Below are 132063 nucleotides of genomic sequence, written 5' to 3'. Positions count from 1 at the left end.
TAGCCCCATTAGGAACATAACAGATGGTTTCGGTCTTTGGACACGACAATGTCAACCTGCAAAGCCTCCTCTCCCTCTTTGACAAAGAAATCTTAGAGTTAAAACATGGATGCATTTGTTCAGGTCTGGATACATTTTGAAGATTAACAACCATTTCAACCAAGGCATAAAATTGAGAGAATGCCATGATGATGGAAGAAGCTCGGGAAAGAAGTGTATGAGCAGAAAAAACCTAGAAAGAGATATTATTAATTGGAGGAAGAGCCCTTGTAAGACATCGCCTACCTTGATTTTACCAAGTCAACTAAGTTGAAGAAGGTTTCATCTTGTTTGATTTTCATCTCTCTCTCTCTCTTCTTTTAATATTCTTTCAAGTGTTACGGCCGATAAATCTTACCATTTGCGAAGGCCATTTTCAATTAGAAATAAATACTAAAATTTTGATGAATGATTGAGATTGGAATCATGGTGGTAAGAAAAAGTACTCAATATATCATACCAGCTTTTCAAAACTAAAATTGAAAGCCTAATTTTCAATTTTGCTTGTTAATATTTTTTTCTTACATGCTTCGCTTTCAACTTGTTTATTCACGGGGGAGTGGGGAGTTGGGTGGGAGAAGTGGGGGATTTTTGTTTGTTTCCATTTTGTTTTTAGGGAATTGGGTTTGTAATTTACCTATGTAATGCATAATCATAGACTAATGAAGTCTAAAATCTGTCTATGAGTCTTTTAAAAAACTACGAAGAAGAAGAAGAATAAGTGGTGGATATATGGGAAACAAGATCGATTTCTTCGTCTTATTCATCCATTATTCCCTGATTGGTGAGGTGATTTTATGTTGTATCACGGGCCCCCCCACTCATCAGGGGTTGATCCAGCGCTGATGAGTGAAGTCTTCTGGTCAGCTCTGCTAGTTCTTCTTGTGGTCGAGCCGACCTTAATTTGTCGGCGACATGACGTTGTACGGTCTGACAGTTGAGCTGCCAGTGCCCCGTCATCCGTATCCATAAATGAGCTCTGGAATTTGAATCGTCTTTTGATTTGGACCGTTGAATTATGCTAAGCTCTCCTTGGCCATTGGATTAGTTCAGCCCAAGAGTTATAAATAGGCGACTCCTCCCTGTTCATTCTTCACTGCTTCAAGTTGTTGACTACTCGGCAAGCTCGGATTTCTCAGCTCTGCAGTGCTCGGTGCTTTCCAGTTCGTGCTCAGCTCAGCTTTTGCTTCGTTCATACTCAGCTCATCTTCAGCTCTTCTTCAGCCAGTAAGTCCTCTCCGCCTAGTATGTCAGTTGGTAGTAGTCATATGGGCGAGCTGCTCGCCGGGGTGACAGAGGGCGCGAGTCCGAGCCGAGAGCTCCCCGCTCGTTCTCCCATAATAGACTTGTTGGGCTCGACTTCGGACGAGCCTGGTGTAGTGGAGCCTCGCCAGGCCGACGTTGCCGAGCTTCCGTTGCCCCTGGAGTTTGGCCTCGTGGCCTAACAAGAAGATCGAGCCGAGAGCTCTGGATCATCCTCGTCCGATGATGACGAGTCAAGTGAGGGCGATTCTTCAAAAGTGGGGGTTGGTTCGGTCAGCTCGTCTGCTGACGCCCCTGAACCCGAAGAAGGGAGTGTCGGCACCACTTGCATCCGACCTCAACTACCTCAGGATGACCTATGCCATCCCCGAGAACATCCAGCTCCGAGCTCCCAACCCAGGGGAGATGGCCTGCTATATCAGGCCCGGCGAGGTGGCTTTGTACGAGCTGCCCTTCAAGTACGCGTTCAGGCTCCTCGTCCTCGACCTGGTGGACCAAATCTTGGACCACTTCCACCTTATCCCAGGTCTGCTGGTGCTGCACTCTTGGCTAGCCGTGTATGGCTTCTACGCCCTATTTTACGAGATGGGCCGAGGTGCAAGCGTAGCGCTTTTCTCTCGACTCTTTTTCTTGAAGAAGTCGCCAGAGAAGGGGTGGTACTATTTCAGCTGCCAATCTGGGAAGAGTGCGGCCCTGGGCGGCCACAAGTTTTTGGTTGGTACGCCGAGCTTCAATAAGTATTGGAAGCCTCATTTTTTCTTTGCTTCCATTCCAAACAGCCCTCTCTGAGCCGAGTGGAAGGAGATTAATTTGAACTAAGTCAACAGGGTATTGCCCCTGACCGAGAATGAGCTGACCTCGCTCGACCTGATCCTCCAACGTCAGCCCCTCGACGTCCTCCAGCTTCAGGACGAGGGGTTCCTTCAAAGGTGGCATATGATCCTTGGTAGGAGCCCGAGCTAAGCCCGTTTCTGTCGCCCGAGCTGACCCCTCTACTTAGTCTTCTTTCTTTTTTGGTTTGTTTCTAATGTTTTATCTTTCTTGCAGTGGTTGGCCATATTCTCCCAATGGATTCAGCTCGGCTCAGGGCCGAGACCATTGCCGACCGAAGGAAGAAGAATGCCGCCAAGAAACCTCGAGGCGAGTCTTCCAAGGTGCAGAAGGGTAAGGCGATGCTTTCTAGCCCAGCTGACGCGGTGGTCGGCCTCGAGGTCGAGAAGGATAGAGCCCTGCTGAGCCCCTCCCGAAGAGGGAAGGGTCAAAAGGGCGAGCTGAGCCTGCTGAGGGACTTCAAATGCCAGAAGCTCTCGGTCAATCTGTCGAGTGGTGGTTCTGCGCCCGTGGCCTCTCCCCCCGACATTTCCTGGTACGTGCTGGGGAGGGCCTCGGCCAACAATGTTCCACTCAGGCCGGCCTGGAGCCTCTTCCCAGGGGACTCGGCTTTGACATCGGTCGCACATGCCAAGGAATGGCTGGACACTGGTCGGCTCCCGACCGACAGGGAGAAGCTCGAGGTGCTATCCGACCCCAAGCTCCTCTCTACTCTGTTCCAGGATTTTAACATGGTAAGTATTCTGTTCGGCTCTTGAGACTGCATCCAACCTATGGAGTCTGACCAGACCTTTGTTTGGATGCTTTCTTGCAGGGCTTTGCCAAGACAATGGAGACCATGCTCCGCTTTGAGCGGCTCTTGACTGAGAACCACTCCCTGGGCGTCCAATGTAAAAAGGCTTACCAGGATACTCAGGAGGCCGTTCAGAGGTGTTGGGAGACTCAAGAGAAGCTTACTGCCACCGAGGCTGAGGTGAATGGCCTTAAGGCCGAGGTGACCAGGCAGAAGGAGAAAGTCAAGGCTCTGCAGGCTCAGCTGGAGAAGGCTAAGGAGGACCTGGCTCTGGCTCGGGACGAGGCGATCAACGACTACTTCCTATCAAAGGAGTACACTGACATATGCCATGAGATCAGGAAGTCTCCTTACGCTGATGGTTTTGAGGCAGGCCGGGTTGATCTCTTGGCCGAGATCAAGGCTGCATGTCCCAATCTCAATCTCTCGCGCTTTGATGATGATGCGACCACTGTGGCTGAGGAACTGGGAGATGAGGCTGGGGTGGAGGTTGACCAGGGTGGTCTGGCCGAGATCGCTCCCCTGGATGAGGTCTCCCCCTCCGCCGAGGATGTCGCTTACAAGGAGGTTGCTGCCTAGGACCTTGTCGCCGAGGACCCTGCCGCCGAGGACCCCCTCCATATCGCCGAGCTCTAGGCTCCTTTTTTCTCCTTGGTGTATATGTCCCCCTGCGCTGGGTTTTGAATACATTTTTCTCTTTTTTTTTTTTTTTTTTTTTTTTTGATGTACAGGGCCGAGTTGCCCACTTTTTGTAACCTTGTCAAGGTGTCGGCCACGACATTCTCTTTCCTCCGTACTCGAGTCATTTTAAAGTTCTCGAGCTCAGATATCATCTCCCTTGCTCGGCTCAGGTAGGCTATCATTCTTTCATCTTTTGCCTCGTAGTCTCCGTTAACCTGGTTGACCACAAGTTGCGAGTCTGCTCGTACCCTCAGTCGTTTGACGCCTACAACCTTGCTCACTCAGAGCCCGGCTAGGAGGGCTTCGTACTCGGCCTCATTATTCGAGGCTAGGAACTTAAATCTTAGGGCGTATTGTATGCGAAAGCCCTCAGGCCTGACTAAGATCAACCCGGCCCCGCTCCCTCCGGGGTTGCTCGAGCTGTCAACGTTCATGGTCCAGGTCAGGTCGGTTTCAGCTTCTGTATTGGCATCTTCTGCTGTCTTCTCTTCCTCGACCCCGAGGTAGGGCATTGTGCACTCGGCGATAAAGTCGGCCAGGGCTTGTCCTTTGATCGCGGTCCGCGGGCTATAGCTTATGTCATACTCACTCAGCTCGACCGCTCAGGTGATCACCCGACCTAACACATCCGGCTTGTGCAATATCTTCTTGAGAGGCTGGTCGGTTAGCACTGATATCGGATGAGCTTGAAAATACGCCAAGCGATGGAGAAAGACTTTATTTTATTGAATCAAGCTCCTCTTTTGGCTCAGGTCGGCTGAGAAGAGGCAGGTTCTCCAAGTATTTCTTCAGCTCTTCAAAAGCTTGTTGGCACTCGTCTAACCAGACGAAGTCCTTCGGGTTCCAGATGTTCTTGAGGGCTTTGAAGAACGACAGGCACTTGTCGCCCGACCTCGACATGAATCATGCCAACGTCGCCACTTGACCGTTTAGCCTTTGAACTTCTCGGATCGTCCTTGGATGGCTCATCTCTTGAATGGCCTTGATTTTTGCCAGATTGGCTTCGATGCCCCTGACAGAGACCATGAAGCCGAGGAACTTTCCCGAAGTCTCGCCGAATGCACACTTGGCGGGGTTCAGTTTCATTTGGTTCTTCGTCAATACGCCAACGGCCTCTTCTAGGTCGGCCAAGTGGTGCTCGACCTTCAAGCTCTTTACTATCATGTCGTCCACGCAGACTTCCATGTTTCTTCCAATCTGCTCGGGGAATATATAGTTTACGAGCCGCTGGTATGTCGCTCCGTCGTTCTTCAATCTGAACGGCATGACCTTGTAGTAAAAATTTTCTTAGTCAGTTCGGAATGCCGTGTATGACTCATCCTCCACATGCATCATGATTTGGTTGTAGCCGGAGTATGTGTCCATGAAGCTTAGCATCTCGTGCCCTACCGTGGCGTCGATCAAGAGGTCAATCCGAGGTAGCGGGTATTCATCTTTTGGACAAGCCTTATTGAGGTCGGTGTAGTCGACACACATTCTCCACTTCCCGTTCGGCTTAGGGACCATGACGACGTTAGCCAACCAGGTCGAGAATTTTTCTTCTCGGATGAACCCTGATCGACGAAGCTTCTCCACCTCTTCTTTGATTGCGCTTATCGATTAAGGGCGTAGTTCCTTCTCTTCTGCTGGATCGACTTTCGGCTCGGATCCACGTGGAGTCGGTGCTCGGCTATGTGCCTTGGTATGCACGGCATGTCGATAGCCGACCAGGCGAAGACATCGGCGTTTGCCTTTAAGAAGTTTTCGATCTGATTCCTTTGATCCTCGCTTAGTAATGATCTGAGCTGGACCACCTTTGTTGGATCTTCCTTGCTGGGGGGGAATGGGGTCAGGTCTTCCACGGGTCGTCCTCTCCTTTCAGTGAGCTCATCCCGCTGATCCTCAAGGAGGTGCTTGACGCACATCGCCATTCCTCGGACATTGCCTTTGTTTTGCTTGACAAAAGTATTATAGCACTCTCGTGCTTTCTTTTGGTCACCTCGGACCTCGTCGATACCGTTCTTGGTAGGGAACTTCATCTTCAAGTGCGTCGGCGAAATGATGGCTTGGAGAGCGGTCAATGATGGGCGGCCGAGTATGGCGTTGAAGGCCACCACTGACCGTACTACCATGAATTTGACCTAGATCATCGCTTGACATGGGGCTTGTTCGATCGTGACCAGCAGGTCGATTGAGCCCTTGATGGTCGCGGCAGCTCCCGAGAGCCCATGAAGTGAGGTGCCCTCCGGTTTGAGCGCTTCATCGTCGAAGCCAAATTGTTGGTACGCTTCTAGCAACATAAGGTCCACGGATGTGCCGGTATCGACCAATACTCGATGGATGGGTCTCTTCGTAATTTCTACTTGCACCACTAAAGTATCATCATGAGGCAAACTTATACCTTCGAGGTCAGCCTCGGTGAAGGAGATCGTCGCCATTGGCTTGAGCTTCTTAGTGGGCATCTCAGCGACTCCAATGAACCGCGCATTTGCCTTTGCCTTTTGAGTATACTCTTGTCCGGGCCCTCCGAGCATAGTGTATATGGGAGCTCCCTTGTCACTACTCAGCCCAGATCCGCCCTCTTTCTTCTCAGCTCGGGCTTTATCTTCGTCTCGCTTGGCTCGCCTATTTTTGGGCCTCGGCTCGGTTCTCCTTTGATCGGGATCTTCAAGTCATTGACCCCCACGTTCTTCTCGGCCTCCCTTAACATATCGCTTCCAGTGCCCCACTTTTATCAGCTCTTCGATTTCTCTTTTCAGCCGATAGCAATCCTCGGTGTCGTGACCGGTGTCCTTGGGGAATTGACAATACTTGTTGGGATTCCGAGATGACTCGGCTTACATCCGTCGGGGTCGACGGATGTACCCGCTGTCCTGTATTTGCATCAAAATCTCCTTACGTGAGGTATTCAGTGGGGTGTAATCGAGACTCCAAGCTCGGTCTGATCTCTCGGCTCGACGATCCATCCTGGGCCACTTGTCCTCCTTGCGGTCATCGATCATCGGCCTTTTCTTATCGGCTCGGCCTTCTTTTCCTTTCTGGGCTTGGAGCACCTCAGCCATATTTGCAAATTTATTACACCTCTCCAAGAGCTCGGCCAAGTTTCTGGTCGGCTTCCGGGCCAAGTCCTTGATGAGGTCCATGTCAGCGAGCCCATTGCTCATCGCAGTATGGGCCGTGGCCTCATCCAAATCCTTGATGTCTAAGGATTCCTTGTTGAAGCGGGAGACGAATGCTCGGATCGACTCGTCAGACCTTTGCTGCACGCTGAGGAGGTTGACCGTCATCTTCTTGTGTTTCATACTACTTTGGAAGCATGTGACGAAGGCTCGACAGAGCTGAGCGAAGCTTGTTATGGATTTTGGTGACAACCAGGAGAACCATGAGGTTGTCGCGCCCTTGAGGGATGCAGGGAAAGCCTGACAAGAAACAATCTCGGTTCCCCCGTACATGGTCATCATCGCATTAAAGTAGTTGATATGATCCATCGGGTCGGTCGTCCCGTCATATCGGTCGAAGGGAGGAGGTTTGAACCTGGCCAGTAGTGGCGCGATCATGATCTCGGGAGGATAAGGGTGTCGTCCGACCAATGAATAGGCGTCTGGGGTCGCCTATTTCTTCAATCCCTCAACCTGCTCGGCCAAGTCTCGTAGCCGCTTTTCTAGCTCGATTTCATGTGCTCGGCCGTTCGGCTCGTCCACCTGGTGTAAATTATCTTGTTCACTCGGCCTAGGTCGGCCATTTCATCCTTCAACTTGGGGTCGATATGCTCGGTCTTCCCGTTGTGGTCGACCGTTCTGGTCAGGTCGGTCAGCACCATCCCTCCTTATTCTTCTTTCCTCTTGGAAATTAGACCCACGGGGGCTCCTCTGTTGCTCTTCTCTGGGAGGCGGGCTTCGACGCCGGGGGCTATGGCGAGATCCTTCTCCTTATCTCGCAATAAGTCTCCCATTTGGCTCGTTCCCTTGTTTTTTATTTCCCCTTGGCTGCCCGTCTTCTCTGAGCAAACCAAAAAATACTGACCTTCTCACTACCGAGCCTACTGGGTTGATTTCTTGCCCTGCCCCGGGCTTCGGTGATGCTCTTGTTCATCCCGTCGAGAGCCTCTACTAGGGCGTGGAGGAGGAGTCTTCTAACGAGGTAGGTATTATGACGTGGCCCGGCTAGGCTCGGCCCGACGTCGGCCACCATTCTGCTGCAAGTTTCTCTTTATACGCACCGGGGCTAGAGGGGGAGTGACTAGTGGTTGGCCCATCAGCCCACCCCGGGCCATCTGGTTCATGAAAGTACGTAGCATCTCGTTGGTGTGGAGCATCTGTAGCTGTAAGTCCATAACTTGTCGGTTATTTACCGGGGTTTTGGGGTCCAAATTCTTTGGTAAGGGCGGCAGCGCTAGTAGGCTCAGTCAGTTCAAGTTTGGCTCAACCTGTGCTCAGTCAGCCGCTGCTGTGTCGAGCACACTTCTGCCATTCCCACCCTTTAGTAGGGGAATGGGATTGGCTGCGGCCCGTGTCGGGCTGCACACCCCGCCCGAGAGGGTCATTAGGGCGCGCTGCCCCCGCCCGAGGGGGTCTTCCGATCGCCTGTACAACGGGTTGTAGCTCATCCCCACAGGAAGTCGAGCCATGCTACCCTGATCTTGTGTGCACCATTGTTGCTGCTCTTGAAGTTGGTAGAAACGACCATGGCTTGCTGACGTCGTTCCCACAGACTGCGCGAAATCTGTTGTGTGTGAAAACCTCCGTCGTTCGATTTTCCCATGGATGAGCCTACAAAAAGATGAACGAGAGCAAGAGAGCCGGTGTGGCTCCGGCCTAGGAATCTCTGATGCTCAAGTCAGGTCTTCAGTGCAACAGCGTAACAGCTTAGTAAAAGTGAGATGTCGAATTGTGCTCCATACCTGGGTATTTGTAGAGGGAGATGAGGCGGTTAGAGGAATCCTAGTATGGTAAGAGTCCTTATTTCGTAAGGCTCTTCCTCGTGGAGCGGAGTGGAGTGGAGAGTTTCTTTTGGGGTCGGACTCTTGTTAAGGTAAGAGTCCTAATGGAAGCGTGATTTGATATTGTGTAGGGATCGTGGCTCGATCCTTATTCCAGGATACTCGGGCGGTGCTGACATGGCTCCGCGATTCCTGGTCGGCCGTTGTGATGACCTTGGTGGAGGGCTCGGCCCAGGAGCTCAGCCATGGAGGTCGGCCATGGGAGGCCGTTGTGATGACCTTAGTGGAGGGCTCGGCCTAAGAGCTCGATCATGGAGGTCGGCCATGGGAGATCGATCTAGATAGTCACCTCGGCCTTGACCGTCCTGTGTATGCTTAGTCAAGGAGGTTGGCATAGATGATGTGTCACGGGCTTAGCAGAGTGCTTGGCCATACCATGCGATGTGACGGGGGTCAGGTTGGCCCGATTTCTGATTTAGCTCGGTTCGATTCTTGGGATGAGCCCGGCTCAGCCACGTGGCAGCTTCTGATTGGTGAGGTGATTTTATGTTGTATCAGGAAGGCTTGGAAAAGAGGGTATCTATTACATGGTCCTCCAGGGACTGGGAAGTCGAGTTTGATAGCTGCCATGGCCAATTACCTTAAGTTTGACATCTATGATTTGGAGTTCGCAAGTCTTCGTAATAACTTAGACCTCAGGGGGTTGCTGGTTTCAACCACAAATCGATCGATACTTGTGATAGAGGATATTGATTGCAGTATTGAAATGGAAGATCATGGATTTATAGGAGGTAGATCATGGGAGAATCAGGTCAGTTTCCTTAGCTCTCATGGCTAGTTATATTTATTTTTAGGGGGGGGGATTGGGGAGTTCACATCGTCTACGGGTTCCCTGACAAAAGGGGGTGGGACCCACCTAAGACACCTGATCCAACAGTCTACCCGGGTGGGGCCCACCCTCCTCTTGTGAGAGTATTGGACTTTGTAATTAGGATTTCATTATAATTCATATCAATCTATTACAAGGTGTATTTATAAGGGATTAGAGAATCCCAAAAGGATCAAATCTCCACATGTGATAATAGGAAAGAATCCATATCACATGTGGCTGTATAAGGTAAGAGGATATACACAAATCATGGAATACAAGGTAGGTGATACACAAGGTAAGTAGATATACATAGTAGGTGATATACTAATGTAGGGGACCCAATATAGCACGTTCCAAGAGTGAGAACGGCTATATTGGTCAATACACCCCCTCAAGATGAAGATCCGGTGTGGCGGAGCTTTAGCTTGTCTCTCGTAAACTGAAATCGTGTGGTAGGCAGTGCCATGGTCAAGACGTCTGCTATCTGATCATGAGTAGAGATGAACTGGACTTGCAGTGCTTTGGTGGCAACTCTTTCACGAACGAAGTGGAAATCAATTTCCACATGTTTGGTGCGTGCATGAAAAATGGGATTCGCTGATACATATGTAGCACCAATATTATCGCACCATAATATTGGTGTTGTTGGCTGGGGAATCCCAAATTCCTTGAACAAGGCCTATAACCAAATTAATTCAGTCGTCGCATCAGCAAGTGCCTTATATTCAGCCTCAGTGGAAAAGCAGGACACTGTCTTCTGTTTCCATGAGTTCCATGAAATGAGGTTTGGGCCCAAAAATATTACATATGCCCCTGTGGATCGTCTATCAATGGGACTGCCTGTCCAGTCTGCATCCGTGTATGCCTGAAGACTCATGGAAGGGGACTTTTGAAAGAATAGGCCATGTGACAGTACCCTTTAGGTATCTAAGAATCCGCTTGACAAGGCTCCAATCATCATTCATGGGAGAGTGCATAAATTGGCAAACACGGTTCACCGCGAAGGCCACATCTGGTCTAGTGAGGGTGACATACTGCAAGGCACCCACAATGGATCTCTACTGACTAGGATCCGAATAAGATACACCCCCTGAATCCGATGCCTTTGTAGAGGTAGGCATTGGTGTAGAGATAGGTTTACAATCTTTCATGCCTGCACGATCAAGTAAATCAGAGACATAGTGTTGTTGAGAAAGAACCAACCCCCCTTGAGTATGAGTGGCTTCAAATCCCAAGAAATAATGTAGCGGGCCCAAGTCTTTAATTGAAAATTCCCGGGCCAAGCTGGCTAGCAGTGCTGAAATATTGGGCTGTGAATCACCAGTCACTAGAATATCATCAACATACACTAACACATAAATTACTGAGCTGCCCTGTTGAGAAATAAACAATGATGTATCAGTCTTTGATGCAATAAAGCCTGTGGATAGAAGGAACCTGGACAGCCATTGGAACCAAGCCCGAGGTGCCTGTTTAAGGCCATATAGAGATCGGTGCAGCCTACAGACATAGGCCGGGTGGCTTTTATCTTCAAATCCTGGGGGTTGGGCCATATAGACTTCTTTTGCCAATTCCCCATGGAGAAAGGCATTTTGCACATCAAGTTGGCATATGGGCCAGCCTTTTGACACTGCTAATGAGATTACCATATGAATGGTAGGTTGCTTCACCACTAGACTAAATGTTTCACCATAGTCCACCCCTTGTTATTGGTGGAACCCTTTGGCCCCAAGCCGGGCCTTGTACCTCTCAATGGACCCATCTGTTTTTCCTTTTTATTCGGAAGACCCACTTACAGCCCACCAAATTCTGATTCTTTGATGGGGGTACTAAACTCCAAGTTCCATTCCAAAGTAGGGCATTAAATTCCTCAGCCATGGCCTGGAGCCATTCAGGGACCTTGACAGCCTGTGAGAAGCATGACGGTTCAATGGGTTGAGCTGGGGAGGAAGGTAGGGTGTGTAGCGCTGCTTTGTGAGAGCGCGGTCACATGGCATGATGGGAAGGTTGCGGTGGTGGTTCATGAGGAGCTGGATCGTGGTAAAGATCCGCTAAGGAACGAGTACGGCGGGGTGGTGATGGCGGGCTGGACACAGGGCTCGGTTCAGGGCTGTGATTCCCCAATGGCGGTGATGGAGGATTTGGTTGGAATGGCGCTGTGGCTGGTGATTGTGGTTGAGGGGAAGGTGGTGCAGTGGTTGGTGGTGATGGAGCAATGGGTGGTATAGGCTGCAGTAATGGTGCAACTATCTTGGGCCATACACCCTAAGGAATAGGAACTTGTGAGGTCGGCACAGGTGTGGGTGTGATTGTGGCAAAGGGAAAAATATTTTCAGAAAAAGTGACATGTCTAAAAACTTGAATGCGACCAGTGGACTTATCAAGGCATCTATAAGCTAGGTGAGAAGGACTGTAACCCAAAAACACATATGGGGCAAATCTATAATCCATCTTGTGTGCATTGAATGGACGTAAAAGAGGGAAACACAGGCACCCAAAAACACGAAGAAAAGAATAATTTGGAACACGATGAAACAAAAGTTGGTAGGGAGAAACCCCTAAAGAGACACGAGAAGGTAAGCGGTTAATTAAGAAAACCGCAATCTCAAAAGCAAATATCCAATAAACCCGAGGAACCGAAGCATGGGCTAGCAAGGACAGTCCAGTTTCAATAATATGCCGATGTCGGCGTTCTACTGCACCTTGCTGCTCATGCGTATGAGGCGCAGAAATCCTGTGTGAAATCCCTACATTTAGGAAAAACTTTGGTAGGGTCCGAAATCCCCCCCCCCAGTTTGTTTGGACAGATTTGATTTCACGATCAAATTGACGTTCAACCAGTTTTTGAAAATTAAAAAATATTCCAAAAATCTCAGATTTGCGAACCATTGGGTAAAACCATATGAACTTAGAATAATCGTCAACAAAAATAACAAAATAATGGTGCCCGGCAGGGGAGGGAGTAGGGGAAGGCTCCCAAACATCACTGAATATAAGTTCTAACGGAAACAAACTGTGGGAAAATGTTTCGCCTAAAGATTGGCGACAGGCCTTTCCCATCTGACAAGCATTACATAAATTATTCAAAGAAGAATTCAAAGAAGGTAAATTATTATTTTTGACTATTTGGCGAAGGAGTTGTGCATGAGGATGGCCAAGACGATAGTGCCAGCCATCAAGAGAAGTACGACATGTAAGATTTGCTGACGGAGGATTGCGCATAGGAATGGTGTATAGACCGTCGTTACTCGGACCGGACAGTATGGTAGTTTTGGTTCTCCGATCCTTCACAAAAAAACAAGAGTGATGAAATTCGAAAAATACGTCATTATCAGTAGCAAAACGATTGACAGAAAGAAGTGGTTTAGAAATTGAAGGTACATGCAACACATCAGATAAAATAAAATTTTGAGATGAAGAGTGAGAAGGAATGGATGAAGTACCAATGTGAGAAATGGGAACACCCTTACCATTGCCGACCTACAGGGAATCCATACCAGTATAGGGATCATATGTGGACAATACATGGAGATCAGGCGTCACATGATGGGTAGCGCCTGTGTCCAGGTACCAGGGTAATGGTTGGGTGAGTGCATAGGTGGGCGTTGGGAGGAGGGGTGGTGCGGATTGGGTATGGTAGTTGGTATAGTGAGCGGCTGGTGTGGTGAGAGGCTGATATTGGAATTGGGATGGTTGACGGGTAGAAAAATTGGTTGGTGGTTTGGGTTTGCTGTAACAATGTAGGGTGTCATGGGTGTCCCGATTGCACCAGTGGCACCATTGGCGGGTGCCCTAAGATCGACCACAGCCTCCTCTACCACGGCCTCCGCGGCCTCGCCAAGGACCACCCCCTCGGCCAGAAGATGGTGAACGACTGTCAGTCTGGGTAGAGGCCTTTTGGACCTGATTGGTAGAGGGACGGGCACTAGTGTTACCAGCATCAGTAAGGGAAAGCTTGGACAATTTAGATCCATGCAAAATTTCATGGCTTAAAAGCATTGCGTGCAGGTCATCATAAGGCAATGGTGTGGTCCTCATTAGAAGAGATGAAACTACGTCATTAAAATCTGATTTCAATCCCCTGAAGACATGGAGATTGAAAGTACTCTGTCTTAAGGGATGGCCAGCAGCACTCAATTCTTCAGAGATTGTCTTCGCACGTTGGAGGAAAGCAGAGACTGATTCGTTGGGCTTTTGCTCTAAATCTTGCAAAGCCATAGTCAAAGACATGATACGGCTCTCTGAAGGGGAGGAAAACGCAGTGTGCAAGGTGTCCCATATTTCCTTGCTTGTGCGTTTCCCAAGGATCAAGGGGAACACTTCCTCAGAGAGAGAGGATAAGAGTAAACTTCGTAACAGGGAGTCCTATCGAAGCCAAGATGTTGCAGCAGCTGGATCAGTGGGGCATGGAGTAGTCCCATCAAGATGACCGAATAATCCTTGGCCATCAAGAAATGGTTCGACCTGTGTTTGCCAAAATAGGTAGTTCTTGGATGTAAGCTTCACCAAAAGATAGTGGTGAGCATGACGAAGAGAAGAAGATCCAGATGGAAGGGTGGAAAGGGCATTGCTGCTGTCCACGATGGTGGTGTTTGAGTTGTCTGAATCGTTTTCTCCAGCCATGGAGGAAGGAGAGAAGAGAAAAAGAAAAAAAAAAAAAGAAGGTAGAGCTCGTTGAAGCAATTAGGCTCTTGATACCATATTGGACTTTGTAATTAGGATTTCATTGTAATTCATATCAATCTATTACAAGGTGTATTTATAAGGGATTAGAGAATCCCAAAAGGATCAAATCTCCACATGTGATAATAGGAAAAAATCCATATCACATGTGGCTGTATAGGGTAAGAGGATATACACAAATCGTGGAATACAAGGTAGGTGATACACAAGGTAAGTAGATATACATAGTAGGTGATATACTAATGGAGGGGACCCAATATAGCACGTTCCAAGAGTGAGAACGGCTATATTGGTCAATAGAGAGGCACTAGGGAACCGCACATGAAAAAACAATCGGGGATTGGGGTGGGGGAAGGGGATAAGGACAAGGAAGATATAATATCCCCCCCCCCCCACCAACTACCCTTGCAATTGTCTGACTTAAAAAAAAAAAACAGAAAGGAAATTTCCTAGGTCAACAAAATAAGAAAATTAAGGGGAAAAAGTTTTATACAACGTTTGTTCAAAAATGAAATTGCATACCCCCTCACATATCATTGTTCATGCGAGGGGGTGATATGTCATAAATGGCTTTCCCCTTTTGTAGATTCCAAAAGGGGTTCTTTTATTTGTCCGAAACTGTGGTACTCAGACAAGGTAGGGAACCCTCTCTCAAAAATTAATTACAAAATAAGTAGGTTTAACTTTGTTTTAAACTTACTTTGTCTTGTAAATTTACTTGTTTTATAATTATTTTTCTTATTTCATAGATCTAGGAAATTGCCCTCCAAAAAAATCTTCAATTTTGAACAAGGTTTAGTGGGACCGGAACCACACATCCACTTTTCATTAAAAAATAAAGGGCACGGGAGGGGGGTAGATGCGTCATCTCACGGTGTCCTGTGAGAGGGTGTAGGAAACAGCATCAAGTAGAAATCTTTTTCCCAAAAATAAAATTAAAAAGAACCAAACACCCACTAAGAGATTGTAAAAACCAACATTTTCAAAAGCAAAAACTTATATTGGTAATACGACCAAGACACCATTTCTAATCCATGAGGCCCATACTGTTAGAATAAGATGAGAAAGAAATGTTAGTATGGATCATTGTTCATTATGAGGAGGGTATAAAGAAATCTATGCATGTGCAGTGTAGCGATCTTTTTGCCATTTTCAAATTACATATCAGTTATTAGACATGAAAAATGTAAATGAAAAAGATTGCTATATTGCTCTTGTGCAGATTCCTTTATACCCTTCTCATATAACAAATATTGGGTTGATTCACACTGATATTTCTCTATCCTACTCTAAACATGTGAGTCCCCTCTGGGTCCCATATTGATAATACCATTTTGTAACTCTTCATTGATAGTAGTCTGTAATATCCTTCTTACATTGCCCTGTTGGAAATTCTCTCCAAGTCAGTAATGTGGCAATTCCAACTGTTCGATATCTAGGAATAATCTGGATTAACTTTATTGTGTGTCCAATTTTACACAAATTTAATCATACCCTCCCATATTCTTATGTATTGGCATCTCTTTTGTATTTTTAGTAATCAGAGTTTCAGTTTTCCACTATAGTCTTATGTATGGCTGCTTGTTGAGATTTTGAGTGACTAAAGCTTCTCTATATTTTGAATTGTAATTGAAATAGTTGACCCTATCTGGACTTCTCAACTTCATCGATGGACAGTGGTCGAGTTGTGGAGATGAGAGGATCATTGTGTTCACAACCAATTACAAGGACCGACTTGACCCTGCTTTGCTACGACCTGGCCGTATGGATATGCACATTCACATGTCCTACTGTACACCATCGGGTTTCAAGCTCCTCGCTTCCAATTACCTTGGCATCTCTGATCATCCGCTCTTTGAGGAGATCGAACGGTTGATAGAGAAAGTTGAGGTGACCCCTGCAGAAGTGGCTGAGGAGCTGATGAAAAGTGATGACGTGGAGATCACCCTCAATGGTCTGATTAATTTCATCCATAGGAAGAAGAATATGGAACATGATCGAGTCAAAGTACTGGCAAAAGTCAATGATGATGGAGAAAGAGTTGATGGCAATGAAGGTGAAGAAGGGCAAAAGGTGCAAATGATTGAAAACCATATGTACAGGATGTCAAGGAAAAGCAAAAAAAAATTGAATATAAACAAAGAAATAAATGCACATAAATCAATCATTCTTTCATCCATCATATGATTATGAAAGAATGGCTCATTATTTCTATTTCTTATAAATCAATTATTGTTGCATCATGATTAAACATGGATCCGGCTCCTCTTCAGGGAGCCCAGTGCCCACGGGGGCATCCAAGGATTGAGCTGTGCCACACACACATCCCAGTGCACATCCAATTAGAATTTGGATGATGAGCACTAAATTAAATCCAAACTCAATGATAAGTCTATCCCAGATCACTGGGCAGATGTTAGGTTACATTTGGAGAAAGTGCTAGGCACCCTTGGAACATTCGATCCATACTGGTCTTCCTAAACCATACATTTGTTGAAAATTGTTGTTTATATGTGTTATGCACATAATTAATCTACTTTGAAAATGTTTAACTTATATTGGTTAAGGTTTATGAGCCTAGTTAGATTAATAAAATAATATCTTAATCCTAATTACTAACCCTATGTTAGGTATTTATGCAAATTATGCGTCCTAATTTGCTAAGTTCAGTCTTGCAAATTGTCAAAAACCTACGTTATGTTTGATATGGTGAAAGACACCACAAAATCTAGCTTAAAATAATGTCACTAGGGTATGCTTTTGGTAGTTACCTGAGTTTATCATTTCACACTAAATTCACACTGAAAAGGAGGAATTAATGAACCCTGATCATAGGAATGGTGAAAGGAGATTCATTTTTGACAGTTATTAGATTCGTCCCAGATGCTCAACTGGGAAGGCCTGGCTGGGCCAGGATGGGTTAATATTATACGGTCTACCCAACGGGGGTTTCAACGATCCGTGCAGCAAGGACGACATGCCCAATCTTGTTCTCATCCCTCCTCCGTCGAGTAGTGTTGTTTCTGCTCCAAGGCCGCGTGCCAATAACACCCCCCCACCCCCTTTTTGCCTATGAATGCTGGCCCTTCCTTAGTCTGGCCCTCTAATTCCCCCTTCCTCGTCGGCAGAAAAAGTACATCAAGTCTAAAGGCTCAGTGGCGATGAATGGTGTCCCCTGTTCATGTTATTGCAGCTACTCATGATTGGAAGACTACTCGTCAGTCCAATCGCCTTGCCTCCTTGGCAGGCAAGTTCCTTGATCAAGTTGGGTGTGCTAGTTTTTATTGATCTGCTCAGAGTTAGCCCTTGTACCTAGAGGTTTAGAGTTCTCCCTTTTGTGTATCATCTTCGGATTTCCCTTTATAGCTTGATTCAACTTTAGGGATTAAATATTGTCTTTTTTCTCATCCTTATTTCTGTATCATTCTTTCCTCTAATTTTTAGGGGGAAAGAATTCCTGAGCTTCGTTGAAAATATTAATAATTCACTCAAGAAAAAAAGTTATAACCAAAAAAGTAACCTATGCCAAATGGAGAACTGATCTACTCCCCATTCATGTGTTAGGTGCCTTTACCTTACTTTAGTTCCAACGGTAGGATATATGGGACCCCTTTCTTTAGCCACATGTAAAATTAGGCTATTCAACTCAAATGCATGGCCCAAAACCAGTAAATGGTATCCATTCTGAAGAAACTAAGTCAATGAATTCATAGCTGTGGAAAATATGTAGTACAGAAACCTACGAACCATTCATGGGACTGACTTATTAGTCTCTCACCATCACAAGTTGCAGGCGGACTTTGTTACAAGTTACAACTTCTATACAATCGATCTACTACTAGCACAACAACTGAATTACCTTAACCTTTCTCTCAAATCCATACTGTAAAAATTTATAGAAAAAAAGTGAATTAACAATAGATTATAAAACCATTAACACAATTTTTTTTTTAATATAATGCAATCAAAAAAATGTTCTCGAATGAATTTACAACAAATCAAACAATAGAACACGAAAAGTTGCAAGGAACAATCGGTTGCAGTACCTCCCATTCCGCATTCCCGCTGATAGAATTGAAACCAGGGTGCAAATTGAAATGAACTGTTTTACTAGAAGAAGTAATCTTCAAACACCTCCGGCTCCACCTCCAAATGAATTAAGATATAAACATACGAGGAGTTGAATTCCACATCAATAATCATCATCATGATAACCATCATATCCGTCCTCTTCATTTCCATAATATGATCCATCACCATAAGCTAATTCACCATCCCCTTCTTCATAGTCATCCTCCCTGAAATCATCATTGTTGTCCACCACATCTGATACAACTTCTTTCTCACCTGATTCTTCACTGATTTGCGGCCCATACGCATCATTGTCAGGATCTGATTCAACACGTTTTTTCTTGGAGTTCTCAGGAGCAGTCTATCAAGGATCCATGTGAATTTAAATAAGTGAATTGCACTATAGAATCCAAAAATAAAATAGAAATCCAAACAGAAAAATGTGCATGTAATTTACAGAAGCTCTACCGAATCCCAGCAGAAAAAAACAGAAAAATCTCTGATGAAACAAGCAGTTGGTAGACTTGCTTCCCGAACTCTACTCCACCCCCCCCCCCTTCTTTTTCATTTCTTCATGGAATCTGATAAAGAACCCTTCATGCATGAAATTGGTTAGTGCCATGTGTGTCGGCACAATTTTACGTAATCCACACCTATGGGTCACTTGGACTGCCAGAACCCAGGGTTACATTCCAGAAGCAATATTCACATGATTTTAAGTATCCCTGATTGCTGATACAGCAACTTGCAGACTGGTGCACAAATTACTCAAGATAACCTTTATCTGGGAAGGCTATGATTTGTTGGACAATTCCACTATCTAGATTTCTTATATGTCCACATCTCTCATGCAAAAAAGTACACTCTCATTTGGATACTGTTTTGGTCCTACTCGAACTTTTCCTTACTATCCTAATTTCTCGTAGAAATTTAAATGGATTTAAATGAGTGTGGGGAAGAGGGTAGACCTTGGTGCAACGGTTAGGTTGCTCCATTGTGACCAAGTAGTCACGGATTCGAGTCTCTGGAAACAGCCTATCTGCAAAGCAGGGGTAATGCTGCGTACGTTATGACCCTTCCCAGACCTCCACAGTGGCAGGAGCCACGTGCACTGGGTATGCCCTTTTTTTCAAATGAGTGTGGGGAAAAGGTAAAACAAAAATTAAGGTTCCTGCCCAAAGAAGTGCAAACTCTGATTTGTTTATTTTTTTTGGTGGTGATGGGTGGGGGGAGAAGGGGAGGGGAGAGGTCTCATTCAGATTTTTCTAAGACACCCTCGAAATAACCTACCATGTGAGAGACCTTGCCATGCATATGGCGAATTTCATACCATTATGGAAGATGAGGTTTGACTGGTCACCAGTTTTTCATTTCCCTTTTTTACCATTTCCGTCCAGACTTGTAAATCATGCTTTCTTTCCTACAAGGAAAGGGAGCTTTCCTCATCGGATGCCTGACATGGCCAACAATAGAGTACCCACCAACAGAAGTACTGGAAGTCCCTCAAGAGTAACTTTATCTTTAAAAGCTATTTAAATGGCCTAGTGTTCACATGTATAAATATAGAGTATAAATAATTTATGCAAGACAAGTATCTACTGTCTTTATGTATTTATGCACGCAGATATATCCATACGAATGTATGTATACACTCATGCATGTTTGACATATGTTAGAGAGAGAGAGAGATGAAAGTGGGGTCACAGTGAAAGTAAAAAAGTGGAAATGAACATACAGAATCATCAAACAGCTTCTCCAGCACTTCATAGTTGATTTTTGAACTTAACCTCTGTCAAAGAAAAGATATTGATATTGGTAAAGATAATCAGAGTTCAACATGCAGAAACAAGATGAAATGCAGTCAAAATCTTTACCAAAAGAAAAGGCAAAAAACTAGCAGAATATTGGAGCATGCGTCATGTCAACGCCACAACCCTCCCTGCTCTAATTCATATCTATAGTAGAAATCTACATCACATTTAGAACTAATTTTTCTGCAGCATACCTTCTTAGTTAGCATTTCACGGGTGGCTTCAGCAGCAGTTTGAGCTGGAATTCCATTCCTAGAATTTGCCGCTCGTTTCTGTTTCCTTTCCTGCAAGGAACAATGAAACAAAAAAGATAGAGTGAGAAGAGAGTTTAAAGTAAAACAAGTAACCCAAAAAAATAAAGATGGTAGATTAAAAAAGTGGCAGAAAGGGACAGAAATTTAAGAAAGGAAACAGACAAACAATTCCAGAAAGATGCAATGACAAAATATCAACATTATCCATTTAATCTTTACAACATAGATGTTGAAAATTTAGACAACCAAACAAGCCAGCTTGACAGCAGGGACAAAGCCATGATTTTCTTTTGATGAGGAAACACTACAACAACAAATGTTGGGGTTTACCAGAATGGGAAGTAATACCAAGGTTGTCTGGCATGTGACATAAATGCCATGTGGCAGCTTAGGGAACCGAAAAAATATGTTTTAGACCTTGCCTCTCCAGCTGGTTGTGTATCTTAAAGAAATTCAACATGTCATAAAAGTGAAATGATCTTCTTACACAACCTAAGGCCAATTTTGGACAACTAAAAACAAAGATAAGAATCAAGTACATATTGTAATTGTTTCAATTGGTCTAATGGGCCTTTTTTGGGGATGGGTGGGGTAACAGCCATATTGGCCGTTTATGTTGCTCAAATCAAACATCCACCCTACTAAGCTTATAAAGATTCCCTTCTCTAAAGAGAAGCAGTATAATGAAATAAAAAGGAATTACACACACAATATATGTGTGTGTGTGTGTGTGAATAAAAGGAATAAAGAGAATAAGACGGATTTTAATTGGAATTGACATCTCCTCATCTTCTTGATTACTTGCCGAAAACTACCCTATGTTTCAAAATAAAACATCATCAAACTTCAACAAGTGCATAGGCAGGGAAGAAAAGAAAAGAGAAGTGGAGGGGAAGGGGAACTCATTTTAAGAAATTCAAATAAAAAGCAGTAGTAGAAAGAGAGAATAAAATTCAGAGCACTGATGGATGAAGTGTTTATTCTTTTTAACTTATCATTTATTTAACTTTTATATGTTATGAAAAAAATACATGAGTTAAAGAGGAAGAGAATATAGTTATAAAGATGAGACTCTATTGGCAGAATCGTGGGTTAGAAAGAGAGAATTAGAGAATAGAATGTTATGTATTCATTGATAGGTAAACCCCTCTATTTATAATAAAGGGGAAAGTTACTGTTAAGATATATCAGAATACCACGTGGGGGTATGGTATTCTGGTCTTTTTCCTTTTTATTTTATGTTTTATGTATTCCTAGATTCCTAGTCATATTTCGGCTAGGACTAGGGCTTCTCTTTTTATTGTTTTTCCCTCAGCCTAGTTCTACTTTTGGTATTCCTAGTTGTATTAGGAATTCCTAATAGGATTAGGACTGAGGCAGCATTCCTATTTTTACTTTAATTAGTTGTAATTCAATTATTATAAATAAAGGGCCTGGGTGATCTATTTCGATCACTCAAGCATTCTCTCAATTCTCTCTTCTAATATGGTATCAGAGCAGGTCTCTCTGACCTAACCTGGTTCCTACCCTTCCCCCCTTCCATCGTTCTCTTTTCCATCCTTTTTTCACTCGATATCCATTCCCCTCCCCTCCCACTCAAATTTCTTCACCTTTTTTTCTGTTTTTCCTCTTCAATTAGGGCAGATCTAATGAGGTGATCTGTGAGATAGATGCTGCCCTAATTTATCACCTCACTAATTGATTATTTAATAAGGTTTTGGTTCGATAGCTGCTGCCCACACTTCTGCGATATTTTTTTGGAGTTCTCCCTTGCTGAAGACCAATTTCTCCTTGCCATTAAAGCTGGTTTTCTTGGGATCCATCACTGCAGGCTTTCTGGACAGCTGTTGTCTCTGTTTCTCTTCCCACCATTGAGGCATATATCCACATTGATCTCTTTTCCAGGTTTTTTTTTTGACAAAAACCTGCTATTTCTTGATCTGGTTTTTTTTCCTCTCTGCCTGGGCTGCTGTTTGAACACATCTGCATCAACTTCAAGGCTGTCTCTACAGCATTTTATCACTGGTTGAAGACCCCTTAATTTCTATTTGAAGACCCCCAAATCCCAATCGATAATTCTACTCTAGGGTTTTTCTTCAATACCCTACCTATCGAACTTTGGATTTAGGGCTGCTTGTTGCTGCCACAGGGATTCATCCAATTTTTTATTTCTGTTTTGCTGCCACTGTGTTCTCTACAATATGGGGGACTCAGAAGTGACCACGGCCAACTCTGGATTTGATTCTCAGCCACGGACAGAATTCCTCCCTTATGCTGCATCTATCAAACTTGATGGATCTAATTACCTCCTCTGGGCCAGATCTCTCTCCTTAACTGTGGCTGGTAGGGGACTTAGTGAGCATCTTCATGGCACCTCCAAACAGCCTACTGAAGAAGGCACTGCCAAGACCCGATGGGCTGCCAATGATGCTATGGTTATGTCTTTTGTTTTGAACTCCATGCCACCACAGGAGCTTTCCAGCCAATATCTTCTTCTTGACACCGCTGCACAAATATGGGCTGCTGCTAAGGGCACTTATGGACATTTGGGGAATGATGCACAGGTGTATGACATTCGGAAGACACTCCATTCTACTACCCAAAAGGAGCTGTCCGTGACTAAGTACTATGCTGTCCTCAAAAGTCTGTGGCAACAATTGGATCACTATGCCTCCTTTCAGCCCTCTACAGCTGCTGATGTTACTGCTTATTCAGCCTATGTGGATAAGTTTCGTGTTTATGACTTCCTGGCTGGTCTTAATGCTGATTATGATCCAATCCGTGTGCAAGTCCTTGGTAGAGTGCCTTTCCCTACATTAGAGCAGGCCTTCTCTTATGTTCTTACAAAGGAAACACGTCGGGCTGCAATGATGTTGGGTCCTTCTGTTGAAAGATCAGCCCTACAGGCTGTTGGTTCTAAAGCCACTTTTTCTGACTCTAATGCTACTGCTACTGCTGCTGCCCCTCCGAAGGAGCCTGTCAAGTGTGAACATTGCCATAAACTATATCACACTAAGGCTCAGTGCTGGAAATTACATGGGAAGTATTTTGAGGCTAAACGTGGTCGTGCTAAACCTAAAAACAAAGCCAATCACACTGAAAGTGTAGCTCCGGCACCCACGGCTGACAATAGTTTCTCCCAGGAGGAATTCCAAGCTCTCAGGCGTATGTTACAGTCTTCCACTACATCTGTTCCTGCCGGTTATTCCACACCATCAGGTTCCCACTTTGCCCGCTCAGGTATCCCTTTTGCTGGTCACTGTGCATCGATTGTCTCCTCTCCCTGGATTATAGACTCCGGTGCCACTGATCACATGATAGGTTCTTCTAACCTTTTTTATAAATATTCCCCTTGTTTTGGGAAGGACAAAGTTCGGGTGGCTGATGGTTCCCTCTCCTCTATTTCAGGCAAGGGGTCCATCAGTTGCTTTCCTTCCCTTACTCTATCCTCTGTTTTGCACATTCCACGATTTACTACTAACCTTCTTTCTATTAGTAGTATTATCAAAAATTTAAATTGCAAAGTGACTTTTTTTCCTACTCATTGTGTCTTTTAGGAACTGGACTCTGGGAGGACGATTGGATCGGGTAGGCTGCATAGTGGATTGTATCTCCTTGATGATGGACCGCAACAAGCTTTACCTTCCCAATTATGCCAGTCATCTTCTTTTTCTTCTGAATTACATCAATGGCATTCTAGATTAGGACACCCCTCTTTGGGCACTTTATCCCTTTTGTTTCCTGCTTTGTTTAAAGATTGGCATAAGGAAGATTTTTTTTGTGAGCCTTGTGTCTTGGCCAAACAGACACGTTTCATTTATCCTATATCTAATAAACAAAGTTCTTCCTTATTTCACTTAATTCATTCTGATGTGTGGGGACCTAGTCGTAAGACCTCTCTTAATGGCCAACGATGGTTTGTTACTTTTATTGACTGTCATTCCTATTTCACTTGGGTATACCTTATGCATAACAAGAGTGAAGTCTTCTCTTGTTTTCAGCATTTTCATAAAATGATCCAGACTCAGTTTAATGCCTCTCTCAAAATTTTGAGAAGTGACAATGGGACAGAATATATGGAAGGTCAGTTCCAAAAATACCTTTCTGCCCATGGCATTTTACACCAAACCAGTTGTGTTGATACTCCAACCCAAAATGGTGTGGCTGAGAGGAAAAATCGCCATCTCTTGGAGGTGGCTCGAGCCTTAATGTTTGCCCGTCATGTTCCATCCTTTTATTGGGGGGATGCTGTCCTTACTGCAGCCTATTTGATTAATAGGCTGCCGACTCGGGTTCTTGCTTCCAAGTCCCCTATCGAGCTTTTACATGGCTCTTCCTTTTTTATTGTTCCCCCTAAGGTGTTTGGGTGTGTCTGTTATGCTAGGGATACTAAATCTCTTGGCAAACTTGAGCCCCGTAGTCTCCGCTGCATTTTCTTGGGTTACTCTGCCACCCAAAAAGGGTACAAATGTTATTATCCCCCTGCCCGCTGTACCATGGTCAGTATGGATGTTATCTTCCACGAAACTCTCTCTTATTATTCGTCCCCACCTCTTCAGGGGGAGAGTTCTAGTGAAGATGTGTTGACCGTTGACCCCCCTCTTAGGCATGTTTATGAGGAGTCTACTCCTCCTATCCCTGATGCTGAGCCAAATGTCCCTGCTGTTTCGAGTATGCCTACCCTTACCCTTCCCTCTATGTCAAGGGGAGATATTCCTACACAAGGGGAGGTTCCTCATTCTCCTTCAGGGGGAGATGTTCCTGCACAGGGGGAGGTTTCTACAATTCCTACTCAAGGGGAGGTCACCCCAGTCCAGAGAACCATTGGTGAATTTCAGCGAAGGATTGATGCGACAAATTTGAAGGTTTTTTCAAGGAATAAGACCAGAACTAGGGAGCTACAATCCACTGTGACACCTGTTCCGGTCCAATTGCCACCTCCGGCTCCGGAACCTACTTCTCCACCTGGTAATACTTCTTCTTTGGATCTCCCCATTGCTGTTCGCAAAGGTGTGAGAACTTGCACTCAACATCCTTTATCTCATGTTGTTTCTTATGATTCTTTGTCTCCATCCTTTCGTGCATTTGTTTCCTCGCTTTCTTCTGTTCGTATTCCTCAAAATTGGCAGGAAGCTCTTACAGATGGAAAGTGGAAGGCTGCAATGATGGAAGAAATGGACGCCTTGAAAAAAATAAACACATGGGAGCTTATGACTCTTCCACCAGGGAAGTGAACTGTTGGATGCAAATGGGTGTTTGTAGTGAAACAGAAGGTGGATGGAACTGTGGATAGGTATAAGGCACGTCTCGTGGCCAAAGGATTTACTCAGACATATGGGATAGATAACCAGGAGACCTTTACTCCTGTTACTAAGCTGAATACTGTCCGAGTACTTTTATCTTGTGCAGTTAATCTTGGATGGGACTTACAACAGCTTGATGTCAAAAATGCCTTCCTCAATGGGGAACTCGATGAAGAGGTTTACATGGACATTCCACCAGGGTTTTCTTCTGATAGCAATCGAGGCAAGGTTTGCAGATTGAAACTTGCTCTCTATGGATTGAAATAGTCCCCCCGAGCATGGTTTGGCCGTTTTCACAAAGCAATGGTTTCTGTAGGCTACAAGCAAAGTAATGCAGATCACACTTTCTTTATCAAGAGAGTAGGTGAAAAACTCACTATCTTGATAGTCTACGTTGATGATATTGTGGTCACTGGCAATGATACAGTTGAGATCAGTAGGTTGAAGACATTTCTTAGCTAAGAGTTCGAAATCAAGGATCTAGGAAAACTAAGGTATTTTCTTGGGATTAAAGTTGCCAGATCTTCAAAAGGCATCTTTCTTTTCCAACGAAAGTATGTCCTAGACCTACTGACTGAGACTGGTTTGTTAGGATGCAGTCCTTCAAATACTCCTATGGATGCAAATGTTCGTCTCAAGGAAAAGGAGGGTGATCCAGTTGATAAAGGGCGATATCAAAGACTAGTGGGAAAGTTGATTTATCTCTCTCATACTCGTTCCGATATTACGGTTGTTGTTAGTCTTGTTAGTCAGATTATGCATGATCCCTATACTTCACATATGGAGGTTGTTCTTCGGATTCTTCACTACTTGAAGTCCGCTCCTAGGAAAGGAATTCTCTTGGCTCCTCATGGTCACCTACGCATTGAGGTGTACACTGATGCTGATTGGGCAAGTTCTCCAGACCGTAAGTCTATTTCTGGCTACTGTTCTTTTGTGGGTGGTAATCTTGTCACCTGGCGTAGCAAGAAGCAAAATGTGGTGGCCCGTTCTAGTGCTGAGGCAGAATTTCTTGCTATGGCACATGGTATTTGTGAGCTGCTCTGGTTAAAAGGTTTGCTACAAGATCTTGGCGTTGCTATTCGCCTTCCTATGATGTTGTATTGCGATAACAAGGCTGCCATTAGTATTGCACATAATCCGGTACAGCACGATCGCACGAAGCATGTTAAGGTGGATCAGCATTTCATCAAGGAAAAGTTAGAGGAAGGCCTTATTTGTGTTCCTTATGTGAAGTCTGCTGATCAGCTTGCTGATATGTTCACCAAGGGACTGCCTGGACGGGTCTTTCATCCTAACCTAGTCAAGTTGGGCATGCTTGATATCTTTGCTCCAACTTGAGGGGGAGTGTTAAGATATACCAGAATACCACGTGGGGGTATTTTGGTCTTTTTCCTTTTTATTTTATGTTTTATGTATTCCTAGATTCCTAGTCATATTTCGGCTAGGACTAGGGCTTTTCTTTTTATTATTTTTCCCTCAGCCTAGTTCTACTTTTGGTATTCCTAGTTGTATTAGGAATTCCTAATAGGATTAGGATTGAGGCAGCATTCCTATTTTTACTTTAATTAGTTGTAATTCAATTATTATAAATAAAGGGCCTGGGTGATCTATTTCGATCACTCAAGCATTCTCTCAATTCTCTCTTCTAATAGTTACAAAGGGACTGAAATAGACACAATTACCCCTAACTAGCTGACTCTATAAGGGCAACAACTTAAACCTAATGACATAAGAATTAAACTACCCCCAAAAGGACCAGAACACCCTCACGGTATTCTGGATTACATATTCCAACACTCCCCCTCAAGCTGGATTATACAAATAAGTAAAGAAAGAAGATCCATCTTGAACTAATATGAAAAAAACTCCAATATTCTTACACTCCCCCTCAAGTTGGCGCATACAAGGCACTAATGCCCAACTTGAACAACAAAGGTGCAACAGAGTCTAATCTTGACAGATGAATACAGCTCCCAAATAAACCTTCAAGAACTTAAAAAATAGATCTTCAAATCCTGGGCAGACTTGATCAACAAACTTTTACCAATCTTCAATAGCTGTCCAATGACATAAAATCTTGAAATGTAGAACTAGGGCAGCAAGCAGCGGAATAAACTTAATTAGGTAACGGAAATAATCAACCCAATTGTAAATCCTCATATAGGTAGGCAACAAATCCTCAAATAAGCAGGCAACAACCAAATATCTTCAATACTTTAATACTTCAATCTCCCCCTTACGGAAAACTCAACCCAATAACGAAGGATACCCAATGGTAATGGTGGAAACACTGATCTTCTATGTTTTGCACCAAGTATTCTTGCAAGTTCTGCTTTTGCAATGTCTGCAGGTGTACTGTACATAATCTCCCCCTCACGTGTAGTACTACACGTGTATATAACAGAGATGATGAATGAGATAGTGCAAAAGGATAACCTTCCAGAGTTCTCCAGAGGTGCTATAGGTAATGGAAAAGAGGAAGTAATGGCAAAGTAGATTATACCATAAACTTCCAAAGTGGTTATTGATAAATGCCAAAAGTATGGTATGGGAGATGGGTAAGGAAAAAAAGCAGTGGGATAAAGAAACATGGATAAAAAACAACACAACATAATAATCTTCAACCTTCTTCAATCGATCAAACTAACTCTGAAACACCAATCTCCAATGATCAGATCTGAATTAAATAAAAAAACAGGTCTGATTTGTTATAAGGAAAAGGCACCATTCTTCAAAACTTGATTGATCTTCACAAGGAAGAACCAATGTGCTAAATTCCAATCTGTAAACTCCCACATGCTAAATAGAACTGACGAAGATATCTGGGCAGAATTGATGTAATAAACTTCAAAAAAACTTGGATCAGATCTGAATTAGTGAACAATGCTAGGATCAAGCTCTCAAAGTAAGCTGGATTTAAATCAGTAGAGAAAAATTCACACAACTGAATAGGTTTGTAGTTGCAACCAATAACTATGGAACACACTGTTGTAATCCCAAATAAACTGATCTCCAAGGTAGTAGGTTCGAGTCTTCAACAATGAAAGAAATTCGATCTCCAATAGTAGAATACTCAGTCTCAAGAACAGGGCAGCAGTAGTCCTCATAAAGGCAGCAATAACATGTCAACCAGTCATGTTTAAAGAAGCCAATCAATAGAACTATCAAGGTATGTAGTAAATCTCAATAGAACCAGCAAATATTAAGATAATAACTCAGCAGATCCAATAGTAAGTGATGCAGCCAGCCACATAGGAACTAGAAAATAAATAGGTTGATTGATGTAGAAGGTGACCATAAGGAAGAAACCTGAATTTCGTCAAAAAAACTCCATGAATGATGCTGAAACTTGGGTCGAGTACTCCTCTGACGGTGACAAAACACTCCTCAAAAAATCAGTAAGAGAGAACTGCCCTAACCCTTAGATTGATTATAGTCAGGGTTTTGACAAAAACCCTGAAACTTGAGATCGATTGGAGGGTAGGGGGCTTCAAAAAACTGATGATGACTTGTCAAAGTGTGATTCTTGGCATAGATGCTGTCCACAGCAGCTTGAATGGATCTCCAATACGAACACCCAATCTCTTGCAGGGTTTGAGACTTGATCTTCAAGTGGGAGAAACACCAAAAAGTGTAGAAAAAATAGGGCAGCAGATATCTTGTGTAAAAGAACTTCTTCTAGCCATAAATAATTGAAGTAAATTGCTTCTCTTGATAGTAGAAACACCTAAAAAAACTCCAGAAGCAGCAGGAAACCCTAACCTAAAAAATCAAATAATGTTAGGGTTTTGGAAATCCCGAAAAAATAGAGATCGATTGGGGTAGGGGTCTTCTAGAAAACTTGGATAGGTGTAAGATTGAGGTCGAGTAGTCCTAATAATGGAAGTAATTGAGGTCAAGTGGTCCTAGTAATGGAAGTAATCAGCCCTCCACAAATCAGCAAAATCTAAAACCTGTAACCCTAAATTCGATTGGAGTCAAGGTGTAGTCAGGTTTTTAGCAGGTAACCAAATTAGAAGGTTAAGGAAGCTTTGTTGTCAAAACTAATCCAGCCATCAGAAAGGGTCCAAACTCAGGTCGATTGGGGCTTATAGTAGTAGAGAATCACCCCCCAAAAATCAACTGCATCTGAAAGGTGGAACCCAAAAAATCGATGGAGTGAGGGTTTTGAAAAAAAAAACCCTGATAAAGGAGATCGATTGAGTAAATCAAGGCTGGGAAAGCAAAGAAAGGAGAGTAGATGGAAGAGGGTAGAAAGGTGCTAGAAAATGTTGCATAGGAGGCTCCAACAATGGAGGATCAGCCTTCATAAGTGGAAAAATCTGATCTTCAAGGAATTCTGGAAAAAACTCCAAATCGCAGGTATGCTTCCAGCAGAATTTCAATGGAAAAAATAGATTGGATGGAGGAGGGCAGCAGCTAAATCAATGGTTTAGGTTTTTACCTCATTAGTACTGCCCCCTTACAAGGATGAGAAGAAAAAAAACAGAAGAAGGTGAAACCGAGAAAGAGAGAGAGAAGTTGATTGAAGGATAAAAGGGTTTTTTTTTCTTTCTAACCTAGATCAGACCTGCTCTGATACCATGTTGGCAGAATCGTGGGTTAGAAAGAAAGAAATTAGAGAATAGAATGTTATGTATTCATTGATAGGTAAGCCCCTCTATTATAAATAGAGGGGAAAGTTACAAAGGGACTGAAATAGGCACAATTACCCCTAACTAGCTGACTCTATAAGAGCAACAACTTAAACCTAATGACATAAGAATTAAACTACCCCCAAAAGGACCAGAATATCCTCACCGTATTCTGGATTAAATATTCCAACAAACTGATATATTTTTATTGGTTTAAAGTCGTAATTCAATAGAATTGAGGTACAAGTTTGCATCCCCCCCTCCCTTTTCCTCAAAATTTTATATGTACATTTCATGGGGCTGGTGCAAAAATAAAAAGGATCGATTAACTGGTTGAGAACCGGTAAGTGATAAGCCAGTAGATGAGGACCTTTTAGTTAGATGATGAAGATGGAGATGGATGATGGTGGTTGATGATGATGATAATTGATGGAGGTAGATAGCTTTGGCTGCTAGAGTCCACTAGAGCCCCACCCAAGAGATCCACCTTGGATGTAATTTGCTGAGTTCACAGCCCACCTGAGATCCACAGGCTAAATTTCACAAGAGAGTTCTTTGTCTTCAAAATCTGGTGTTCCAGAGAAAAGCCCATGGTTTCATTATATAGAGGGTAGGCATTAAAAGCGATTGGGATACATCAACTTACATTAAATAGAATTTTGGATTTTCAACACCTAGAAACTAAAACCAAGACATAGGGAAGTACAACCAAGAAAGTGACTTAGAAAAACTAAGACTCTTAATGACTAATAACAAATACACAGGAGCATGAACAACCTCATAACTCCACCTAGGAAACTGAAAAGACACATAGTAAGAGTAAATACTAGCCTAGGAAAATGAAAAGGCAGAACCGCTGGGTTTAATTCACCCAGGCCAGCATAGGTGTCGACCTATGGGCTGGGCCTTTTAGGCCTGGTCCTGCTAGTCTTGTGGACAAAAATCTGGCCTTGGGCTGGGCCTGGTTGGCTAGGCCTGACGGGCTGGCTCAATGCCCTACATCAACTCTTCCTTTCTTCGAAAAAAACTCGACCTCTAGTTTTGGTATGCTTCGGGAAAATCTTCAGGTGATGTGAATCAAACTTTAAACCAAAGAAAATGTCGGGCAGTTGACAGTAGTTAGGGATGTAGTCGATCAGTTGTGGTTCATCTTTCTACCTTTACATTCTTACTTTCTTACAGGGAGGATAAGAATACAAACTGGAATGGGAGACTACAAGAACTAACACATGAAATCTCCTAGCTAATGTCTATTAAAATTACCTTTGAAGTTAAAGACAAACATATCCTAACGAACTGCACAACTACAATCCCACTTATGGAGATAACAAATGGTTTAGAATATCACTCAGACGCTTGTAATGTCAAAAGTCCACTTCTTGTCATGCAACAAAATTTTAAAACTAATTTTCACAGTTCATTACATCAGAAAGACAAACTACGGAAATATAATCATCAAGGGATTAAACATTAGCCCAATCAACTACCTTTCTTGATTTTGCCACAGCTGCAGCAGTGGCAGCAGCAAGTTCCCGTGCATTGAGCAAGTCTTCTGAACAATTCTGTAAGTCAGACTCCTGTGCTTCCTTAACGGCAGCAGCTGCGGCTTCCTTGGCTGCTTGTTCCTGGTACAGATGTAAAGCTAAAACTGAATCTTAAGAGGCAATAATTGACAGTAAAATCTGTCTTAAGTAAAAAAGTAACCATTAGAAGCAGCAATTGACAGTTACATCTATATCTTTAGTGCAGAAGAATAAGCATTTATGAGGTAGGTGCACTACCTTGGACCGACCCAAATTTGGGGACCCAGACGAAGATGAACCAGTTCCAGTTTGAGTTTTGGTTCAGTAGGATATTTTACTTTATGGTCTATCTTGTAATTGGGTCCATTAGGAGTTTGATTTATTTTATAATTTCTATTTATTGCTGTTGATGGAATCGTGGTAGAGTTAGTTCAAGATATAGTGAAGTTCTATTTCAATTTTTGAGTTACCTTAGGAGTCTTTGGAGTCTTGTATTTCCGTATTAAATTTACCAGCTTGTAACCAAGAAAAACAGATTGAATAGAATGGAATAGTTGAGTTGTGGTTTGAGTAGCCTGTGTGGCTGTGCGTGTGCACTCTTCTCCCCCCCCCCCCCCTACTTCCTCCTATGTGATCCCTTCTCTCCCCTGCAACTCTGAGAACCCATTCTCAGATTTTCTCCCCCGGCCCTCCACCAATTTGGTATCAGATCCGAATCATCCCTCCCTGTCACTCTCTCTCATCGGATTCTTCTCTTTCCTATTCTCTCTTTACCTGATACTGCTCTGCCATACAACCCGCAGCAGTGAAAAAAAAAAAGATAGCAAACACCATCCCCATCTCCAGCACCTCTTCTTCACCCCTCATCCAAAGCCTCAATCCAGACCCCCCCTCCTATCAAGTATCGACTCCCGCTGTAACCCTTCCCTCTCGATTTCCACCAATACATCCCCAAACCTCAATTTAAACCCGCCCCTTTCAATGTCACTTTGTTAGCAAAACCCAGGCCGACCCTCCCTTTGATTTCCCACAAGCAAAACCCCACCTCCCGAGAGTTTCGCAAAACAAAAAAAGAGAACAGAGAGAGCGAGAGACAGAACCAGAAAAGAAAACAAAAAAAAGGGAGGCGAGAAGAGAAGAGAGAGTGAGACAGCAACCCCCCTTCCCCTGGGAAAGGAAAGAAAAAACTCATACCTGTTTCGGATCTCCTCCACTGCATCGTTCCCTTCAAAGTCGCATAGATCATCCAAGCTGTTATCCCAAGAACTCGCAGCGTCTCTTTCGCTGCTTTCCCTCTGGTTCAACTGCATAGTACACTCCATTTCGAAGTGGAACACCAGCCGCGGGTTGTCCACTTGTCCGATTGGAAGAAGACAGCCCACGATAAGTTCCTCTATTACAACTCATTCTTCCTATATTACCCCCTCCCTTTATCCTTATTCTACAGTCCTTATTTTAGCCTCAATTCCGAGTTTGCCTCCATCTTTAATTCTTAATCTTGTTCCGTCCTTTCTTATTCAGATATCCCTTGTTTCGTCCTTATTCAGATGTCCCAATAACCCTTAGAGATTCTATTTATTTACAGCAGAGCTGAACCTGAGGCTACATCATGGAGGTTGATCAATACGATTTGCTCCTTTCAATTAGAGATGGTTTCCATAAATTGCAAACAACACTTCTTGATTTGAAAACAGGTTGTCGGGAGCTTGCCAATAATAATAACCGCTTCTACGATAAGGTGTCAAGTATGATAGAATCTTCCAAAAGCGGATCAAAGGTGGCCAACGAACGTGAGGATCAAGGTTGCAATTGAAGAATTGATCGACAGTCCGATTTCAGAAGTGACACCCCACACTTAGATTCCCACCGAAGAGACGTTGTTTGCTAACAACCATCACAAGATCGTGACAGTTGATCATGAGATGCACTAGATCATCACTACATCAAAGTCAATATTTGTGGATGCTGATCGATTGGTACTGATTCTTTCGTTTTACAAAACTCAAGGTTGAGTTTTTCTCAACACCGAAGGAATGATGCAGGTGCATTACAATGGACCGACCCGAACCTGTTTGGGAACCCAGACACAGACGAACCGGGTTCAGTTTGAGTTTTGGTTCAGTAGGATATTTTACTTTATGGTTATTAGGAAGGGAGAATATCCCTCTCAGGATTAGCGTTAGAAGATAGTGCTATTCCCGAGATGGGCTCCCTCTCTTTTATTTTATTTTATTTATTTTCCTTTTCTGCCCTTGTAACTAACCCTACATCTAATATACTTTCTTCTCTGGCTCTCTCTCTCATTACGGGAGAGCAGCCAGCCTCTTGGCTCTCAATCTCTCTTCTCCTCCTTCTTCCTTCTCTTTTTTCTCTATTTCTCTGCATATTTCACCTTATTTACATGGTATCAGAGAACTCTATTTCTCTTTTTTTCTCTATTTCGAGAATCTCGACCTCCTCAGTACTCCTAGAGTCATAGTATTATATTGTTGGGACTTGGGACTATGTAATATGCATTGTGAACTATGTTATTCATTGTACTTGGATTGGGTGTCTATGAAATATGCATTGCGAACACTTCACAGTAATACTTCCAACCAAGGGTGCAAATCCAAAACATCAAATTGGGTGTTATTTTTTCCAATTTGAAGCTTTAAATATGTTTATTAAGATTAAAACAAGCTTCCCTTAAAGTTTCGGGGCGAATTGTGGCCATTAGCCCACCAAAACATAGTTCTGATTAAAAAAAAAAAAAAACAAGTACATTGTCTCGGCGAGATCTTGAGAACTCGGAAAACTCGACCTGGTTGCGATGGTTGTTCGAGACGAGTTTTTGAACCATGCTTGCTGGTTTGAACTCAGTACTGGTAGAGTTCCTTTTTTCAGAATTGATTTTAATCAATTGTTTAGGACAGATTGGTGTTTATTTAACCTATTGCTGTTCGGTGTTGCTTCCATTCGAAGTTTGTCTACGGCTGATTTCTGAGTGCTATTTTGGGGGATTTGTCTGGTCTATCTTGTGTTATTTGGCTTTTTTTTGTCTTGCTGGTTTTAATGGGAGAGACACAGAAGGATGCAAAATTGATGACTGAGGTGGTATCCTCTTCATCTACTTTTCTTACTTCCAAGAAGTTGGAAGGCAGCTCTAATTTTCAGCAATGGCATAAGATTTTGTCATTGGTACTCACAGCACGAGGGGATAAACATCACTTGACAGGCTGAAACCTGAGGGTACACATGAGGCTACATGGGAGATTACTGATGCTCGTATTTTAGGCCAGACGCTGAACTCTATGGATAGTGATATTGTTGATCTTGTGACCCATATTAATGCAGTCAAGGAGTTGTCGGATTACTTGACTGTGTTATATTCTGGACATAATAATCTTTCACAAGGATTTATGGGTTGTCACAAGAATTTTATCTTGTTGATAGGAAGGGTCGTCCTCTTACACAACACTTTGCTGATTTTAAACGAATATCTGAGGAGTTGAATGCCCTGCTGCCCATTACATCTGATGTGACACAAATGCAGAACCAATGTGAACAGTTGGCAGTTATGAGTTTCTTGGGCAGCTTGGGACCAAAGTTTGATTATGTTCAATCTCAGAATCTTGGTGGTGACAAGGTTCCCTCTCTTGCAAACATTTTTTCTCGGGTTCTCCGTGTATCTTGAGATACTACCCATGATTTTACTTCTGGTTATAGCACTGCACTTGTTAGTAGTGGCCGTGGAGGAGGCTGTGGTGGTACTGGTAAAATTCAAACTTCTAGTGTACCTCCATCATCTAGTGCCCATGGCACATTTGATAACTCTGATAAATCTGGTCCTGTGAAGACCTGCCACCATTGTGGCAAACCTGGTCATATCCAGCGTTTCTGTTGGAAGCTTCATGGCAAACCTTCTCAACCAAAGTGCCCAACACTGCTCCTACTGAACCAGCAGCCCCATTCTTGCCTATGGAGTAGCGTTGTGTGACTTTAACTATGACAGAGGAGGAATATGCTTGGTATAATCAGGCTAAGGCATCTCAGGAGTCTTCTTCCACTACTACTTTTGTTCAGACAGGTAATGCCACTACATGTCTCTCCACTTCTAGGCCCTGGATCATTGGATCAGGAGCCTCAGATCACATGTCTGGAATTTCAGGTATTTTTTCCTCCTTACAGACCTCTTCTTCCAGTGTTATCCTAGCTTACGGTTCTTTTGCAACAGTCAAAGGCACTAGTACTATTCAACCCACATCCACCTTGTCTTTGTCTTCAGTATTATATCTACCTAAATTCCCATTTAATCTTTTGTCAATTAGTCAACTCACTAAGGCATACAATTGTTCCATAAACTTTTTTCCTGACTCTTGTGTTTTTCAGGATCTCCGGACGAAGAAGACGATTGGTAGAGGCCGAGTATCGGGGGGGTTATATCTTCTTGAGGATACATTGTTTGTCGCATGTTCGAGTAAATTATCCCCTCATCAGATACATTGTTCGCTGGGTCATCCTTCGTTATATTGTTTGCAGAAACTTTATCCTATTTTTCGTCCTCCATCAGTTTTAAATTGTGAGTCATGACAAATTGGGAAGCTCCACCATGTGAGTACCCACATAGAGTCCATAAATGGTTCACACAACCTTCTTCTTTAGTTCATTTCAATGTGTGGGGGGCGTTGTCCTGTAACGTCCACACTTAGCTTTAAGTATTTTGTTACATTTGTTGATGACTAGTCTCGTGTTACATGGCTTTATTTAATGAAATGTGGGTCAGAATTATTTTCTATATTCTTTGCATTTGTTGCAGAAATTAAAAATCAGTTTGCTTGTTATATCAAAATTTTACATAGTGATAATGCTCGACAATATTTTTCTACACCGTTTACTGACCTGATGACTACACATGGTATTCTTCATCAATCTTCTTGTCCTGACACACCCAATAGAATGGTGTGGCAGAACGGAAGAACCGTCACTTGATGGAAGTCACCAGGTCCCCTCTCTTTGAAATGAAGGTGACCAAATCCTTTGGGGCTGATGTCGTTTTGACTTTTGACCACATGCTATCTTATCAATCGCATGCCCTCTTCCCTCTTCTTCTTTTGGGTGGTGGTATTCCTCATACTTTACTTTTACCTTCCGATCCCCTTTTCATTTACCACCCCGTGTGTTTGGGTGTGTATACTTCATTCGGGACCATCATCCTGGATTATCTAAGTTGGACCCTAAAGCTATTAAATGCATTTTTGTTGGATATTCTTGTGTTCAGAAGGGGTATCGATGCTACTCTCTTATTTTTCGTAAATATTTCATCACTGTAGATGTATCTTTCTTTGAGTCTCCTATATGGATGAGTCTGTTTTGGAATCTGGTTTGGATGACGATATTCCTACATATATTGTTCAGTCTCATGTGTTTACCCCTCCTGCTCTTGCAAATGTTTACAGCCATCGTCCGTGAGCAGAAGCTACCCCTACTGATCCTCCGCCTACTGCCACGTCTTTACCGTCTTTAGATCCTACATCAACCCCTAGTCTTCCACCCTCTGACTTGGATCTTCCCATTGCTCTTTGCAAAGGTACACGTCGGTGTGTTCAACATCCCCTTTCATCCCATGTTTCTTATTTTGGTTTATCTTCTACTTTTCGGACATGTCTTTCTACTGTTGCATCTCAACCTATCCCTAAGACCATTGCAGAGGCTTTATCTAGTTCTGGCTGGAGGACAGCTATGGAGAAAGAATTGCTAGTTTTGGAACATAACCGGACATGGGATCTTGTTCCATTGCCAACTGGGAAATCTGCTATTGGTTGTCGGTGGGTATATGTTGTCAAAGTTAATGACTTAATGTTGATGGCTCTCTTGCTCACCTCAACGCCAAATTAGGGGCCAAAGGCTATGCACAGGCATATGGAGTGGACTATTTGGATACATTCTCTCCGGTAGCCAAACTACCCTTTGTTCGAGTTTTGATCTCCCTTGCCACATCTCATTGGTTGCCAATGCAACAACTGGATATCAAGAATGCCTTCCTCCATGGTGACCTACAGGAAGAGGTCTATATGGAGCAACCTCCTGGGTTTGTTGCTCAGGGGGAATCCGGTTTGGTTTGTAAGTTGAAAAAGTCGTTGTGTGGTCTAAAACAATCTCCTAGGGCCTGGTTTGGTCACTTTATAGAGGTGGTTCTTGAATTTGGTTTGTCACGGTGTAACAGTGATAACTCTCTATTTTATCCAGACCAGTACAGGCAAGATTTTCCTTATTGTGCATTTGTGTACGTGGATGACATTGTGATTACTGGAGATGTTTCTAAAAGTATTAAGAGTTTGAAAGCTCACCTACAACAGAGATTTCAGACTACGGATTTGGGGAAATTAAATTATTTCTTAGGTGTTGAAGTGGCTCAGTCAAGAAAGGGAATATCCCTCTCGCAGCAAAAATACACTCTTGATTTTCTTACAGAGACTGGGATGCAAGAGTGTCGACCCCTTGACAACCCAATGGATCCCAACATCAAACTTCTTGTTGCAGAGGGAGATGTTCTTGATGATCTAGAGAAATATAAAAAATTTGTTGGGAAGCTGAATTATTTGACCTTCAACCTCGACCCGACATTGCTTTTCCAGTGAGCATTGTCAGTCAGTTCTTGTCATCACCTCGGATTCCTCATTAGGATGTTATCCGGATTTTGAGGTATCTCAAAAAGGCTCCAAGACATGGATTAGTGTATACTGATCATGGACATAGACGGGTTGAAGGTTTTTCAGATGCAGATTAGGCAGGATCACCTATTGATAGGAGATCAACTACAGGTAATTATATATTTGTGGGAGGTAACCTTGTCTCATGGAAAAATAAGAAACAGAGTGGAGTGGCTAGATCAAGTGCAGAATCTGAGTACTGAGCCATAGCACATGCAATTTGTGAACTGATCTGGTTCAAGATGCTGTTAACTGAACTTGGATTTGAGGATTCTTCTCCAATGCAGCTATGGTGTGATAACCAGGCAGCGATACATATTGCCTCAAACCGGGTATTTCATGAGAGGACCCAACACATTGAAGTGGATTGACATTTTGTTCGGGAAAAACTTCAACAGGGATTCATCCTTTCATGATCACAATGATGGGGATTACATCATGTATAAAGAAAAAAGACTCCTAAAAAAATAAAACTCACCCGTTAACTAAAACTTATCCAAAGAGGGAAACTAAAAACAATTGGAAACCAAGGCTCTGTATGGTAACGTTCTTTTTAAGCGTTTTTAGTGTTTTTCCGATGTTTTGGAATAGAAACACGCTAAAAACTGTATGGTACGTCCGGTTTGATTTTTTGTTTTTTTAAAACGAACCGGACACTTGGCACACTTTTAGTACACATTTGAAAAACACCAATTTGGTGTTTCTACATGTGAGAAACACTTCTAACAAAATTTCGGAAAAACACCACAACGTCTTAAGTGAGTGAGGGTATATTTGTCTAGTGGCATTAAAACATAACAAATCGACGAAGAGAAGGCTCCTTCTCCCTTCTCTTGTGAACGAAGGTGAGAAGGGAGAAGAGGAAGAGCCACTGTCATCTGCAAACTACACGAAATGAAGGAGGACGACTGCTGCAAATCTCGACGGCCTCTGCAACTCCCGACGACTTCTCTTGCATTTCCCCTTTTTGAAACCCTAGTCTCATGAATCCTGAAATCAGAGGCAAACCACATGCGGAGAAAAGGAGTTATAGGGAAAAGGAAGCTCTATTAACCAACGATTCGGTTTTTTATTTGAACCAGGTTTGGGTAAGAATTTAGAAACCCTGACATTGACAAATCAAGAATCTATTAAACGATAGGATTTGAAGTTATTATTGAATTTATGATTTATTATGTTGTGATGCAGAGAGGTGAAGATGATGAATTTCAGGTTTGGGAACCAGTGAGAATGGAGAAGCTTAAGAACAATTTGGTGCCTATGGGTGGAGGAGATGAACAACTGACGACTGATCTAAACTAAACTGTTTGTAGAGATATTGGAAATGGGTCTCGACCAGGGAAGAGGAAGATTACATGGTCAGATCAGGTGGCTTTGAGGGCCTAGATAGCCCTTCTGTGTTAGCTTATTGGCCATTTTTGTCTGGCCCTGCAACAGTTAATCATCATCATTTGTTAAGAGTTTTCCATTTTTGTTTTCCTCTTGTAATTTGTATAGGGAAAAGAATGAAATTTTATAGGTCTAATGTTTATAAATGGAATTTGATGAAACATTCTCTTCTAATCAAAATTCAGAAATTGTTCATCTTTCTCTCTCTTACTTACTATCATCCTGATTCCTCTGTATGTGGAAGTATAGCATAGAAGCAAAACAGGTGTTGGAATTGTAGATGGGTTATTGGTTAACAATCACTTGCCTTCTCTTTTGAGTAAAGAAAATTGTTTTTCAATATAATTTTTCTGTTGAACATCAATAGCTTCATATTTAGCTATCAGTTATACATTATTAGAAGGATTCTATGTTTAATGTGTGTGCTTTGCTTTGTTCTTGTATTTACTGTGTTGTATTTGAAATTCATGGAGTGGAGGCTTGTGATTTGCTTGGACAAGAAACTGGCGAAAGAAAAATTCCCCACTAAGGGACTACTGTTAGATGTTCTTTTACTTGGTGGAATTTTATGGAACATCACCCACTAACCATGATTCATGACTTCTATTTGTTTCACTTTTTCTAGATGGAAACTGTGGAGAGATAGCTGTTTCCAACTAATCACATAATTTCTTCCTCTTATCTATTTTGCCTGCGAAATTTTTTGGATCAGTGGTTCAATTACCAGATTTAACAAGAAGAAACTAACCTTGATTTATTTGAATTGTCAATCATGTGCTTAATGATATTGACAAAGGGAGTCTCTTGGAGTATCGAATTAATCACATGAAACTTGAATAGTCAATAATGTGCTTAGCTTAGAATTTCTTTTGGGAAATTGAATTTAGCTTGGATTTATTGTTGTTGAGTAGTGACTTCATGTTGGTTTAATGATCTTAATTTTGTGTTGAACCATTTATTTGATTCTTTAGGTTGGGTAAGGAATCTAAAGCAACCATCGCAACCCTTTATCTGGGCTCTTACCATACAGACTCTGCACCTCTTCCTCTTTCTAATTGTGGTGGCCTATCAGCTATTAAGGAAGGAGAGCTGGCTCATAAAATTATAATTAGATTGGGAATTGAAACCTATATTAATCTTCAAAATGCACAGATTCACTTGTATTCGGAATGTGGGGATATCATTGCAGCACAGAAACTATTTGATGCTAACCAGGAATTGGATCAGATATCTTGGAATTCTATGATCTCTGGATACTTGAAATGTGGTCCAATCGAACATGCCAAGAAATTATTTGATTCCATGCCCAACAAGGATGTTATATAATGGAGTGCTATGATTTCAGGTTATGCACAACACAATCAGTTTGCAAAGACCTTGGCCTTGTTCCATGAGATGCAGCTTGGAGAAACCAGGCCCGATGAGACCACACTGGTGAGCGTAATCTCAGCTTGTGCCCACTTGGCTGCTTTAGACCAAGGCAAATGGGTTCATGCTTATATAGATAAATATGGTCTAAAGATCAACACCATACTTGGTACAACCCTTGTAAACATGTATATGAAATGTGGGTGTGTAAAATGCAATGGAGGTCTTCTCTAAATTGGAGGAAAAAGGTTTATCTACCTGGAATGCTATGATTTTAGGACTGGCTATGAATGGATTTGTGGAGGAGTCTCCCAATAAGTTACAATGATTGACCATAAGTATAAGAGCCATGATGTAGGTGGCAATTACGTAATTTTTGGTAAACAACAGAAACGATTTTGTTAAGTGCAACCCATACAGATTTCTGTTTCTTCTAAACTTCAGAAATGTTTTTTTTTCAGGGTTACCATACAGCATTTTAGGACCTAGAAACGCTCAAAAAACACAGAAACACATAAAAGTGTGCCGGACCCAAAAACACTAAAAAAAAACAGAAGCGTTACCATACAGAGCCCAAATATCCTACGTAAAAAAACACATTATTTCCCCAAATAAGATAAATTCCTAAAATCCAACTAGACCCAAAAATTCAAATTGGACCCGGTTTAATAGAGTTTGGGTCGGTCCAAGGTAGTGCACCAGTTGAGCCGGCCCGGTTCATGATTCTCCTGTATCAATTCTCCCAGAGTTCAAAAAAATTCGTCCACAAGTTTTTTAGACGAGAGAATCAAAATTACACAATCAACGTCAACTATCAGTCCACATCCAATTTGTATATAATCCACAAGCCGAAATCCTTGATAGAAGTAACCATGGGAAAGCACATATTCAAATGGATCAACTAAACGATCAACCACCACAATTTCTTGATGTTCATCGTGTTGAGGTTTTGGTGTCTTGATTTCTTGATGTTCAATGCGAGAGTTCTTTCTCTGCATTGAAAAATCTGAGAGAGGTGTGAGGAATGAGCGACTGTAACCCTATTCTCCATTGATAGTGAAACAGATCTCATCTCACCGTGGATGTAAGCAACCTTGCCGAACCACGTAAATTCTTGTACGCATTGTGTGATTGTGTTTACGATTTCCATTCTTCTCTACATCGTGTTAGGTTTTTTTTACACATCGACCAACAGCATCACTTGGATTGAAGTCTGATCCGCAACGATTTCTTGATGTTAAGCCAACGACATTGCCTGGATTGAAACCTGATCATGGAATTTCAATTCTTCGATCGAACTATTGATTTCATTTTGATCTTCAATTGCCTGGGTCGAAATCTGATCGTGGAGCTTTAACTCAGCCTTCAACAATTCATGTTTTGCTTGGAGGACTCTTATGGTTTCGTCAAATTGTTGGATCTTTAACTAAGTCTTCAACCATTCATGGTGTGCATGAAGGATTCTGATGGTTTTGTCATTTTGTTGAAGTATTCTAGTCCACCCTTCAAGACTCATTGGGGTAATGGATTTAAAGAGAAAGAAAAGAAGTGTGGTACGATGGGTGGAGAGGGTTAAACTTTGGAAACTACTAAAAAACGTGGAATAATAATAGAAGGGAAGGGCAATTCTGGAACAGAAAAAAAAATTGGAAGCTAAACACAAAAGAATATCATGTAGGGGGTAAGGGGTAAAATTGGAAGAACAAGAAAATTTTAAAAGGAATAAGGTGGGGGCAGGGGTACTACGGGAAGGAAAACAGAAAATAAAGTTAGAAGAATTGAAGGGAAGGGAGACGTGAAAATGCTGAGGGTAAGATTGGAAAGAAAAAAGAAAAGAGAAAAAAAGGTATTAAATCGTTCGAACAAAAGAGGGGGGAGGTTGTTACCGTATGGGATTTGGACTCTTACTCGAACAAGAGAAGTGGCGTGAGAAAATGGCGGAAGAAGAGGAAGACTATGGGGCTGGAGTTCCGCTTTGAATGGGAGTCTATCTGTCTGCCTGCGATGGGGGTTCGAACCTGCAACGTTGGAGTTCCGCAAAACCAGGTATGTTTTCCTTCTTTCTTTTGCTTCGATTCTCTGGTTCTTTGCTTTTCTTTCTCGTTTTTTTTTTTCTCTGCTGCTTCTGGATTTCTCTGTCTCTCACTATCTCTCCTCTTCACTTTTTTTTTTTAGTTTTGGTTTTGGTTGTTGCTGGCAGAACCAAAAGTGGTTGAAGGGCTCAATCGATTCACGGAGAATGGAAGAAGGCGGTGGGGTTCTGCACTTCTGCTAAGGGAATCGGGAGAGATGGGACTGGGTTTCAGTGGCTGGTGGTTTGGGATTCTTGCGAAAATGGTGGAATTGAAGAGGTTTTTTTTTTCCATCACAGAGGGGAAAGCAAATGGACGAGGCTATTGTGAGTCGGGAGGGTTGGGAAGATGGGTTTCAGTCGATTTCTGTGTTCAAAAGAATCATTTTTTTTTTTAAATGTGGGAACGAAGAATGGGATTGAAAGGTCACGGACAGAATATGATGACAACGGGATGGCTTGGGGTTTTACGGGAATCAAAGGGAAGGTGGGGGTTGTTGCTGGTGTTGTTCGGTCACAGCCATAGAGAAAAGAAATTAGGAAAGAAAAAGGAGGAAGAAGAACATAATGGGGAAAAGAGAGACTGAGAGGGAATAGCAAGGAAGAGAGATTAAGATTCACCCAGGCTTGGGCTCTGATACCAGATAATGGGGGACCGACCTAGTTCAATTGAGTTTGGATCGGTCCAAGGTAGTGCACCAATTGGGCTGGCCCGGTCCATGATTCTCCTGCATCACCCATTCATCTTCACCTGTTATACTTGCAAATGGTTCATCTGCCCTGTTTATGGGCAATGTACAATCTCTCCTACTTCCTCCATTAATCTTTCATCGGTGTTGCATGTTCCTCAATTACCATTGAATTTTCTTTTTGTGAGTCAATTGACTAAAGTTTTACGTTGTTCTGTGACATTCTTTCCTACTCATTGTGTTTTTCATGATCTTCACACGAGGGAGACAAATGGTGGAGGGTGTGAAAAGGACGGACTGTACTTCCTTGACCGTGGTACTACCTCTTCTGTTGTTGTTGCATCTGTTGGTGGGGTGACTCCTCTCCAATGGCACTACCAGTTAGCTAATTTATCACTAGCTAGATTAAAGTTGTTATTTCCCTCGTTTCGATCTGTGTCTAGGTTAGACTGTGAAGCTTGTGAGTTGGAAAGCATCATTGTGCCTCCTTCCCATCTCGCTTTGTGGCTCGTAGTTCGTCTTTATTTTTTTGGACCATTCAAACATTTGGGGTCCTTGTCGTGTTAAGAATAAGAGTGGTTTCATGTATCTTGTTACATTTATGGATGACCATTCTCGTTTTACATGGTTATACCTCTTGAAGGATCGTTTTGAGTTTTTCTCTGTATTTGAAAATTTTGATAACGAAATAAAAACTCAATTTGGCATGTCTATTAAGATGTTTTGTTCCAGTAATGCTTTGGAGTATGTTCAAAAATGAGATTTTTGACTTCTATGTTGCATGTGGCATGATTCATCACACGAGTTGTTCGTAAACCCCACAACAAAATGGAGTGGCGGAAGAATAGGCATTTACTTGAGGTTGCACACACTATAATGTTCCATATGCATGTCATAGATCGAGAACTCGCGAGATCTCGCCGAGTTTCTCGGTTTTTGGAAAAGTCGAGACAAGACTGCCTCCGAGTCTCAAAAGTGCAATATCTCGGCGAGATCTCGGATCTCGGTTTTGACCCTTTTTTTAACCCACCTACCACTTAAATACCTTACCTAACTTGCCAAAACTCGACATATCTCAGCAAGATCTCGGATCTCGAGTTGACCCAAAGTTGAGGCTTCGAGTTGGAAAAAAAAATGCACCAACTCGGCGGGATCTCGACTTGTCTCGATTTTTCCAAGAGCCGAGTTGGTACCGAGACCCGAGTTTTAATACCTTGATGCATGTTCCAAAGCAGTTTGGTGTGAACAAGTGTTCACTGCTTGTTACTTGATCAATCGCATACCTTCATCTATTCTTGCCGACAAGTCTCCATTTTCTATTGTTTTTCCTGGTCAACCTATTTCTTGTTTACCTCCTCGTGTTTTTGGGTGTGTCTATTGTGTTCAAAATCTACATATCAACTCTGACAAACTCTCTCCCAGATCTACTAAATGTATTTTCTTAGTTATTCTTGTACCCAGAAAGGATATAAGTGTCATGACCTTGTAGCCCACAGGTATTTTGTGAGTCTTGATGTCACATTCTTTAAGGGCAGTTCTTATTTTTCGTCACGTCCCTCGGTTTCTGGGAATGAGTGATTGGTTCCCTTCTCTCCCCCATTACAGGTTTATCAGCGGCAGAACAGGACAGTACCACAAGAGGAGGTTTCCCAGGCTCCGACCGTTTTACCACCTCTACCAGCTTCTTCTGGTGAAGCTCCGCCTTCTTCTTCGGCTGATGACTTACTAGTCGCCTTGCGCAAAGGTACTCGTTCCTGCACCAAAAAGTCCAATATTGTGTATTCTATTGATAAGTAAGTATCCCTTTCTCACTTACAATCGTTTGTTCATAATTTTGCCTTGTCTTTATCTGCCAACCCTATACCCAAACATCATACTGAGGCTCTCCGCCTTCCTGGTCGGAAAAGGCCATGGATGTGGAAATGGTTGCTCTCTTGTCTCGTCACATTTGGAGTTTGGTTAATCTGCCACCTAGTAAGGATCTTGTTAAGTGTCGTTGGGTTTACACAATCAAATACCTTTTGCATGGCTCGATCGAGCGGCTCAAAGCCCGTCTGATTTCCAAGGGGTATACACAGACTTATGATGTTGACTACTTTGAGACTTTCTCCCCTGTTGCTTGGCTGAACTCTGTTGGTTTGCTTATTTCTATGGCAGTTAACTTTGATTGGTCGTTGTTTCAGTTAGACATTAAAAATGTTTTTTTGTATGGTGATCTTCATGAGGAGGTTTATATGGAGCAACCTCCAGGGTATGTTGCTCAGGGGGAGAACAGTACTCGGTGTGCAAATTGCGGAAGACAATATATGGTCCCAAACAGTCACCCAAAGCATGGTTTGAGAAGTGGTGTCATGTGGTTTTCACAGTGCTACTCTGATCACTTTGTGTTTATTCGTCGACGTGGTGGCAAATTGGTTGTCTTGGTTGTGTATGTTGATGATATTATTGTTTAAGGTGCTAATGTGGCTGGCATTGCCGAGGAAAAGATTTATTTACGAAAGCATTTTCGGACCAAGGATCTAGGTGACTTCACTACTTCCTTGGCACTGAGGTTGTGAGAAGCAAGAAAGGCATCAGCCTATCCCAAAGGAAGTATGTTTTAGAACTTTTGTCTGACACTGGTATGCTTCACAGCCAGTGGATATTCCTATGGATCCCCATCAGAAGTTTGGCGTTGACGACGATGCTCCTCTTAAGGATGTGCACCAGTACAGGAGTTTGGTTGGTAAGCGGATCTATCTTATTGTCATCAGACCAAACATTTCTTCTATTGTTTGTGTTCTGAGTCAGTTCATGCAGACTCTGCAAAAAGCTCATTGGGATGCTGCTGTCCGAATAATTCATTATTTGAAGGGTGCGCCTGGTAAAGGGTTGATTTATCATCCTAATCGGCATATGGATCCTGGTTGCGTATTCTGATGCTGACTAGGCTGGATCGGCTAGTGATCGTCATTCCACTACGGGATATTGTACGTCTGTTTGGGGTAATCTTATTTGATAGCATAGTAAGAAGAAGACTACTGTTGCTCGGTCAAGTGTTGAGGCAAAGTACAAGGCTATGGCTCACACTACTGCAGAGTTGATTTGGCTCAGGTCTCTTCTCCTTGAGATGGGTTTTCCTATGTCTACTACAATGAAGATGTATTGTGATAACTACACAGCCATATACATTGCTAGTAATTCTGTTTACCATGAGTGGACAAAGCATATTGAAGTGGATTGTCATTTTGTCCGTGATGTTGTCATGAAGAAGCTAGTTGAGACTCCATTTGTTTCAACTTGGGCCTTGTTTACCAAGATGCCCGGTAAACAGGATTATCTAGATTCTGGTTTGTATCAGCACCAACCACATGTATCTCTTATTTTGTTGCTTTTTCCAAAGGACAATTTTTGTTTTTTGGATGAATGAAAATTTAAATTACAAAGAAAAAAGGAAGGAATATACAAGCCCAAGGGCCAAAGAACAAAAGCCAAAAGCCAAAAGCCAAAAAGCCTAATGTGAGTTAGGCTGCAGAAGGGAGATCTGCAGACCCCAGGATACAACAATAAGCTTGTTCCTTGGGGAGTCCTTTACAGGAGAAAGGGGGAGGGAGGCAAGTTTGGTGGAAACCATAGTTGTCATGGCGTCACAACGATACAAGTCGGTAGAGGGGTGTCTGATCGATATATCGACATGTCGCTCGCCATGGCGATCATGTTGACCATGGCAGAATTGTAATTAAATCCAAAGTTGAATGGCAAACTAGTAGATAAATCAAAATTTATAAGAGCAATGGCAGAATTGTAATTAATCTGAAGTTGTAAAGGAGTGACAACTGTAATTTAATGAAGTTAAAGAGAAAATTGAATGGGCTAAACAGAATAGAAATAGAGAATATAGGGGGTTCAATTTAAATAATATAAGTTGTCCTTACTTGCAATTTTAAGCAATTTTAAAGACCTAATATGTCTTCTTCAACCTTGCAATTACACGATAGAAAGAAAAAACTTAGAAACCAAGGCTAAAATAGGAGATTTAGGAAACAGGGAGTGGGTCTAAGGTTGGAGAAGAAACAAAAAAAATTAAAGAAGAATATATTGAAGAGGGAAAGAGAGACAAGACGCCATGGCGCAGGTCGATATGCACATTTGTCCAGCGCCAGGACGCCATGGCGACGATATGGCGACGCCATGACAACTATGGTGGAAACGTCAAAAAAGATGGCATTCCAAATCTTGTCTAAGGAGCGAGAGTTGGAAGTCCATCTTCTAAGATTGCGCTCCATACAAATATGAGAGATAGAGGCACAAAAGGCGAGCTTGCCGATAGAGTCACAAATAGTCTTTCTTCCAAATGTCATGTCGATCCAAAGCCATTAGCGGTGAAGGGGGAGGGGGCTTCTTCTAGCTGGCCAACAGGTACTTAGGACTCTTTTCCAGATGGATGAGGCAAAGGGGCAAGAGAAGAACAGGTGATCTGTGTCTTTGTGGCCATTCCAACAAAGGCAGCAATGGGGGGAGACCTGAATATGGTGGTGGATGAGGAATGCCTGAGTCGGAAGGTAGTTGGAGAGAGCTCGCCAGGAGGTGAAGCTGTGACGGGGGATATGACCTTTGAACCAGACAACTTTGGTCCAAGGGGTGAGAGGGGGGGGGCTCTGATTCTAACCATATTCCAAGCTGAATGGGAGCTGAAGATGCCTGAGGGGGAAGGGAGCCAGAGAACCGAGTCTCCTCTTCCACGATGCCCAGGGGAGATGGGGGGAAGGGAGTTCCAAAGGACCTATAAAGGGGAGAGGGGGTAGGGGGGTCCAGACCCCTCTGGAAATGATGGAAGCAGCCATGGACATTCTATCAAGCCCGGAGGAATAAATCTCACGAGGGCTCACAATCAAGGAGAGGACGCCTGAGGGATGCCATTTGCCAAGCCAAATGGAGGTGGAATGGCCGTCAACAATTTTGCAAGAGATGGCTTCCAAGGCAATGTGCCTAATTTGCAAAATCCTGCGCCACACCCAAGAAGCATCGGAGGGGAGGCTGACCGACCAAATAGAATCTCTGTGGAGAGGACCAGCATAAACCCAATTTGGGGGGCCTCCACATGGCCCCAAAGAAACATTTTATTCCATGATACCCAAAAATTTGAGGGGCCTCCACATGGTCCCAACACATTTAAAATAAATAGACAGACAAAACAGTTACCATAAACAATTAAGTAGATTTCATAGTTCAAATCTCACTACTCTACCATACAACTCATCAATCAATGGCTCATCTGTCCAGCAAGCATTTCACATGCCTTCATACTGTGCTTGTAGAGAACATATCTAGCATCTATGGAACTAGCCAGTGTCTATAGATGAATCCCTAAAGGGGATAATTTTTTAATGTTAATCAAGAAAAGTCAGTCTCATGGACATTAAACCATACTATGGAAGAGGGATTTCGCTAGAGAGGGAAAATTGCCAGTTGCCACTTCCACAGTCCTGTCAGGATAAGCTTTCAACTTGAGGTTCCGCCTCTTTTGAGCCACCTAGATGATTCATCTAGTTAAACTGACAGATAAATGGGCAATGCCCCTTTGGATAAACCATGTGTCAAGTTTCAGGACCTATCTCCACTGTATGGCCCACCATTATAGGGTATTTCTTCTCGTATTTTCAATAGGTTCCCTAAAGTTGTCAAAGTTGGATTCTAATTCAACGTTCAAGGCTTTATATCTCTACATGGGTAAATTGGACTCAGTTGAAACCAACCGGGTAAATAGACGATAGCATGGATAACATGGACCAACCAGGCATACCGTGCCCTAGTAAAACTAGTAATATTAATAATGGAAATAAACTCCCCTTCCTTTACTAGACACTATGGTCTATCCAAATTCCACAAAATTACTGGAGTATTGATTAGGAATAGTCCACATGTGCTTCAGACTTCAGAGGAGGCACACGTGGTGCCTTCCGCCCCATGTTGTAACATGTTTAAGGCAATGATGAATCAATGAAATTAAGGGACCATCTATTTCTTAGTTTCCCTTTCTTGAAATATTTGTTCAATTTACTTTTGTTGATTCAAATGGATTAAGTTTTTCCATAGGACCTCATTGATCTAATGAAACATTGACTGGCGGCCCTCTTCTACAAAATTGCAAGATTCAATCACAGAGTAAATTTTTTACTGATGAATTTATTGATGAGAACAAAAAATTTAGTATAATCAAAGGAAGAAGGCAAACAGCCCACATGCCAATAAGAACTATATAACATAGTAGTACACCTCCAAGGAGTTGCACCAATAGCCACCTAATTAACAAGAACAACATGAGAGTCTATTTCTCACATGTGCAGACTATGCTGAGTCTCAAAACCCCATGCCTGCGGCCAAAGCATCTGCCAAATCATTTGTCATTCTAGGCCTCCAACGAAAAGAGGAGTTCACTGGAAGTCAAATGCCTGATACATCCAAGAATGGATGAAGAACATTCTTATTGTATCATTGTAGAAGGAAAGGTTTTTCTTCTTTTTTTTTCCCCTCTTCGATAAATGTCAGAAAAGAGGAACTCAAGGAGCAGTCTAAGACAGGATCAATCCAGCCTGATTAGCAGGATCTTAAGACAGAGGAATATTAAATAGTGGCTTTGCAATTATTGAGGATTCCTGCCTGATATCATCTAAAGGAGAGGTTTGTGGCATTGGCCCAGCATCCATCATGGAAACAGATCATTAATTTTTGGGATAGTTTCCCCTCCCCCCTCCCAACCTGGTGTGGTGAAGTTCAATTTCAAAGGATCCTCAAATGGTAATGTTGGCCCTTCAAAGAATGTAGTCCTATGCAAGATTAAGATGGTAGTATGGCACAACGTTAGAAGTATATCTGATAGGCAGAGGAAAACATTTCAAAATGAATAAAGATACTGTCATTACCCTTTCACCTTTCCTGTGTTAGAGATGGACTTCCTGTACTGCAATAGAAGGTACTTGTCAAGATGATATAGTTATTCTTGGAGATTCTCACATCTTCATCCAATATTGTAAGACCAGTGTGAAGATGATATGGTTATTCTTGGAGAATCTCACATCTTATCTGGAAGACTCATTCTTTGACTTCCTTCTTTAGAATCTCACAGTAAAAGGTCGCAATCAGCAAATTAGTGGCTGAAGAGAACCTTTTCCCAACTTTTTATTGTAAAGCTTATTTTGGTTTGGGTTTATTTTATTCCAAGCTGAGTTGGCTCCTATTTTCTTATTGAATGGATGATGTAATAGGTTGGTTTGGAACTTCCTTCTTGTTAGGTGATGGAAGCTCTTATTTCCTATTGGTTGAATAATGTAAGCTGTCTCTTTAGCCAATCACAGGATTTTAGAGAATCTATAAATACATGTAAGGCCATTAGGCCACCATATCGATTTCAGCAATAAAGATATTCAGATTTCTGGATTTTAATCTATGGATTCAGTGGTGTTATTTGGTGGATTCCACATGAAACTAAGGTGGATTCATTAGTGGAAGAGTGGATTCTCTTCACAGTTTTTGGTGGATTTCTAATCTGTTATTATATCTCCAACTTCAAGTCAGATTTAATCTGTTTTGCAGTTCCAGTTCTCTGTTCTGAATTTGATTTCAGTTTGATCTGATGAATTCTTAGCTTCTGACCTAATTTTCTCTAACTTTGACATATCAGTTTCTGTTTCCAGCAATAACTTTCCATCGATTTTCAAGTTTCAAATTCAACTCAACTTCTTCAAATTTGATTTTTCCTGATCTGAACTGAATTTCTTTTACTGTTGAAATCATTACTTTGTAACTTGAACTGAATTCTACTCGAATTCCTAAAGCATCTGAATTGGTTCTGCAGTTATAGAAATTACTTAGTTGCAGCAGGATTCCTCCATATTTTGAGATCTGAACATCAGATTTACACCATACTTTGCAGTCTTGTTCTACTTGTTAATCTGAACTATCAATCTAAGTTTCAGGCTAATCAGAGGAGTTCTACTTACGTTAAGTAAATTTCAATAATTCTGGTTCATGTTCCTTTTTCTTTTAACCTGCAATCATGTCCCAATCTAATCTCCTTCTAGAATTCTCCTGGTTCGGGATTAGACTATTAGTACTGCATTAATAAGCTAGCTAAACAGGGGGTTTAAGACGCACAATGTCGGCTGAGTTACCTACTGTAGTTGGACACAGCATTTTATATGTCAATTTGTCTCCCCTAGATTCTGATCAGTCATATACATTTCCCCTTTTCTCAAAAAAAAAGATCAGTTATTATCCAAAAAGAAAGAAAAAGAATGGGTCTTATACCTCAAGATATTCCCTGTTCATTTCTTCCCATATGATCTTTTTATAATGTTTCTCCTCCTCATTGTGAAGGTACCCATCAACCTATGCAGCATTTGAAACTTTTTAGGTTATAAACCTTACCAATTTGAATAGAGAAAGAAAGGGAGGTGAGAAGAACTGTGAAAAGCACGCATGAAAGTAAAGAGACAAGGAAAATGGATATAAAAACAAAAAAGACGTCCATGGATGCAACATTGAGGTCAGAACCATTCCATTGAGGATGGGAACACCCATGATTTTGAAGAATTTAATTAGCAGAAGTAGATTCCTCATGATTTTGATGTCTTTGGAGACAAAAAAAAAAAGGAAAATAGTCGGATGACCCACCTTGATGACTAACCAGACCAATCCTACAAAGGGAAAAATAGTATTGAAGGATAATTAAAGTAGCTGCACATACCCACTGAGTGCACTTACGTAAATACCCCTGATTACCTTTTTCCACTGTTTGATTTGATCAGGTGAGCTACCCGTGGGTGATGTAATCATTCCTCAGAGAAAAGGGTAATTAAGAGGAAATATGAGAGATTCAAGGGAATTGAACATTGACAACTATGCTAAGGCCATTGTGATTATTAAAGACTGTAATCAACAGTTGGCTTTTCCTCCAAATATCAAAATAGATGTGCAGCAAATGGTCACACCTCAACATCATCAATATCAGAAAGGCTTTCAGATTCATCACCAGCTCCATTATCCATATCCTCATTTCCCTTTGACTGACAGGAACCATCCTGATAAACAAATTGATGCTCAGCAGCAGCCCCTGAACAAAGACATCTTCCAAAAAACGTTTTCAGCATCCATACATAACAATGAAAGATAAGAACATGTCATGAGAATTTTGGGAAAAAAAAAAGAATATAACATTAACACTTGCACACTCACCGGAATCCATCCTGTCATTTTCGATCACATCTGGAGGGTTTTCTCTTACAGATTCCTCTTCTTTCTCAAACTGACAAATAGAAAATTTTAAATTGACAAGTACAATAAAAAGTAAAAGAAACAATCAGATAAATTAGACACAAGCATAACAGTAACACAACCAGTCACATATCTTTAGGAAACCGAAAATCAATGGGTATATAAATTTTATGTATCCTCCTGTTACACACAGGATGATGTGTAGCAGGAAGCAAGGAAGTTCTTCAGGAAAAACAAGCTCCTTATGGAGATAAACTCTACCAACATTCGAGTGGTTCAAAAAGGCAAAGTGATTCAGGTTTACCATCAAATTAGGCTTCTTTCCCTAGAAATAAGTCTAGGGTTGGATTATAGACATGTTGGGCCTTTGGTCCCATGGATTCAAATTTTAGAATTTGAGGAAAGAGATAGACACATAAATGAGATAAATCAATCATTGTGTCACCATGGTTTTTGTCTTATTATTTGTTATTTTCTATCCATTTCTTGCCAACCAAACATAGCTTAAGCACTTAGGAAGGCCCTCCGACGCCTTGGGTCGCCTATGGCCTGCATGATAACACTTCTGTTTCTGGGACATGATTCTATTCCAGAAACGACTTTTTGTACTTCTGCTACTGGGCCATATTTCTGGGCAAAATAACATGTTTGGTAACGCATAATAATTTCTATATCTTGGTTTGAAAAGAAACAGAAACGCGTTTATTATGCACAATCATTTTTGCTTCTAGAATTTCTATAAAATTTCAAAAATGCCATTAAATACCCAAAAAGTTTGGTGGAGGTTGACGTGGTGGCAGTGGCAGAGGTGGAGGACGTGGCAGTGGAGGTGGAGGTGGTGGTGATGGTGGTTATGGCAGTGGAGGTGGTGGTGGTGGTGGTGGTGGCGGTGGCGGTGGAGGTAGTGGTGGCAGTGGCAGTGGCGGTGGAGGTGGTGGTGGTGTTGGTAGTGGTAGCGTTGGAGGTGGTGGAGGTGGCGGCGGTGGAGGTGGCAGTATTGGAGGTGGAGGTGGTGGTGATAGAGGTGGCAGTACTAGTGGAGGTGGTGACGACGTCGATGGTGGTGGTGATGGTGGTAGAGGTGGCGGTGGAGGTAGTAGTGGTGGTGGCGGTGGCAGTGGTGGTGGAGGTGGTGGTGGTAGTGGTTGCGATGGAGGTGGCGGCAGTGGAGGTAGTGGTGGCGGTTGCAGAGGTGGTAGTGGTGGCGGCGGCAGAGGTGGTAGCAGTGGTGGTGGCAGTGGTGGAGGTGGCAGTAGTGATGGAGGTGGTGGCAGCGTCGATGGTAGTGGTTGCAGTTGCATTGATGGTGGTGTTTTGAACATGCAATTAATGTTTTGCCCATCAAATTAAGCATGTGCTCATTAAAGAGCAACTCCCCCCTTATTTCTTCCTTTTATTTCTGGGACAGAGAAGCTTCAAATTGGAGCTTCTGTTTTTTCTATTTCTCAGCAACTTTTTTGTCCCAGTTCATTTCCAGGAACAAAAAAATTGAACCGGTGTTAACGGATTTCTCTTATTTTTTTTGTTCCTATGAACAAAAAAATAGAGAAATAGAGAAACTGAAGTGTTATCATGCAGGCCCCTAGCGCCTTGACAACTATGATTTCCTGTGTCTATGATCCTGCTGTTCTAGACTTCTATTTGAACTTCTGTGGATGAAGATTAGATCAAATTTAAAAAACTTCCTAAGAGAACTCATCCAGTGGAGCTTTCCAAATTCCAGTCTGCAGAATAGTGCATCCATTGAAAATTGCGAATAAACATCACCATTTTGTAATTAACCATCTAGTCCATGAAAACTTTTTTTTTTTCATTTTTAAAAGGAAATATGCTAATGGAGCAAGTCAGATGCAGTTGAGTACAGTCTGATCAATGAGAATAATTACCTGTTTCTGTTCGTTATCCCTATGGCAATGTGTAGAACCAGGACTTGATTCTTCAACCCCCTCAATAGAAGCTTTTGCCATTCTTTCCCTTTCAGCACGCTCAAAAGCTGGTGGTTCTGATCCCCCCTGAAGTCCTCCAGAAAGCTCAACAAACTACAATAAGACTACAAGGATGAGACCAAGCACAAGCTGAGAACTTGAGGCAAATGATAATACGTGAACATTAGAGTGCAATGAAGTACATCTTTATAGCAAAGCTTGCAAAGTCCATGAGCAAAATGAGCATCTCCACGACCCTTGTGTTCACAAAGCAATTCTGTCATTTCCGACATTTTTGACCCCACATTTAGTTGCTGTTTCGAATGTAATTCGTTTTCAAGCTCCTCCGCCTTCATGTTAAATTCCTCAATCTGGAAAGGATGAATATCAAGTAAACAACTCAATCACATGATGGGCATCTTGCAGTTAATTGAAAAATAACACATGAAAAATAACAAAACTACTCTAAACCTACTGACTTATTACATATCCATCTTCAAGTATTGGACCAATAACCAATTAGTAAAAACAAAATCAGCATCAAAACCAGCCATTGCATTAGTATATGATCAGCTCACTAATCTGTAATACCGTTAAGTGGCAATGAGTAGGAAATGTATGCTAGGGCACTCTAGGAGGCAAACTGCTAAAACATTACATGGCTTTGGTGAGTAGACAACCTTTCCTAGACTCTGGAAAAGTTCTGGTAGAAGCCAGCCCAAGAAAGGTGAATACACTTCAACATAGAAATATGGAATAAAAATCCAGACTGTAATTAGAAGGAATAAACAAAGAGTCAAAGGGCCATAACCTGGTATCAGTTCACCGGGTCACAACGTGCGATTTTTGTGGCAAGAAATCAGCGGGAATGATAAAAAGAAAACATAATTCAACCATGAACAGGGTTTTAATTGGGAACTGGGAAGTAGCTGCGGAGATTGGCATGGAGTCCCCAGCACCTTGAATGAAGGCTATTGCATCTAAATACAAGTGGGATCTCGATGTTGAGACTCAACAGAGGTTATGGTTGTTCATGGGTGTAGGGTGTGGAAGAATGTAACAAATATGCACGAGTCTTTCCATAGTAATATTAAAAATAAGGTGTAGAAAGAGGGCAGGGTGTAGTTTTGGGAATATAGACAGTTAGGACGAGGGAGGTAGAAGGACTGCTGCGCTTGATTGTAGAGGGTGGCAAGGGATAAAGAAGCTATAGAGGCAGATTGCTTTGGAGCTGTAGAGATAAAGGTGATTTGGAATCCCCAGTTTAGAATGCAGCTGTTTGACAGGGAATTTAGTGGGGTTTAATTATTGGCCCTTCTGCACAGTTATGAATTGAATTTGAAGAGGATTAAAATGTTGAGGACAATTGAGACTCTTTTCCATATCTTCCTATTACGAAGTGTCAGCCACAAGCTCACCTAAGGGAAGACATAGCTTTATTAAAGGTCAGGAAGATGTGGAAAACTCAAGCTACAAGTAGCTAGTTGATGAGGACATCATACAATCCGAGTAAGGATTCCGAGTGTACCAGAGGAGACATCGTAGATCTCAGCCATCCACTGCTTCTCTGTGGATTGACGATGAGTTCCGCGGCTACCATATTGCTAGAGCACAGGCTGTGAACCCCACTTGCAGCAGCTTTTATCATTAGCTAGCGATTTTGATTACTGTTTTTTTATTTTTGTATTATTTCTATCTGTTTATTTTTGTTTCTATTTACAAGTATATGTGAGGAAGAGTGTTCTTTTCTTTAGTAGATCAAAGACGGAGTATACAAGGTGTAACTTTAGTCACACTATGATGGATGATGACATGGTGAAAATTGAGGGGAGAGAGATACCGCCAAGTGACTATTTCAGATATTTGGGATCTATCATACATAAAGAAGGTGACATAGATGATGATGTTTCACAAAGAATTAAAGTGGGATGGATGAAGTGGGATGGTTCGACCAGAGTACTGTGTGACCGACACATTCCTTTAAAGCTTAAAGGAAAGTACTACAGGACTGTTGTCCGACCTGTTATGATGTATGGGGCAGAATGTTGGGCAGTTAAGAAGTGTCATATAGCAAAGCTATGTCTTGTAGAGATGCAGATGTTAAGATGGATGTGCAGCAAAACTAGGAAGGACAAAGTAAGGAACGAACGTATGAGAGCTGATGTGGGAGTTGCTCTGATCAACGATAAGCTCCGAGAATGTCGTTTGAGGTGGTTTGGCCATGTGCAAAGGAGAGCAGTGATCTCATGCCAATTGAAGGAGCTAAAAGAGGTAGGGGCAGGCCTAAAATGACCATAGGTGAGGTTGTGAAGAATGACATGCGTAGTCTAGGTCTTGTGCCAATCCGCATCGATGCAACTCTCTCAGCCGTGAGTCTCTCTCTACCTGATGCAGATTCATCACCAAATAGGGCTTGTTTCATTGGGAATAAGTCTAGGGTTGGGTTACATACATGTTGGGCCTTTGATCCCATGGGTTTCTAATGTAATAGGCCACTTTTATAGGCCTAAAATATGGGTATATAGGTTGCATACGGAATTAGTCCAATACTTAGTTTATTTTTTTGTTTTTTAATTGAACCGGTTCAAATTGGTTACATTCAATTGGTTCAATTTAAGTGATCATGTGACTTGGTTAAGTGGTCATGTGACAACTTAAGTGGTCATGTGATGTAGGTTGGGCTGGATTAGGACTCTATAAGTCCAACCATGTTTTGAGTCTATTTCCTTTAGTATTCTAGTTTCCTAGTCAGTTTAAGTTACCTAATAGGTTAGGGATGGGGTTAGGCCATTCCCTTTTAGTGTCTAAGTCTATTTTTGAGTCTTCTATATAAGTTTGTAAGGAAGGCCAGCATTGAATACGAATTTGATTAATAAAAATTAGCTTTATGCTTGCTGCCATTGCTGCTGCTCTTGTGAGTGTATATCCTTGTGGATCTCAAGGTGGAAGGGATTGGTGGATCTCCAATCGACTCCTTGCATTGTGAAGATCGGGAGGGCTGCTACTTATCTCCTTGCATTGTGAAGATCGGGAGACCCCATTGTTCATCTTCAAAGTTGCTGCCATTGAAGACCTATAACAAGTAAGAAATTCTGCAACTATTCTTCTTCCTTCTAGAAGGTCACATACAAGGTGATTTTCGTGAGAATTCTGCCCAGCCAAATCTAACCATTAGAATCTGCTAAAAATTTGATCAAGTCTTCCTCAAACCCTAAGAGAGACTCGATTCAAATTTCAGCACCATCCACCCAGCCGATTGTCTGAAATTACAGTTTTACCCCTCTCTCCTACTTCTACTAGGAAACCTCCATAACTCCAAATCTGTCCATCAGTTTCAAACCAAACTTTCAGCATACATCCCTTACATCATTGTTGACACTCGATCCAGGTTTTAGCCCCAAACTCCCACTCTAACCCCTTCATCTCCTTGCTCCATTAAAACCCAAACCCAAAACCCTAAAATTCAATTCTGCCCAAAATTGCAGAATTTCAAAACTCATCCAAACCCTAACCTTTTTATACCATATTGACCCCCTAGACCTGCCCATTAATACCATATAAACCCCTTTCCCAATATCCAACTCAAACCCTAGGAATTGACCTAAATCCTACTGTTGTCCATTCGAACCAGCAACCCCTTTTGTTATTTGATCCTGTTGTTTGGCTCCTAGTAGGTCTCCTACCTATCTAGGACTACATTACTACCTCTCAATTTCTCTTCTTTTCTTCTCTTTCTCAATTTCTGTTCTCCCTGCTCCTCCCTCTTCTTCTATTTTTTCTTCTGTTGTAATATGGGTTCAAGGGTAAAATTGTCCTAAGGGTAATTATGTCCTTGTACCTATTCTAAAATGTTCTCTATCATATTATAAATAAAGCATGGCTATGGTCACATAGATCAAGCCAGTATTCACGGAATTCCACATGGCATCAGAGCCAAAAATATTTCGGGGATATGGGAATTGAAATTTTTTTTCCTTTTTTTCTTTTTTCTCTCTCTTCTCCTTCGTGTTTCTGCCCTAAGGCCAGCCACCGTCGCCAGCCTCCTCCACCTTCCGCCAGCCCTCCGCCACCACTAGCAGACCTCCACCACCCCTCCGCTGGCCCTTCTCCACCTCCCGCCAGGCCCTCCACCTTCTTCCGCCACCACCGGCTGCCCTCACAAGGCCTACCCCCTTCTTCCGCCTCCACCGCAAGCCCCCCACCTCTTGCCTTCCTTTCTTTCTCGATAGAGGGTCTCTCTCACCTTGCCGTTAATTTTTTCCCACTCTTGGAGGTGAGTTGACACCCACCGAGGTCCTTTTTTCCCTCCGTATGATTTAATTATTTTTGGAGGCCTTGTTTTTTGAGTTCTACGATTTTTATTTCCAGCCACCATGCCTGACACTTCAGAGATCACCTCTGCTTCTTCTGGTTCTGATGGTTCATCGCAACGTGATTTTATTCTGTTTCCTGTGAACACCATCAAGTTAAATGGAAGCAATTATCTTATGTGGTCTCGTTCCTATTTATTTGCGATTGGTTCCTGTGGCTTGTTTGGCTACATCACGGGTACCACGGTCAGGCCTATCGAGGCTGGTTCTGCACAGGATCGCTGGATGAATTCTAATTTCTTGGTCATGTCGTATGTGGTTAATTCGATGGACAAAGACATTGTTGGTCGATACCTTCTTCTTGACTCGGCTGCAAAAATATGGAAGACAACCAAAGATACTTATTCTCAGGTTGGGAATGCTACCCAATGCTATGAACTCCATCAAAAAATTCACTCTACCAAACAGATGGAGTTAACACTTTCTCAGTATTTCAATACCATGTGTACGATGTGGGAATAGTTGGATTTTCTGGGCACCTTCACTGCGACCCTGATGTTGATGCCATGGCCTACCGAAAGTGGGAGGATGGTTTACACGTCTTTGATTTCTTGGCAGGGCTGAATATTGAGTTTGATCATATATGGTCAAATATTTTGAATCGGGAACCTCTCCCAACTTTGGACAGGCCTATGCGATCCTTTCGGCTAAGGACAGTCGACAAACAGCCATGGTTCACCCTATTACTCAAGAGCGATCGGCTCTTAGTTCTGGTTCACAGTCTTCCAGTGGGGGCTCTTCCCACTCTACTAGTACTGATTGCTCGTTTGGTGATCGCCCTCCCATTAAATGTGATCATTGTGGGAAGGAATGGCATACGAAGGACCACTGTTGGAAGCTTCATGGTTGCCTTGCAGACACTCGCGGGCGTGGTAGGGGTGGTTCCAATCGGTCCAATAACACCCGTGCTCATCAGACAACTACTGAGGAACAGCCTAATCATTCTCTTTCACAGGTTATTGCGGATTTATAAAATTTACGGGATATGGTGACTCGTTTGGACACGTCTTCTTCGACAATTGTATCTCCTTCCATGGCTGCCTCGGTTTTGTCTCTGCCTATTAATCCCAATACATCTTCTTCCACAGGTATTTTATTTGGTGGGTCTTGCACCTCGGTCATGCCCGATTCTTGGGTAATTGACTCAGGGGCAACCGACCATATGACCGGTTCTTCCTCCTTTCATTCCACTTAGTTTCCTTTATCTGGTCATAGTAAGGTTCGTATCACTGATGGGTCTCTTTTCTCCTATTTCAGGAAAGGGATCTGTATAGTGTTCTTCCTCTCTTACCGTTTCATCTGTGTTACATGTTCCGAAGTTCACTACTAATACGCTTTCCATTACTCATTAGTAGCATAACTAAGGATTTAAACTGCAAAGTAACATTTTTTCCAACCCATTGTTCATTTCAGTACTTGGCAACGGACAGTACGATTACATGTGGTAAGGTGGTTGGTGGTCTGTACGTGCTTGACAGTTCCCGGGCAGCTTTGACATCTCAATCGGCATCTTATGATTTTGATTCGGCACTTTTTGAATTGAATAATTGGCATCATCATTTAGGCCATCCACCGTTTGGTGTTTTGTCAAATTTATTTCCTAGTTTAGTGAAGAGATGTAATAAACATAATTTTTCTTGTGATGCATGCACTTTGGCAAAGCAGACTCGAAGAATTTTTCCAATTTCTGATCATAGAAGCGTGCATCCTTTTGGTTTGATACATTCTGATGTGTGGGGCCCTGCCCGTTGTGTGTCTAGCTCTGGATTTCGATGGTTTGTCACTTTCATTGATTGTTTTAGCCGGACGACTTGAGTATATTTGATGCATAGTAAAAGTGACATCTTCACATGTTTCACTTTATTTCATAAAATGGTCGAGACACAGTTTGATTCCAAGGTCAAGATTCTCCGGTCCGATAATGGGAAGGAGTATATGGACGGTGCCTTTCGGTCATATTTGGACAGCCATGGGATCATTCACCAAACCTCTTAGGTTGACACTCCTACTCAAAATGAGGTGGCTGAACGTAAGAACCGACATCTTTTGGAGATTGCTCGTTCTCTTATGTCCAATATGGCTGTTCCTCCTCGTTTTTGGGGTAATGCTGTCCTTACAGCTACATATCTTATCAATCAGCTTCCCTCCCGTGTTTTGGATGGACGCTGCCCCTTGGATGTGCTCTGTGGGAAATCAACCATTTTTGTGTCTCCAAAAGTCTTTGGCTGTGTCGTGTTTGCCAAGAATCATCATGTACACGGCAAGTTTGATTCCAAGGGACTACGCTGCATATTTCCTGGTTATTCTGCTACCCAGAAGGGTATAAATGCTACCATCCTCCTACCCGAAAAGTGTTTGTCACTATGGATGTAGTGATTCGAGAGTCTGAGGCTTACTTTAAACAACCGGAACCTCTGCAAGGGGAGATTATAAGTGGTGAAGAGGTCCCGCTGATTGCTCCTCTAGACATTGAGATACCTACTATAGAGGATACCTCTGTTGAATTCGAAGATGGAGTTACAGGTCAAAAACAAGAAGTGGGACAGCTACAAGAAGAAAAAATTGTGTATACTCGGGGAACTGATTTTCCTCTGGATGGCCCTCTATACAAAGAGACCACCACCACTAATCCTACTCAATCGGCATCTGTTCCTGCTCCAAGTCTTGCTCCTAGTCAGATTTCTGGTAAGCCCCCTCTTCTGATTCACATTTGGAAATCAAAGAGGAGTTGTACATTGTACCCTATTTCCAACTGTGTCATATAACTCACCAACTCCTGCTTTCCATGCCTTCATAGCTTCTTTATCCTCTGTTTCCATCCCTAACAACTGGCAGGAGGCTATAGCCGAACAAAAATGGAAGGATGCGATGAATGAAGAGATGCATGCCCTTTAAAAAAATCAGACCTGGGATTTGGTGAGTCCTCCACCTGGAAAAAGACCTGTTGGTTGCAAATGGGTCTTTGTAGTGAAGGCGTGAAGCACAAGCCTGATGGCTTAGTGGAAAGGTACAAGGCGGGGCTTGTTGCCAAAGGGTTTACTCAAACCCAAGGTATTGACTACCAAGAGACCTTTGCTCCTGTAGCAAAGATGAATACTGTACGGGTCATTAGCTCTTGTGTTGTGAATCAAAGATGGGAACTCCAGCAACTTGATGTGAAGAATGTCTTCTTGCATGGAGATTTGGAAGAAGATGTCTACATGGAGATACCTCCTGGTTTTACTTCTTCAAAAACTCAAGGAAAGGTATGTAAACTGAAAAAGGCCCTGTATGGTCTGAAATAGTCACCAATAGCTTGGTTTGGCAGGTTCCATTAGGCTATGTGTCAAACTTGCCCCAGTTTGACCTAGAATTTTGCTTAAAGAACAAGGATCCGCAGCCACCCACACCAATGACATGTGGTGTATCACACCAGTAGTTGCAATCAATAGGGAACCCCCACTGATGACATCCACCATACCTGTGAGAAGGTGGGTTGCAACACCCTGCAGCTGCTCAGTCCATTGCCTGCTGTACAATATAGAGCACAGGTATCTCTCTCCTGAGCATTAAGAGGGCTATGCTCTTAAATATATCTTCCTTGTATGTGTGGTGGGGTATAGGGAAAGTGCCTTGTGGAAAGACAAACCTCTGTAAGAACCACAAGAAAAATTCAGCAATGCAGCATTCTCCGGATGATGCGCTGGACGATTGGCCCAAAGCTCCAACGAATCATCCAGTGATGCCAAAACCTGCATTTTTCCATTCCAAGTTTGTGGGAGCTGAACCTACTGCCTTCAAACACCTCCAATAGGTACCTTAGAATTTTAGGAACCAATCCCCATCTTGAAATCCATGTGGGCCCCACCTATGTAGCTAAACTAGGCAAAAATTACTTTAAAAATGCATTTTCACTATAGGACTGCCTAGCCAAACAGACCTTAATTTTATAAAAACTATAAATAGGGGCCCAACTTAGAAAATTAGGCTGTTACTATTCCTAAACAGCAGAGAAAGAAAGAGAGAAAGAACGGAATAGAAAAAGGAAGGAAGAGAGAAAGAAGGAAGGAGAAGGGAAGAGGAGGAAGGCTTACACCTGAGCAAGCCTTGGCCGAATCCCTCTACAGCCCAGGTAAGCTCACCTAGCCTAAGAACTACCCCCCTAAACCATGTTTCCAATCTGTACCCTGATTTTGAACCCAAAGACCAAAGCCTATATGTCTGTCTCTGTAGGAACTCCTATGGAATCACTGGCTGGAACTTTAGGGCTGCTTAGATCATGCATGCATGATTAGTTCTAGGAGATTTATATGAAATTATACTGTTTTAGCTTACTGTTACATGCATCTTAGATTCCAGCCATGCATCTAGCTAGATTTCATGCCTGGTCATGCATGCAAGCCATAGATAGTGAGCTAAGTGCATGGATCTTTGCAATTAGGGCCTAGGATCTTAGCTATAATGCATATGCATGCTTGCTGATATGTGTGAATGTGAGCTTTGAATGGCTGCATGTCAAATCTTTGCCTTGCATGCTTAGTTTGCTTGATGTTTGAACCCAAACCCATCAACCATTAGACAAACTGACTTAGGAACCACCATAGCCATTGATTTGGCTTAACCATAAGCTGTATTGCCCTTTGATTTCATCCCAATTCGAAGATGGGATGAATCTTGCTGCTGAAATCCAGTTTTGAGCAAGAAAACTCGTATCCTACAGGGACTGGAGGATGCACTGGATGTTTGGTCCAAACGTCCAGTGAATTGTCCAGTGCTGTTGTTTGAAGTCTAATTGGTTATAGCCTATTGGACCATCACCTGCAGACCTTGGACAGTGTTGGGGGCCTAAAAATTACCCTAAAATCATACCCCAACCATCCTTGCTGGTAACCATGTCTTGGGTATGCCAGTGGACCCAAAAAGGGGGTCAAAAATCCACAATGTAACCCAAGCCAAACCTGGAAAAAAACCATGTTACTGTTGAACAATGATTGAACAAACCTAAACCAAACCTGGAACATTAAGACCCTTTTTAGACAGTGTTTGATATGTTCTAATGGTCCGGTCAACTTAGGTTATAACCCCGAACACGAGGTGCAGTGTCAGACACCGACTGGGACCGAGCCAGCTGAAGAACAAGCGGGATTGACACAAGGTGAGTGGAATTACACCATGGGTGTCGGTGTAACATGAGTACATGACTGATGAGTCATGACAACAACAGCAGCAATATTTACTGTTTTATTTATTAAATTGCTTTATATTCTTATTTGATTCTGATTCGTATCTGATGGCTATTGGAATTGAATGTTAATGTTATTCTTGTGAAAATGCTAGATTAGATGCCGTAACCGGCTTGGAAATGAGGCCTGTGGTAGCCCGTAGAATGGGATACGGTTGACACCACCCGACTCATACTATGTCATATAGAATGCATCTGACTAGAGTATCATCACCCGTACTACGAACCCTTGCCAAAAGGGGTTACGGTGCTGGATGTCTGTGAGAGAACCTATATCAAAAGGAAAAAGAAAAAAAAAAAAAAGGAAAAGGAAAGAAACATGTTACACCGAAAAGGTGTCTACTCGGCTGAATGCCAAAGAAAAATGTTATACCGAAAAGGTGAAAGGTGGTACCACAGACCAATCCCAAAGGGCTGGTCGGGCTGACCATGGAGAGCATGCTGGAGCCAAATGGTCCTCTCCGACAACTCAATGGGTGTATCACGGGAAAGGGTTAGAAGCCCACACTAGGGATACATGTATTGGGGATTGTAGTAGCACTTTTACCTGCCTTAATTGTGATGCTAGGTAGCTTAATAATAAAAAGAACCTCATCTCATGTAGGATTCATTTGGTTGTGCTTGCATGTGCATGCATGGTTATATTTCATTCACGAGTTCGGTAGAGCTCACACACTTGTATATTTTCTTTTAGATGATTTTACAGGTGGACGTGATGTTGGCTGGGAGGCTCATCTCGAGCAGGAAGGTAGTTTTGATTATGACAGTGTGGGTGTGGACCCGGATGGAGGCAATCCCTCTGGTACGGGTGATCTCAGTGACAGTTGAAGATGGCCCATGAAGGGCGGGCAGTTTATCTCTTCTAACCTAGGGAATTCTTTTGATGTAGATATTAGTCTACTAACTTTTCCCTTTTTGTATAGCTTGTGTGGGGCTTCTGTTGTCTGCCCCTTTTGTTGTTTTGTGGAGCTATTGGTTGGAGGTGTAGTGACTGCCCAATTGGTGGTGTTGTATAACAGTATGGCTTGTACCAAAACTTGAATAGTTAATGTAAATATTAGTTATCGCTGCACTCTGTAATTATGTTTTTATCCATCATTATGGGTGTGTGTGTTTGTGAATGATATTAACAGCTTCTGGATCCTCGGGGTTTGGCGGATTGCTACCGTGTAATTCGGGTCACCTACCTAATCCTCCCAGGGGGTGGTTTGGGGTGTGACACTATGATTGCTTATGGGTACAAGCAGAGCAATGCTGATTATACGTTGTTTGTAAAGAAGGTAGTACAACAAGTGACCATGTTGATTGTCTAGGTTGATGATATAGTGATCACAGGCAGTGATGCACAGGAAATACAGAAGTTGAAGGCTTATTTGGGCACCGAGTTTGAAGTCAAAGAATTGGGTAGATTAAGGTATTTCTTAGGGATTGAGGTTACCTATTCAGCTAAAGGCATATCTCTCTCTCAAAGGAAATATACCTTGGATTTGTTACAAGAGACAGGGATGCTTAGGTGTAAACCAGCAGATAACCCCCTTAAGCCCAACACACATTTGTAGAGTAAGGACGGTGACCCGGTGGACAAAGGCAGCTATCAGAGATTAGTAGGCCGATTGATCTACCTCTCACATACACGGCCAGATATCACATTTGTTGTAAGCCTTGCCAATCAATACATGCATGATCCACACTCTTCTTACTTGGAAGCAGCATATAGAATTCTCCATTACCTTAAGTCATCTCCTAGAAAAGGAGTCTTGTTCTCTCCTCATAACCACCTCCGGATAGAAGCATACACTGATGCAGATTGGGCCGGCAGTCCTGATGATAGGAAGTCCACAACCGGGTATTGCACATTTGTTAGAGGAAACCTAACTTTTTAGAGAAGCAAAAAGCAAACTGTTGTAGCTCGATCTAGTGCTGAAGCTGAGTTCCGAGCTATGGCCCAGGGGTATTTGTGAAGTTCTTTGGCCCAAGGGGCTTCCTCAAGATTTGGGGATGTTTGCTGATCTTCCTATGCGGCTCTACTGTGATAGCAAGTCCACAATCAGCATTGCGCACAATCCGGCTCAACATGATCGTACCAAACATGTTGAGATTGACCGGCACTTCATCAAAGAGGTGTTGGAACAAGGGCTAATTTGTATTCCATTTATTCAGTCTAGTGATCAGTTGGCTGATATCCTTACCAAAGGAATCAGTCCTAAGTTATTTTTTCCGATAACTAGCAAGTTGGGCACGTTTGATATGTATGCAACAACTTGAGGGGGAGTGTTGTAATATGGGTTCAAGGGTAAAATTGTCCTAGGGGTAATTATGTCCTTGTACGTATTCTAGAATGTTCTTTATCATATTATAAATAAAGCACGGCTATGGTCACATAGATCAAGCCAGTATTCATGGAATTCCACATCTTCTCTCCTACTTCTGTCTCTGTTCTCCCTTTTCCCAACGAAATTTGTCCCCTCCCCTAAAATTTGTTGTTTTCTTCCTCCCCACACCCCATGGTACTGCTCTCTTGTTCTTTAATTTTCTGCTGCACAGTGAAGTTAACGGACAGAATTATGACTTTATGGAAGCTGTTCACTAACTGCAGCCCTAAAACCTGAATGGTATTTATCTCCTACCCTGATCTTTAATTCCCTTTCACCTATTTTTATGCTATAGTTTCTCTGTATTGGCGGTGTTGTTGTCTTAACATGAATGTTGGCTGAAATTCTTGCTATGCTTAGTCTTACAACTTTTGGGATTCTTGAAGGTTCATGCATGTAGTATTTGACTAAGTGCTGCCTGAATTTTACCCCTATGGTACTCAATTGGAATATTGTTTAGTCTAATGTATTTAGGCTAGGATTTATATTGTTCAATGCTTATCTCTCTTGCTGTCTATCTCATGTATGCATTATATGTATGTTGCTGCCAACCTAACTAGACAACCTCTAGGTGTATTTGGAACCTACCTTAGGCTAGGATTGTTGCCCTTGTAGGAAAACTTAGTCTCTAGGTTTTATCCTACATCACTAGTTGTGCTCCGGTGGTGGCTTTAGATATAGTATTTCCATTTGATAATAAACAGTCAGGAAATTGGCATTTCACAAGTAGATTCTATCCATTGTGAAGAGGTAACAGCAGCACATACAATTTCTTAAATCATATTGCTACTGGAATGTGAATAAGTATGGGGTTTGCTGGTCATAGCTGAGGGATGTAAGGCATGTATTTATGCATTGGTAGAGAATCCTTTTGGGAAAAAAGGTTCAGTTTGTGGAAAATATGTCGTGTTATTATATGAGTTTTATGGAAGGAACAGGAGGATATGGTTCTTCCTTGTTTGATTGGGCTCTAGCAACTAAAGAGTTGTCAGATGTCTCAAGGGCACAAATTTAAAGAAAAGAATGAAGCAGGAAAAACAGCTGAGAATTTAAAAGGGTAGATCATCTTACAATACTGTAAATGTGTTTACAAAAGAGAACATTATTCAAGTGTACTTTATAACTTTAAAGTGATGCAGATAAGTCACATAATGGGCTTAGTTTTATTGGAAATAAGCCTTGGTTGGGGTTATGGGGCCTTTGATTCCATGTGTTTTTTTTTTAATGGGCCTAAAATGTGGGTACAAGAAAGGCATACGGGATTAGGCTTAATAGCAGCTTATTTTCATTCCTAGGTTAATTAATGTAATGGGTTTTACTTTCCAAGGTAGAAATGATTAGTCTTTTAGTTTTCCTAGCTAAGTAGTTATTGTCATTGGAAGCCTCCCCCCATGTCTTGGGAATTCCAAAAGACCATTTAATGTTTTAGTTGTTCATGTATCCAGCCTTCGGAATTCTTACCTTTGTTTGGGAATTATAAATGCTGACTAAGATGTAATCAATTAAGGTTCAGCCTCTGCCATCTATAAATTGAAATCACGGGTGAGCTCTCAATCATTCAAAAATCCAAGAAAAATCTGAAATATGACTACTCCTTTTGTGAGAGTTTTTCCTTGTGAGATGCAAGAAGGTTTGTGAGACTCAAATGGGATCAAGGTGGGACTCCATCGATTGTGGCCTCATTGGGACTCTGACGGTTGACAACCAGTGGGACTCTGGGCTGCACCTATCCAACTATCATCACCGTCATCCATCATCCTCATCATCTCCATCAATCATTTTCATCATCGTCACAGGTATTTTATTTTAGATCCAGATAATATTCTCCACCAGAATCGGTCCAGGCGTGACAGCCTTCCTAGGCTACACCATAAAGACTTTTAAATGCAGATCAAGCACGCGCTAGATACACTTTCAATTAACAAGGAGAGCATAATTAATGTAGTCCAAGATAGGCAGAAGACCTACTAGGAGCCAGGTGGAGCAAACCCTCACAAAAAGGTGCTGTTTATTGGGGCAGATTGGGGTATTTAGGTCAAATCTAGGGTTAGGTTTATGAGAATAGGGTTGAATCTTATATGGTTTTAATGGGCAGGTCTAGGAGAAGATAATAGGGTAGGTTTGAACAAGGTTTAAACAAAAATTAAAAATTACAGAAATTAGGGTTAGGGTTTCGGGTTTTGGGTTTTAGAATTTAGGTTAAAACTGGGGTTTAAACTTGGAATTAGGGCAAGGGGCTAAGGTCGAGTGTTAGGGGCAATGGGAAGGGTACTCGGCTGTAATATGGTGTAGTTCTGATGGCTGAATTCGCTATACAGAATTTAGGGTTTTTTTGGGTTCTACAGAGAGAAGACAAATTAGGGTTTGAGTGGTTGGATGGGGCTGCAACTTAGGTCGAGTGAAGGAGGAGACGAGAGGGGGCTGTGGTTGAAATTTGGTTGGGATTGGATGGAGGAACAGGGCTGGACAGGATTTAGAACAATTAGGGTTTATGCGGATCGATGGGTTTTTAATGACGGAGACAATATGGATCGATTAGGGCAGGTGGGGCTTGGGTTGGAGGATTAAGAAGAAGAGGGGAATGCTGAAACAGTAAATAACTTACTGGTTTAAGGAGTTCTTCAATGGCAGCAACCTTGAAGACAGCTTTGAAGAAGAACCTCTCAATCTACAAGATGCAAGGAATCACTGGAGGTCCATCAGCCCTTCAACCTTGATATGACTCACAAGGGGGGTCTTGATATGACTCACCAGACAATCTCAGAAGAGAGAAACAGCAGCAGCAATAGCCAGCAGCACAGAAACGAATGTTTTTAAAACTTTAATTGGTGGGGGAGCCTCTCCCACGATTTCTATTAATAAGGGCCTAAGGGCCACAATCCTAATACAATTTAAAATCATCTCTCTTCCAAAAACGTGGAAGGAGTGTGACTTAATGAAATAACTCAGTTAAAAGTCCTAACTACCCCTATTAACTTAAAACAATTAAAACTCTTAAACTAAGAAGATTCCTCATCAACAAATAGGATATAAGATCCTAATAGCTAATAGGAACACTTCACTTAAATTAGACCAACTTAAATTAAACCAATTGGATGCAACCAATTTGAACCGGTTCAATTAAAAACATAAAAATAAAACTAAGTATAAACTAGTCTAAGGCTCCTACTAAAACCCTATGATCAGGGGGGCTTCTCCAACTCGAGGAGACTTGGATCTACATCAATAATGCTTTGCATGTAAGAACTACAAGGAAAAAGCAGGTGATGCAGATATACTACCTTGGCCCAACCTAAACCCAGTTGGGTATCTAGACGAAGATGAACCGGGTCCAGTTTGAGTTTTTGGATCTCCTAGGATTTTAGGAATTTATGTTATTTGGGGAAATAATAATATCTTTTAGTTTATTTTAGAAGTTAGCTACGTAGGATATTTGGTTTCCCAATTGTTCTAAGTTTCCGTATTTGAATAAGCTTCCTAGTTAGAGAGCTAGTCTGTATTTTTAGGAGTCTTTTATTTCTCTTTATATATGGTGCAATTCCCCATCATTGAATAGATTAAATAGAATGGAATAGTGAAGTGTTTGTGAGTGCCTGCATGGCCAAAAGTGCTTGTTTCAATTTTCTTCTCTCACCCCCCCCCCTTTTCCGTTCTTATGCAATTTTTCCTCTCCCCTGCAACTCTGATATCCCATCCTCCACTGACCCTCCAATTTGGTATTAGAGCCAAAGGATCCGTTTCCTTCCCCATCCATCTCTCTCCTTCCCTAACCCTTTTAGTTTATTTTATTATGTTTATTTTAGAAGTTAGCTACGTAGGATATTTGGTTTCCCAATTGTTCTAAGTTTCCTTATTTGAATAAGCTTCCTAGTTGGAGAGCTAGTCTGTATTTTTAGGAGTCTTTTATTTCTCTTTATATATGATGCAATTCCCCATCGTTGAATAGATTAAATAGAATGGAATAGTGAAGTGTTTGTGAGTGCCTGCATGGCCAAAAGTGCTTGTTTCAATCTTCTTCTTCCCCTCCCCCCCTTTCCGTTCTTCTTATGCAATTTCCCCTCTCCCCTGCAACTCTGATATCCCATCCTCCACCGACCCTCCACCAATTTGGTATTAGAGCCGAAGGATCCGCTTCCTTCCCCATCCATCTCTCTCCTTCCCTAACCCTTTTTCCTGTGACATCGATTCCAACTGAAAGCCAACCCACCCCTTTCGATTCGATAGGCAGCCCCGCCCTCTTATTCCTCCCCACACCTGTGATTTCGTTCGATAGAGTTCAGCCAAAAAAAAAGTTGTTTCTGTTGCAAGACAGAGAAGTCAAAAAAATAAAAACCTATGTCGTCCCTGTTTTCTTTTACCCTCTCTTCTTTCCCCAATTCACTACCCCCACTGAGACCCCCGGCAACAAACCTATTCACCGCCCTTTTTCTTTTTTATTCTCTCCCGCAGGTTCGATCAACCCCCCCCCTTGCCCTCGTGCTCCACCAGCAACCAGAAACAAAAAAAAAAAGGAAGCGAGAAGAGGAGAGAGAGAGAGAGAGAGAGAGAGAGAGAAAACCAGGAAAAAAAAGGTCAACAAGAGAAGCGAGAAGCAGAGAATCGAAGCAAAAAAAAAAAAACATACCTGGTTTCAGAGCTTCCCACAGCGACTCATCCTCCTCCTTCGAAGTTGTTTCACCTCTGCCATTTCCCTCTCTTGAGTAGCAGACTCCGAATAGGACTCTGTTCAGTAACCCCCAGGCCCCACCCTATGATCCTTCTTTTTATCCTTTTTCGTTATTTATTTATTCTCTTATTCCTAAACTGCCCCCACTTTATTCTTTAGTTTATTAGGTCTTATTTCCAGAATTACTTGCCTACTTTATATAATTTTGTTTCGTTCTTCTTTCCTTTATCGATTCTTCTTTTAATTCCTTTTTTTTATCTTCCCATTATACCCCTTTAATGCCTCTTGACTCCACCTTATCCTTATTTTAGCCTTAATTCCTAGTTTGTCCGTCATCTTTAATTCTTAACCTTATTTCGTCCTTCCTTATTCTGATGTCCCAATAGCCCTTAGAGGTTCTACTTATTTACAGCAAAGCCAAACCTGGCTACATCATGGAGGTTGACCGGTATGATTTACTCCTTTCGATTAGAGATGGTTTATGTAAATTGCAAACAGAACTTTGTAATCTCCATACAGGACTTCTTGATTTAAAGACAGGTTGTCGAGAGCTTGCCAATAATAATAACCGCTTCTATGATAAGGTGTCAAGCATGATATGATCTTCAGAAGGCGGATCAGATGTGGAAGAAATTATGGCCAACGAAAGCGATAATCAACCTGAAGTACACAGTCCGATCAGGATTGAAGTTGAAGAATTGATCGACGGACTGATTTCAGTTGTAAAACCCCATGATCAGATTCCCATCGAAGAGATGTCGTTTACTAACGAACATCAGAAGATTGTGATGGTTGATCATGAGATGCATTGGATCATCACCCCATCAAAGCCAATGTTTGTGGATGTTGTTCGAGTGGTGTTGATTCTCTTCTTTTACAAAACCCGTGACAATTTTTTTCTCAACACCGGGGGAATTGATTCAGATATACTACCTTGGACCGACCCAAACCCAGTTGGGTATCCAAATAAAGATGAACCGGGTCCAGTTTAAGTTTTTGGATCTCCTAGGATTTTAGGAATTTATGTTATTTGGGGAAATAATGTCTTTTAGTTTATTATTCTGTTAATTTTAGAAGTTAGGTACTTAGGATATTTGATTTCCCAATAGTCCGCAGATGAACAGAGCTAAGTGATCTACCAAAGCTGTGGGATGTAAAAATGCATCGGTAGGAGAGCCAAGAGCGTTCCGCCTTAGAGGGAAACCCATATGAGCAGGTGGACGAAGTGGAAGCGAGAATGTCGGCTTGAGTAATGCAAACATTGGTGAGAATCCAATGCCCCGAAAACCTAAGGTTTCGGAGTGAACTCATGCTCCGCAAAAGCTTTTAGAGGGACTATTTCACTTTCGGATGGTGGTAAACACTTCTTGTAGCGCTTGCTTCAGATTCGGCTTATGAGTGGGCTTACTCCAATGTAAGGATGTCAAAACCTAAACCGAACAGGTAAAACCAGGCCGGCCCGGCCCGGCCCAATCGAGCCCGATCCAAACCGAACCGAGGCCTTATCGGATCAGCTTCACTTTACGGGTTAGAGCACAATTTGGTTTCAGCTCGGTTCGGGCTAAACCGACAGGCCACCGATTGGCCCGCCCATAGGACCGAACCCGAACCGAAAACTAAAAACAACCCCCCAAACCCTAAAAACTCTACCCAAAACCAGACTATACCTGGGTTTCAAACCAAACCAAACCGAACTAAATTGAAACTGATATCACAAACCGAACCCGAGTCCAACCCGAACGAACAGACCGATTGACACCCTTACTCCAATGCCCTAGGAGGGGTCTCTCAACCTGATCACATACTCCTTTTCAAAGATACATTGAGGTATTTCCCAAGAGGTGACACCCTTCTACGAGACAAATTAGGTGACAATTCTCATAGAACTCTAACCCTATGTCAAGACCTACGGGCTAAGGGACAGTCTCAGGTAGACAATTTCGATGGGGCGTAGGCCTCCCAAAAGGTAACCATAGTTATCAAGGCGGGAAGGCGACCATGGCGTTTTAGAGAGTCAAAAATCAAGGCAACACCGCCATGGTAGCAAGGCGCCTGGCATGGCGCCCAAGGCATCCCAGGCGACCAAGGAGCCTGACGCCATGGCGACGCCTTGGCGACTTGATAACTATAAAGGTAACGGAGGCGTGCAAAGGTTTTCTTGGGCCGGACGGAGACTAGCTCTCGAGTGCAAAGGCATAAGAGAGCTTGACTGCAAGACCCACCGATTGAACAGGGACGAAAGTCGGCCTTAGTGATCTGACGGTGCGGAGTGGAAGGGTCGTCACTCATTATTTTCCTAATTTGAACAAGTTTCCTAGTTAGAGAGTTGGTCTTTATTTTTAGGAGTCTTTTATTTCTCTTTATATATGGTGTAATTCCCCATCGTTGAAGATTAAATAGAAGGGATTAGTAAAGTGTTTGTGAGTGCCTGCACAGCCAAAAGTGCTTGTGTGATCTTCTTCTTCCTCCCCCCCCCCCCCTCTCTCTCTCCTTTCTTCTTATGCAATTTCCCCTCTCCCTTGCAACTCCAATATCCCATCCTCCACCGGCCCTCCACCAGCAGGAGAGAGTACAAGCATACAATTTTCAAATGAATGCATCATGAGATAAAAGAGAGGAAAGGATAGATGCAGTATCAAAGATCTAAATGGCCAGACCTAAAAGGGAGAAATCAGAGTTGCGAGATACATAGATAAAGGAAAGTTTGAAAAAGATAATAATGCTGCAACAATTGGATTGTTCATTATATTTCATAGACTCTAAACCCTAAACCCTAGAAGGAGACCGCCTCACGCATGCACACGCACACGCACACAATAGGTAAGGTTGTTAGGTAGGGGGCCAGCAATTTATGAATTTATGGTTAGAGACCTCTATGTTAGAAGATAGGATGACAAATTTGGAATGTTCATGGGAGACATTCCCCAATCCCCAGTCAATTATTGACATTCCATCAAAAAGGACTCGAAAAATATGAGATACAGATGGTATGGCAATACAAGTGCATATTTGGCCCTGAAACACAATACGACAAGGACCATAAAAATTCAAATCCGTTTTCCAATGAGCATAACATTATAATTTTGAACAAAATTGTCAGGGATGACCTTCTCTTTTTTTTTTAACAGCCATACATGGATAACCAATATTAATCAGAGGAAAGTCTTCCCTATATGTCAGAGGTCATCTTGATCAGAATTGCAAGTAAAAAATCATCACTATCACAAAGCAGAGACAAAAAGGGCTTGTAGACTTCAGTTTGACTCTCAAGGCACAAAATGTAAAAATATTGGATGAATTTTACTCAAAATAGTTCTGCAAAGCATGGAAGTTCCCTCCCTTAGACACATTAAAGATGAACTTGCTCAGAGTTGACAGTAAAAAATATTAATATCTGAATCACGGAACAAAAAATTCATTTTTAACATAACCCTATGTGGCTTGTGAGAACTAGGTTTCAAGTGATGATAGTAGAAGAGCAGTCAGCATGGCATCTTTTTTATTGCAAAATCCACAGCAAAACTAATCCTTGTAGGATGAAGCTTACCGTCAAGCCCCCCGATGCCGTATTCTCAAATTCAATCAGTCGTTTCGTCAATGTTGCTTCACATATATGTACAACACTTACCTAGTGAAAGTTATAACATCAACTAAAACAGTTAACAACCATTTGTCAATGTATGAGAAGACCATATTTGATAAGACAGGCACAAAAAAATAAAATTCACTAATTAAAGCGTTTTTTCTATGAGTCACTAATTAAAGCTTTATCATAACATAATATTAATTTCTGACGAGTGACATAACACTTCTACAATACAAGTAGATATTTTGTAACCCATCCTATGAAATGTTTCTTAGATGATCAAATTAGGAAATGTAATTACATTTGATAAGCCAAAAAAGAGACATCAATCTTTTTCATATACATAATCAGTAAACTAGGGTAAGTCATAAAAAAACAAGATTTCAGCAACACAAGTACAAAGATAACTGAGGATGTAAAGAAATTGTTTATGAGAAAATCAGCAATTCAGAGGGTTCTAACTAGCTAAACACATGAAATTGGATTCAACACTACTGAACACATAATTAAATCTGCTCCTACTCTCATCTTTCACCTTCATTTTTCCTTATTTGTCTTTTCACATCTTTCTTCTCTCATCTCACCCTCACCCTCTTTTCTCATCTCTTCATTCCCTTTTCGTTAGACCTCAGTTTTCCCTACAGTGTTTTGACTGGATCCATGTAGCCGACCCCATTAAGTTGGTTGTTGTTGTTGTTGTATCCATGTAAAATAGCCACAATTCAATGATCCTTTTAAGATGAATACATTTGATATAAATAGAAAGACGAATATTTTTATAGCCTCAAAAGCAACCCATTTTGACCTGTCAATGCCAGGTCAGTTGAAACAATGACCCTCAACAGAACCTCATTAATGAAACCAGAGAAGGGGGTTTAGAAAGTGACAAATTTGTAAATTATGAAAGTGTACCAAGAAAAAGATTATCTAGCATTAAATCATTAAAGGTTAAATGATGAATAAATAATTTCTTTCATTCTACTGCAAACAAAGGCCTGCCCTTTCATATATTAAGATGAAAAACACATTAATACTGGATTTCCATTCCCACTTTATGGAACCTAAGATTTTGCATGTCAGTAAATATGATAAGCTGGACTTACAACATCTGACTTTGAATATCTGAGACCATGTGAAAGTGCAGATATGTATAATGCCGCTCCACATAAACCACTAGGTTTTCTACCTGTCTGTAAATGCTCAGTTAGTAAATATAAACCAATTCCACAGTAATTAATCACATAAACCCACCCATCCACCCTTTTTTTATTAGAAGCATAAAGCAGCTTATCAAAAACCCAACAATTCTTTAAAAAACCTAGGAGAAAGAAAATAAAACCTGCATCCAATCTCGCTTCATGCTAGCTATAATGCGCAATGCAGCCCTAGAAACCTCAATATTCTTTCCTCCCAGTAAACCTAAAATGAACAATAATAGTTAAGAACACCTGCTCACACATGATATATACCAGATAAAGATGGAAGGGGGGCATGATGAGAATCCAGAGTCCAAGATCACAAGTGTCAGATAACAAATGTGAGCTAAATATCATCGTATGAACATTTTTTATATAATTAAGGACAGTCTAGCAAAACAGGGTGTATTAGACCTTGAAATAAGTTTGAATGACAGTCAAACACTATGATATATCGTCATAATTTTATATAGCTGACTGGCATGAGTTATGAGGGTCCTTGGATAACGATTGTAGAGATACACTCTTTGCTTGGTTAAAAATGTTTTTATTATCAAAAAGAGGAAGAAAAAAAAAAAAAAGTTCAGTCCCAACTTTTAAATAGTTGATGTTCAGTTCAGCTCGACTGATACAGTTGAAGGCAAATTTACTTTGATTTAGTTCAATTCACGTCAGCTAAATGCATTTTCTTTAGACCATTTATCCCTTAACAGCCATCAAGATATCTAAACAGACCACCCATTGCTCAAAAAGGGCTGAGCCTGGTAAACCAAACATTGATTGAGTAGTACAGCTCATGGATCCACCATATGGAGAACTCTTGGGATTCCATCTCAACCATATGGCTTACTATATTTTAGCCATTAATCTTGTATGTTCAATAGTGTAAACCCTCTCAGTCAAAATTGAGTTTTCAATTTCAGCACCACCTAGGATGTTCCGTGGAAAATAGTTAGGACCCGTCAAGAAGCTTCGCTTGACAGCTATGAGCTATATAAGGATAATTCTCCACTAGTTTCCTAGTTGCGTGTTGCTCAGTTATGGTAAAGTTAGTCCAAAAGTTGCTTTAGTAAGCATAAGAGATCTTGGGTTTTGGTTTGTCTTTTATCTTAGGCCTTAACAAATTTGTGGATGAAGAATTGGACCTTCCTACATGCTCTTTGAATTGTATACGCCAGCTCTGTCAGAACCTTTTTTCTTTTTTTCCCTTTTTCTTAGTCTTAACACTTTTCCTGATTATTAACCATAAAGCCACTCATCTTCCGTGATGTTCTGCAGCAGAGTACATATGAGCTCCTAAGAGGAAGATTGGGCAACCTAAATTGCAAAAAAAGAAAAAGCAAATTAACTTGTTAGCTGCTTAGTGATGGATGAACAAGTTTGGGAAGAAAAGTGGACAAGTTCCGCACATGAGTTTCACAAGCAAGGCAATCAACTTATTAGTTCTTAGTTAACTGAAGCTTTGGATTTGTCATCCCTTGACTTTTAACTATTATCTCTTCAAATCCATTTATTTATCTACGTTCTTTTCTTTTCTTTGTTGCAATTATAAACAGCACACCACCCCCCTCGGGGGTGGGGGAGTACCTTTTTGAAAATTTGGTTTTTGTATGAGAAATATCTGATTTAGGGCAAGTTAACTAGAGTATTAGACCAAATATACATCTTTGAAAGATTATATTGTATAAATAAGTAAATATGGACCACAACCAGCTCGCCTATAAGGCAATTAATAAAACCCACAAGTGGGCCCAATAAGATAGCCCATCTACAATTAAAATTCATGTCCCCAGTCCAACTAATTAAATAAGAAGAATCATAAAGAATAAAAAATCCAACTTAACTACAATGCTCCTAATCACTTTGATGCAGTTGATTAGACTGGTTAGAGCAATATGATCCCAAATGGAGGCTATGTGATGCAGATCATAGCTTGTAAGAGGAAAAACAGAACTTGCGGTTGCTGGAAAAACAGCCTGTTCTAGGGCTGCAGTTCTTCTAAAATTGAACGAGAATTGGTTCAAACTGAGCAATTGGTTCAGGGTATAGCTCATGTTACACTAAAATTTGAGTCTCCAATGGGTTATATGGATCATGGGCTAAGTGTTTTAGAATTTTTATTGTAATGAGCCCATTCTATAAGCCCAAATATGGGGGTTGTGAGATCTATACGAAATTATGTTACTTTAGTAGTGCTTCTAGAAGGGCTGGACAGGTATCCTACATTCTAGTCATAGTTTCTATTTTGTACTGTTCTAGATAGTTTCTATTTTATAGACAGACACGCTGTAAGGGATTCCTCCGACCATACATAAGGATTTCCTATTTTTGTGATTGTTATGGAAGTTATAAATAAAGGAGAGGGGTCATAAACCTCCCCTACGATTTGAGTATTGAGAAATTTGGCGTTGCCTCTTTGGTACAGTGGTGATGCTGTTCCTTAAACGGTGGCGATGCACCTCCAGCCCTGTTGTGGTGATTCCATGAGTCAACAGGTTGGGATTAGTGGTGATGCCCTTCCCGCAGGCCTAATGGTGATTCTAGGTCATATCCCTTTCCATCCTCTTATCTTATTCTTCTTATTCTATCTGTTCTCTCTCTCTTCTCTTTTTCTTCAATTCATAAGGTCAGTTTCTGAGTTTTTAAATCCTACTGCTGTTAAGAACAACCATTCCTGATTCAGTTTAGTACTTTCTCTTCAAATCTCAATGGTACTATGTACTGGTTCCTTCTCTTCACATCAAATTCTGGGTTTAGATTTGTCTTTGGTTCATGTTTCCCTACAGTTCTAGAGTCTTGTTTGACCAGCAACACAGGTTCATTAGCTACCTGCATTACTGTCCCCATAACCCTGCTGGACCGAAGTCACCAACTGCAGTGCCAATAGATTCTCAGTCTAGTTACTATTTATATGGTGGGCCGGCGGTGTGGGCGGTGGCTGTGGTGGAGGTGGTGGTGGTGGTGGAGGTGATGGTGCTGGTAGAGGTGGTGGCCGCGTCGGTGGTGGAGGAAACGGTGGCTGTGGTGGTGGTGGTGGAAACGGTGGCTGCGGTGGTAGAGAGACTCGAGCTCAAAACTCAGGTTTTTTGGGTTGCTTTTTGTTACAAATTTGTTTTTCTGTTTTATATAAACAACATCAGCTCTGTTTCTACAATGACCAACAAATGTGTTTTTACCCAGTTCATTCAAAAAAAAATACAAAAACAAACCAGACGTCACATACATCTTCTGTTCCAAATTTATTCCAATAAAACACAAAAACACCAGAACTATTTCTTTTGAATGTTGCCATACAAACCCTAAATTTCTGAGTTTCCGTTGTCATATCCAATAGAATTTCTAATTTGTTAACACTAATCTACAGGCTCCTAAACTCAGTTTCCCCTTCTGGAATGTTTCCATTTTGAAAGGTTTCTAAATTCTGGGCACAGTTACAATTTCTTGATGTTACTAATTCTTTTTTTTTTTTGGAAGTTTCTATTATCTGATCATTGCCACATCTCCAGATCCATCCATTGGATCTGAGCCAAACTTTGAAGGATTATCCCTCTCTTCTACACTGCTACTAGACCAGGCTTTCAAGGCCATCAGATCAGTCCATCTTGAGTTATTAAAAATCTCACCATTTTGGTCCTAAGTGTGTGTCCTGCGATCCTTACCTGTGGTTTGCATCTCTACCTACTTTTAGGTTAACCAGATTGCATCACTAGGTGCAACCTTGGGAGGCCTACAAGGTGCTGGTGGCAGTCCAATGGGCTGAATACATGCTTTGTATAGTTAAGGCATAAGTTAGGCCATTTATTTTCTTGGGTTTTATCATAAAGGGACTAATTTAAAAGCCCATAAAGTGGGGGCTAAGTTAGTACACGAGATTAGTGTCTTCAGTTAACTGTTTGAGTTAGATAACGACAACAACTTTTAGGAGTTAAGTTTTGAGTCTATTAAGTTTAGTCAGTATAAGAAGAGTGATTAGGAGTCCTTCTGTAAGGGAATTAGGAATTTCAAAGGGCTATATATGTATATTTACCCCATCAACTGGACATGAACTGAATAAAGAATTTAGATTATTTGTTCAACAGTTTTGGAGCCTGTTGATCTGTGCATAGATCTTGTTATCTGCCATTAATTTTCTTAGTAGCACTACAGCTTCTCTGCAGATCCCTTTATTCTGTAATCAGAATTTTGTCAGATTCTGTAGTCTATTCCTCCAACAGAATAGACCACTCAACTGAAATATTGGGTTATTCTGATTTGTCTATCTTAAGTTGTAAAGTTTCACCCAATGCTGGTTTTGTACCTTGTTCTGTGATCCTGTCATGTGCTAGTATCTTGCTGGATTTCCTGGTTCGGGATTAGTCTACATTACACTTTCTTATCAACTCAGCACTGCAATTATGAATCAAATGCCACAGATCACTTGTGCTAGTTGAAGGACCATAGAGATCCTTTGTGGTGGCACATTATGAGTGTGTCCTTTTTGCTCATGCATCACAAAGTTCATTTTAGAAGTTGTGTTTTGTTTTCTTATCTGAGAATTGCATTCTACCTCCTAGCTGTGTTGTTTTTCTTGATTCTGTGTGTAGCAGAAGATCACAATTGCCCCCAACATAACTAACCATCCACCCTCAAAAAGTTGGTCATCCCTTGTTCCATCTCTCTTGAATCCAACCCAAGCACAGTTCAAGGTATCGCTATCATGTATCGTATCGACCATACTGGCTGATAGGTATCAGTATTGCCAGTACCCGATACTGATACCATAGCAGTGGTATCAGCACAGGGGAGAGTAAAATGGTCCAAAAATTTCAATGCATTGGTATTTTGAGGGGCAAATGATCCAGCCCAATACAACCTATCCGCATTTTGATACCGATATCGATACCCATACCTATAGTTGTCACGAAGACTAAGCGATCTAAGCCATTGGAGGGGCGCCCTAGGCGTTTAGTATATAACTATATGTAATATAAGTATATAACAATGATAGTTTATATAATATATTTGCATATCAATGCAATATGATATAATTATATTAGTAAAGACCTAATATGAAAAAACCAACATATAATAAACAAAGCATAGGAGGATATAATTGTTTTGGCGAATCAATAATCATTACCAAAAGCCCCAAAAGAGGGAAAGAGGGCGGGAATACACAGGGGAAGAGAGAGGGGGGGAAACTATACAAGGCTCAAGCCCTAAGAAGATGGGCCTTTAGACCGAAAAAGAGACACATCAAGACCCTAGGATACAACAATATGCCTCTACTATTTAATTTTTTACTGCTATTTTGACATTTCCTGATACGCTTTAGTGTAACGTGCTAGAACCCATCATATTTCTGTTTGTTATTGAATCCAGCTGTTCCATTTTGTTTGGTCCGATCTGCTGTAGCTTTGATATCATTTTGGAAGTCTATTTTCTCCCCAACCAATTACCATCACTCAGAATGATTTTGACATTCGCAATCCCCATACTCGACCGCTGTATGTAGAGTGCATAAACAAGCCGAGCAAGGCACATAGATGGTACAGCAGTGCATAAACTAAACAAATAACGATGATAAGTTAAACAAGTAGTTCTGATTAGCATCAAAATGAGGGGCAGGTAGTACAACATGAAATATATCAAAATCATGGTACTAAAACTCGGAACTCGACCCTGGGAAAAACCGAGTTGTCTCGAGATATCTCGAGATCTCGGTCTAGTTGGTGCATTTTTTTTCAACTCGAAACCTGGTCTTGGTGGGTTTTAGACCTAGTTTGGGTCTGAAACTTGGTACTCAGCCTATTTTAGGTTTAAACACAATGGCACTATCAAATTTTGCAAAAACAAAGTCCAAATAAGAGTTTCACTTCGGACCCTAGGTTGGTAGGCGACGACGTAATAAAATACCCTACTCTACACATAATTTAGTAATAGAAAGCAATCAAAAACATTCAATTAATGTAAAACAACTTAAATAAGCATTAGAAATGTTAAAGTGATACATCAAACTGTTTAACAATGTTACAACTATCATCACATATTTGATTGAATCACGCATTCAGTCCCCACTAGTGCTACATAGTCTTCCCATGTCATAGTGTTGTTGTACTGCTGCAATCCAGAAGTAAAATGAGCTCACTTCAATTTTGTAGCTGAATCCTTCAATTGTTTAGCTGAAACAACTCCCCGGCAGGTTGTACGTTGAAATCTGGAGGTAAAATGAGCTCACAGCCTTCACAGGGGAAGAAAAGAGGTTTCGGACAGAACTCGATCAAGATATCTCGAGTTCTGTTGAGTTACGATACTTTTAAAGGATAAGATGGGTTGAGATCTAGGTCGACCCGAGATCTTGGGTCGAGATCTCGAGTTACCCAAGATCTCGACCGAGATATTGCACTTTTAGAACTTGTATTAAGTCTTGTCTCGACCCCTTGGAAAACCGAGATCTCGGTCGAGATCTCGCTCTATGATTGAGAGTGCCCTTTATTGAATTAGGTGCGTCCTCTCCTTTCTACCCTTTTGTATATACTTTTCTAATATATATATATACATATAGGCTCTTATAGGGGTGTGTCAGGTCGGCAGCCGGCACTCTAATATATTCTGCCATTCATCTTTTGCATGGATCATTTTGTGTTTTGATCTCATGTCCTTCCATCCTCTTTCTACAAGGACATCCCCCGTAAGCAACGCGCAATGTCGACGCCCGATCGTGATGATAAGTAAGACAAGGGCAAGTGAGAGGAAGTATGTCAGTCCAGAAGCATAGGATTAGATTAGCTCTTGGAACATTGGATCTTAAGCGAGTAAGAGCCTGGAGCTGGTAGATGTTATGAGGAGATGAAGGATAAATATCGTCTGTATCCAAGAGACTAGGCGGAAGGGTTACAGAGCTAAGGTGTTGGATGACTTCAAACTTTGGTATTCAGGAGATCATAGTAATAGAAGCGGAGTGGGTATAGTCGTGGACAAAGACCTAAAGAATGATGTAGTAGAGGTGAAAAGACTGGGAGACAGAATCATATCCATCAAACTGATTTTGGAGAACGAGGTTGTCAATATTATTTGCTCTTATGCACCCCAAGTAAGATTGGATGAAAGTAGTAACTAGTAAGCACCAATTCTGGGAACGCATGGATGATTTATTGCAGGGTTTTGGCCAAAATGAATTGATTATTATCGGAGGTGACCTGAATAGACATTATTGGAGTGATTGTAGAGGTTACGAAGGTGTTCATGATGGCTACAGGGTTAGGGAGAAGATTGGTGAGAGGACCTCAATCCTAGCCTTTATGGTAGCTTATGATCTTTCCATGGTGAATACTTTCTTTGAAAAAAGAGAGGAGCACTTAGTTACCTATAAAAGTGGGAATCATACCAGCAAAATAAACTTCTTCCTAACAAGAAGGGCATATAGAATGGTGTGTAAGGACTATAAGGTTATCCCTGGAGAGAGCCTAACCACCCAACATAGACTGGTGGCCTCGGATTTACGCCTCTGCACACAGAAGCGTAGGAGGAGGGAACCCATGTACCCTAAGTTAAGGTGATAGGTGATGGAGACTATAAGGGGAGTCCCGAAGGACATTTACTGATAATGTGGACAAACAAGGAAAGTGGGTGATGACTTGTATTAAAAGGGTTGTCAAAGATATGATAGGGGAAGCGAAAGGTAGCTGTCACGCATCTAGGGCGACTTGGTGGTGGAACGAGGAGGTCCAAGCAGCCATTAAGACCAAGAAAGATAGTTTTTAGATATGGCAAACGACTAAGGAAATAGAGGATAAAAGAGACATAATGATGCCAGAATCGAAGTTAGGCAGATCGTGAGGATGACTAGGGCAAAGAAATATAAGGATCTCTATATCCACCTAAACATAAAAGAAGGGGAAAAGGCTATATATAAGATAGCTAAGATGAGAGAAAGGAAGAGTAGAGATTTTGATCAGGTGAAGTGTATCAAGGGTGATGATGGATGAGTGTTGGTAAGGGATTACGAAATTGTGAAGAGATGGGATGAGTATATTTGTGAGCTACTAAATGGAGATAGGTAGAGTAGAAATTACCCGAAGGATAACATTATTCAACTAGATACCTCACGCTATAGATATGAACGAAAGGTTAATGTGGCGGAAGTTAAGAAACCTTAAGAAAGATGAAAGCAGGCAAGACACCAAGCCCAGATGAGGTTCCAATAGAAGTGTGGAAAGCCCTAGGAGGATATGGGGTATATTTGTGAACCAATCTTTTTATAGGATTATGAATACAAGGAAGATGCCAAAATCCCAAATGAATGGAGAAGCATTGTAGTCCCGACATACAAACATTAAGGTGTTATCCAAAACTGCAATAACTATAGAAGCATAAAGCTAATGAGTCATATTATGAAACTTTGGGAGAAGGTTATTGAAGCCCATTAGAGAGCGACTCATATCTCGGTGAACCAATCTGGATTTATGCCAGATAGATCCACAACAAAAGCTATCTAATTACTCAGAAGGCACATGGAAAGATATAGAGAGATAGCAAGAAGAATCTTCATATGGTTTTCCTTGACCTGGAAAAAGCCTATGACCAAGCCCCTAAAGATTTAATCTAGCATGCTCTAATAAAGAGAGGGGTGTCGAGTAAATATGTGAATGTAATTAAAAGATGTGTATGAGGGAGTGGTGACTAGTGTGAGATCTGTGGGAGGTTACAGCAAGGAATTCCCAATTACGATTAGGTTACATCAGGGATCAGCCTTAAGCCCTTATCTATTTGCACTTATCATGAACGACCTAACCAAGAGCATCCAAGAAGAGGTCTCGTGGTGTATGCTTTTTGCCGATGATATCGTTTTGGTGGATGAGACAAAAGTAGGGATCAACGCTAAGTTAGAGCTAATGGAGATCAACCTTGCAAACAAGAGGTTTTAAGATTAATAAATCAAAGACGAATTATATGCTGTGTAATTTTAGTCATACCATGATGGATACTAACATGGTTCGAATTGGGGAAAGAGAGATACTGCAAAGTGACTTTTTAGATATCTGGGGTCAATCATAAATAAAGAAGGTAGCATAGAGGATGATGTTTCACAGAGAATTAAAGTGGGATGGATGAAGTGGAGAGGTTCGTCCGGAGCGTAGTGTGACTGACGTATCCCTTTAAAGCTTACAGGAAAGTTCTATAGGACTGCTGTACGACTGACTATGATGTATAGGGCAGAATGTTGGGTAGTTAAGAAGTGTCATATTGAGAAGCTGTGTAGCAGAGATGAGGATGTTAAGATGGATGTGCGGGAAAACTAGTAAGGATAAAGTAAGAAATGAGTGTATTAGAGCTAGCTTGGGAGTTGCTCCAATCAATGACAAGCTCTGAGAGAGTCGTTAGAGGTGGTATAGTCATGTTCAACAGAGACCTAGGGACGCCCCAGTAAGGAGGAGCGATATGATCCCGATTGAAGGAGCGAAAAGAGCTAGGGGCAGGCCTAAAATGAACATAGGAGTAGTTGTGAGGAAGGACATGCATAGCCTAGGTCATGTACCAAGTATGACCTCAAATAGAGCCTATTGGAGGGCAAGAATCCATGTTGCAGACCCAATTTATCTGAGATTCTCCTGACTTACTGGATTGTGCCTCTTTCCTCTTGGTTTCATCTTTCATCTTTTATCTCTCAGTTTTATATTTTCTTTTCCATCTTTCATTTGCCATTTTCCAGTTTTTCATTTCTCATCTCTTTTCCCATCCCTCTTTTGCCCATCTCTACATTCCCCTTTTTTGTTTATACCACAGTTTTCACTACTTTGTTTGTTTGGATCCATGTAATAATGTTTTCATATAAAAATATGCACAACAGCATGATGCAATTTGCATCAGGCTTTCACATATTATACATAAATATTTTCATGCATATTTATGAGCAAAAAGAAATTATTTTTCAAAATTTCTGTACTTTTACAACTTCATAATTTAATTTATAAATCCAGAAAATTCAAATGAACAACATGAACTTGTAGATCGGCCTAATGTGATTCACATATAACAATATAGGCCTAAAAAAACCACAGTTTAACATATTATATATGTGTTCAAATTTGCTTGAAACTCCTTCAAATCTTGGTCTGGCAGCTTAGATTAGCTTGAGAGAAATGTGTTAGATAAGAAATCCACAAGATTCTGGTAGAAAATGGAGCAAGAGGAGCAATTTCAGTCATTTCCCCATATTTCCCCTATTGTAATCAAAAGGATCAAAATGAGAGCTTGCCGCTCAAATTGGGTTTAATCTGCTGTATTCTAATGTTTCCATCATTTCAGCTGAAATTTGGACATTTCAATAATTCATTTCTCTTATTTTGGAGAAATACTGTATTTCCTTATTTCCTCCTGGTTTTATTTTGATTCCCTGTAAAAGTGAAATATTTTGCCAATTTCAATGCTTTTCCTCAAAATTTTGAACACTGGATTTCAACAATTTTGTTGCTTAAGTAAGAGTAATCATGCTCGGAGTTCAGTTCATTTTCGAATTCAAATGAATCATTCACTAAACACTTAGCCAGAAAATGATACTTCAGCACAGGTGGAATTGCATCATTATATAGATATATTAAAGGAAAAACATCAAGAAGCACATTTCGAATGTCATCAAATGATCAGGTAAACCACTGTGTGAACAGAAAGTATCTGAGGGCTTACGCTCTGTGAAGCGATGAATGAAAAGACTGGGATCAACAGGTTTTTGAACAATTGGATGTTCTTCAAGCCTCAGCAGTTTGCAAAGCTGCAAAAAGACAGCACCTAGCACATAACTGTAACACAGTCAAATAAAAACCCAATAAATCATGCATGCAACCAACGCAAGTAGAGCAAGATGAATTAGTAACCATATTCCTTTAACAGAAATAATTATAGAACATATCATTTTTTGCTCTCACAGGGGAACTGAATAGGAAACTTTAAAGATAAGCATATTTACACATTGATTTGCAGGTAGTCGGAAAAATCAATGAGGAGATAAGCCTTCTTATTTTCCCTACAAAACAGTATGAATAGCTGCATTAATTAAGAAAGTTGATTATTCATAACCTCTCCACATAAAAATTAGAAGGAACAGAATAATTTGTAGGACCATAGATATTATGCACATGAAGCTATGCATCTTAGAATGAAAAGGCGTATTCCAAGCTCATTTAGGCTTCTCCACATAAGATACACCGTTTTACTTAATTCTACTCTTAGAAATCTAGAAAAATGAGAAAAATTTTGGTTCCTGGATTATAATTATGCAAGAGTATATTATATTTTCAGTAATAATAATGAAGAGGTAGTTCAAAACAAAAGAGCTTAAAAAGATGAACTTAAAGACAGAAATAAGAGGAGAATGACATATACCAATAGTGAATATCAACAGAGAAAATTTTCTAAATTGCTCCCTATTGACTTATTGAGGGAGCCTTCTCTTAGCAATCCCTCTTTTTGAGTCACATCGAGGGCTATTTGGTCAAATTGACCATTGGATTGAGGGTCCATCTTGGACTAGCCATGCGTCAAGTTTTGCATCCCAGCTATACCATACCACCCACCATGAAGATGCCCATACTTGTTTTCCAACCGTCAAACCAAAGTTGCTCCAAAGCTTCCAAATTTTGAACCCTCTACCAATTTTCAAACTTCATATCTCCATGCAAGAAATTCGGATTGGACTGAAACTTTGCAGAATAATAGATAAACAAATGGACAACATCTCCAATAAATTTAAATGAAAACACAAATGCGTTGAGGCAACCACTTGGGCCGTGAAGGAAACATTTGCCAATATTATCACTTGTCTCTTCTTCCAAAAGTTCCGTCAATATGGCCAGTGTATTCTATTACAAACATATACTCTAGTAAAAATAGAGTATAAAGGAGGAGGGTTGGCACGTCAGGTCGGCAGCCAGCACCGGAAAAAACCCTAGCCAAACCCTTTTTACTTGGATTCTAGAACCTTATATTATCAACGTTATGTTAGGACGTTCCCCACCAGAATAAGAGACGCACTACACTATGACCCAGGTAGAATCGTTATCGTCTACGGTTCCTAACCGGTGCGGTTCTCTAGTGCCTCTCACAAGAGGGGGTGGGACACACCCGGGGCACCTGACCGAACACTCTGCCCGGGTGGGGTCCATCCTCCTCTTGTGAGAGGCACTAGGGAACCACACCGGTTAGGGTACCGCATGTGATAAAAATTCGACCCAGGTATAGTGAAAAGTGAGCAAGGGTTAGCTACGGCATCCTTTGTAAACGATGTAACATGTTGACGCCTGGATGCACCAACAAAGTAGGCAAGGGTTTTTGCACCATGGACGAGTGTAGGTAAAGAAACTAGTCCAAAAGCATAGGATTTGATTAGCATTTTGGAACATTGGATCTTTAACGGGTAAGAGACTAGAATTGATAGATGTTATGAGGAGAAGAAGGATTAACATAGCTTGCATTCAAGATACTAAATGGAAGGGTAAAAAAGCTATAGAGTTGGATGACTTTAAATTCTGGGGATAAAAGTAACAGAAGTGAAGTCGGCAAGTAGAGGATAAAGATTTAAAGAATACCGTGGTGGATACTAAAAGATTTGAAGATAGGATTTTATCCATCAAGCTTGTGTTGGAGAAAGAGGTCATCAATATAATTAGCATTTATGCACCCCCAGTAGGATTGGATGAAAGTAGTAAGTTACACTTTTGGGAACACATGGATGGATTAGTGCAAGGTTTTAGTCAAGGAGAAAAGATTATAAAGGGTGATCTGAATGGACATGTTGAGACTTGAGAGAGATCGTAGAGACTATGAAGGTGTACATGGAGGCTATGGTTTGAGAGAGAGGAATGAGGAGGGGATCTCAGTTTTAGATTTTGTTGTGGCGTATGATTTATTCATTGTAAATGCATACTTTGAAAAGAGAGAGGAGCATTTAGTTACAGCCAAATGGATTTCTTCCTAACGAAGAAGGTCAAATAGATTGTTAGGTAAGGATTGTAAGCTTATATCAAGCGAAAACCTAGCCACAAAACATAGATTAATGGTCATGGATATGTGCCTCACTACGCAGAATTATAAGAAGAGTGAGCTTATTTGCCCTAGGATAAGGTGATGGAGCTTAAAAGGAGATACCTTGAAATCACATACTAATAAAGTGGTCAAAACAAGGAAATTGGGATTTTGAGAGAGACACTAATACAATGTGGAACAAGATGACTACTTGTATTAAGAAGGTAGCCAAAGATGTCTTTGGAGAATCTAAAAGAAAACAGCATTGCCCTTGGTAGACTTGGTTGTGAGATGATGAGGTTGAAGCAGCCATTAAAACTAAAAAAAGTTAGTTTTAAGACGTGGCAAAGGACTTGGGATGTAGAGGATCTAAAAAGGTATAAATTTGCCAAGAATGAAGCTAAGAAGATTGTGGGAAAAGCAAGCGCAAAGAAATATGAAGATCTATATAACAATCTGAGCACAAAGGAAAGGGAAAAAGCTATCTATAAGATAGCTAAAGTAAGGGAAAGGAAAAGTAGAGATCTCAATCATGTTAGATGTATTAAAAGTGAAGATGGCAAAGAACTAATAAAGGGATGAGGACATTAAGGAGAGAAGGAAATATTATTTCTAAAAGGGTATACCCAGTGCACAAGGCTCCCGCCACTGCAGGGTCTGGGGAGGGTCATAATGTACATAGCCCGACCCCTACTTTCGTAAAAAGGCTGCTTCCATAAGGAAAAATTATATCTACAGCCTGCTAAATGAAGATATTTCAAGTAATAGTGTCCTGGAAGACTATATTACCCATCAAGACACCACGTCTTAGATATATACGAAAAAATAGGGTGTCTTAAGTAAAGAAGCTTTAAGGAGGATGAAAATAGACAAGGCACCATGACCAGATGAATCATACTATGAAATTATGGGAGGGTTATTGAAACCCACCAAAGATAAGAAACTACTATTATGGAGAACCAATTTGGTTTTATGCCAGGAAGATCTATGTCAAAAGCTATTTACTCCATATGGTCTTTATTAACCTAGAAAAACCGTATAACAGAGTCCCTAGAGAGTTAATCTAGCAAAAACTCGAGAAGTGTGAAGTAAATATGTAGCCATAATTAAAGATATGTATGATGGTGTGACGACTAGCATAAGAAATATGGGGGGTCAAGGTGTTGAATTCCCAATTACAATTGGGTTACATCTAGGATCAGCTTTAAGCCCTTATTTGTTTGAGCTTATCAGGGATGATTTAACCAGATACATTTAAGATGAGGTTCCATAGTAATGTAGTCCTAGATTGGTAGGAGACCAACTAAGACCCAATCAACCAGGATCTGTTATGAACAAGTGAATCAGCTAGGTCAAAATAGTGTTTTTGATGAAATTAGGGCTAGGGTTTGATGTATGGGTTATGTTAAATTAAGGTAGGGGAATCTATCAATGAAGGTCTTGAGATGCTTTAATGGATGGAGGTGTGTAAACTTGATTGGGCAGCAACTTAGGTTTAAGGTTTCGGGTTTTGAAAAAGAGGAAAAATACATTTTTAAGGTTTATGATGATGAGATGAGGGAACAACTTGGATTGAGATTTCCTTAGTCTGAGAGGAAACTTCAAGCAAAGTTTGGCGTGATTTGGCCGGCTGGTTTGATCTAGGCAGAATTTTGGTATTGGAAAAATTGAAAAACATAAGGCGGAATTTAAGGTTTAGGCTGTGAGAAAAATAGAAGAAGAATTGTTGGGGATGGGATGATTCAAACTTACGGTTGTTGTAGAATTCTCTTGGCAACAGCTTGTTTGAGAGAAACTTGAATAAAAATTGAATCTTTAACTAGAAATGGAAGGAGAGCTTCAAAAGAACCACCCAAGCTTCACACCGCAAGGTGTCGATTGGATCAAACACCAATCCCACCAACAAACCACCCGGGCTTTCCACCGCAAGGTGTCAATCAGATCAAACACCGATCCCACCAGCCTTGATCAAACACAAGACAAAAATCTTCAATGTAGAAGAAGAGCAGCAAAAGTATTTCATTAATATCAAAATTCATGTTGAATGCTTGCCCCCCTTACAACCTTATATAGAAGACTCAAAAATAGACTACTAAACTAAAAAGGAAAGGCCTACCCAATCCTTAACCTATTAGGTAACCTAAACTAACTAGGAAAATGAAATAACAAAGGACATAGACTCAAAATATGGCTAAACTTATAGAGTCATAATCCAACCCAACTTAAGTTGTCATATGACCACTTAACCAAGTCACATGATCACTTAAATGATCACATCACTAATTACACAAAAATAAAACTAAGGAATTAAAACAGCTAATCCCATATGCAACCCTATTACCCAAATTTTAGGCCCATAAAAGTGGCCTATTACATAGAAAACCCATGGTAACCTACAAAATTGGAGAATGAAAGAAGGAAGAGAAGAAGAGCTCACGGTTCCCATGGTAACCTACAAAATTAGAGAATGAAAGAAGGAAGAGAAGAAGAGCTCACATAACCGTGAGCAATCTAATTGATTTCATAGAGAATGAGATGTACAAGAATAAATGTAAGGTTAGGGGCAAAACAGTAAAAGACCACCTTACATAACTTTGAGGCTAAGAAGGCTCTCAATATTAGCGCTAGGCGCTGATCCCGAGAGCCACTATTGGCCCACATACTAATATCCAACACTCCCCCTCAAGCTGGAGCATATATATCTATCATGCCCAGCTTGTTACAAATATAATCAATCCGTCCACTACCCAAAGGCCTCGTAAATACATCTGCCAGCTGCTCTCCAGTTCTAACATGACTTGGAAGAATTAACCCATTTTGCATCTTCTCATGAACAAAATGATAGTCCACCTCAATATGCTTCGTCGTCTCATGAAATACAGGATTGGAAGCAATATGAACTGCTGCCTGATTATCACACCATAGTTGCATGGGAACTGAAATTTTAAAACCCAACTCAGATAACAATTGTTGTATACACATCAACTCACATGTCAAGTGTGCCATAACTCTATATTCTGATTCAGCACTAGAGCGGGCTACTATACTCTGTTTCTTGCATTTCCAAGAAACAAGGTTTCCTCCAACAAATGTGCAGTACCCTGTAGTGAAACTCCTATCAGTTGGAGATCCTGCCAATGAACACTCGAAAATCCTTCAACTCGGTTGTGACCATGATCTCGATAAACCACTCCTCTACCTGGAGCCTTTTTAAGATATCGTAGAATACGAATAAATGCATCCCAATGAGAAGTCCGAGGAGAAGAAAGAAATTGGCTCACCACACTAACAGGAAAAGCAATATCCGGTTGGGTGACTGTTAAATAGTTCAACTTACCTACCAATCTTCTATACCTCTCCGGATCATCAAGAACATCTCCACCTTCAGCAGTAAGTTTCACATTGTGATCCATAGGAGAGTCAATAGGCTTAGACCCAAGCATGACCGTTTCAATAAGTCCAAAACATACTTACTCTGCGAAAGAAACACTCCCTTCTGAGATTGAGCTACTTCAATTCCCACAAAGCACTTCAACTTGCCCAAATCTTTAGTCTGAAATTTTGCTGCAGATATGACTTCAAATCCACAATACCTGCTGAATCATCACCAGTAATGATAATATCATCAACATAAACTATCATAAAAATCCTCCATGTAGTTGATTGCCTATAGAAGAAAGAATGATCACCACCGCATCTAGACAGACCAAACTCCAGAACAACTTTAGTAAAACGCCAAAACCACGCACGAGGAGACTGTTTCAGTCCATACAAGGACTTTTTCAAACTACAAACCAGACCAGACTCCCCCTGAGCAACAAACCCCGAAGGTTGCTCCATATACACCTCTTCTTGCAAAGTACCATGTAAGAAGACATTTTTGACATCCAACTGAAACAAGGGCCAAAGACCAATAGCAGCAAGAGAGACCAAAATACGCACAGAAGCAAGCTTGGCAACCAGAGAAAAGGTATCCAAATAATCAACACCATACACCTGTGCATACCCCTTTGCCACTAGTCGTGCTTTCAAACGAGCAAGAAAGCCATCGGGGTTAACCTTCACAATATATACCCATCTGCAACCAATAGCAGTCCTCTCTGGGGGCAGCGGAACAAGTTCCCAAGTCTGATTCACATCTAAGGCCGACAACTCTTCTTCCATAGCTGTCCTCCAACCGGGACTAGATAATGCTTTAGTCACAGACTTTGGTAGGGGATGGGCATCAACAGAAGACAAAAAAGAACAAAATATGAAACATAATTAGAAATATAATGTTGAGTGCAGCTACGAGTACATTTCCACCTAGCAATAGGAAGATCAAGGTCAGAAACAACTGGGTTAGCTGGAGGAGGATTTTCGTCAGGACTTGCAGTGGAAGAAGACATGATAGAGTCCGCAAGTACAGGGGGGGCAGCAGTGACCTTCGGTAGGTGGCTGTAAACCTAGGTAACAGGAGGGCATTGACGAGGAGCAGCTGGAGCAGAACCCTGTGACAATGGAGACTGAAGAATGTAAATGGGAAAATCATCATCTAACTCGGATGCATCAACTGGTCCAGCATGATATGGAGTGAATGCAAAGAAAGACACATCAACTGTGACAAAAATTTGCGCAACACAAGAGAATAACATCGATAACCCTTTTGGGTACGAGAGTAACCACGAAAGATGCATTTAATTGCCTTACAATCTAGCTTGGACAGACCTGGTCAATGATCACGAACAAAACAAAAAAATCCAAATATGCGAGGAGATAGGAGAAACAGTGGTTCAGTAGGAAACAACAACGAATGAGGCATGACACCCTTCAAGATGGAAGATGGCATGCGATTAATAAGATAACATGCTGTCAAAACAGCATCAGCCCAGAAAAACTTAGAAACTTGCATCTCAAACAGCAGAGAACGAGTAACCTCCATTAAATGTCTATTCTTCCGTTCAGCCACACCATTCTGTTGGGGTGTCAGAATAGGAAGACTGATGGATAATACTGCGTTGAACCATAAATGCAGAAAAAGGGACAGAAAAATACTCTTTGGCATTGTCACTACGCAAAACTTTCACACACACACACTAAATTGATTATGAACTTCAGAACCAAAGGCACAAAAATAGAGAATAACTCAGAACGATTTTTCATTAAATATAACCATGTAACTCTTGAATAATCATCAACAAATGTAACAAAGTATTTAAAACCCAAATTGGAAGAACCTGGACAAGGACCCCAAACATCCGAATGTACTAAAGAAAATGGACTAACAAACCGTTTATTGACTCTAGCGGGAGTCTGGTCTGGTTTGTAGATTGCAAAAGTCCTTGTATGGACTGAAACAATCTCCCCGTACATTCTCTTGAAAACAGCAAAGTATTGGGTGATAGACCGTCCCTTTCTCTTAGTCCGGTAGAACTCCTGAGACAACTCATATATGCGAGATAAGTTGTTTTGGCCATAATACAAAACACCCAAATACTCCTGATTCTTTCATAGTATCGATGTGAGTAACCAAATCTATTATATGGTTCTCCATTGAATTCAACATCTGCCCAAGAATTCGGGCATCAATAATATCCCAAGTTGAATCATCAGCAGGTCTGGTTCCCGTCAAGTGAGCCTGCTGATCACGACTTGACAATACAAGGTTCAAAATCTTCCTCCATTGCTGGAAGTTTGTGATACCCTCAAGTTTCTTCTCTGTGATTCGATTGGAGGATGAGGAAACCACGTCTGTAACAACTGCATTCTTCCTATCATCATCTCCCATATTTTCCAAAAACTAAACAAATATTCACTCAAACACACAATCGGCAACCTGCTGCCACTCAACTGATCAAATAAAACACCACTCACCAATCGAATCACCACCAAAATCACACTAGTACCTTGCTGCAATCAACACTTACACATAGAACTTCAAAAATATCAAGAAAACATCCAGCCGAACTTCGAATACATCAAGCAAATATCATTCCAGTAACCTGCCGCCATTAATTCTTTCACCAAATCACCATAAAGTCCTTCGAAAATCTGCTTTGGTATTGTAATAGAAGCAGATTTACAGCATCATCACCAAAACCCAATCCGCAGCCACGAACAGACAAAAATAAGGGGTGAAATCACCCCTGTTCTGAAGATCCCAACCTCTGGTTAGGAGAACCAGAAATCGCAGAAAAGAAAAGAGAAGGAGAATGGCAAGTTGTGCCCTGATTTAATGGATCAGCTCTGTTACCATGTAACCTGCAAAGTTAGAGAATGAAAGAAGGAAGAGAAGAAGAGAAGAAGAGCTCACATAACCATGAGCAGTCTAATTAATTTCATAGAGAATAAGATGTACAAGATAAATATAGGGTTCGGGGCAAAACAGCAAAAGACCACCTTATATAACTTTGAGGCTAAGAAGGCTCTCGGTATTAGCATTGCGCTAATCCCGAGAGCCACTATTGGCCCACATACTAATATCTAACAGGATCAAAGGCCCAACATGTATATAACCTAACCCTAGACTTATTCCCATCAAAATAAGCCTCTGTTGGTGATGTATCTGCATCACTTGGTGTATGCTTTTTGCTGATGATATTGTTTTGGTGGATGAGACAAAAGCAAGGATTAACGCCAATTAGGAGTTATGGAGATAAACTGTGGAATCAAAAGGTTTTAAGATATATACAACGAACACGGAGTATATGGTGTGTAACTTTAGCTACAAAGAGTATCTGGTCTCAATCATAAATTCAGAAGGTGATATAAAGGATAATGCTTCACAGAGAACTAAAATAGGATGGATGAAGTGGAGAGTTACGTCCGGAGTGTTGTATGATCGACGTATTCCTTTAAAACTTAAAACGAAAATTTTATAGGACAGTCATACAACCGGCAATGATGCATGGTGTGAAATGCTGGGCAATTAAAAGCATCATATAAATAAAATTAGTGTAACTGAGATGAGGATATTGCAATAGTTGAGTGGCAAAACTAGGAAGGATAAAGGAATGGTCATATTAGAGCTGGTTTAGGAGTAGCTCCGATACCAAGGTACTAAAACTCGGGTCTCGGTACCAACTCGGCCCTTAGAAAAACCGAGTCCAGTCGAGATCTCGCCGAGTTGGCGTATTTTTTTCCCCCCGACTCGAAGCCTCAACTCGGTGGGTTTTAGACCTAGTTTGGGTCTAAAACTTGGTATTCAACCTATTTTAAGCCATTTAAACACAATGGAACTATTAGATTTGCAAAAACAAAGTCCAAATATGAGTTTCAATTTGGACCATAGGTTGGTAGGCGATGATGTATTAAAATACCCTACTCTACACATAATTTAGTAATAGAAAGCAAGCAAAACATTCAATTAATAGCTAAACAACTGAAATAAGAATTAGAAATGTTAAAGTGATACATCAAATTGTTTAACAATGTTACAACTACCATCACATAAACTGACTTTCAATCAAGTATTCAGTACCCGCTAGGGTCACATAGTCTTCCCATGACATAGTGTTGCTATAATGTTGCATATAGTGCTCCACAGCATATAGTGCTCCACAACAAGCATATAAGAGTTTTGTCGAGTTAGGTAAGTAAATACATAGTAGATGGGTCATTTCCATGGATCAACCGAGATCCGAGATCTCGCCGAGATATGTCGATTCTGTCGAGTTAGGTAAGTAAATACATAGTAGAAGGGTCATTTCCATGGGTCAACCCGAAATCTCAACCCTAGCTCCGAGATCTTGGCGAGATATTGTACTTTTATGTATCGTATGCCATCTAATCTCGGTTTCTCAGAAAGCTGAGAAACTCACCGAGTCGAGACGAGTTTTAGAACTATGTCCGATACATGATAAGCTAAGAGAAAGTCGTTTAAAGTGGCATGGCCACATTCAATGGAGGCCTTTGGATGCTCCCGTATGGAGGAGTGATTTGATTCAGATTGAAGGAACCAAAAGAACCAGAGGTAGACCTAAAATGACCCTAGGAGAAGTGGTGAGGGATGACATGCATAGCTAGGCCTTGTATCAAGTATAACCTCAAATAGAGCTAATTGGAGGGCAAGGATCCATGTAGCCGACCCCATTTAGTCGGGATAAGGCTGAGTTGTTGACTTCTTGTTGTTTTTGTTGTTGTTGTTGTTGTACAAACATATCCAAACGATTCATGAATTTAATAATGACCACCAGTTTTTACCCAATGAATCTCTTTCAAGCATAGTTGTCATGGCATCGCCATGGCGTCATATCGCTGGAGTTGGGCACATATCGTTGATCGATATGGGTTATGTCAGAATATCGACCGATATGGCCTCCATGGCGTCGCCATGGCACCGACATGGACGCCATACCACGATATATGGCCATATCGGGCGATATTCTTGTTTCAGCATATAAAACTTAAGTTTTTAATAATTATTTTTTTTTTAACCATTTAAAAGATAATGCCTTTTCCTTAATGTGTATTGGAGGTGCAACTTTTCAAGTTACACCTGCAATACACGTTAACATAAAAAAACTAAAAAACTTTAAACAATACACTATTGAGTAGTATACCCTAACTCTCTTGGAAGAAATAGAAATCGAAAAAGAGAGACAGAGAGAGTCGTGAGATAGAGAGACGCAGTTCTTAACTAGAGTCGTGAGATAGAGAGACACAGTTCTTCTTCACTTTTTCGAATGGTTGTCAGCCTCCTTCCTCGGCTCCGGCAACCTCTTCAAGCAGGTAAGTTATTGTTTGTTTTTTTTTTTTTATTTGGTGGTTCTTCTTCTTCTTCTTCTCCTCCTAGTCCTCCGGCAACTCTCTCCTTCACTTCTTCTTCTTCTTCTTCTTCAGTTCTTCTTCTCCTCCCATTGCTTTTACAGTTCTTCTTCTCACTACTCCTTCAGTTCTTCTTCTCACTTCTTCGTCTTCTTCACTTCCGGCGACTACTCTTCTTTTTTTTTTATAGGTAATATTCAGTTATTCACAGGCCTTGCAGGCTTGCACACAGTCACAGAGGGCTTTTTTTTCTTTTTTCTTCTTCTTGCCTTGCAGGCTTGCACACAGTCACAGAGAGGGTTTTTTTTTTTCCTTTCTTCCTTCTTCCCTTGCACACAGCCACACACACACACTCTGAGACAGAGGGAGAGAGTCGAGAGACAGAGAGCAGGGTGATGGTAATTTTTTCATTTGACAGCCAAATACACACGACTGTTGTATTTTTTTTTGTTTGGTAAAGCAACACCAACAGTAGTGTTTTATATCATGTTTAGTGTTAATATCAAAGTATTTTATATTTGATAGGCTAATCCATGATTTCATATTTTCATAACACTAATGGATATTAAACTTTCATGAATTAAACCATAGTAATACACTTTCATGTTGATATTTTATGTTATAGGGTATATATTATAGCATACTAAATGACATTAAAAATAGGGAAAATAAAAAATAAAACATGGTTGCCATGGCGGGCGACATGTCGATATATCGATTAGACACCCCTCCACCGACTTGGATCACCATGACGACGTGACAACTATGCTTTCAAAAACTGTAAATTATTTGGAAGCACAAGCCTCATCAAGAACATATAAGAGATCAATCATGCAAAGTTAGGAATATTCTCTTGCTTTTATTATCAAAAAGCTGCCAAGTACATTTCTTCCATGAACCTCATGAGAGAACATAAGGCACTGGCTACCATAGGACATTATTCTTTGGGCTTAGTTCTATCTTCAGCCAAGAGATAAAAGGCCATTTTCAGATCCCCTGGCTCCATCAATTCAAATCTAAACAGCGCTGCGTTCTAAGATTATGTTCTTCACAGTTTCCTCCTCATATTTATAAATGTATCATCAGTAAGACAATCTAAAACCCCTTCACTATATTCATAGAACTGAGAAATATTTAATCAAAAATATATTATAAATTGTGTCACAGAAACTTGTAAACTTTTAAAACCATGGATCTGCACATGACACATCTAGGATAACTCAATGTTGGGCAGTAACCACTTAACTCTCCTACTACATATATAGAACCTTACCGGCAGGCAATGTAAAGGCAAGCAGCTGCAACCTGTGATGTTCTACGTCCCCTAGTAAAATTCCTCTCAACCGCTATCTTCAAGAAATGAAGTATATTCAGATTCACATGTGAAAGAAGAAGAATGTACTATAGAGATTTACTACAATATTAGCAGATGGTATGGTCAACAGAAAGCTTAAGTGTAATGGAACATACTTTATAGAAAGCAAAAGCTGGATCAATTATTGAATTTCCACCACCAATACCTAGACTTACGACCATGTCACTGATTTCATCCCTTCCTGCAATACAAAGAGGTAAAGCAATGATAATTGAGAAAGCAGACAGTCGCTATAACCAATCATAGCACACCCTTATGAAAAATGCTTTATTTAAGAGGACAACATTTAAACTATAGAATAGAGAGAAATTAAAAATTTGTTGACTAAAAAATCAAAGATCCAAAGGATTAAAATTGAGAACCCAACGTTGAAGCAGACTTTGTAGCCTTCCCACTGCCATCCTATTTTCCCCTCCCTAATCTAATACATAGTAGACTCATTCAGATTCGAGTATTATTAGGAAAGCATAAAATTCGGAATAATTTGCTTTGTTAATATAAAATTTGGTCAAAAAAACGGAATTAAAAATAAAATTCGGATTCGGATCATTGTTGGAAAACCAGTTTTTCCAACACTACTTGCCCTAAAAACCTGATAACTTGGCGAGTCACGCCGGGACATTCCAGCAAGAATCATTGCATATTCTTCACCGTCACGCCCATCCAACCAAAATTTTGATCTATACTGAAGGGCTAATTTTCACATGCTGCTGCTTTTATCTGTTGTTGCTGTTCCCAACTTGGGCGCTACAGCTTTTATCTGTTGTTGTTCCCCACACATCTTCGTCCAATAAGAAAGCCTCACATTCTTGGAATTCAGGAGCCGCAATGCCAAGGAGAAGCCTGCCTTGCACACAGACATTAATCCCCACACATCTTCATCCACTAAAAAAGCTTCACCTTCTTGAAATTCACCAGCCGCAATGCCAAGGAGCAAGCCTGCCTTGCACACAGACATTAACCTCGGCACTAAAAATAATTGGGGCATTATTTGCCTTCTTTTTAGGAGCAAAGACAATCGATTTAGGGGGATCAGTGCAAGTGCGAGCCAGGTAAGTGTCTACAGAAGATGGCTTCAGCTTCCTTGAGAAATATTTGCAACTCCCGGCACCTCGCAGCTTTTATCTGTTATTGTTCCCCACACATCTTCGTCCACTAAAAAAACTTCACCTTCTTGGAATTCACCAGCCGCAATGCCAAGGAGCAAGCTTGCCTTGCACACAGACATTAACCTCGGCATTAAAAATAATTGGGGCATTATTTGCCTTCTTTTTAGGAACAAACACAATCAATTACGAAGCATCGGTGCAAGTGCAAGCCAGGTAAGTGTCTACAGAAGACGGCTTCGGCTTCCTTGAGAAATATTTGCAACTCCCGGCACCTTGCAGAGCTGTCCGCTTTTATTTCCCCATTTCTGCAAATCCGCATCGGTGCAACTCTCTCTCTCTCTCTCTCCAAATCTAGCGTCATAGCTCTCAATGAATCTCTCTCCCCCACCCCTTATGTGTGTGCAGAGTTCAAATGCTCTGTGACCAGAATCAAGCGAGTTTTATTTGAATAGCTCAAATACTTTGTGTTAAGAGATATCTAACACGATAGGGGGACTCTCCCTATCATGGTTTCCTTTTATTAGTTTATGTCTTTAATTGTTAGTTTCCTAGTCTAAGTAAGTTTCTTGCTTTAGGCTTTAGGCTTAATTAGGTAAAAGTTATATGCCTTTTGTAATTCTGTTTTGATTAATCATACTATTATATAAGTGCATGAACTCATGTTTTGTGGCCACTTTTTCACTTGACTATTTTATCCTTCTTATTTATTTAAATACCCTCTTCTCTATACTATTAAGTTTTATCATTTTTATATCTTTTTCCCTCAAGATTGGTACCCTTACATAGCCGTGTATGAAAACTTTTCCCTAAATAATAAATAAAACAATGAAAAAATTTCCTTTCAATTTAAGGAAACTCTACACTTTTTCTTCCCATTTTTTTTTGGGTAAGATTTTATTTCCATTCCATGTCTCTCTCCTAGAGATTTCTCTTCTCTTCCCATTCCATTTATATGTCTCTTGTCTCTCTCTTCTCAACCTTAATTAATTAGAAATCTGCCAACGTTACGGTAAAAAGAAAAAAAATCCCCTCATAGGAGATTATATTTCTTTCTAATTTTATCTCCCTCCACATTCACTCTTATTGGGATTATCCCTAATTATTCTCTCTCCCTCTCATAGGAGATTATATTTCTTTCCAATTTTTTTCAAAATTTTGTTACCCCATATTATACTCGAATGTTTTTTCTCTCTATCAAACCCAACAGACTCCCTCTTTCCCTTCTTCTCCCACTCCTTCAACTCCCTTGATTCCCTGCTTCTCTCTCTCCCTCCATCGCCTATGAGTGGCTCAACACTGATGGAGGTCCGCACTCCTTCGACTTCCTTCTGAGTAATTCCATTTCTCTCCCCTCCTCACTATTTGTTGTTTACTCATAAGTTTTGATGTAGAACATCAAGGATGGACTACGACTAGACTCTTAAACTCGATTTTTTTTTTTGACAAATAGGTGTCTTCAACTGTGAAATATACTACACACTGTGAATCTGAGTGAAGGTCTTGCTTTACTTAATGTGTTATCGTTTTCAATTAATTCAAGATTGATTTTGGGTTTTTTCTCTCTCTCTAACCCTGTTGGGTAAAATCAAGATTGATTTTAGTTTTTTCTCTCTCTAACCCTGTTCGATTTTACCCATTGCAGGTTTTAGTTAGGATTCCTCTGTCATTTTCAACCTAATGCGCCTCTCTCCACGTTGGATTCTATACGCTTTGCTATATCTTCCTTCACCAGTATACAAATTGCTATAACTTATTGCTTTCTCTGTCTGAAAGTTGTGTTTTGTCATGTTTATTTGTTTGATATTGGCTGCTTCTCTCTCTCCTTAACTTTCCCTTCTACCGTCTCTCTCCGACTTAGTAATTAAAAGGTCTTGTAGCATAAGATGGTTTTCATCATTTACAGTCACACATAAGATTAGCAAACTAACCCCAAGACCAAAATCTTAGATTGGGAACTAGATAGAGAATTTTTAATCACTAGGCAGAGCAAACAATAAAACTGCAAAAGAATCTAGCTTCAAAATCAATAAAACGAATATATAGCATTTATGAACCAGAAATTTCATTAACCCGAAAAGCTCCACCAATTTCTGGTTAACTTCCTTTCTCATTTTAGGATTCCTCCTCCCAAGGCATGAAAGAATTCAAAGGGATTATTACAACGTCCATTACACATCTCATTAACAGAAATTGGAGATAAGAATGCTATTATTAATGGCTTTTAAAGGATTGCAACCTGGAATCAGTGCGGAAAAATGGGGAGTTTGTACAAAGATACACATAATTTGACAGCCCAATATGTGATGGGGATTAAGCACAATTTTTGGACCAAAAAATAAAGGGAATTAGTACCTAAAAATCCAGTCTGAAAATCATGGCCCATATATGAGATGATTATACGAGACAGAATCTGAGAAATTTTTTCTGGAGGTTCACACTGGTTTTGGATGATGGATTTGGAGTTTGGAGCTCAGATATTCCTGTCATTTGGTGAAATGGGAGGACATGAGATATGCGAGAGTGTATTCCAAAATGCTGTTGGGTAGTGGGTGTTGGATAATGGATATGCCTCCATTATTGGGTTCTTCCAAATACATTGAGAAGGATAGCATTTATGAAGTTATGAACTATACTAAACTAAACCGTGACAAAGATGTTGACGCGTTTGTCTCCGTGTTTTAGTAATTACTTTGAAAGATTCCACACTGTCTCTTTTTTCTCCTTCTCTAGAACATAATCACTGCAAATTCCCTTTCTCTTCTCCTGTTTTGCTACTAGCTGGATTCATCTACTAGAACAACTTTTTTTTTGCAAACCAGTAGGTCATGGGAGCTCAAGTTTTGTTACTACTTCTTTTGATGAGTCTTGGGGTACTAATGAATATTTCAGGGAACACAAAAACCAAGAAGAGAAAACAGGGATAGAGACCACGGTAGAATATAATCTGATTCAATCCAAAATTGAATATTTAAGTTTGTTCAGGAGGAAACAGCTGAAAAGAGAAGAGAGAGAAAGAGATGAAAGCAGGAATAGTACTACTTCAGAACCGAAAGCAGCTTATTATTAGGTAGTAAGCTAATGTTTGTCATTTTCAGTGATTTTGATGTTTGCAGTAATCTAATATTTTGTCATTTCCAGCTATGGAAAAGGTTGGATTTTCAGAATTAGCTTTTTCCACTTTTGGTTATTCCCTACCTTCTAATTGGTGGATTGGATTATGCTCTAGACTCTAGAGTCAACATTCTGACATGAAACCTGTTCTCGATAAAGTGAGTAAGTATTGTCCCATGCATTTTGGTCTCATTCAATATCTGCCTCTTCTTCATATTATTTATAATTCATTTTTTAAGTAAAGCAAATTTAGCAGGCCTGCGGTGTTTTCTATGTAGGCTGCTTGTTTTAGTTCCGATCTTTGATTTGGTTGGTTCCTTCAAAGGCAAAGTTTAGATTTTACTTAAAAAATATGAGCTTTACTATAACCAACACAAGACCTCACTGACTAAGGTAGCCGGTAACTTCTCTCCATACCCTATCCTCCCTCTCCCTCTCCCTCTCTTTCAAGTTCCTTAAGGATATATTGTTATCAGTTTTGTGCTGGTCTGTTTTTTTTTTTTTTTTTTTTTTTTTTTTTTCTTCTCTTTATACAGACTAATCCCCAATCTGTGATTGTCCCTTTTCTTTTGTTTTAATAAGATTTTTGTCTTCTCTCTTGATTTTATTTGTTTTGTTTGTAATCATTAGAGTGATAAGAGGACCAAATATCAAAGGACTAATGATAAATCTTAGCAGATTTCAGTGAGATATCTGTCCATGAAGTTTAATTAGCAAGGTTGGAGATAAGACTGCATCAACTTTTTACTTTTTACACCATTCTTTTGCTTCTCATGTTGTGTTTTTATGATATATGTTGGTTTTACAGATGATGTCCAATCCTCAGTCGGTGAAAATGTTTGTGGAAAGCAAGAACATGAGGCCAGTCAGCCAGAAGACTTGAGAACTGCTGCCAAACAGTTAAAGTATGCTTGTACAGAAGATATGATGGACATTGGTTTGAAGATGGCTAATGCACAGCTGAAGAGATTGCAGCAATGCGTATCCATGCAGAAGCTCAGATCACATATAAGTTGAATGCAGCTCAGATGCTAAAAACATAGGTATGCTTGAGTTGCAGTCATTGATGTATTTTCTCAAACTATGGTTATAGCTTATAGGCTTATAGGTGTAGTTATTAGAGTGGAAGGGGTTGGCTTGGCAATTGTGACTGTTGAATCAGTCACTTGGACAGTTCTGTGCCGTCGTGGGCAAAAATTTGTAGCATTTTTTATAGCTTCCACAGTGCTCATGTCTTTAATGTTTGTGTATGTGTATGTGTTGCCTTTCTTGCTTCTCCATTGTGCTCAACCACTTACAAAAGGAAAAAAGTGTGCTGAAGCTTGAAGATAGTTTTCTTGATTCAAATACTTAAACTAACCAATATTGAACTCTAATTTTTTATTCAGTTTGCTAGAAGGAAGTACGAATGTTTAGATATCACAGTCATAACGTTGAATCCTTAATTATTGTAAAAAAATGTAGTTTTCCTGAAATCACAGCTTTAACATAACTTCAAATGATTATCACAGTAAATGTTATTCAGTTGCATTCTGGTGTAGAATACTATTTTTTTCTTGAAAAAGAAGCTTGACACATTTGATGTTTGAAATTTGTGCTGTCAACCATTGGCACAAGATCTTTGAACACCATGAACTGTATAACTCTTGATTAACTAGGAAGTTGTTTCGAGATATTATGAGAAGATTTTTAAATAATGATTTTGTCCCACCCTTTTTCTTTTCTATTTTTCTTATGGCAGACTAGCCATCATTAAGGATTCTGATCAAACTAGATGCATCCTTCAATTGGTGAAGGGATACCAAGGAAAGATTGGAAAGAGAGGTGCCGCAAATACAACTGGTGTAAGGATATAAGCCTGTCTGACATGCATCGATTGAGGCTTCACAGTTGTTTTAGTGTACTTTCGAGACTATGGAAGAAGTAGTGCATACAGTCCGCATTGTATTCGTTGATGTGTTCCAGACAGCCACAAAAAAACTCATTGCTATTGAATACGTACAGACACTAGTCAGTCTTCAAATCAAAAGGAATATCCCCAGTATTGTACTTCTTAATCAGATTGAATTTTGTTTGTACTAGCTTTTGGCTTCTTGTATTAACTTGCAAAGAATTTTTATTTAAACTTTTAAAGTAGTCATAAAGTTCATGCTCAAAAGGTTACATGGGTGTATTTAAAGAATGATCTCATCTGACCAGTTGATCTTCAATAAGATAAATGGCCTTTCGCTGGTTCTTCTTTTCATGATCTGAACATGGGAATGATAAATTTGTTTTAATTGAAGCTTAGAAGGAAATATGCATAAAAATGTGCATATTTGGGCTGATTCTTGATTCAGCATATAGACTTTAATAGGTTTTACTGAATAAACTATCAGGATCTTCAATTGCTATTTCCTCATTACGAGAGTGGATATTAATCTATAGTTAACGGTAAACATTGAGAATCGATAACTTTATACAAATCATTTAACCCTGGATAATCCACATTGGCGACCATAGACCATCCCTCTCTTCCTTGCCTACACCTCTCACCTCCCCCATCCCTGTTTTTTACATCTCTTACGTTCTTTCTCTCTTTATCTCACACACAGTCACATACGTTCTCCACAAGTGCATTTGCACGTGCATGTTTACTAGTATAAATATGCGTTGGTTGGTACGGTAGAACAATCTATTGCACAACCCTTTTTTCCGTCTTCTCTCTTCTCTTTGCCAGGCACTAGTTACAGGTTCTGGGATTCTTTACATGGTATCAAAGGAGTAACCAATACATGGTTCTCTACGTGATTGCCGTTTTGAGAGTCGTCTACGGTTTCCAGTTTGAAGATGGGAACCCTACTTCATAGAAGAAGAAGGACTAGGGTTCCATATGCTGGAGACTGAAGTATTAAGATTTTGATGCTGCAAAGTGTTCCCTTTATCTATCGCTGATGTTGCTGATCAATCTATGATGATCGAAGTTTACTGATGGTTTTAATTGAAAACCTGCCGTGTCGATTTGTTTGATGAGTGGCCGCTGCTTCCCCTTGATTATACCTGAATCGATTCCTCTTGGCGTGCCATTGTCGGCTTCATATGTGATCGTTTTATTTATTTGCTGCTATTTTTTGTTATTGTCGAAGGCGTTTACTTGGTAACCAGTTTCTTGATGGTTCTCGAAGATTTATTTGCTTAGTTGGTTACCTTTGCTGCTATTTGATGCAATCGTTTGCTGGTGATTTCCTGGTCCAAGAAAGTTGTTGTTCTTGGTAGGTTACTGAAGATGGTAATGCCCCCTTTTGGTATTTGTGTTTGCTGCATAGTTGTCACGGCGTCATGGCGATCCAAGTTGGTGGAGAAGTGTCTGATCGATATATCGACACGTCGCCCGCCATGGCAATCATGTCGACCATGGCAGAATTGTAATTAAATCCAAAGTTGAATGGCAAACTAGCAGATAAATCAAGATTTGTAAGAGCAATGGCAGAATTGTAATTAAATCCAAAGTTGAATGGCAAACTAGTAGATAAATCAAGATTTATAAGAGCAATGGCAGAATTGTAATTAATCTGAAGTTGTAAAGGAGTGGCAGAACTGTAATTTAATGGAGTTAAAGAGAAAACTGAATGGGTTAAACAGAATAGAAATAGAGAATATAAGGGGTTTTATATAAATAATATAAGTTGTCCTTACTTGCAATTTTAAAGACTTAATGTCTTCTTCAACCTTGCAATAACACAATAGAAAGAGAGGCAGAGAGGCGGTGAACTGGAGTAGTTCCAGCAGAGGAAACTCCTTATGAAGATGATTCTCCCTGCAATTTCTGGAACAAAATCACAGCACCAAGGTCTGCCGATCCCAACAAGAAATAGCCCCAAAATTCTACTGGCAACCGAATGGTGAGATCTGAAATCAGATCTGGTGGATGTCTTAGTTGCAGGTTACTAAACCAAGGCTAAAATAGGAGATTTTGGGAAGCAGGGAGTGGGTCTAAGGTTGGGGAAGAAACAAAAAATTAAAGAAGAAGAAATCGAAGAGGGAAAGAGAGACAGGACGCCATGGCGTAGGTCGATATGCACAGACCTCTAGTGCCAGGACGCCATGGCGACGATATGGCGACGCCATGACAACTATGGTTTGCTGTTAATAAATTCCTTTGTGATTGGCATTTCAATCGATCGATCGACCGAAGAAGATGAAGAAGATTCATATACTGCTGGTTTTGATTCCATACTTTCCACCTCTGGTTCATGATTCAATTTCTGCCGGATTATAGCTTTCTTGGTCAAAGGTTGAAAATACTCCAACAACAGGTTGAAGTCTAGTCAATGGGTTAAAGACATAATTCCTATTCTGGTTTCCCCTTGCTGGTTGCGTGACTGTGAGGAAGACAGTCGCGATTCCAATTCGAAGGTTACTGCCTTGATTTCCGCCGGATATTCTCCTCTTGATCGAAGGATTGAAGAAGATTTATCCCTTTGTTTCCGCTGGTTCAGAGCCGTGACTGTTGAGAGGTAGAAGATAGTCGGGACTCTTTAACTTTTGGGATCAATTCTTTGCTTTTATGTGTCTCATCATTTTCTTTTCCCATATTACCCCTAGTTGGTACCGTGAAAGCCTCCAACACCTTCTCGGTTACGCCTTTTTTTTCAGGTTCCATTTCCACGTTGTTTTATTGCCTATTTTCCAACTTTGCCCCCACCCTCTATTTGTTTTAGTGAAGTATCTTTTACGAATGGCTTCTTTGTTGAAGGTATTTAATGCTATTACCCTACCTTTAATTATTACCCATCCTTCTCAAGTTATTTACATCTTGCCATTAAGAGTTTGCTAATTCCAAGTATACCCATGGTCATTAATTATTAACCCCTTCCATATCCTTGGCTCTTTGTCTTACCTTGTAACTGTTGAAAATTCTGGTTTATCACAATATTGCCATTGGTTCTTAAACTTGAGCCAATTTGATGATTTGGAGCCCATATGTGATCCAAAACAGGTTTTGGACCCGAAATTGCATTGTTTGGTATATTTTCTTGGGTGCTCCCATTAGCGTGGTCAGAATTTACCAAATTGCCATTGGGCTTATGTTTTTGCATCGTGTGGTGATTGTGCTTGCCTACAATTTTACACTGAGGGGGAGGCTGGAAATTATTATTGGGATTTTATTACCATGTGGGGGTGATTGAAGATTTTATTGGGATCTTATTTGCTTGTGATCTTGCTTACAAGATTTGTTGAGATGCCTGTCCTTTGAAATGCTGATTATTAGTCATGATTTGTTCACATGTAATGCTACAAGTGCGGGGGAGATTGAAGATGTCTACTGCAAGCAATTTTATCTAAGACTTTTTCATGTGCTCGGGACTCAAGAGTGAGTCTGATTGTTGTTGGAGTGCCTTCCTTGAGATGGACTTATGTGTAGCCATTGGAGCTGCATTTTTGTAGAATTTACGTAGCCATTATAGTTGCACTTTTACGGGCTTTTGTGTAGTCATTGTAGCTGCACTTTTATGGGATTTTGTGTAGCCATTGGAGTTGCACGTTTGTTTGTTTTTGTTGGAGCAGGTTACTACTTGCATTTTGTTGCTTTCATTGGGAAGGACGTTTGGTGTAGCCGTTAGGTGTTGCATTTTGTTATCTTCCTTGAGAAGAGCTTTTGATGTTGGCGTGTTGCTGATTGGATTTGTTTGGACTGCTATTGTTGATGGATTTATTGATTGGAGTGCTGCTTTGAGCTCATTGGCGTCAATGACTACATGTGTTCAAGACTGGTGCTGCCTTTAATTTTTTATCTTGTTGGTCCAAGCTGGAGCTTTCTTTTGATATGCGTATACTCCAGCTTGAGGGAGAGTGTTAACAGATATGTAACACGATAGGGGGACTCCCCCTATAATGGTTTCCTTTATTAGTTTGTCTTTAATTGTTAGTTTCCTAGTCTCAGTAAGTTTCTTGTTTTAGGCTTTAGGCTTAATTTGGTAAGAGTTATATTCCTTTTGTAATTCTGTTTTGGTTTAATATAAATATGTGTTGGTTGGTACAGTAGAACAAGCAATCTATCGCACAGCCCCTTTTTCCATTGTTCTCTCTTCTTCTCCATTAATCTCTTTCTATCTTCTCTCTTCTCTTTGCCAGGCACTGGTTACAGGTCCTGGGATTCTTTACACTTTGTAACCATGCTTGAGAAACTTTTATTTGACTCGTTATAAACACTGAGTCGCTTGTGACTCTGACCGACTCTGGTCATTTTTCATACTGAGCCAGTTTACATGACTTTTGACCAAGCTTTGTCATCTTTTTACCCGAATCGGGTGACTCGCCTGAGACAAAACCTGGTTTTGCCAGGATTGATTCAGAAATTATTTGTTTACCTATAAAAATATCTGAGCGAAAAATTCAGATGCTCATTGTTTATATATGATTTTACCTATTTCCCATTATCAAACACTTATCATTCATGCATAACATACAAGTGATATAAAAATTGAAATAAAATTGGATAACATCCCTTTCATAAATCACAAAGCATAACAAAGATTCAAAATCATTACCATCAATCCACCTAATACCATCATCCATGGAAACCAAAAACAAAAATTACCATAAAGAAAATATAGGAAAACATCTATAAAAGCATAACTCTAATCACATGTCCATAGCTCAAATAATCGAATAACACTGTGTGGGGGCTAAGTCCAGCTCTCAGTAAAAGTACCAATTGGACCAAATAACAAGTCTTCAGTAGTGCCATCATTTGTTTCAGCCAAGGACCTCTCTATCTTCTTTTTGTCAATGGTCTCAATCCCATCATCAAAAAAAATTGACACTAATGTTGTCAAGATTAATAGGCAACTTTTTGTTCAAATTCAGCCTTTTTTTCAATCATTAATAAAGCCATCCTAACATGAATTTAAGTCATCCAACCCTTTTTTGTTTTTGTTGAATCCCGAGCAAGGTTCTAAACTTGGGTTTCAACCAGCCAAAAACTGAGTTCGTCTCGGTTTCGACCATATCTCAGTCAAAACCTAGGACTTTCTCCAGGCTAACTCGAGCCATGGTTTCAAGGCCCAGAAGTTGTTTTTTTGCCCTGATTCTTGTTGTGCTGCCTATTTTTTACGTTTTAAACCCAGTCCATGCATTAGCTTCACATAGAGAACACTAAAAATATTACTTGTGGTTTTGATCCAAGTTTGGTACTGTATATTGTTCTTGGACATGATATCGAATAAGGTTTGACCAGAACATAACTCCTTCAGTATAAATGAGATTTATAGCAATCTTGGATTTGTTAAAAAGCTTTATTTTGATAGCTTTTTAACAAGTCCAAGATTGCTTAAATCTGATTTATATTGAAGGAGTTATGTACCGGTCAAACTTAATTTGGTGTGCGCAAATCTGTCAAAATCGCTTTGAATGAAAATTGGACATCAAAACAAATGAATATTTTACCGCACTTTTGGTTTTTAACAATGTTTTACCATATTAAGATTTATGGAATTTTTAGATTTGAGAAAATCCCCAACATTAGAAAGTTGAAAATTTTACCTACGGTCGAAAATACAGTTTTTGTTCTTGAACTGGGGGGTGACTTTTTTCCTTTTGGAATTTTATTTTTTAACTATTTTTATTGGATTCATATAGGGGGTATTTGCTTATTTATGAATAATATCTTAAGTACATGAAATACAAAAACATTTACTTAAATGATATTAAACATAACTAAGTGTCTATCCTGGCTTCTGGCCTGGTTTCTAGAAGTTTTTGGCATAATATCTGTCTGTCCTAGTTCCAAGCCAAGTTTCCCCTAGTTTCGATGGGCATATATGTTGAAACCACCGAAATCTGGTCGAAACCAGTAAAAACCATCGAAACCCGGTCGAATCCAAGGATTTTATAAAATCCCCCTTCAACTCGTCTCAGAAACCTGCGAAACCGAGTTAACTTGGTGGTTTCGATAGGTTTCTATCGAGTTTTTCTTCCATGATCCCGAGCACTCCAATTCCTCTCACAAGCTAAAGAACTACATGGTCAGCTTAAAATTTGAATGGCATACTTTTGTAAGACGAGATTAATAATACAACAACAACAAACTAAGCCTTATCCCAACTTAATGGGGTCGGCTACATGGATCCAAACAAAACAAAATAGAGAAAACAAAGATATACTAAAAAGGACAAATGGAAAATGAGGAATAAATAGAAAGATGAAAGATAGTAGGAGGGAAAAAACACAGCCCAATACGCCAGGATAATCTTAGCTAAATGGGGACAGCGACATGGATCCTTGCCCTCCAATAGGCTCTGTCCGAGACCATACTTGGGAGCAAACCTAGACTATGCATGTCCTTCCTCACCACTTCTCCTATGGTCATTTTAGGTCTTCCCCTATCTCTTTTAGCCCCTTCAATCGGAATCATATCACTCCTCCTTATTGGGGCGTCCCTTGGTCTCGGTTGAAAATGACCATACCACCTTAAATGACTCTCTCGGAGCTTGCCATTGATCGGGGCAACTCCCAAGTCCGCACTTTATCCTTCCTTATTTTTCCACACATCCAACGTAGCATCCTCATCTCAGCTACACAAAGCTTATCAATATGACACTTTTTAACTGCCCAACATTTTGCCCCATACATCATGGCCGAGCGAACAACAGTCCTATAGATTTTTCCTTCAAGTTTTAGAGGAATACATCGGTCACACAGCACTCCAGACGCACCTCTCCACTTCATCCAACCCACTTTAATTCTCTGTGTAACATCATCCTCTATGTTCCCTTCTTTACTTATTATTGATCCCAGATATCTAAAATAGTCACTTTGCAGTATCTCTAATTCCTCAATTCGCACCATATTAGTATCCATCAAGGTGTGACTAAAATTACACATCATATACTCCGTTTTCGTTCGACTAATCTTAAATCCTCTTGTTTCCAAAGTTGACCTCCAGAGCTCTAACTTAGTGTTAATCCTTTCTTTTGTCTCATCTACCAAAACGATATCATCAGCAAAGAGCATACACCTTGGAACCTCATCTTGAATGCTCTTAGTCATATCATCCATGATAAGTGAAAAAGATAAGGGGTTAAGGCTGAGCCTTGATGTAATCCAATCGTAATTGGGAATTCCTTGCCCTGACCTCCCACAAATCTCACTCTAGTCACCATGCCCTCATACATATCTTTAGTAACATCCACATATTTACTTGACACCCCCCCCCCCCTTACTAGAACATGTTGGATTAGATCTCTAGGGACTTGGTCATAGGCTTTTTCCAGAACGATGAAGACCATATGGAGATCCTTCTTGCTATCTCTATATCTTTCAATTGAAACAAGACCAAACCCTAACAATTGAAAAAAAAAAGAACATATATAAATATAAGGGAAAAAGAACACTAACCGGTTGCGTGGTTATTGCGCCTAGACATAGGAGCACGCGAAAAGACCGTTCAGCCCTAAGTGAAATTGTAAATCCTATCTAAACTAATGCCAGTGCAACCTGAAATGCTAGTTTTTCTGTGTATGGGCTATCAATGCCTCTGGTCCAGTTCCTCCTATGAATAGCAAAGAGGAGTCATGGCTTTAAATAATCCAACCAACTGTACCTTCCTCAAATGAGGTTGAGAAGGCCCCGTTTGTGGACACAACCATCACACATCAGATAAGGATTTAGTTTCCCACTAACCCCAATTTTTCATGGGCTCCTCACAAAGAAAAGAAAGAATATCTAACAAAAATTACAAAGGAAACAATTATGTCGTGGTAAACAAAGGGCTTTTCATAGAAGGTTTCATATGTTAAACGGTGGTAAAGGTCAATAAATGGTATCATTAGGCACAATTGGTCAGAGAAAGGAACAAGGACTCAATATTGGTTTATAAAGAAATAGTAATCGCCAAAGAATTAGCTAACAAAAAATGATGTCTTTGCTTCCTCAACAGGGTAGAGAATACAGAGTAAAGAGAGTAGTAGTCCAATAAACTCACTTGGTCCCTCGTTAAATGGCTTCTGCACCTATCACGAGGTGCACTGTTTCGCAAAACATCACATAGAAATTAATGCATGTACCCATCTCATTCTCTCTCTCTCACTCACCAGCGAAGAGTTGGGATCGTCCAATCAATCAGTTGCAAGTCGCAAATCTTCATCTTCCACAAAACAAGAAATCCAGGCCTAACAAACTCGGTCTGGGGATGGCAACAACACTCAAAGTCAGGGAAGGAATCTCCTTTTCGTCAACTCATTTACAATACTCTAATGATTTCTTCGTCATTATCTTCATGGATTACAGGTAAAGAGTTGACATCATCATAATCTCTTATCACTAGAAGATCTCTCTCCATTGTTTGATGGATAGCAACGTGGAAGAAGAATAAGAACGCACTTTCATAGCTCTTATTGTTGAAAGATCTCTCTTCATTGTTTGTTGGATGGAAGAAGAATAAAAAAGAGGAAACATCTTTCTTCAACTTTCACAATTTGGTACATCTCTCGCTCTTCCGCTCTCACACACACTCTCCCTCTCCCTCTGCTAGACAACATGTTCCCTCCTTTTGGGTGATACACAAGTATTGTTGGCTTTTTATTTACTGTTGGTGAATGTTTTCAAAATGGTGTTTTTTTATTTTCTTGGTCAACATCTGATTTCTGGAGATATTGGGTGGAAGGATGTTGGAGAAGACATGGGAAGCAAAAATAAAGCATCCAAGACGTGCGCAACGGGCTACAAGTTGTAGATATTCCATGGCCCACATTAGTTCCTTGTCTTGAATCCTATAAGTCAACTCATAGGGACCATGATAATTCTACACCATCCAAAATTTAGCCAGATTTCACAGGGTATGGCTTTGTTTTTACTTTCACACTCATCATCATACATGCACTTACATTACGGCCAGTTAACTGCATTTGCATTATTTCACTTTATTATTGGTTTTTATTCAATTTATTTATAAATGTTTCACGCTATGGTTTTGAGCTTTGCAGGCCATGTTGAGCAGTTGACTAGAGAAGCCTACATGCAATGGAATCCGTTGGAAGAGTTGGATGGAGTGGTGATCAATTTTACATTGACACTCATCATCATACACGCACTTACATTACGGTCAGTTCCCTGCATTTGCATTATTTCTCTTCATTTTATGTTTTCATTTAATTTATTTACATATGTTTCACACTATGGTTTTGAGCTTTGCCAGGCCCATGTTGAGCAGTTGACTAGAGAAGCCTACATGCAATGGAATCCATTGGAAGAGTTGGATGGAGTAGTAATTGAGAATGCTTTGCAACCAATAGGTATTCAACTCTATACCCTCTTCTTTTATCTGCCTTTGTTTGGACCCAATTCTGATATCTAGTTTTCAGCCCCTTCTCAGTAGCCCACTCTCGTGAGGCAAATGTAATGTGTAAAAGCCCACTTTTTAGCCTTAGCAATATTGGATGTTGGTCCCTATTATTTTATAATGATGAATTCTCAAGAGAATATTCTCGAGTTCTTCATTATCATTGCATAGGAAGAGAAAATTCTCGACTTCTTCATTTGATACGCTATCAACTATTCATAATAATCATCTGTTTCATCAGATGAAACCATTATATCGCCAATGAACTCCATTGCTTCGTTGAATTGACGAATCTTTTTTAATCTTGGACTACAAAAGTAAGCATGGTTGCGAACAGTAACTGCAAAGTGGATGAAATCTAAAATATTCCCATCCCTTTTTTCATCAAAGATTCTAAAAACAGGCCATAATGATGGTTTGTCTCCTTAACTATTCCAATACCTCACTTGCTCTTTCCATTGCCTCATCCATAGCCCCATCATTCCATAAATCCCAAATCTCTTTTGAAATTAATCTAGAACAACTCTCTTTGAATTATATCAACACCACCATAGTTGCTTCAATGGATTTAGAATTTCTAAGACCCCTCCTTCCACTCAGCTGATGCAACTAAGAGTCTAACTTCTCTTCCACTTCAACAATGGACTGAAGCATTAAGAAGTTAAAATCAAACCTAGTCTTACAAGGGTTTTCAATTCCTTGTTTGTGAATTTTTCTCATCAGCTGCAAGACAATGATAGACGAATAAAAGTAATCTACAATGTGTGTTTCATCATCAAAAAAATTCTTGGACCCATATAACTTCTTCATAAATATCCTTCAACATAAGATTAATTCCATGAGCTACACATTGAGTCTTGAACAACCAATGGTGTTTTCCAATAAGCTTATCAAATGCATTTTCATACTTAGAAGCATTATCTGAAATTATCTAAACCACATTCTTTGGAGCAATACTTTGAATCACTCCATCAAGAATATCAAAAATAAATGGACTAGTCATCCTCGCATGAGAACACTCTTCAGACTTAAAGAAAAGAGCACCACCAAGGAAGTAAGCAATAACATTAAAAGACAACTTCTTTAAGTCAGTTCATGAGTCGAACATAATGGTACAACCAATATCCATCCAAGACAATTTTACTTCAACATATTTTCAAAGTCTCTTCTTGCTTTAGGGATAGGGATTATTCTACGGTGAAGAGTCCTATAACTCAGAAGAGGAACAGTAAAACCATAACGGCAGAACCCTTTATACAATTGATGAAAGCCTCCGATTGAACAGCATTAAAATGAGTATTGTTCTAGATAAAGAACTCAGGGACGTATTTCTCTCAAGTTAGCTTATCCATCTTAGGTACCACTAATTCCATTGTAGCTTGTCTCTAGCCAAGTGGAGTCAAAGAGATAGAAGTGAAATCAATCCCATTCTCAGTAGTATTACTCTTAAACTTTTTACTACTTGAATCAGCATTAACAACACCAAAGGCTGCTGCTTGGACATCAAATGTGATGTACATCACAAGTCCATATGTACCCGCAGGAACAAGCCCCAAAACCAGCCCAGCAAGGTTGTGGGATTCGACTACTGTGAGAGGCAGCCTAGCCTGATGATGTGGCAAGTTTTTGTTAGTTCGATGGAGCATCACCTAAGGCAGCCCCAGCCCAGAGAGAAGCGTGAAGAAGATTAAGAGACCAAGACAGAAATTATTTTTTTTTTTTTTTTAAAGTTATTGTTCACATGAACAGTACCGGAGAACTGTTCGCGTGAACAGTGATTTGAGGGCACATATGGACAGCTTTTCCACACTAATTCAATTTGATGATCATTTGTAAAATAAGTGACACTTTGAAAAACAAAGCTAAACTTCCCAATTCCCATAAATGGGCCATAAGGCCCATAATACCAAAAATGAGTTAATTATTTTTATTGTATTATAAAAAATAAAAATAAAAATTCATAATTTAAAACTATTATAGATAACAAAAGATATTCCGGAAAAAAAAGCACATACCTTTATTCAAAGTCCTTTCATGTGACTCAGAGTGCTCGCCTTGCACAGTCCTCACAAAATTACCCGACATTTGGCTCTGCAAATAAAAATTATAGTAGATATGTTAAAAGAAGGGGAATACATGCATCTGATGTTATACGGAACTGCCAATTGCCTTGATAGACCGTATAGAAAGATCAATAGACTATTGCAGAAGTTTCCAGTTTCTGACACATCTGATGTTACAAAAAGGCTTTACAAAAATTAGCAAATATTATCAAATTGTTGACAATACTACTTGACATTGAGTGATACATCTTGACGGATTTACAACACTAGAAGATGGCATCCATGTTAGGATACTTGTCTCCGTATCCTACTGATATTATTTTGGGGCTAGCAATTAATTAATGCATGTATGAGAACAAAATAACAATAACTAGGAAAAGAAGAGCAATGACAGACCTGCCCTCCAGCACCTTTTATAAAGGTGACTTCAGTAGAGAATACATCCTGATCAATAACCCTTCCGCAACTAGAACAACATCTGAGGCAACAAACAAAACAAAGGCGGTAAGTTCTCATTAAATGCATAAAATATTGTGATTGAACAAGACTTTCGAATTCTCAACAAGATAATGGCAATTAAAGAGGTACCACACTTCTTTACCAGATTACAGGTACAAAAAAAGCAACATGCATTGGTCATTTCAGTCAATGATGAAAAGAAATAACCGAAAGTAGTCACACAAAGGTGCTCCTCTAATGCCTTGAATGACCCATTAAAACAATAAATAAAGAAAAATAAAAATCGGTGAGGTTAACCCATTATTCAGCCACTTACAAGAATCCATTAATAGGATCACGCTCCATTTGTCTATTTTTTGCACAATGCTTACACCACCCCATTGTTGCAGATTCTAGTTTCCTCAGCTCACCTGAGATAAGTTAAAAATAGATACATACATTAATGGCAGTTAAATCTATTTGGAATTTGGGAATGCTACACGAGCAAGATCCTATTAAACCAGCAGCTTTAGAAATTGATAATAGTAAACATAATTTAAACAGAAATTTGGGCTTCGAGGAATATAACAAGATCTTACTCCAAAGTTATTTGGGAGTTTTAATGTTCAGGAAAACGATTCAGTGCTATATTTGAAATTGCTACTAATGCTGCAAAATCTCTAAAATGCTAAAAAAGAAAGATGGAAACCAAAACAAAAGCCCTTGAATACTGAAAATTTATAACCGAATAGGACACCAAAACATAGGGAAAGCCTTACCAATGCAACAGCCTCCATAGTGGACGGCATAAAAGCAAAGGGAGAGCATCAAATAAGAAATTACTACGGAACTACTTAGGAATTGATAAGCTGTAGCTGGAAGGGAAAGAATCCTTTCCACTTGACGGTAATGAGAGAGAGATACTTACAATTGAATGCTGCAATCCACTGGAGAGTCGGATATTGGAACGAAAAACGCAGCTGCAATCACAGGTACTCGCCGCTGCAACCGTCCAGAGGGGAAGAATAAAATCTGGAAGAAGAGGGGGGCCGTGAAGGATTTGGGGGTTTTAGGTTTTCCAGACCAGGAACCTGTGAAAAAGGGCGGTAATGAAGGTAAATCGGGATTTTGGTTTTTACTTTTGATTATTTTGTTTTTAAATCTTATTACAATCAGGCCCACTCGCTGGTCACAGTTTAGGGCTGATTTGGTATGATTTCGATTTTAATTCCGGATTGATTTAATGAAATAGTCAACAAATAGAATTTTTGTCAAGAAATAGAAATTGTTTTGGTTGCATCATACTGAAATATTTCAAGAATAAAAAATCCATTTACTAGTTCAATTTTTGAGAATACTCTCTCTCTCTCTCTGGGATTAGAAAGATTGGAACCTCAAATCAGAATCACAAAAATAGGAACATTTGCTAATGGAGAACCACAAAAATACTACCAATCAGTTTTTGATTTTCAACTGCTTGATCAGTAAAATGTCATTAACACCAATTGCCTTCACCTTCGCAGCTTCAGTCCTTTTTATCTTCAAACCACTGAGGGGTTGCGTGGTGTTTGAAATGGTGATGGATTTCGAGAGCAGGGGTTTAGTGGATGTTGAAGGTTGGGTTGGGGTTTGTGGGTTGAGTGGTGATTGAAGTTTGGGTTTGGTTTCTTGCAGGGAGAGGGGTTACGGTTAAGGAGTGCAGGTGGGAAATTTTGTGGAGGGTGCTCACGGTGGGTTGCTGGTTGGGGGGCCGATGCAGGGGAGGATTTTGCAGAGTTTGCAGAAGGTTTCTAGGTGAGGGGCCGATTCAGCGGTGGGTTTTGAAGTGGGTCGCGAGAGGCTCAATGATAGTGGGGGTTGGTTACGAGAAGTGTAGGGAGCGGTAGGTGGTGCAGGTGAGAGGCTAAGCAAGGGTGGGAGTGGGACGTTGAGTTGGAGCAAGGGTGCAGGGGTGGCGGCGCACAGGGTAGAGGTGGTCGTTCATCTCCACGCACAAGGTGCGTAGCCTCAGAAGTCTCTTAAAGAACAGAGACAACACAATTCTAGAATCGAAGATCGATCTTGAAGCCCTGAGAGAGAGCGGGAGAAAGATGGAGAAGAAGAATAGGGTTTTCCGTTCCGCCGGATAGGCAAGAGGAAAAACACGATTTTGTTTGGGTTTTTTGTTTTAAAAAGCAAAATGTCGACATTGCCCACGTTTTGAATCCGTTTAAACACGTGCTCATTAAAGAACAACGCAGAAATAGACTGGATGTAATTTCAATTTCGAAATTGAAAGTGCTTTTCACCTATTTCAGAATTTCTCTTTATTTATTTCTATTTTCGTGAAATAAGATGTAAAAATCAAATCAAACAATTACTAAAATCAAAATCACCCCATGAAATTGAAATAGAAATCAAATCAAATTAGGCCTTAGTGATATCATCCACGGTAAAAATTTCTTAAATCACCATTATTTGTTTTTTTGTCATACTAAATCACCAAATTACCCTTTGTGTCAGTGAACTTACCTTCTTACCCTTCACTTCAAAATCCCCAATCGAATCCTAATTATATTTGGACCATCAAATGAATTGAAGAGTACAGATGAAAGTAGAACAAACAAAATGAGAGAAGCTTTAGGCAAAAATCTCGATCAATGATAGAATTTCCAGAATTATTCGAACCTTTCTCCTCTGACGAAGCTCGAAGGAAATCCCAAATTAGTTCATCTCGCTATTGTTGCAGCAACCCAAGTGACAAGGATCGAGACTCAACTCACTCAGGAATTTGTAGTCATCTCAAATCAGCGGAGCTTCTGGTTTAGCTAATTCGAGGCTGAGACAACCGAACAAACTCCAATGGGCGCATACTGGGTTTAAGGTATGGGAATGGCCTGATTGGGAAATAGAATGACAAAGAGAGAATAAAGGATGAGCGCTAAGGTTTCGCATGGAGGAGAAGAAGAGATGGAGAAGGTGAATGATTAGATTAGAGATGTGATTCTCAGATCATGGGTAACGAAAATAGGATTATAACTAAATGATCAAGGAGAAGAGAGGAAGATAGAATAGATTTATGCAATGGACCTTGCGATAGGGATGTAGGACAATGTTGTATGGTAATGTCACGGTAATGGTGTGATGGTCGAAGTCCAAATATGTGGAAAAAAAGGGGTTGTGCAACTATGGGTATATTAGGGTTTGAGAATTAGGAAGAAGATGGAGGGAGAAAATGTCAGTTATGGTGGTTGATAGAGGTTGGGGTTGTTGGGTAGAAGATGGGAAGAATAAACGGGGATTGTGAATTGTTCGGTTCACCTATTAGGGTATGGGAAAGGGATGGGTTTCCGTTATACCCGCACCCAAGATCCTAATATAAGATTATTATGCTTGTGCCATATAGATGGAGTTGAGGTCTATACCCGTGAGTTGTTCGTAATGGTCATCAAACCGACCCACAAGTTCATTGACCAATTCACGGGTTTGACTGTTGAGAACAAATTCCTCAATCGGAAGTAGGAAAAGTTCATCGATGATGATTTCATGGACTACCCTCCTAGTACAAGTCCCCTAGTACAAATCCCAGGAGCAAGAATTTTCGGAAGGAGCACCCGATGTCTTGCCACATCGACACCTCGTGCCCTAGTGCAGTGAGCATCGAGGTGAGGAAACTCTTCAGAATCCCGGAAGACACACCGTGACGGATGTGAGAACTACCCAAAGGTGATCTCTCAACCCTTTGTTTTCGTGTATACTTGCTCCCTTGAAAGTCCTTGAAGTGCGGGCCAAGGCCCAATAGTGTTAACTTGTGAAAAGGCCCTTTAAATAGGGGCAATTTTTCTTGCGGTTCCAGCAACCACTAAAACCGTCTGGGCTAATAATGCTAAAAATGAGATATTATGGTGGTGGGACCCACTTACCTCGAGAGCTGTGTGAGGGATGAGTGTCCCCGTTGAGCAAGTACTAGTCATGGTTCGTACCCATTTCGACAATAACTCTTCCTCTCCTCGGGACGAGACCGCAGATGCCTCCGATACAGCCTTGCCAAATCCCCCACCAGTCTAAAATAATTCGGATGTGGCAAATCTGCTAGGGAACCTGTTACAAGCTATGTAACAAGAAATGAGGGCAATCATGCAAAACATGAATGCCCAACTCCAGATTCAAATTGTTGATAGGGAAAGGCCACAAGTGCCCCCTCCAGTACATGTGCCTCCTCCCGTGCAAGTGCCTCCTCCAGTACAAGTGCTTCCTCCACAAGTGCCCCCTCCTATACACGTGCTACCTCTAGCACCTACAACTGTTGTTGCACTAGGTACACCACCTCCAACCCTGCTGCTGTCAGAGTGCCACTGGTACAAGTGGTACCAATACCACTGCCTATACTAGTTGCTACACCAACTCGAGTGGTAGAACCAGCATGGGCTGACACTTCCAAACTATAAGAAAAATTCCAAAAGCATCGTCCTCCCACTTTCAATAAGATGGCTGATGACTCTACTTCTAGCACACTTCATAAGAGATTTAGAGAGGATTTTTTAGGGGCTCCAGTGCACTAATGAGGATAAGATCAGGTGTGCGGTCTTCTAATTCAAGGGTGAGGCTGATTCCTAGTGGCGGTCTACCAAAGAAAATTTCTGGGCACTGCATCCCAATGCTACTTGGGAACAATTTAAAGAGACCTTCCTTAAGAACTATTTCTCTCAGAGCTTCTGCGATAAAAATGAGGCCGAGTTCATGAGTTTGATCAAGGGCCCAAATTGGTCCTTGAGTACCAACAGCTGTTTGAGGAACTCTTCTATTTTGCCCCCAAACATATGAAGCCCGATGCTATCAAGGCAAGGTGATTCGAGAAGGGGTTGAGACCCACCATTAGCACATCTTTGGTGGTACACGTGCTTCCCTCCTATGCTCGGGTGGTGCAGGCCGTCGAGGTAGTAGAAAACAAGCAGCGAGAGAATTACCAAACCCTTTGAGCAGCCGACAAGCGGCCTATGACTTCCTAGGATTTTAGGGGACCCAACATGTTTCAGAGAGGGTTGTACCATAGTCCAGCATCGATACTGTACCATAGACCTGAAAACAGCCCAAGCCTCTCGACCACTAGCGACATCTCAAATGGTCACGCAGTCACTTCGATGCTACAACTGCCAGGGCATCGGACACATGTCTAGATTGTGCCCAAACCCTAGACAGGGAGGTCCTCCAACTGCACTACCTCCTAGACCGCCTCAGCCACGACCAGTTGGTCACCTTCCTCCTCCCCCGCAAGGCAATCGACCTCAAGTGTGTATCTATGCAATCACCAACGAAGAAGCCCTGGCTGATCCTGCTGTGAACACAGGTATCATGACTATACCTTGAGCTTGTGCATTCATGTAGGATTACAATATTATAATGGGTATATTTGATGTCTTCCAGGTATGGTCTCTATCTGTTCACAACATGCGTATGTGTTATTTGATTCGGGGGCGTCATATTCGTTTGTATCTCCCTTGTTTGCTAGAAGGCTAGGGGTCAGATCAAAATGGTTGCACCAGAACTTGATGGTTAGTACACCTACTGGAGGAGCAGTGGAACTTGATTCATTGTATAAGCCCTGCTCAGTACGGATAGCTAATAAGAAGCTAGCTGCCCGTCTGATTGAGTTGAACATAAAGGACTTCGATATAATTCTAGGTATGGATTGGTTGTCCACCTATGGAGCCAGCCTAGTCTGAGCAAAGAAGAGGATAGTGTTTAAGCCAGAAGAAGGTGTAGAGTTTGTTTTTGAAGGCAATAAATTGAAGAAGCCTAAGAAAGTCATCATCGTAGCCCTACAAGTTAAGAAGCTGATAAAAGAGGGATGTCAATGCTAGTTGGAATCGGTGATGGATGTCAAGGCAAAGATCATACCACTTGAGGAGATCAATGTGGTTAAGGAATTCCCAGATGTATTTTCGGATGACCTCACACGATTACCACTAGACCGTTAGACGGAGTTCATGATTGACTTAATCTGGGTGCAGCCCCAGTATGTAAGGTGCCCTACCAAATGGCACTTATTGAGTTGAAGGAGTTATAAGAGCAACTTCAGAACTTCTTGAAGAAGGGGTTTATAAGACCAAGTGTATCTCCTTAGGGAGCATTGGTTCTGTTTGTGAAGAAGAAAGATGGTAGTATGAGAATGTGCATCGACTATCGCGAGCTCAATAAGCTGACAATCAAGAATCGGTACCCATTACCTAGGATCGATAACTTGTCCGATCAGTTATAAGGTGCTCGAGTGTTTTCAAAGACAACCTTTAGATCTCGCTATGATCATTATGAGTTCTTGGTCATGTCCTTCAGGTTGACCAATGCTCCTACTGCATTTATAGAGCTGATGAATTGAGTGTTTCACAATGTATTGGACAAGTATGTCATTGTCTTCATTGATGACATCTTGATATACTCGAAGAATGAGGTGGAGCACGCCAAGTGATGAGCACATTTATGTGTGAAATCTTAGGGCATAAAACATACATTTTACCACATTGGACAGAGTTAGTCGGTCCTTTCTTATGCTTTTCAGGTTTTAGGTGAATTCTTGTGAAAATGGAGGAGATGATGCTAAGGAAATGTTTTTAAGCTGTTTAGAGGTGTTAATGGCTTGGATGTGTAGCCCATCGAGTCAGCTTCGCAACGGTTCAAACGGCACTTGATTCCGAATTGAAACAAAGAAGTTACGGCCGTTTCTATAACGAAGAGCAAAAATGGTTTGTAGGGTTTATTTGTAATTATTAACAGTCGGATAGGGACAAAATGAAGCAAACGTTCAGATGCCAGGGGTCTTAACGCAATAACCAGAAGTTATATTTCTTGTACCCGAAAGATTCCATTTGGAGGGCTCTGGACAGTCCAACTTCAACTTGAGATATCTTGGGCTCCCCAACTCTGAATTGGACGAAATTTGGGTCTATTTTGGGTGATTTTTTGCAAGGAACACAATGGTGAGGCCTATATAAGCACCCCATGCTCCACGTTTTTTGAAGGACAGAATGGGTATTTTATTTATTCTTGAAGGAATCCTAGTCATCACCCTTACTCTCTCTCTCCTCCAACTTCTCAAGGGCACTTCTGGAATTCTATTTGGGATAGATTTATTTTGAAAGATATTCTCTCACCTATGGAAAGTTGAAAAATCAAAGCATCTTTGATTTTATTGCTTGGAGAAGATATCTACAAAGAAAAGGAAGCACTTGTTAGAATTGGAAGTTTACTTTTCTAGAATTAGAAGGTCTATGTAAACAATTTTCTCTTCTTTTTCTTTCTATTTTTTTCTTTTTTCTTAGGATTCAAGGCATTGTAAAAGAGGAAGGAGAAGAGAATATTCTCTTTTCTTAGGGAATATTTCTCCTACACTTCCCTCTTCTCTCTTCTCCTCTCTTCCCCTTATACATACCCCTTGCCCTCTGGGTTGTAAGAAGTGAGTCTTTTAGTTAAGTTTTTAGTTAGTTTTTAGTTCAATTTTAATTCAGTTTTTTAGTGTAATTTTTACTTCATTCACTTAGTGAAATTTTATCTTCTTTTCCTATTTTTGGTTTAAGTTCTTAGTTTTGATTTCAAGTTCTTAATTTTGATTTCATAAGTCTAGTTTAATGGTTGTAATAGTTTTAGTTTGAAGCTTCCTAGTCTAAGTTTCTATGTTGATGACAAGACATGGAGATTTAGAAGAGGAAGCCATGGTGAGTTTATTTAAGTATTCAAGCACATCAAGGTATCTCATTCTCTAAACCCTTAATCTCATTCTCCCTCTCCTCTATCTCTCTCTATCTTCTTCTTCTTCTCCCTCTATTTCTTTTATTTTTTTTTTTATAGGGTTGTGGTTTGTGGATGCACTTTTATTCCCTTATTCCTTTTTATGTGGTTATCATGTGTGGCTGTATTTTTATTCCTTTCAACTTGCGTTAGTCTGATAGGTTAGATGCTCATGTGTTAGGACGCCAATTTAATCCCTTAATTTTGTTAGATACTTATGAGTTAGAATGCATTAATTTTCATTAATTTAATTTAACATTTTAATTTGGTTCACTTTGCATTACTTTTAAGTTAGTTAAATAGAGTGGCATATATCTCCTCGTGTTCGACCCGTAGCTACGATTGACCCGTACGCTTGCGGTATTATTTTAACTCAAACACCAAGCATCTCCGACTGGTACGACAACACTTGAGAGAGAAGCAACTATATGCCAAATCCAGTAAATGTGAGTTTTGGCTGCATCAAGTAGCGTTCTTGGGGTACATCGTCTCAGCTAAGGGTATAGAAGTTGACCATGGCAAGGTGAAGTCAGTAGTTGATTGGGAGACTCCCAAGAATGTGGCTAATATCCATAGTTTCTTGGGTTTGGCTAGATATATCAGAGGTTTATTGAGGATTTCTCAAGGTTTTTAGCCCCGATGACTTGATTGACCTGGAAGAGAGTGAAATTCGAGTGGTCTGATGATTGTAAGAAGAGCTTCCAAGAACTGAAGCAAAGGTTGATATCTGCTTCAGTGCTTACCATTCCCAATGGTACTAGAGGGATGGTTATTTACAATGATACGTCCAAGATGGGTTTGGGTTACGTGCTAATTCAAGACGGGAAGGTGGTTGCTTACGTCTCTCGGCAGTTGAAGGATTATAAAAAGAATTACCCAACTTATGACTTAGAGCTTAAGCGGCAGTGGTCTTCACTTTGAAAATCTGGAGACATTATCTCTATAGGGAGAAAAGTGAGATATACAGTGATCATAAGAGCCTCAAGTACTTCTTCACTCAGAAGGAGCTTAACATGAGACACTGATGATGGTTAGAATTGATGAAAGACTATGACTACACCATCCATTACCATCTTGGTAAAGCTAATGGTGTGGCAGATGCGCTGAGCCAGAAGTCACAGTCTCTATCTCTTGCATCACTGGCTATAAATGAACAACTGATTGAGGAAGCGAGGAGGATGGACCTAGAGTTGCAAATAGAAAGTGCCACCATGTCATTGGCAACCCTGTTAGTGCAACTCTCACTTGTGGGGAAGATCCAGTCAGCTCAATCTTCGGATGAAGCGATACAAGAAATTATTAAAGCAATTAGGGTAGGAACACAGCAGGAGCTGGACTTCACATTGACAGAGGATTATGTCCTCATGTTTAGAGACTGGTTGTGTATCCCTGATGATGCATTATTGAAAAAGGAAGTATTGAATGAAGCCCACAGTTCCCCCTATTCTATTCATCCTAGTAGTATGAAAATGTATAAAGACCTGAAATTGCACTATTGGTGGAGTGGAATGAAGAAGGATGTGGTCGAACATGTGGCAAGGTGTCTTACTAGCCAACAGGTGAAGGCGGATAGGTAGCAACCTCACAGATTAGTACAGTCATTGCCGATTCTGGAGTAAAAGTGGGAGCATATCACTATGGACTTTGTTACTGGGTTACCCTGCACAACTAGGGATGTCGATGATAAATGGGTTATCATGGATCGGTTGACGAAGATAGCTCACTTCATTCCTATAAATGTCACGTACACGATGGATAAGTTAGCCCGGTTATATATTGATAACGTGGTCTGTTTACATGGAGTTCCTGTTAGTATCATCTCCGATAGAGATCCGAGGTTTACATCAAAGTTCTGGGATGGTTTCCAAAAGGCTATGGGCACCCTGTCGAATCTCAGTACAACTTTCCATCTCAGATGGATGGGCAGTCGGAGAGGACCATATAAACACTAGAAGATATGCTTCGAGCTTGTTCCATTGACATGTAAGGCAGCTAGGATGAGTATGTCTTGCTCATTGAGTCCGCATATAACAATAATTACCGAGCTACGAATGGTATGGCATCGTTCGAGGCACAGTATGGGAAGAAATGTCGGACGCCATTGTACTGGGATGAGGTTGGCGAATGGCGTATCCTAGGACCCAAAATGATTCAAGCAACATGTGTGAAGGTAGACCTAATTTAGGAGTGAATCAAGGCAGCTCAGTCCAGGCAAAAAGGCTATGCAGACTGGAGACGAAAAGAGTTAGAGTTTGCCATTGGGGACAAAGTTTCTTAAATTGTCACCGACCAAAGGGGAGATGCGATTCAGCAAGAAATGGAAACTGAGCTTGGGATTCATTGATCCTTATGAGATACTTGTAAGAATTGGGCTGATGGCATATCGGTTGGCACATCTTCCATCTTTAAAAGGTGTGCACGATGTATTCCACTTGTCCATATTATGGAATTACGTTTATGACCCGAGTCATATTCTGTCACATGAACCACCAAAGCTCGCACCCGACATCTCTTACAAAGAGTAACCTGAGAAGATTCTGGATAGCAAGATTGTTCACCTTCACAATCGGATATCTATTATGTAAAGGTGCAATGGTGCAATCACATGGAAGAAGAGGCGTCTTAGGAAGTTGAAGTCGAAATGTGGGCGAAGTACCCCTCTCTTTACGATTTACAAGGTATGCCAAATTTCTTGTAAGGTTAGGGGAATGTTATACCCGCACCCAAGATCCTAATATTATATTATTATGCTTGTACTATGTAGATGGAGCTGAGGTCTATGTTGGTGAGTTGTTCGCAATGGTCATCAAACCAACCCACAAGATCATTGACCAATTCATGGGTTTGACTGTTGAGAATAGATTCCTCAACCAGGAGTGGGGAAAGTTCGTCGATGATGATTTCATGGACTACCCTCCTAGTACAAGCCCTAGGAGCGAGGATTTCTGGAAGGAGCACCCGGTGTCTTGCCACATTGACACCTCATTATAGACACCTCATTTTGTCTTTCCCCCCAGAGTTTTCCTATAACGATGATGAGTACCCTCTAAGGCCTTGAGCTGGTGTATCTATGGATGTAGAGTTAATGTGCATTGCCCGAATCCGTTTATCGATCATCAATTCCCCTTGTCGGAGCCCAAACCAGGCCCTCCAAGAACCCCTGGAAAGGATAAGTCCTGACCCAGACCACTTGGAACTAGCTTGGCCCAGCATAGAGCCTAGCCCAAATGACCCATTCCATGCCTGTTGACATCGAAACCCAGGTCGACACTTAAAGACCCCGAGTCGACTTCAACCCCACCTTCCATCGACATCGTCATACCCTTTGACTGTCAAACAAAACATTCCTACTGTCTATCCTACCTCGACATGCAGAATTTAACCATCGACACTCAAACACCACCCCTCGATGTCAAGTGTTGTTCATCGACAGTCACTTGATGTTGACCTTACCCCTTTTCGATGTCAACTCGAGTAATTTCACTGTCGAATCTATGCAAATTTGAGAAGCCAAAACTTGCTAGTTTTAGCTCCAATTTTGATTCCTTTCGTAACCAAGCCTATTTTTGGCACCTTGGATGCGTATAATGGCTTTCTTAGGCCCCAAGAAACACTTCCTAAGGTAACTCACCACTTGCCATCATCCCATTGGCTCTCACCTTGACTTTACACCCACCATCGATGTAAAGACCCCAACTTTGGACGATTCGGATCAACCTAAGCATCTCTACACGAATTTGGGAGTGCACACACCCCTCTACATCTATAAATACACCCTCTCTGATGATAAGGAGGGTCCCTAGTCCAAGGACCCATTGTTTGGAGCTTATCGAAATCAACATGATTATCTTAAGTGATGGGGAATCGGATGAGTCAAATCAGTATGTTGACCACATTCTAGCTCAGTTCGACTCTAAGCTTTGATTCCCGTCTGATGAAGAGTGTAACAATGCAAACATAAGAAGTGGGAAGAATTTCAAACTGGTTTGGCTCAATGTTGACAACCCAGCCAAGTTAGAAAGGAACAAAAACCAAACCAGAACCATGCTACAGTTGAACCAGAAAATGAAGTTCTGAAGCAACTTAAGAAGACTCAAGCCAACATCTCAATTTGGGACTTGTTAACCAATTCTCAAACCCATAGAGAGGCAGTCTTAAAAGCATTGGCTAGTGTACATATGCCGATTGAAACAGAACTAGCCCAGCTAGCCAACATAGTAGGACCCCTCTAACGGTCAAGGCTATCATGTTTTCCGACAAAGATCTCCCACTTGAAGGACCGAATCATACAAAGGCACTCTATGTCACCATCGACTGCAATGGAAGTCGAATCCCTCAAGTCTTAGTGGACAATGGCTCAACCCTGAATGTCTGTCCACTACAAACCACCCAACATATAGGGATCAACCCATCAAAGTTACAGCCCTCCATACAAGGAGTGAGAGAGCCTACGACAATACCCAAAGGAATGTCATCGGAATTCTAAGCACTGAAATCACCATGGGCCCAACCAAGTTCTAGGTCAAGTTCCAAGTCATTGACCTCCTTCATCTTTTAATATGCTCCTTAGAAGGCTATGGCTTCATGTAGTCGGGGCAGTACTGTCCTCCCTCTGTCAGAAGCTCAAGTTCATAGTTGATGACAAGGTCGTCACCATCCTGGCTGATCCTAAGGTGATAAGCATGCTAGCTAATATAGAGACTAGCAAAAAAATAGATTCCCAACTAGTCGGTTTTCAGTTCGATACCTGGCACAACCCCTAAGAGAGAAGCTTCCACTCATGCACCTCAATACTTACAACATAGCAGTCCTGAACATGCTTAAGAAAATGGGGTTCCCTTGCTGTCAACCTATATTGCATCCTTACAACTTTTGAACCATTATTTCGCTTTTTGAGGGATAGAGATGCACTATCTACTTTGGGCTCCCTCTTGTTTGTCTATTTTTTTTTTTAAGTGTTTTATTTTTTATTAATTTTTCTAAAGGAGACCTTATATCTGTTTATGTGGCTAAGATGTGGACTCGTGATTCAAGTAATCGTCTTATTAGAAGACCACTTTTTCTACCACCTTTGACCATGGGTGACCAACAACCCAAGACTCTTAAGGATAGGTTTTATCCCACCAGAGCTGCACAACCCTCATGCATTAGTCTGCCTGTTATTACAAGGAATAACTGTGAACTCAAGACCAACTTCATCAGCATGCTACCCCATTTCCATGGGATGGCTAATGAGGATGCATATCTCTTCCTTAGGGAATTTGAGGAGGTCTGTGTTCTAATTAAGGTCTAGAATTTGACTGATGATGCAGTTAGGCTTAGGTTTATACCCTTTGCCCTGAAAGACCAGGCCAAGAAGTGGCTCTATGGACTACCAACAAACTCTATTAATACATGGGATGAGTTTACCATTGTCTTTTTGAGAAAATTCTTCCCTCTTCACAAGATCAATAAGCTTAAAAGTGACATCCTCCAGTTCAGGCAGAAATCACATGAGTTCTTTTCTAAATTCATGGAAAGATTCAAGGACCTCCTCTTAGAATGCCCTCACCATGGTTTTGACTTGTGGCGGCTATGCCAAATTATTTATGAGGGCATTGATTATCAGACCAAGCAACTTGTAGAGTCCATGTGTCCAGCAGGCTTTACTTCTTTTTTTAAGGAGAATGATGCATGGACATTCTTAATCAACTTGGCTGATAAGACTAGAGAATGGGAATCTTCCCAAGAGGCTGAAAGGACCACTAAGGGATATCTTATTGAGGGTATGCCAGCCAAGGAGGCCAAACTTGACAGCCTCATAAAACGGTTAGAGTCTATAGTTCTTAAAGAGTCTATACCAGTTAATCCGGTCAACTAGGTCAACCATGTGTCGGTATGCAGTTGGTGCCAAACCCCTGGACACATTTCTGAGGAATGCCCCAACACCTTGGTGGGCAATTCCAGCACTGAGAATGTAAGTGCTCTCTACCAAAATAACCCTTATAGCAATACTTACAATCCAGGATGGAGAACTCACCCCAATTTCTCATAGAATCAAGGGAACCAAGCAGGCTCATCCAACTTTAACCATCAAGGCCAGCTTGGTGCCTAAAGGCCCAACTATGCACCATAAAGCCAAGGAATGTCTCCTAACCCATTTCCCCCTTGTCCTCATCCAAGACCTTCTATTAATTCTGCTAGGCCTCCTCTCCTTGCACTTTATCAGCAACCCCCAGAGTTTACCAATACAGGAGAGGCAACAAGACTGAATGAGATGGACAACAAGATAGCTCTTCTCATGACAAGCCACAATAACATGAAAAAATAACTCACCCAGCTTGTTACAATCCTGCATGAGAGGGAAACAGGGAAGTTACCTAGCTAACCTGAGCCAAATCCTAGGCATCAGGTTCATATTCAGCAAGGTACCCAAGCTCCTCCAACCAATGTTGCATAAGGCCAACAGCACCAAGGGCCCTCCAGACAGGTAAATGTTGTTTATGCTTTAAGGAGTGACCGTGAGTATCAACCGGCTAGTGCACCTCAATCTTTACCATCTCATATTCCTATTGACTCTCCCCCTTCTGAAGAGGTCATTGAAGTGCCTACTGTTCCAGGTTCGTCTGATGAACCTAAAGATATATCAGATGATTTGGTTGAGGAAACCAAAGAGGATTTTGTTGAG

The 132063-nt window shown here is 41.0% G+C and overlaps 1 protein-coding gene across 5 annotated transcripts; it reads right to left on the bottom strand.

Annotated features, from left to right (window-relative positions):
- Positions 1-18154: 18154 nt before the first annotated feature.
- LOC122646021 (transcription factor IIIB 90 kDa subunit) lies at positions 18155-118608 on the bottom strand. 5 transcript variants are annotated; one of them, XM_043839474.1, is made up of 20 exons: positions 118564-118608; positions 117973-118066; positions 117594-117675; positions 117150-117225; positions 99690-99775; positions 99493-99569; positions 87421-87477; positions 87141-87253; positions 76619-76698; positions 76383-76469; positions 75241-75321; positions 55268-55435; positions 55026-55178; positions 53101-53170; positions 52857-52978; positions 52174-52254; positions 31643-31780; positions 20156-20245; positions 19886-19939; positions 18155-18511 (listed from the first exon to the last, which is right to left on the bottom strand). In XM_043839474.1, the coding sequence occupies exons 2-20, from the start codon at positions 118035-118037 to the stop codon at positions 18272-18274; spliced, it is 1920 nt and encodes a 639-aa protein (XP_043695409.1). In that variant the 5' UTR covers positions 118038-118066; positions 118564-118608; the 3' UTR covers positions 18155-18271. The 5 variants fall into 5 exon arrangements, with proteins under 5 accessions (XP_043695409.1, XP_043695410.1, XP_043695412.1 ...); XM_043839475.1 differs by lacking the exon at positions 118564-118608 and having other exon boundaries at positions 52898-52992; positions 117973-118156; XM_043839477.1 differs by lacking the exon at positions 118564-118608 and having other exon boundaries at positions 31643-31717; positions 117973-118127.
- Positions 118609-132063: the final 13455 nt, after the last annotated feature.

This window comes from Telopea speciosissima, chromosome 11, assembly GCF_018873765.1.
Source record: "Telopea speciosissima isolate NSW1024214 ecotype Mountain lineage chromosome 11, Tspe_v1, whole genome shotgun sequence".
Taxonomy (NCBI): domain Eukaryota; kingdom Viridiplantae; phylum Streptophyta; class Magnoliopsida; order Proteales; family Proteaceae; genus Telopea; species Telopea speciosissima.
This window is presented reverse-complemented; position numbering and strand designations above follow the sequence as displayed.

Coding starts and splice junctions, on each gene's coding strand:
- LOC122646021 (XM_043839474.1), bottom strand. CDS start 118,037: ATGGGGTGGTGTAAGCATTGTGCAAAAAATAGACAAATGGAGCGTGAT. Junction 55,179..55,267: donor GCAAGCTTTGCTATAAAGAT/GTACTTCATTGC, acceptor GTCTTATTGTAG/TTTGTTGAGCTTTCTGGAGG. Junction 18,512..19,885: donor AGAAGCTGTTTGATGATTCT/GTATGTTCATTT, acceptor GATCCTTGATAG/ACTGCTCCTGAGAACTCCAA.